Raw genomic sequence first — 123,149 nt, forward strand, 5'->3', positions numbered from 1 at the left:
AGCAATATAAAGTTTCTCTTTAAAGTTAATTTAAGGGGCACCTGGATGGCTCAGCCAATTGGGCATCTGCCTTCAGCTCAGGTCATGATCTCAGGATCCTGGGATCAAGTCTGGCATCGGGCTCCTTGCTCAGCGGGGAGTCTGCTTCACCCTCTCCCGCTGCCCCTCCTCCCTGCTCACGTTCTCTTTCTCTCAAATAAGTAAATATAATCTTTTTTTAAAAAGTTAATTTAGGGATCCCTGGGTGGTGCAGCGGTTTGGCGCCTGCCTTTGGCCCAGGGTGTGATCCTGGAGACCGGGGATTGAGTCCCGCGTCGGGCTCCCTGCATGGAGCCTGCTTCTCCCTCTGCCTGTGTCTCTGCCTCTCTCTCTCTCTCTCTCTCTCTCTCTCTCTCTCTCTCTGTGACTATCATAAATAAATAAAAAAAAAATTTTAAAAAAAAGTTAATCTAAATGAGAATAAATGAGTCAATTTAAGGAAAAATAAACATCAAGGAAATGTAGTTCCTGTGACTCTCAAATATGCCAAAATGGTGAAGGGCTGGGAGAGTAGATGCCATTTGGGATGCTCTGCCCTTTTTGGGTGGGAAGCCTTTTAAGATGCTTTTTTTTAAATTTTGGTTTGAATAAGGGCACCTGGCTGGCTCAGTCAGAAGAGCAGGTGACTCTTGATCACCAGGTCATGAGTTTGAGCCCCATGTTGGGTGCAGAGATTACTTAAATAAATAGATTTTGGAGGCACCTGGGTGGTTAGTCGGTTAAGCCTCTGATTCTTGATTTTGGCTTGGGTCATGGTCTCAGAGTTGAGTCATGCTCTGCAATCAGTGTGGAGTCTCCTTGGCCCTCTCCCTGCTGCCACAAATAGATAGATGGATAAAATCTTTTAATTAAATAATTTATTAATTAAGGGTTGATGTATACATGCCCCAAAGTACATAAATCAGAAGTGTAGAGCTCAGTGAACATTTGCACCATGAAAGCAGCCTCCCAGTAAGACTCCAGGTCCCCTTTCCTGGCTGACTTTCAGCAGGAGTCTGATATACTGTGTAGACAGTAATAGGATGGTTAGAGGGGGATGGGGGTTGGTTTAGAGGATGGATCTGTTTGAGATATATTGAGAGGGAGATACCTCCTACCAAGAGACAGCCCCCATCTCCCCCTGACTTGGCCTCCATCCTGGCATACAAACAGTCTGGTTGGGGAGAGATTGAAAACCTATCTGGATGTGGACACAGGGTTTTCAATACTCCATTCATGGGGCCCAGTACAGCCCCCAGTGGAATAATCAGCTTTTGTCTTCCCTCTGCCTGACCTGGGGACAGCTGGAAGATGGGGAGTTGAGGACTATGAGGAGGGGCAGCCACAGGCCAATCTTTACTGAGGGGCTCCATAGCGATCTGGCCCTGCCCCTGCCTCACCCCGTGGGACCCCAGGTGAAAATGAGACTTAACTGTTCCCTGCCCTCTGTGAACTGTGACTCTCTGAAGCTCTCACACTCCCTGGCTGCCCTTTATTAGTGTACCTTTTGCCTTTACAGCAGGGGGTCGGGGGCAGGCAGCATAACAGTGCTTAGAAGTATCAGCTCTACCACCTACTAGCTGTGTGATCTCACCCTACTCATCTGTAAAATGGTGCTAGTAATACACTTAACTCCAACAATTGTGGCTGGGTTAAAGGAACTAAAGTCTGTAAAAGGTTTAGCCTAATGCCTGACCCACCATAAATGTGGTAGCTTTCTTATTTTTTTTTTTTTAAAGATTTTATTCATTTATTCATGAGAGACACACACACACAGAGAGGCAGAGACACAGGCAGAGGGAGATGCAGACCCCAAGCAAGGAGCCTGATGCAGAACTTGATCCCTGGGCCGAAGGCAGGCACTAAACCACTGAGCCACCCAGGGATTCCCTGTGGTAGCTATTTTATTGTTAGTACTATCTGTGGACCTTTGAGGGCAGGGATCAGATCTTGTTCAATGGCAGCATCTGGCACAGGATGGGTAATCAGGAAATGTTTGTTGAATGACTGAATGAAGTTTAGGGCTGCAGAATCATAGAATGAAGCAGTTAGAAGGGGCTCCGAAGATCAGCAAGGGTAATACCACATCTGACCAGTAGAAAACTTGTCATTCTCTCTCTCTCTCTCTCTCTCACACACACACACACACACACACACACACACACACCAGCAAAAGTGAAGTATTCATACCTGGGGCAATGTTCTGGGCTCTTTCTGTCCCTTCTTCCAGTCAGTCCAAGGTCAAATCTCAAATCACTTTTTCTGCCCCCAGGACTTTAGGAGGGGGAAGGATCCCCCAAATGCAAATCAACACAGATCTTTCTTCTTTTCTTTCCAAAGCTGGAAGATGAGCAGAGGCAAAGTCCCCGTCCATGGAGCTGGCTGGTGGCCCCAGCCTGTCCCCACCCAACCTCAGTGGCAGAGGGAAGCAAAGCGAGAGTGGAGATGACCTGCACAGTCTGGAGCAGTCCCAGAGAAGGGGCACCCAGGCAGAGGAGGAGCTCAGCGGTGAGGGGACAGGTGTGGACTCTCAGGGCCAGACAGCCCCTCCTTCCCCTTCCTCCTAACCCAGGGCTCGAGTTTCAGAAAGGGAGCTCTGCCAAGCATCCCTGAGCTCCTGCAACAGCTCTGATCCAACTCTTAATCCTGTTGCCTGGGGAGTTCCCTTGATCAAGCCCTGACCCAAGTCCCATTGGGGGTTTGGAAACTTGGTCATTGGAGCCAGAGTGTGTATGAGGGTGGGAGGGTGGGTGGCATGGAGCTTCCCAGGCAGGCAGGGCCTCTAATCTTGCTGTTGATTTTGCCTTACTGTTGTTCCTCTTGAGTTCTGGTGCTTTTGAGCTTTGGGGCTTTTGTAGTTATTGGCGACAGGAAATGACATGTGGCTCATTCTATAGCCTGTGGCTTCCATGAAATGCTGTGCTGGAATTCTGCACCTTCCTGCTGAAACCACAAACTCTTAAAGCCAGAGTGTCCCTTCAGGGCGGTTCCCCAACCTGATTGTGCCTCCACATCAGCTCCAGGGGTACTTAAAATATATATACAGATTTCTGCCCCCACCACTTCTGCTACAGAAATTCATGGATAGGGTCCCCCAAAAGCATATTTTTGAAAAGCCCCTGAGGATCAGACATGTTTGGGGACTAGGGATGTAGTCAGAACTGTTAATCCTGCAGGTAAGAAGATGAGTCTAAGAGAGGAAAAGGGAGATCCAGCCCGGGGAACTTCGCAGGACTTAGTTTCCTAATCCTGCATCCTATTTCTCGGAGAAAGAGAACTCTCTGCGGGGAGGTCTGCCATCACCCTACGCCCAAGCCTATATGCACTCCTGTGTCTACACCCATCCTTCCTTTTCCCTCCCTCTTCCCCCTTCCCCTGGCCTGACCAACTGCTCCCACGCAGTCCAGACCCCGCAGTCCAGACCCCGTGTCCTTCTGCCTCATCAAGGACCTCCCTCTGTACATCCAGGCATCCTCTCTCTGCCATATTCAGCTGCTCTTTCCCAACTGGATCCTTCACATGGGGCTCTGAGCATCCTCTGGTCTCTGTCATTACAAGCAAGCCACAGAAAACCCTCTCAATCTGTGGCTGGTGGGTCCTCAGGGTAGAAATGGCCAGACCCTCATTTCCTTATGCTCTGTCACTGGCTGGAGGATGCCTGGGAAGGGACACCTTGGCTCAGATGCTCAGGCCTTGGAAGGTGCTGGAACTGGAGGCTGCCACACTTTCACATTTTTGTACATCAGTGAATTTTTTATATTAAAAGGTTGAGCCAAAGCCCCCAGTGTTTGTATTTTGAAGCCAAGCTTCACTTCTAAAGTGCCTACAGAGTTCTGTAAATGAAAATGCAGCTCTGCACGAGTTTGAAACCGTCATTCCTCTTTATAAAATGGGAATGGCATATGCTGAGGTGGTCAGAAGTCTTAACTTTTCAAATTTTAAATAAAAGACTTTACATATTGAAAAAAAAAAGGCCTTGGAAGCCTTGGAAGCAGGGGGAGGGGCAGAGGGAGAGGGAGAAGCAGACTCCCTGCTTTTTTTTTTTTTTTTGAAAATATAACTAAAGAACATTTATTCATTTTTTTCACTAAGACTTTATCTTGAGGACATAACTAAACTGTCACCAGCCCCCCACCCCAACCTGAAGGGTTAGTACAATGAATGTTATAAAGCAGATATGAACAGTTTGAAGGACTGGAACCAACATTAACTGACAAACAACTTCCATCTAAATTATCATAAAAAAGTTTAAGTAAAAAAAAAAGGGAGGGAGTGGGGGTGATGGGGGTTTCAGATTGAACAAGATCCTTACATTTCATCTAATACATTCAATCCTGACTAGAGTATACCAAAATGGAAACAAGATTACTATAATACAAAACTTCCACTACAGCACGCTGTACACACCTGTGTTCCAAGCCCACCCCCGTCCCCCTGTCTGCGTTCCTCACGGCTTATCAGCAGGTTCTTTCTAGCAGGGAGACCCGAACAGGAGAGCATCTGCTTGTATTCTGCACTGGCCTCCACTAGCCCCTCCTCTGGCTAGTGCCCCGTCCCTCTCCTCTCCATCACAGCCAGACTTCACTAGAGTGCTGCCTGCACACCCAGGTCTGCCTCCTTACTTCTCCCTGAGCTCAGCTTGCTCTGGTCTGCCTTCTGTCCTCACTACTCTACTGAGGCAACTCTTCCTAAGGTCACCAGTGACCTGTGTCATGAGATCCAAGAGAGGATTTTCATTCTTTGTTTTCTTTCTTTTTTTTTTTTTTTTTTAAGATTTTATTTATTTATCTGAGAGAGAGAGAGAGAGAGAGAGAGAGAAAGCACAAGCAGGGGGAGGGGCAGAGGGAGAGGGAGAAGCAGACTCCCTGCTGGGCAAGGACCCCCCACACACACCCCCTGCCTGATGGAGGGGAGGCTCTATCCCAGGACCCTGGGATCATGACCTGAACTGAAGGCAGATGCTTAACTGACTGAGCTCCCCAGGCGCCCCTCATGCAAGCATGTTTAAAGCCTCTGCTCTGGCATGACACATACAGCACCTGCTCATGTTTTATTTTTTAATTTTATTTTTTAAAGACCCATCATGTGACAGGTTCCTTCAGCTACTCTTTTGTTCCTTCAGCTACTTTTTTAAAAAATATTTTTTTTTTTAATTTTTATTTATTTATTTATTTATGATAGTCACAGAGAGAGAGAGAGAGAGAGGCAGAGAGGCAGAGAAGCAGGCTCCATGCACCGGGAGCCCGATGTGGGATTCGATCCCGGGTCTCCAGGATCGCGCCTTGGGCCAAAGGCAGGCGCCAAACCGCTGCGCCACCCAGGGATCCCAAAAATATTTATTTATTCATGAGAGAGACACAGAGAGAGAGAGGCAGAGACACAGGCAGAGGAAGAAGCAGGCTCCATGCAGAAAGCCCAATGTGGGACTCGATCCTGGGACTCCAGGATCATGCCCTGAGCCGAAGCAGATACTCAACCACTGTGCCACCCAGTTATCCCTGGCATCTCTTCTTATAAGGATACTACTCCTATGGGATGAAGGCCCTAACCCTTATGACTATTTAATCTAAATTATCTTCTCAAGGCCCTATTTCCATAAACACTTACATTTGGGGGTGGGGGTTCAGCATGAATTTTGGAGGGATACATTCAGTCCATAACAGACAACCTAAAGGAGAAATGGAGGGATTTTTCATGTTCCTTCCTTAAAGGGTATGACCACAAGCCTTCTCTCTCATGGCTAGAACTTCTCATAGCCACAGCCTAGCTAAGAACTGTATTACTGTACAAGAAGGGAAAGTAACGGGGTACCTGGGGGGCTCAGTCAGTTCAACATCTGACTCTTGATTTCAACTCAGGTCATGATCTCAGGGATTGAGCCCTGTGTTGGGTTCTGTGCTCAGTGGGGAGTCTGCTTGAGATTTCCTCTTCCTTTCCCTCTGACCCTCCTCTCTATCTCTCTCTTTCTCAAATAAATGGAAAAAAAGAAGAGGAAGAAGGAGGAGGAGGAGGAGGAGGAGAAGGAGGGGGAGGAGGAGGAGGAGGAGGAGGAGGAGGGAGAGCAGTCACCAGAGGACAACTACAGTTTCTGTCACTGTCCTCATGTTTATTCAAAGGCAGCTATGCTCACCTCTATGCCACCAACACACATTGTTCTCATATTACTTGATATTCCGGCAGCATTTGATGCTCTATCAGTTATGGTGCTTTTAGGGGGCAAGTAACAGAAAACATAAATCAAAGTTGCTCAAAAGGAGACTTTATCTCACTGAACAAGAAGTCAGAGGTGAGACCATTTCAGGATTGGTTGATTCAGTGGGGTGACATCATCAGGGACCCAGGTGCTTCCCATCTGTCTACTCTGCCATCATCCTCCTCTTGGCTGCCTTCCCTCTTGATTCAAGATGGCGGCCTCAGTTCTGTTATCTCATGCATATGACAAGTTCAGAGCTAGAATATCCCTATCTGTGTCTCGTTTTAAAAGCTGAGAAGAGGGGATCCCTGGATGGCTTAGCAGTTTAGTGCTGCCTTTGGCCCAGGTCATGATCCTGGAGTCCCAGGATTGAGTCCCACATCAGGCTCCCTGCGTGAAGCCTGCTTCTCCCTCTGTCTGTGTCTCTGCTTCTCTCTCTCTCTCTGTGTCTCTCATGAATAAAGAAATAAAATATTCTTAAAAAGAAAAAAAAAAGCTGGGAAGACTTTCCAACAGATATCCCCTTGAATCTTCTCAGCCAGATTCAGTCACGCGCCCACTGCAACATGACTGGCAAGTGGAGGGGAGCCCTAGGCTCAGTCTCCGGCCTCTTCCCTCCTGGGAAGCCTTGAACAAGCTCAAGGTGTACAATTCACTGGTTTTAGTATATTCACAGAAATATGCAACCATCACCATAATCTAATTCTGGGACATTTTCAGCACCCCCCAAAATAAACCCTATACTCATTAGCACTTAATCCCTACTCTCTTTCCCTCCAGCCCTTAGCAACCACTAATTTACTTTCTGCCTCCATGATTTGCCAATTCTGGACATTTCAGATAAATCCAAGCCTGCAATGTGGCTTTTTATGTTGGCTTCTTTCACTTAGCATAGTTTCCAAGATTTATCCACGTTGTACTATGCATCAGTACTTTGTTCCTTTTTATTTATTTATTAAAATATTTCTTTCAGGGATCCCTGGGTGGCGCAGCAGTTTGGCGCCTGCCTTTGGCCCGGGGCGCGATCCTGGAGATCCGGGATCGAATCCCACGTCGGGCTCCCGGTGCATGGAGCCTGCTTCTCCCTCTGCCTGTGTCTCTGCCTCTCTCTCTGTGTGACTATCATAAATGGATAAAAATTTTAAAAAAAATATTTCTTTCACATCATCATTTTTTAAAAGATTTTAAGTAATCTCTACACCCAAAGTGGGACTTGAACTCAGAACTCCGAGACCAAGAGTCGAATGTTCTACCGACTAAGCCAGCCAGCCAGGCACCCCTATATCTTTTTATAGCTCAGTGATATTCTGTTGCATGGATATACTAAATAAATGAATTGATATAGTTCTATCTAGAATATATGAGAAACTCAAAATTCAACTTTAAAAAACCAATTAGACAATGGGCAAGCCATAAAGAGACATTTCACCATAGGGGCTATAGAGATGGTAGACAAGCACATGAAAAGATGAGCTGACCATTACGGAGACACTATTTAAGATCAATATGAGATGGGGCACCTGGGTGGTTCAGTTGGTTAAGTGTCTGATTTTCATCTCAGCTCGTGTCATGACTCAGGATTGTGAGTTCAAGACCCATGCTGGGCTCCATGCTGGGTATGGAGCCTACTTTTAAAAATAAAATCATTATGAAATGTCATCACATACCTATCAGAAGGGTTAAAGTAAAAAGAGTGACAAAACCAAGTGCTAATAACAAGGATGTGGAAAAACTGGATCCCTCATATGTTGCTGGCAAAATGTAAAATGTTCCAGACATTTTGGAAAATAGTTTGGCAGGGTTTTCTAAAAAATGAAGTATACACTTATCATACAGCCTAGCAGTTGTACTCCTCGGCATTTACCTCAGAGAAATGAGAATTTATGTCTGTACAAAAACCTATACATGAATGTTCATAGCAGCTTTATTTGTAATAACCAAAAGCTGGAGACAATCAAAATGTCTTACGATAGGTAAGTGGTTAAACAAGCCATACATGGCACAGCTATTCCACAGAACATTTCTTAGCAACAAAACGGAACTACTATTGATGTAGGCAATAATCTGGATGGATCTCAAGGGCATTATGCTGAGTAAAAAAGGCTAATATCAAAAGGTCACGCACTATATGATTCTATTTATATAGCATCCACGAAATGACAAAATTACGGAAGTGGAAAACAGATTAGTGATGTCCATGGTTTAGAGATCATGGAGGAGTAAGGGGTGGGTGTGGGTAAAGGGGTAGCACGAGAGAGATCTTTGTAATGATAAAATAGTTCTGGGGCTCCTGGGTGGCTCAGTCAGTTGAGTGTCCAACTCTTGGTTTTGGCTCAAGTCGTGATCATAGGGTTCTGGGATAGAGCCCTGTATTGGGCTCCCTGCTCAGCAGAGAGTCTGCTTTTCCCTCTTCTTCTACTCCTTCCCCCACCCACTCATGCACTCACTCACTCACACTCTCTCTCTCAAATAAATAAAAATCTTAATTTTTTTTTTAAATTTTAAAAATAAAAGTGGTACAGGGTGCCTGGCTGGCTCAGTCAGAAGAACATGTGACTCTTGATATTAGGGTTGTATTTTCAAGCCCCACATTAGGTGTAGAGATTACTTAAAATTTTTTTAAAAGATTTTATTTATTTATTCATGAGAGACAGAGAGAGAGAGGTAGAAACACAGGCAGAGGGAGAAGTAGGCTCTCTGCAGGAAGCCCAATGTGGAACTCGATCCTGGGATACTGGGATCATGCCTTGAGTGAAGGTAGATGCTCAACCACTAAGCCATCCAGGTGTCCCGAGATTACTTAAAAATTAAATGAACAGGGACGCCTGGGTGGCTCAGAGGTTGAGCATCTGTCCCACATCGGGCTCTTGCAGGGAGCCTGCTTCTCCCTCTTCCTATGTCTCTACCTCTCTCTCTCTCTCTCTCTCTGTCCCTCATGAATAAATAAATAAAATATTTTTTAAATTAAATATTTTAAAAATGAATAAATAAAGATTAAAGCAACATTTTTAGCACTTCTTGAAATCACCACCTTGAGGTGTGAAAAATGGTTTCCAACAGGTGGCTTTTTTCTGGTATGAGAAGCTGCAGGTGCCCAGGGATTGAATTACTGATAAAATTTCTCAAAATCCTTTGGAAGCAGCTGGGCTTCGCTGGAGTGTAGGAAAATCTGGTGTACAGTCAATGAGTGGATTTCCATTGGGCTCCACATTCTGGAATGCCTCTCCCACGTGGAGCACCTCTTCTGCTCTTGAGCTCCCTGGGAGGGCAGTGACCCTCAGATGCTTCCATGACTCCACTTAGGTCAGTTATGAAAAGATCTCACACTCTTCTAATTTTATTTATTTATTTATTTATTTATTTATTTATTTATTTATTTATAGAGAGTGGGGCTGAAAGAGAGAGTGGAGGGGGAGGGCCAGAGGGAGAAGAAGACTCTCAAGTAGGCTCAGCAATCGGCATGGAGCTTCTAACAACCCTGAGATCATGACCTGAGCTGAAATCAAGTCTCATGCTTAACTGACTGAGCCCTCCAGGCATCCCGACCTCATGCACTTCTAACAGCTTGCTCAATCCCCAGGAAGTTTGTTGCATGAAATCTAACAACAGTGCCCAAATCCCCATTCTTTCTCTGTGTTTGTCTGGGCAAGGTGGGCTGAAGTAGGGATCCGCTGAAACCCATTATTGTGAAATAAAAGTTCCATTGTGAAATGCCTTTGCACTTTTACAAAATGCAGTTTCCACACACACACACAGAACACGTGAAAGCAAAATCCAGAGGACAGAAGAGAAGTGCCACGTGATTCCCCATAGAACCACTGAAGGGTCATTCTTTGATCTTTCCAGAGACAACTGTGGGAAGCACGTTTGGTGAAGCGCTGGTGTTGAAGGAGAGTTTCATAGGGTGAGAAGCAGGGGCCTATTATGTTCATTCAGCACTTTCTTTCACTGCCAAGGCAGAAACATCCCAGGGGAAAGTGCTCTTGCACTGGGCAGCCAATGGCTCAGAGGAAACTTCTGGCAGCAGTGGCCACATTCTGAGAATCAAGCAACCCCTGTTAGCCAGTAGCTACATTTTTCTGATGCAATATTTAACATTTTTGTTTTATTTTTGTGGTAAAATCCATGTTACATAAAATTACCATCTTAATCAGTTTTTAAGTGTACAGTTCCTTAGGGTTAAGTATATCCACGTGATTGTGTGCTCATTTCTAGAACATTTTCATCTTGCAAAATGGAAACTCTATACCCATTAAACAACAGCTCCCTATGCCCCCTTCCTTCCAGCCCTGGGTAATCACCACCCTACTTTCTGTGTCTATGAATTGGACTCCTCCTGGGACCTCATATAAGTGGAATCATACAGTATTTGTCTTTCTGTGACTGGCTTATTTCACTGAGCAGAATGTCCTCAAGGATTAGTCATGTTGTAGCAGGTGTCAGAATGTCCTTCCTTTTTGAAGCTGAATGCTATTCCATTGAATGGATAGATCATATTTTATTTATCCAGTGCACTCATTCTCTGTTCTTTTTCTTCTATCTGGCTATCAGCATCCATTCCATCAGAAAGACTTTTTAACCCTACCTTCAAAATATATACAGTCTAATATGTATAGATTATATGAAGATTATATATTTTATATATATACATATATGTGTGTATATATCCACAACCCAGCCTCTTCCAGTATACTGCCTCCATGCCACTCCATTTGTGTCACACATTTCTCAACAGAGGTGATTTTACCCTAGAAGGGCATTTGGCAACTTACAGAAACATTTCTGGTGGTCAGACCTAGGAGAGGGTACATTTTGGGTTGTCACAACTGGATAGATGCTGCTAAACATCCCACAATATATGGGACAGGTTTCTGTAACAACAAATTATCTGGTCTGAAATGTCAGTAGTGCCTAGCTTAAGAAAACCTGCTCTGATACATACCTTTATCCTGTCTCACTCTGACTGTTGCAGTCCTAACTGGTCTTTGCTTCCATGCTCTTCCCTCCAAATATATTCTCTGTCCAGTGACCAAGTATCCTTTTGAAGGGTAAATCACATTCTGTTATTTATTTAATTTATATTTATTTATATTATTTATTTATTTATATTTATTTACTTATTTTTAAAGATTTTCTTTTTTAAAATTTTATTTATGAGGGCAGCCCCGGTGGCGCAGCGGTTTGGCGCCGCCTGCGGCCTGGGGTGTGATCCTGGAGACCCGGGATTGAGTCCCGCGTCGGGCTCCCTGCATGGAGCCTGCTTCTCCCTCTGCCTGTGTCTCTGCCTCTCTCTCTCTCTCTATGAATAAATAAATAAAATCTTTTAAAAATTATTAAAAAATTTATTTATGAGAGATACACAGAGAGACGCAGAGACACAGGCAGAGGGAGAAGCAGGCTCCCTGCAAGGAGCCCAATGCAGGACTTGATCCCAAGACCCCGGGATCATACCCTGAGCCAAAGGCAGATGTTCAACCACTGAGCCACTTAGCATCCCACTTTATTTATTTTTTTTAAAGATTTATTTATTTTTTTTTAAATTTTTATTTATTTATTAGTCACACAGAGAGAGAGAGAGAGAGAGAAAGGCAGAGACACAGGCAGAGGGAGAAGCAGGCTCCATGCACCGGGAGCCCGATGTGGGATTCGATCCCGGGTCTCCAGGATCGCGCCCTGGGCCAAAGGCAGGCGCTAAACCGCTGCGCCACCCAGGGATCCCAAGATTTATTTATTTTAGAGAGAGAGAGCACACACACATAAGTGGGGGGAGGGCAGAGGGAGAGGGAGAGAGAGAATAGCAAACAGACTCCCCACTGAGTAGAGCCCAACACGGGGCTGGATCCCACAACCCATGAGATCATGACCTGAGCCAAAATCAAGAATCAGATGCTCAACCAACTGAGCCACTCATACACCCCTTTCCAGACATTATATTATATGCATATGTAATCATTTAAAAATATACTTACTAAATGCAATGCAGTATCCTGGATTGGATCCTGGAACAGAAAAAAGGCATTAACAGTAAAAACTGGAAGTATCAAAATAAAGCCTGGAGTTTGGTAGGAAGAGGGGCAGAAGGAGAGGGAGAAGCAGACTCCTGGCTGAGCAGGGAGCCCAACGTGAGGCTAGCTCTCAGGACTCCAGGATCATGACCTGAGCTGAAGGCAGATGCCCAACTAGCTGAGCTACCCAGGTGCCCCAACACTTCTTTATTTTCTAAGGTAATTTTTGAACACTCTGTAATAAAAAAAGCCAAAACATGGTACAAAATGTCTATTTTCCTGAGCTGTAATCAAGGTCACATATTTGCTCATGGGGGCTGTAAGTTTTGTATATCATTTGGCTTTTAATAATGAAGTAGTGAAAAGTTCCCCACACACTTCAGAACTCCTTTTTTTTTGTATTCTTGAATTTCTTTTCACTTCAGTCACTGCACAAAAAAATGTGCCAAATCCCAGCCCATCAGAATATCTCCAGTCTGGCTAAAGTCTGGCCACAGAATGAAGCAGTAGAATCAGCAGCATATGGGTATGTGTGTCTGGCAAATTCCAACTGCCCTACAATTCATGGCTACTCTTATTCCCTATCACATACCAGCTATTTTGTCTTTCTAGGGTGACAGGCAGAAAGGAAAGTTCTATTTAAAAAAAAATTTTTTTTTTTTTTTTTGAGAAATCTCTATAGGTAATGTTGGCTCAAACTCACAACCCTGAGATCAAGAGTTGCATGCTCCATTGACTGAGCCAGCCAGGTGCCCCAGGAAAGTCTTATTTTATTTTATTTTATTTTTTGAGGAAAGTCCTGTTTTAAAAAATATTATTTATTTATTTATTTATTTATTTGAGAGAGAGAGCACGTGCAAGAGAAAGATGGAGAATGGGGGGAGGGGCAGAGGGCGAGAGTCTTCAAGCACACTCCCCACTAAGCATGGACCCTTACAAGCTCCAGGACTCTGAGATCCTGACCTGAGTCAAAATCAAGAGCCGGTCACTCAACCAACTGAGCCACACAGGTGACCTGTAGCTATTTTTATCACTTACAACAGTGTCCTAAAAAGTCACCTCTCTTTAATGGTTTGTGCTTTTTCTCTTTTGAGGGGTGTGTAGGAGGGGTCATGTTTAGCAAATACCCTCCATCTCACTCTGTCTGGGAAGGTTATATTTCCTTTCATAAATTTTAAGGTTTTGTTCCTACACATTCAGCTCTTTAATTTATCTAGAACTCATTCTTATGTATGAAGTAGAAATCTAATTTTTCCCCATATGGATAATCATTGTCACAGCTCCTTTTATTAAGTTGTCCATCTGTCCCCTCTGTCATGTGTCATATTTCACATATGCAAGTGGCTGTTTCTGGGCTCACTCCTCCTTTCCACTGCTGGTGTTTTTCTGTCCTATCAGCACCCCATTTTAATTACTATGGCTCTAGAATATGTCTTCATAGCTGCGAGGGTGTGTCTATCGCATTGTTCTTTTTCTTCAGAAGTCTTGATTTCCTTGATCCTTATTCCTCTGTATAAATTTTATTTTTTATTTTTTTATTTTTCAAAGATTTTATTTATTTATTCATGAGAGACACACAGAGAGAGAGAGAGGGAGAGAGAGAGAGAGAGGTAGAGACACAGGCAGAGGGAGAAGCAGGCTCCATGCAGGAAGCCCGATGTGGGACTTGATCCCGGGACTCTGAGATGGTGCCCTGAGCAGAAGGCAGACGCCCAACCGCTGAGCCACCCAGGCATCTCCTTCTGTATAAATTTTAGAATCAGTTTACACACCTGTTGGATTTTGTAGAGATTATACACACCTGTTGAGATTTTGTAGAGATTATAGGTTAACTTGGAAAATTGAGATTTTTATGATTTTTTATGACATATTTCCCATCCATGAATATGGAATAACTCTCTGTGTACTTAGATATTCTTTGATGACTTTTTTAAAAGATTTTATTTATTTATTCATGAGAGATACAGAGGGGGGGGGGGTGCAGAGACAAAGGCAGAGGGTGAAGCAGGCTCCATGCAGAGAGCCCGATGTGGGACTTGATCCGGGGACTCCAGGATCACACCCTGGGCCGAAGGCGGCGCTAAACCGCTGAGCCACCCAGGCTACCCCGGATGTGGGACTTGATCCTGGATTCCCGGATCATGACCTGAGCTGAAGGCAGGCGCCCAACAGCTGAGCCATCCAGGGGTCCCCCTCCATTACCTTCTAAAATTGCCACCTGCCAACTTGCTTCACCGAGACATCCTGCAGGCCTGGTGCCAAGAACTCAAGCTGAGCACCAAAGGTCAGAAATTAGATGTATATAAGCAAATCTGCAGATATGCTTACCGAATCAAAAGAAGAACATTCCTGTCATTGCAGAGGAGGCCAAGATTCTCACACAGACACAAAGAAGATTGATGTTGGACAGGGGGAAATGTCTCTGGAAAGTCCTGGAACAAAGATACCTTCTGATGGAACCTACCCTCCTGAAGTGGCTGCTCCTCCTGAGATGTCTAATGCTCTCCTGGAGGAGGTTGATACTGTTATGACAACTTCAGCCCTGGATGCCGTGTTTGCCTCCTGGTCCAGAATTGCAGCCAAGGCTGGGAAGATGGAGACAGTGGCATCGCCACAGGAGGCTCATGGTATCCAGTGGTGTGTGGGAGAAGTCTGCCTGCAGACACAGAAGGTTGGGTTCACCTGCAATTTCATGCAGGACAAGCCTGGGTGCCTGAAAAGTGGGGGAGAGTATGAGCCCTCTTCTTGCTCCCTGCTTGTAACTTTCTACCTCCACAGCTGGAGGACAATATGCTGTGCTCCAAATGTGTTCAGAAGAATAAGGTGCTAACGAAAAGCCTTCAATGAGCTTACAATATTAGGAAAAGGGATACAGCTGTGATTATAATTAATGATACAAAGAGAACTACAATCAACTCCCTGGTGACACTGATGGCTGGACCGCAGGCTGCTCATACCCTCCATCCTTCCTGCTTACAGGGACACAGGCTGGTGCATTGCAGATGTGACCCTCCAACCTCCACTGGGTCCTTTGGCTTCATGGGTAGAGATACAGGCTTTAAATTGGAAGAGCATTTCAGAAATTACCATTCATTCAACTTAATAAGATGAAAAAGTCATTCATACTACCAAATGTTTACCCTTCTGAAGTAGAAGTGACCTTAACTTCTTTTAAAGTGGGAGCCTGAGCCTCACCTAGCAGAGGGTGATGGGGGTGGGGGGTGGGGAGTGGAAAGCACAGGTGTGCTTCCTTGCTGGATTTCTCTTGCAATTCTAACTCCTTCAGAGGCTACTACCTTCTCAGGTTCATGACTTCAGGCTGTTGAGTATTTTAAACCAAAGGAAAAGCTGTTACTCTTTCCCACTCCCAAAAACATACTCAATATACAAAATATTTTTTGATGTTTTCTTAATTACCTGAGACTTCTATGGTATGTATCTGGGATAATAATATAGAATACTATATGGTATTATTTCCACTTGTAACTATCATGAATGTTTCTACTGCTTAAAGATACTTAAGGGTGGGATGTCTGGGTGGCTTAGTGGTTAAGCGTCTGCCTTCGGTTCAGGGCGTGATCCTGGAGTCCTGGGATCATGTCCCACATCAGGCTCCCCACAGGGAGCCTGCTTCTCCTTCTGCCTCTGCCTCTCTCTCTGTATCTCTCATGAATAAATAAAATCTTTTTAAAAAAGATATTTAAGGGTATTTCTTAATCATAAATTCATAATGTATTGGGTTTTAAATTGTATATAAAATCATCTATTGTATATAGGAGACTATATGCATTGCAGGCAAATTCTTAATATTCCTTTTTTAAAAAAAATTCTTAATATTCTTAACTCAGAATTAAACCAAAAATCATTATTTTTTTTGGCATGGTTCTTTTTAAAGCACTCGAATGAAGTATGATTGACATTTTAAAAAAGCTATATGTTTAATGTATATAATCTGATGAGTTTGATTCATTTAAAATTTTTTTGTGTACTTCCTGAATTTATAGTCCTGTGATTTTTAGAAAAGATGTTTATTTTTCACTTGTGTTCTTATGGCAGTTTCCAACATTGTTTTTTTTTTTTTTTCCAACATTGTTTTATTGTTGTGGATTTGAGGATTATGAGATTTCTCCCCTCTTTTTTTTTTTTAAGATTTTATTTATTTATTCATGACACACACACAGAGGCAGGGACACAGGCAGAGGGAAAAGCAGGCTCCATGCAGGGAGCCCAATGTGGGACTTGATCCTGGGACTCCCAAGATTATAGCCTGGGCTGAAGGCAGCACCAAACTGCTGAGCCACCGGGGCTGCCCGTTTCCCCCCCTCTAATGTACTGGAAGGAGTAGTAGAGTTTGAAAGTTTGTAACCACTATGATATAGACAGATTTGGGCAAGAATCTCAATAAATGTTAAAAAAAATTTTTTTTTTAATTTCTCAGAAAGAGAAAGAATAAGCAGGTGGAGTAACAGAGGGAGAGGGAGAAGCAGGCTCCCCGCTGAGCAGGGAGCCCGATGTGGGACTCTATCCCAGGACCCTGGGATCACAACCTAAGCTGAAGGCAGACACTTAACTGAACCACCCAGGCACCCCTACTAACTTTTAATATGAACCACCCAGGCACCCCTACTAACTTTTAATATGCATTGATAATTCTGAACCACCCAGGCACCCCTACTAACTTTTAATATGCATTGATAATTCTTGCCTGAATCTATTATTATGATGACTGCAACAGGTCATTTTTTAAAGGATTTATTTCAGAGATAGAGTGCATGTGTGGGGTTGGGGCAGAGGGAGAGAGAGAGAGAGAATCTCAAGCAGACTTAGCTGCTGAGCACAGAGCCGGAGGCAAGGGGCTTGATAGCACAGCGCTGAGATCCCGACCCGAGCTGAAACCAAGAGTAGGATGCTCAACCAACTGTGCCCCCCAGGAGCCCGTAAATGGTCACTTTCCAAATGATCATTCCTCCTGTGATAGTGTTCTACTTAAGGAGTTTCTTCCCTTCTACAGAAAAATATTCTCATTATGTGTTTTTATGTATCGTCAGAATGGGTGCCCATGGATTCTTACTTATTTGACGTCGAGTCCTTGTTCTCATCATTCATTTTGGTGCACAGTTGTCCCCAGCTTGGCCAGTGGGACCACCGCTCCTTGTTCAATTTGGCTTGTGTCCTTTTGACACGTCCTCATCATTTTATGAACATATTCACCATCACAAGATATTCTAGATTCACCTTGTACTTTCCTGCCCCTAGCCTTGGAATCAGCCAGTCCTCCAAGGAGCCCTGGGTCCCCCTGTTAGAGAGGAATAGTATTTAGAGACCAGAATCTGGGATCTAAGGAATTTTAAGGGAAACGCTGTGGGCAGGTGGCTGTGCCTTTGGTGATTCTGGCCACCAGGTGGCAGCACTCCTCAGAAAAACACAAAAGACCTGGAATCTGGGCTGGGTTGAAAGAGTGGGGGTGGATGGCCAGGATCCTTTTTTTTTTTTTTTTTTAAATTTTTATTTATTTATGATAGTCACACAGAGAGAGAGAGAGAGAGAGAGAGAGAGAGAGAGAGAGACAGAGACATAGGCAGAGGGAGAAGCAGGTTCCATGCACCGGGAGCCCGACGTGGAATTCGATCCCGGGTCTCCAGGATCGCGCCCTGGGCCAAAGGCAGGCGCTAAACCGCTGCGCCACCCAGGGATCCCAAGATTTATTTATTTTAGAGAGAGAGAGCACACACACATAAGTGGGGGGAGGGCAGAGGGAGAGGGAGAGAGAGAATAGCAAACAGACTCCCCACTGAGTAGAGCCCAACACGGGGCTGGATCCCACAACCCATGAGATCATGACCTGAGCCAAAATCAAGAATCAGATGCTCAACCAACTGAGCCACTCATACACCCCTTTCCAGACATTATATTATATGCATATGTAATCATTTAAAAATATACTTACTAAATGCAATGCAGTATCCTGGATTGGATCCTGGAACAGAAAAAAGGCATTAACAGTAAAAACTGGAAGTATCAAAATAAAGCCTGGAGTTTGGTAGGAAGAGGGGCAGAAGGAGAGGGAGAAGCAGACTCCTGGCTGAGCAGGGAGCCCAACGTGAGGCTAGCTCTCAGGACTCCAGGATCATGACCTGAGCTGAAGGCAGATGCCCAACTAGCTGAGCTACCCAGGTGCCCCAACACTTCTTTATTTTCTAAGGTAATTTTTGAACACTCTGTAATAAAAAAAGCCAAAACATGGTACAAAATGTCTATTTTCCTGAGCTGTAATCAAGGTCACATATTTGCTCATGGGGGCTGTAAGTTTTGTATATCATTTGGCTTTTAATAATGAAGTAGTGAAAAGTTCCCCACACACTTCAGAACTCCTTTTTTTTTGTATTCTTGAATTTCTTTTCACTTCAGTCACTGCACAAAAAAATGTGCCAAATCCCAGCCCATCAGAATATCTCCAGTCTGGCTAAAGTCTGGCCACAGAATGAAGCAGTAGAATCAGCAGCATATGGGTATGTGTGTCTGGCAAATTCCAACTGCCCTACAATTCATGGCTACTCTTATTCCCTATCACATACCAGCTATTTTGTCTTTCTAGGGTGACAGGCAGAAAGGAAAGTTCTATTTAAAAAAAAATTTTTTTTTTTTTTTTTTTTGAGAAATCTCTATAGGTAATGTTGGCTCAAACTCACAACCCTGAGATCAAGAGTTGCATGCTCCATTGACTGAGCCAGCCAGGTGCCCCAGGAAAGTCTTATTTTATTTTATTTTATTTTTTGAGGAAAGTCCTGTTTTAAAAAATATTTATTTATTTATTTATTTGAGAGAGAGAGCACGTGCAAGAGAAAGATGGAGAATGGGGGGAGGGGCAGAGGGCGAGAGTCTTCAAGCACACTCCCCACTAAGCATGGACCCTTACAAGCTCCAGGACTCTGAGATCCTGACCTGAGTCAAAATCAAGAGCCGGTCACTCAACCAACTGAGCCACACAGGTGACCTGTAGCTATTTTTATCACTTACAACAGTGTCCTAAAAAGTCACCTCTCTTTAATGGTTTGTGCTTTTTCTCTTTTGAGGGGTGTGTAGGAGGGGTCATGTTTAGCAAATACCCTCCATCTCACTCTGTCTGGGAAGGTTATATTTCCTTTCATAAATTTTAAGGTTTTGTTCCTACACATTCAGCTCTTTAATTTATCTAGAACTCATTCTTATGTATGAAGTAGAAATCTAATTTTTCCCCATATGGATAATCATTGTCACAGCTCCTTTTATTAAGTTGTCCATCTGTCCCCTCTGTCATGTGTCATATTTCACATATGCAAGTGGCTGTTTCTGGGCTCACTCCTCCTTTCCACTGCTGGTGTTTTTCTGTCCTATCAGCACCCCATTTTAATTACTATGGCTCTAGAATATGTCTTCATAGCTGCGAGGGTGTGTCTATCGCATTGTTCTTTTTCTTCAGAAGTCTTGATTTCCTTGATCCTTATTCCTCTGTATAAATTTTATTTTTTATTTTTTTATTTTTCAAAGATTTTATTTATTTATTCATGAGAGACACACACAGAGAGAGAGAGGGAGAGAGAGAGAGAGAGGTAGAGACACAGGCAGAGGGAGAAGCAGGCTCCATGCAGGAAGCCCGATGTGGGACTTGATCCCGGGACTCTGAGATGGTGCCCTGAGCAGAAGGCAGACGCCCAACCGCTGAGCCACCCAGGCATCTCCTTCTGTATAAATTTTAGAATCAGTTTACACACCTGTTGGATTTTGTAGAGATTATACACACCTGTTGAGATTTTGTAGAGATTATAGGTTAACTTGGAAAATTGAGATTTTTATGATTTTTTATGACATATTTCCCATCCATGAATATGGAATAACTCTCTGTGTACTTAGATATTCTTTGATGACTTTTTTAAAAGATTTTATTTATTTATTCATGAGAGATACAGAGGGGGGGGGTGCAGAGACAAAGGCAGAGGGTGAAGCAGGCTCCATGCAGAGAGCCCGATGTGGGACTTGATCCGGGGACTCCAGGATCACACCCTGGGCCGAAGGCGGCGCTAAACCGCTGAGCCACCCAGGCTACCCCGGATGTGGGACTTGATCCTGGATTCCCGGATCATGACCTGAGCTGAAGGCAGGCGCCCAACAGCTGAGCCATCCAGGGGTCCCCCTCCATTACCTTCTAAAATTGCCACCTGCCAACTTGCTTCACCGAGACATCCTGCAGGCCTGGTGCCAAGAACTCAAGCTGAGCACCAAAGGTCAGAAATTAGATGTATATAAGCAAATCTGCAGATATGCTTACCGAATCAAAAGAAGAACATTCCTGTCATTGCAGAGGAGGCCAAGATTCTCACACAGACACAAAGAAGATTGATGTTGGACAGGGGGAAATGTCTCTGGAAAGTCCTGGAACAAAGATACCTTCTGATGGAACCTACCCTCCTGAAGTGGCTGCTCCTCCTGAGATGTCTAATGCTCTCCTGGAGGAGGTTGATACTGTTATGACAACTTCAGCCCTGGATGCCGTGTTTGCCTCCTGGTCCAGAATTGCAGCCAAGGCTGGGAAGATGGAGACAGTGGCATCGCCACAGGAGGCTCATGGTATCCAGTGGTGTGTGGGAGAAGTCTGCCTGCAGACACAGAAGGTTGGGTTCACCTGCAATTTCATGCAGGACAAGCCTGGGTGCCTGAAAAGTGGGGGAGAGTATGAGCCCTCTTCTTGCTCCCTGCTTGTAACTTTCTACCTCCACAGCTGGAGGACAATATGCTGTGCTCCAAATGTGTTCAGAAGAATAAGGTGCTAACGAAAAGCCTTCAATGAGCTTACAATATTAGGAAAAGGGATACAGCTGTGATTATAATTAATGATACAAAGAGAACTACAATCAACTCCCTGGTGACACTGATGGCTGGACCGCAGGCTGCTCATACCCTCCATCCTTCCTGCTTACAGGGACACAGGCTGGTGCATTGCAGATGTGACCCTCCAACCTCCACTGGGTCCTTTGGCTTCATGGGTAGAGATACAGGCTTTAAATTGGAAGAACATTTCAGAAATTACCATTCATTCAACTTAATAAGATGAAAAAGTCATTCATACTACCAAATGTTTACCCTTCTGAAGTAGAAGTGACCTTAACTTCTTTTAAAGTGGGAGCCTGAGCCTCACCTAGCAGAGGGTGATGGGGGTGGGGGGTGGGGAGTGGAAAGCACAGGTGTGCTTCCTTGCTGGATTTCTCTTGCAATTCTAACTCCTTCAGAGGCTACTACCTTCTCAGGTTCATGACTTCAGGCTGTTGAGTATTTTATTTTATTTTATTTTATTTTATTTTTTTTTTTTTGTTGAGTATTTTAAACCAAAGGAAAAGCTGTTACTCTTTCCCACTCCCAAAAACATACTCAATATACAAAATATTTTTTGATGTTTTCTTAATTACCTGAGACTTCTATGGTATGTATCTGGGATAATAATATAGAATACTATATGGGTATTATTTCCACTTGTAACTATCATGAATGTTTCTACTGCTTAAAGATACTTAAGGGTGGGATGTCTGGGTGGCTTAGTGGTTAAGCGTCTGCCTTCGGTTCAGGGCGTGATCCTGGAGTCCTGGGATCATGTCCCACATCAGGCTCCCCACAGGGAGCCTGCTTCTCCTTCTGCCTCTGCCTCTCTCTCTGTATCTCTCATGAATAAATAAAATCTTTTTAAAAAAGATATTTAAGGGTATTTCTTAATCATAAATTCATAATGTATTGGGTTTTAAATTGTATATAAAATCATCTATTGTATATAGGAGACTATATGCATTGCAGGCAAATTCTTAATATTCCTTTTTTAAAAAAAATTCTTAATATTCTTAACTCAGAATTAAACCAAAAATCATTATTTTTTTTGGCATGGTTCTTTTTAAAGCACTCGAATGAAGTATGATTGACATTTTAAAAAAGCTATATGTTTAATGTATATAATCTGATGAGTTTGATTCATTTAAAATTTTTTTGTGTACTTCCTGAATTTATAGTCCTGTGATTTTTAGAAAAGATGTTTATTTTTCACTTGTGTTCTTATGGCAGTTTCCAACATTGTTTTTTTTTTTTTTTTCCAACATTGTTTTATTGTTGTGGATTTGAGGATTATGAGATTTCTCCCCTCTTTTTTTTTTTTAAGATTTTATTTATTTATTCATGACACACACACAGAGGCAGGGACACAGGCAGAGGGAAAAGCAGGCTCCATGCAGGGAGCCCAATGTGGGACTTGATCCTGGGACTCCCAAGATTATAGCCTGGGCTGAAGGCAGCACCAAACTGCTGAGCCACCGGGGCTGCCCGTTTCCCCCCCTCTAATGTACTGGAAGGAGTAGTAGAGTTTGAAAGTTTGTAACCACTATGATATAGACAGATTTGGGCAAGAATCTCAATAAATGTTAAAAAAAATTTTTTTTTTAATTTCTCAGAAAGAGAAAGAATAAGCAGGTGGAGTAACAGAGGGAGAGGGAGAAGCAGGCTCCCCGCTGAGCAGGGAGCCCGATGTGGGACTCTATCCCAGGACCCTGGGATCACAACCTAAGCTGAAGGCAGACACTTAACTGAACCACCCAGGCACCCCTACTAACTTTTAATATGAACCACCCAGGCACCCCTACTAACTTTTAATATGCATTGATAATTCTGAACCACCCAGGCACCCCTACTAACTTTTAATATGCATTGATAATTCTTGCCTGAATCTATTATTATGATGACTGCAACAGGTCATTTTTTAAAGGATTTATTTCAGAGATAGAGTGCATGTGTGGGGTTGGGGCAGAGGGAGAGAGAGAGAGAGAATCTCAAGCAGACTTAGCTGCTGAGCACAGAGCCGGAGGCAAGGGGCTTGATAGCACAGCGCTGAGATCCCGACCCGAGCTGAAACCAAGAGTAGGATGCTCAACCAACTGTGCCCCCCAGGAGCCCGTAAATGGTCACTTTCCAAATGATCATTCCTCCTGTGATAGTGTTCTACTTAAGGAGTTTCTTCCCTTCTACAGAAAAATATTCTCATTATGTGTTTTTATGTATCGTCAGAATGGGTGCCCATGGATTCTTACTTATTTGACGTCGAGTCCTTGTTCTCATCATTCATTTTGGTGCACAGTTGTCCCCAGCTTGGCCAGTGGGACCACCGCTCCTTGTTCAATTTGGCTTGTGTCCTTTTGACACGTCCTCATCATTTTATGAACATATTCACCATCACAAGATATTCTAGATTCACCTTGTACTTTCCTGCCCCTAGCCTTGGAATCAGCCAGTCCTCCAAGGAGCCCTGGGTCCCCCTGTTAGAGAGGAATAGTATTTAGAGACCAGAATCTGGGATCTAAGGAATTTTAAGGGAAACGCTGTGGGCAGGTGGCTGTGCCTTTGGTGATTCTGGCCACCAGGTGGCAGCACTCCTCAGAAAAACACAAAAGACCTGGAATCTGGGCTGGGTTGAAAGAGTGGGGGTGGATGGCCAGGATCCTTTTTTTTTTTTTTTTTTTAAATTTTTATTTATTTATGATAGTCACACAGAGAGAGAGAGAGAGAGAGAGAGAGAGAGAGAGACAGAGACATAGGCAGAGGGAGAAGCAGGTTCCATGCACCGGGAGCCCGACGTGGAATTCGATCCCGGGTCTCTAGGATCGCGCCCTGGGCCAAAGGCAGGCGCTAAACCGCTGCGCCACCCAGGGATCCCCCAGGATCCTTGATGGAGATGTCTTTGGTCCTTTTTCTGGAAAGGGGAGACACAAACTTACCACCACTTCATATGTATACTCTCCTCTATCCTCCTCTCCCCCAATACATGCTTCACATCCACTCACCAATTTCTTCAAGTCTTATTTCTTATTTGTTTGAAAACTCTCAAGCCCAATGTGGGGCTTGAACTCATGACTCTGAGATCAAGAATCACATGCTCCACCAACTGAGGCAGCCAGGTGCCCTATGTCCTTTTATCCAGAAGACTTCTAGGAGGGCTAGGTAGTTCCAGGGCAGAGAGGGAGAGGGGATGGATCCCAAGGAGGGAGGCCCTGATTTCTAGTCCCCAGCCCACCCAACCCTATTTACAGCACAATCTACAAGCACAGCTGTGGGCTACAAGTATGGAGAGGCCCCTTCCCCAGAGGGCCACCACTCCCAGATAGAGTGTCTCCAACTAGCTGTTCCTTGGGATGTTGGGCCACAGCTGGCTCCCTCCCTCTGGACCTGGTAGGCAGATGAAAAAGAAAACCAGGTCCAAAAAGCATTACTTGTGTTAAGGCCCCAAGTCAGGAAACCAAGACTTAATACCTAACCTAACTGCAGTTTCAAATCCTCAGAAATGAAACCTTTTAAAAAATAATTTATTTATTTCGCAGAGATAGCGAGAAAGCAGGGGTGCAGGAGGAGGCACAGAGGGAGTGAGAGAATCTCAAGCAGACTGCCTGCTGAGCACGGAGCCTGATGTGGGGCTCCACCTCATGAGGCTGAGATCATGACCCAAGCCAAAACCAAGAGTCTGACAATCAACTGGCTGAGCCATCCAGGTGCCCTAAAAGATTTGTTTATCTTATAGAAAGAGGGAGTAGAGAGAGTATATGAGAGGAGGGGCAGAGGGAGAGGGAGAGAAGCAGATTCCCCACTGATTGCGGAGTCTGACGCGGGATCTGATACCAAGACCCTGAGATCATGACCTGAGCCAAAGTCAGACGCTTAGCCCACTGAGCCACCCAGGTGTCTCTCCTTCTCTATTTTTAAAAATTTCAGGGCAGCCCGGGTGGCTCAGCGGTTTAGTGCTGCCTTCGGCCCCTGGCGTGATCCTGGAGTCCTGGGATCGAGTCCTGCATGGGGTTCCCTCTGCCTGTGTCTCTGCCTTTCTCTCCTTGTGTTTCTCATAAAAAAATAAATAAAATCTTTTAAAAAAACCCCTTCATTTCCTGTGGCCCTTTGGGGTTCCCCTCTGTTAGATGGGGTGCTGCCTGATTCATGAGCCAAATAATAAAGCCAATTAGCTTTTTAAAATTGACTGGGTTCGGGCACCTGGTTGGCTCAGTTGGTGGAGCATGTGACTCTTTTTTTTTTTTTTTTTTGAATAAGGAGCATGTGACTCTTGATCTCGGGTTTGTGAGTTCAAGCCCCACATTGGGTGTAGAGATTACTTAAAATATTTGGGGCACATGGGTGGCTCAGTTGGTTAAGCATCTGATTCTTGGTTTCAGCTCAGGTCATGATCTTATGGGTAGTGGGAGCCAGCCTCGCATTAGGCTCCCCACTCAGTGTGGAGTCTGCTTGAGGATTCGCTCTCCCTCTGCCCCTCCCCCCATTCATAGATGCATGAGCCCACACTCTCATAAATAAATCTTTAAAAAATAAAATGAAAAGTAAAATAAAATCTTGAAGTGCTCACTTCAGCAGCACATATACTAAAATTGGAACAATACAGAAAAGATTAGCATGGCCCCAGCACAAGAATAACCTGAAAATTCATGAAGTGTTCCTTATTTATTTGAGGGAGAGAGAAAGAGAAAGAGAGAGAGAGGGAGAGAGGGAGAGAGGGAGAGGGGGAGAGAGAGAGAGAGAGAGAGAGGGCATGAGTAAGAGGAGAGGCAGACTTCTCAATGAACAGAAAGCCTGACATGGGGCTCGATCCCAGGACCCCAGGATTATGACCTGAGCTGAAGGCAGACATTTAACTAACTGAGCCACCCAGGTACCCCAGTGTTCCATATTTTTAAAAAAATTAAAATCTTAAAATAATAAATAAATTAATTAAAATAAAATTTACTGGGTTGAATTTTTGTTATTTAACATGTGGAACCCAGAGGGAAGGATTTCCCCCTGGGTGAGCCACCCAGGTGACCTTGGAGCTGCTTTTTTTTTTTTTTTTTTTTTTTTTTTAAGATTCTACTTATTGGGGCAGCCTGGGTGGCTCAGCAGTTTAGCACTGCCTCCAGCCCAGAGCCTGATCCTGGAGTCCAGGGATCGAGTCCCACATCAGGCTCCCTTCATGGAGCCTGCTTCTCCCTCTGCCTGTGTCTCTGGCTCTCTCTCTCCCCCTGTCTCTCATGGGTGAATAAATAAAATCTTAAAAAAAAAGATTTTATTTATTTATTCATGAAAGATAAAGAGAGGCAGAGACATAGGCAGAAGGAGAAACAGGCTCCCCAGAGGGAGCCCAATGTAGGACTCAATCCCAGGGCCCAGGATCATGCCCCAAGCTGAAGGCTGACACAACCACTGAGGCACCCAGGCGTCCCTGGAGCTGCTTCTCTGTGCTGGCTGCCTCCACATCCCGCACCACTGCCCATCAACTCATGTTGGTTAAGTCAAAGGATGTTGGGGTAATCTCTTCTCTTCCTTCCACTTATTTATTTTCCCACAAGTAAATTAGATTACATATTTTTTTTAAATGCCCCCCCATCCCCACCAAGGGACTCTTTAAGCAACTTAAACCTATGGTTTGATGACTTCAGAGGCAAGCATTTGCAACTGAGTCCACACTTCTGTTCCTAGGAATTAGGTGCCATTAATTTTTAATGTTTATTTCTAAGTAATCTCCATACCCAATGTGAGGCTTGAACTCATGACCCTGAGATCAAGAGTCACACATTCTTGCGACTGAGCCAGCCAGGTGACCCTGGCACCATTAACTGTTGCAGTCCTCCTCTGCTTAGCAGAGCAGGCCATCAGTAAATGTTGCCCCTATCACTCCTTCTTCACCCTCTCCTGCCAGGACTGGCACAGTAGCCACCCGACCCTCATCTCTGGTCCTACCCCTTCCCAGTCAGTCTCTCAGATCGCCTCACCCAACTCCCCAGCACCCCAAACCATCACTCTCACACCCTAGGTACCGAGGTTCCAGCAATTCTGAGCTCCTAGGCTCTTCTCCTAAGCCAGCCCAGTGCCCTCTCCTTGATTCTGTTCACACAGCTGCCTCTGCCTGAACCGACCTCCCATCCTACCTCCCATAAAATTGGGCAATGACCCCTAAAGTTCCCTGGTCTCCTAATGATGTTGCCTCCAGTTATCTCACTTGGAATGAGCTCCCTGCCACCCCTGATTGTCATTCCCACCCTTCAATAGAGGCCTTTCTCCCTGTCTCCCCCCATGGACCTGGGACAGCTCTTCACTCCCTCACTGGGCAGCAAAGGGTAGACACACGGGAGTTGGGGGGGGGGCGGCAAGGCCGTGGGACTGACTAGGCTGCCCACCCACACTTGTCAGATTTAACTCAAATACAAATCACTTGGGAAAAGAGGAAAACACTAGATTCTAACTCCATAGGTCTGGGGTGGGGTGAGGTCTCCCCTCTTCAGGTTTAACAAGCTCCCAGGTGATGATGATGCTGCTAGATCGGGGACCAACCCACTGATTGGTTGGGGAGGGGAGGTGGGTGCTAGCCCAGGTGCGAGCAGCATCATCTGGGGTATAAGACTGCTGAATGGTGGCTGTACTGTGGTTACCAGTGGGAGTGACTGGAGGAGCTATGGGGCTGAGCTATGGAATTTTCATCCGTTTTCTGCTCCTGGGAGGCATGGAGCTGTGCTGCCCCCAGACCATCTGGCCAACTGAGACCTACTACCCATTGACATCTAGGCCCCCAGTGATGGTGGACTGTCTGGAGTCCCAGCTGGTGGTCACTGTCAGCAAAGACCTTTTTGGTACTGGGAAGCTCATCAGGCCAGCAGACCTCACCCTGGGTCCAGAGAACTGTGAGCCCCTGGCCTCCATGGACACGGATGATGTGGTCAGGTTTGAGGTTGGGCTACACGAGTGTGGCAGCAGGGTGCAGGTGAGACGTAGCCCCCTTGGTGGCCCTGGGGAGTGTGGATGCAGAGCCAGTGAGAGGTGGGGCTGGGCCAGGTTCTTTCACTTGCTGGCGGCAGAAAGCAACTGAGGCTTGAAGCTGGGTATTGTCGACAGGGGAATGGCTGGATTCAGGCCCGCCAAGTGGAGTCCAGAGGGCGCTGTGCACTCTGGGCCATAGGGCATTGCCCAGCATGAATCCAGAGGATTTGTAAACCCCTTGAGGGCATCCAGAGGAGATTGGCTGATATGAGTGTGTCGGGGTGTGTGTGTGTGGCACCTAGCATTTTCAGGGTCCCTAGAAACTTGTGTGGCAGAGATCAACTTTGACTTCTTAGAAAGCCCGAAGTAATCACAAGAAAAAACATGTGTGCATCCCACCCCTCCCTCATGCTTAACAACGTGAGGCCCTGAACTAGAAGTGGTTTTGAAGGAGAAAGCCAAGGGTATTAGGATCACCTCTGTGTTAAAGGCACCAAGGCGGCCCCTGGGCAGCGGCGGGGGTTCCAAGCAGAGGGGTAGGGAAGTGTAATGTGGGAGGCAGGTACCTAGGAACTAAGTAGTTCAGGCTGCAGGAGGGCCTTCGGGTAAGGCAGGGCTGGACTTGCACAAGATCCCTAGCCCATCTGTGCAGGATTCCCTGAACTGCTTACTCCCACCCCACAGCTGGTCCTCTGCCCGGTCCTGGGCCCCTGCTCCTGCCCACCAGGCCCTGGACTCCAGTCTCAGCTTGACTAGGGTGGGGACAAAGTCAGTAAGGACCTGGAGCCCTCCTGGGGCTCTGAGCTGACATGCTGCCCCTCCCACCCCTGCCAGGGCTTGCCTTGAGGCCTCTTGGCCCCTCTTTCCCCAGTGGGAAGACAGGAGGCTTTGAGAACTGCAAGAGTTTTGTGAGGAATTATTCTAATAGAGTAACTCCCCAACTTTGAGCATTAAAATCACTTGGGGAGCATTTTAAAATCCTGATTCCCATCTCCTGTGCTAAATCAGGCGGGAAGTGGAAGCCAGATAAGTCTTACAGGTTCCCAGGTGACTCCAATGAGCACAACCCGGCCATGCTTTTCTCCAGGGTGGGGTCTCCCAATCCTACCTGGTTAGAATCACCTGGGGCCAGGACCTGTGCCATATCACCAGTCCATGATTGGTTTAATGCCCTGAATATCTGAGCTTGTGAATAGAGCAACCTAGAGATCCTGCTACTGGTACATTTGGAGCTGTAGCTAATAGGAAGCTAGGACTCTCCGCTAAAGATGGAGTGATTTGGGCAGGGCTAGGCAGCAGCACTATCTTCTCCTGTGTGGCCCCTTGGAAGATGCAAATATCCTAGTAGCACCTACCTGAGTTCTTCCTGCCTCAGGCAACCACTGACCTAGTTTCCTCTCCTGTGATGTGGGTATGAGAAGAAGTCAGAAAAGGAAGGGCAACTCAAGAAAACTAGCATTGAATGAGTTAAAGTTCCTGAAAATTTCTGGGTTCTTCAAAGTGGCTTTTTTGGTCTCAGGCCTAACGCCACCCCTAAAAGGAAACTGTTGAGATAGGGGTGGGAGCCTGAGAAGGAGAGCACATGCCCAATACCCCTGGTCATTGGGCATCCCTTGGTGCCTGACACTGAGCTGATCCAGACTACCTGCAGTGGTATGACAATTTCAGGGCTAGAAAAAATGAAGGTTCGAGGGTGATAGCTGCTCAGGCTTTCCCATGGGTCAGTGGGAGGGTGGGCTTTGAGTCCAGGTCCTATGTTCTCTCCATCTCTGGTGGGCAGTCCTCTCTGCGCCCTTGTGTGGGTTGACATACCTAGGGCAGGTGATGCTGGTGGGGTTAACCCCTCCTGTCCCCTTCAGGTGACTGACAATGCTCTGGTGTACAGCACCTTCCTGATCCACAGCCCCCGCCCTGAGGGCAACCTGTCCATCCTGAGAACTAACCGTGCTGAGGTTCCCATCGAGTGCCACTACCCCAGGTTAGTGTGGGAGGAGCCTGCTGCTGCCCCTGGTGCAGAGGCCCATTCTGGCAGCACAGCTGCAAGAAGGTGGAAGTACTTAGGTTGAGGTCACTGCTCTGTGCGCCAGCTGGGAGCGGGGAGCTGGCTGAGTCTATCTTGAGCCTCTGAAATGCACCCAGGTCCCAGTGGCCTCTTGGTGGAAGCTGCAGGGCTGCCCAGCCCATGCCCACCTTGAAGTTGAGAAAAACTCCATGCAGGGAGAATTTCTAGGCTTGGGCTATCACAGCCTGCTTTTTGCCCATGGCTTCTCCCAGTACGTATGCACAGGTGGGAGAAACCCCTCAAGCCCTAGCACCAAGCATGTGCCTGTGGCATGAGGCATGAGAAGGCATGAGAGGCAAATACACGGAGGCATGAGAAGGTGACAATGGCTTATAATGACAAGACCAGAGTGCCAGTTCCTGTGTGGCTCAGCTGAGTGAAGGAGGTGGTGCTGATACCCTGAGGGCATGGGTCTGGGGAAGGGTCATGGTGTAGAGGCTCCTAGAACAAGATCCTGGAAAGGTACCACATACATCCCAGGGGAGTGTAGTGTGCCCATTAATAGGGGCTTTTGCCCAGGGGTCTGGAGCCCAGGGTCTAGTCAACAAAGGTGGGGGTGGGGGGGGACAGAGGGGTTCTAAAGGCCCAACAGATCAGAGAGGGTGCTCAGGCTCCCATCTTAATGAGCACCCCTCCCTGAGAATCAAGCTGAATGGGTAGGACTGTTTCTCAACCCAGAGGTCCTCTGGCAGCCAGAACAGGAGGCATATGGAGTCAGTGAAACCAGCTGAGCTGTGGTAGGAGTTCTGAGCCATAGCAGCAAGGGTGGAGGGAACTCAGTGCCTGGCCTAGTTGGGTGGGGGAAGATAGTAGAGCCAAGGATGGGAAGGCCAGCTACCCCTCTTACTGGCTGAGAGGCCAAAGCCCTCCTGGGACCCTTGTGGGACTACGACTATCTTGCTTTTGAACGTCTCTGCCTGAGACTGACCTGAGAACATTGGCTTGCCTGGCCTGATGGTGGTGGGCAGTGCAGGTGGCCTGCCACAGGCTGGGATGCCCTATCCTAGCTCTAGATACCCGAGGCGTGGTTCTCCGATGCATCACTGACCCTGCCTCTTCCATGAGATCCACTGGGATCCGCAGGGCCAACATCTGGAGATCTCCTATTGCTTCCAAGACTTTCCCATCCTGGTCTAGACTCAGTCCCCGTGGCTTCTAAAGAACTAGAGGCCTATCTGTATTTGTCTCTGAAGGGCTTCACCAGAGGTGCCTTCAAGAACCCTGTCCAATGCAGAGAGGGATGGCTGCCTGGCACCCAACATGGGTCTAGAGCCCAGACTCCAAACTCAGGTGTACCTGGATTTGATCGTGGCTTGAGGGAGGGACCCACTCACAGGTGTGGAGTTCAGGCAGGTCAAGGGGCAGGCTCAGACTTCAGGTGTTTTCAGCTGCCCTGGATTTGTTGCCTGGCTGGGCCACAGCTGAGGACTCTGGCCTTGGGTAGAAAGGAGAGACCTCCTGCCTCTTTCCATTGAAAGCAAAGAAGGGGAGGTCAAGACAGGTATAGACAGCTGCTCTTCTCCCTAGGCACAGCAATGTGAGCAGCCAGGCCATCCTGCCCACTTGGGTGCCCTTCAGGACCACAATGCTCTTTGAGGAGAAGCTGGTTTTCTCTCTCCGCCTAATGGAGGGTAAGCAGGGAGGGCTGGGAGAAGGGGGCTGGCAGAGATAGCTCTGGGAGTCTCACCCCGGACTGTGTGCCTTTCAGAGGACTGGGGCTCCGAGAAGCAGTCCCCCACATTCCAGCTGGGAGACATAGCCCACCTCCAGGCTGAAGTCCACACTGGCAGCCATATGCCACTGCGACTCTTTGTGGACCACTGTGTGGCCACGCTGATACCAGATCGGAATGCCTTCCCTCATCACAAAATTGTGGACTTCCATGGGTGAGGTCTGGGCCACCTGTCTAGGGAGCCCTGGGAACAACATCACACTACCTCCCTTGCCCCCTGATTCCATTGTCCATTCCTTCTTCCAAAGCTGTCTTGTGGATGGTCTCTACAATGCCTCTTCGGCCTTCAAAGCCCCCAGACCCAGGCCAGAGACTCTTCAGTTCACAGTGGATGTTTTCCACTTTGCTAAGGACTCCAGAAACACGGTAATTAACATTTTTTAAAAAATGGGAGTACCTGGCTGGCTCCATCAGTAGAGCATGTGACTCTAGATCTCAGGGTTGTGAGTTCAAGCCTCATGTTGGGCATGGGAGCCTACTTCAGGAAAAACAAAGACCTAAAACAAAACTTAAATAAGCTTGAACTATGGGGTCAGGCTGACCAGGCTTACTGCCTGCTGTGGGTCACCCTTAAGCAATGACTTGATAGCTCTGTCCCTGTCCCAAGACTCCATGAACTCACCTAGCAGATCAAGTGAAAATCTCTAGTGAGATCTTCAAGGAAGAAGCATGGATGTCACAAACCCTTAGAGGTAGGTAGGAAACCCACGAAAGGTGGAGAGAATCTGGGGTCTTAGAACAAATCAGGGAGATGCAATGAGGAGGACCAACCACCATGGCGTATGGTGGGCAGGTCATTAACCTGGTCTCTGCCCAGATGGGCAGGGCTGGAAGCCAGATGAAGGGTTGAGCGAGGAGGTTGACAAAACAGGTGTCAGCCTTCCTGGAGGCTTTCTGGAAGGGCGAGGAAAGCAAGTATGAATTTCTTTTCCTACAGGGTAGTATCTTGTACTTGATCATAGGCTAGGCCATTGACTTATTGAAACTTGAGTGTGTCAGCATCTGGAGGGTTTATTGAAATAGGTTGGGCCCTACCCCCAGGATTTGGTTTTAATGTCAAGAGAACCTAGAATCTGCATTCCTTTTTTTTTTTTTTTTAAGATTTTATCTATTCATGAGAGACACAGGCAGAGACATAAGCAGAGGGAGAAGCAGGCTCCATGCAGGGAGCCCAATGTGGGACTTGATCCCGGGACTCTGGGATCACACCTGAGCTGAAGGTAGATGCTCAACTGCTGAGGCATCCAGGCATCCCTAGAATCTGCATTCCTAACACATCTCCAAGTGCTGTTGATGCTGTTGCTCTGGGATCCACCCCTTAAACTACTAGGCTAGAAAGCCCAACCTAAAACTTGAGGGCGGAGAGGGAAGGAGCTAAGACGTAGATTGCTTCTGATGGTTGGGTGCAGGAAGTACAGGTAGGACTAGTCTCTAACCAGAAAGTGCTAGTAGAATTTTACAAATTCTACCTAAGTAGCTCTTAAAGAAGTTTCCTGAGCTGGGGGCAGCTTTGGGGGTGGGGATGGGGGGGAGATGTGAAGTTCAGGGGAAATGTGAAGTTCAGAATAGCTGGTCAGGAAGTAGCAGGGATTTTTTTTTTAAATTCTGGCTTTATGGTAATCACCTGCAAAGGTTGTAAAATCCCATATCTTTTCACTTGATTGTGGTGGAGACTGGCATCCCTTTTCTAAAGCTTAGAGATCTTCGTATGAATTTCACAGCAAATACCTATATACCTAGTTTTTAAAAATATCTTATTTCTTGAGACTGCATACAAGCAGGGGGAGGGGCAGAGGGAGAAGCAGACTCCCTACTGAGCAGGGAGCCTGACATGGGGCTCAATCCCAGGGCCCTGGGTGACCAGAGACCAGAGGATGATGCTGATCAATGGTCAATGGCAGGTAGCCTGAGTTCTGGGAGGATTCTCCCTCAAAGGTAAATGGGATGATTTGGCTGACTCTATCCACAGCACAGAGAAGTAAACCTTTATTCAGGAGGAACAGGGAATCATTCTAGAGTCTTAGGCCCTAGCGTACACGGAAAAGTACTAGGAAGAAGCTGGAGGATAAAAGCAGTGCTTTCCTAAAAAAGGGATCCTAAGGGACCCTGGGGCCCTCCTCTGCTGGAGTAGATAGGCCAGGAGCCTTGGGTGCACCTGGCTGGCTCAGTTGGTGGAACATGATTTTTTTTTTTTTTTTTTTTAAATTCATGACCGAGGCAGACACAGGCAGGAGAAGCAGGCTCCCTGCAGGAGCCCAATGTGGGACCCTGGATCATGACCTGAGCCAAAGGCAGATGCTCAATCACTGAGGCACCCAGGTGCCCCAGGAACATGGGACTCTTGATCTCGGGGTTGTGAATTTGAGCCCCACGTTGGGTGTAGAGATTACTTTAAAATCTTAAAAGGGAAACAGCGGGTGGCCAGAAGTAATCCTTGTTCAGATTTCTGAAGTGGCTTCCCTATTGGTATACTCGGCCACTAGGTGGTGGCCAAGGTTTGTGGCTCTGCAGAAGGCTTCAGGGAAGGCATTAGAACATCTAGGTTTTGCGGGGTTGGCAGAGGATGCCAAAGCACTATCTGGAATATGAAGGACTTCTGCTGGGGGAATGCCTCTGCCAAGAAGACTAGGGCTGTTCTGGGGTAATCTCCCTTACCCCGGGTGGCAGGGTAGTCAGTGATTAGTTTGGGAAAGATGGGGGGGTGGGTGGATGGAGGGGGGTGGTAAGGAGAGAATAGAACTGCTGGGTTTCAATCAGGAATCTGATTTGCTTCTTCAAATCTTGGGCAACTTAATCTCTGACCTCTATTCCTCTCTAAAATGGAAACCACCCTCCCTCCCCACAAGGGTTAAGGATTAAATAACTGGCGTATTAGGGCAGCCCAGTGGCTCAGCAGTTTAGCGCCGCCTTTAGCCCAGGCCTGATCCTGGAGACCTGGGATCGAGTCCCATGTCGGGCTCCCTGCATGGAGCCTGCTTCTCCCTCTCTGCCTCTCTGTCTCTCATGAATGAATAAATAAAATCTTAAAAAAAAAAAATGGCGTATTAAAGTCCAGTGACTAGATTTCTACCTAGTAACAGCTACTCTTCCTTCTAGATCTATATCACCTGCCATCTGAAGGTCACTCCGGCTGACCGAGTCCCAGACCAGCTAAACAAAGCGTGTTCCTTCATCAAGTCTACCAAGAGGTGAGAAACAAGTTAGACATGGCTGCTTGGGGGTAGGAAATCTGACTGGCCTCCCTGGCATCTGTTCTGCTAGTGCATACATCAGCAGGCTGCTTCCTGAGGGCAACACAGCCATCTGATCTTCTTGTCCTTGCCTGTTCAGGTGGTACCCTGTAGAAGGCTCGGCTGATATTTGTCGCTGTTGTAACAAAGGCAGCTGTGGCCTTCCAGGCCGGTCCAGGAGGCTGTCCCACCTAGAGAGAGGGTGGCGCAAGTCTATTTCCCACACTAGAAATCGCAGGCACGGTAGGTGTTAGGACCCCTGCAGGGGTCTTGTCCTCCCACCTCCAGTTCAGGGTAACTGCTGTCACTGTGGGGTGATATTCTTCCTGTCCCCCATTTAAGTCTGTGCACCTCTGGGGGAATGCTGTTCTGGGCTTTCTTACCTATCAGCCTTGGGGCTCTTAGAAGGCTCTAAAACCCCCCACCCAAGTGCCAGCCAGGGGTTCTGAATAGGGTGTAACAGGAATTCCAGGGGATATAATGCAGCTTTCAGAACAAAACCTACTATTTCAATCCACCGAAGCAGAGCAAAATCCTCAATCTGACCTGTGGTTTGGGACTAAAGTGACCCTTAGGTGTCCTGTGTCTTTCAGTGACTGAAGAAGCAGAGATCACCGTGGGGCCTCTGATCTTCCTGGGAAAGGCTAGTGATCATGGTATAGAGGGGTCAACCTCTCCTCACACCTCTGTGATGTTGGGCTTAGGCCTGGCCACGGTGGTATCCCTGACTCTAGCTACCATTGTCCTGGTCCTTGCCAAGAGGCATCGCACTGCTTCCCACCCTGTGATATGCCCTGCATCTGTCTCCCAATAAAAGAATAAGCAAACTCTGGGTTGTGGCATGGTGATATCAGATAGGGCTGAGCTGGGAGGTGAGGGCAGAATGTAGAACACAGTTGGAACAGAATTCAAGGACTGTCATCTCTAGTGTAAGGTGGTCTGTCTATAGCAGAGAGGCCAGGCTGGCCTGTGAAGGCAGACCTTTTTTTTTTCCTCTGGCTTTGGGCAACAAGGCCTTCCTGGGAGCAGGGTTCACCTTCCCAGGCAACAATCCCATGTTGCCAGGGAGGCCAAGGTGTAAGCTGTTGGGGGCAAAAGCAGGGTGGGCCCTGTCAGTCTCCCTTCCAGGCTAGTAAAGGGTCTTTTGTGTCTCTGGACCTCCCGCCTCATGCATCTTAATGGTGGGGGCAGGGAGGAAAAGACAGAGTGGGCTTCTCTAGGTGCAGCAGGCTAGAGGCAGTGGTCTGGACAATGGCAACCTTGGGCCTAAAGCTGCTATAAGGATCACATCTGGGGTGTGTGGTGAGTGCATGCTGTGGCCAAGTCACCAACTCAGGGTGGTTCCTCAGGAGGGCTGGGACCCTGCTTTAAGCTTCCAGTCCCTAGGGGAGCTTCCTTGTTCCCCCTCTGCCTCACCAATAGAGTGGTCTTGGCCTCCTAGGCCCTGGGAGTGCCCAGGAGGGAATGGTAATGCTGGGGGTGCCCAAGCAGACTGTGGCCTCCTTTCCAGGGCAGGTCCTGTTCCCCCTCTGACAACTGTGATGCTCCCCTGTGCTGCCACCCCCCACACACATACACAGTGGGCTGTGGCCCTTAGTGGACTCCAGCCTCACCCCAGACCCCGATTCCTTCTCCTGACTAGGTGAAGGTCCCTACATTTGCCAATTACCTGCTGGGAGCCTAAGGCTCCTCATGGGCAAAATGGGGCTAGTATCTATTGGGCAGGTTTCTTGGACACAAGTTCCTTTTGGTTCCTATCAATTTAATTAAATGCTGCATCTAGAATGGTTGTCTCTGCAGCCTGAGGCCTGGCTGAGGGCAGGGGCTCAAGGGTGTTGTCCAGGGCATAGAGACAGAGGTCTAAAGTATGTTCAGAGCAAGGTTTTGTGATTCTAGTTCTACTGAGAACAGGCCCCTTGACATCAGTTCTTGCTCCCTCTAAGTGTGGTCTGTGAGCACTATTAGCATCACCTGAAGATTTGTGGTAAGACAGAATCTTGGGCCCTGTCCCAGCCTTACTCTGCATTTAAGAATCTCTAGGCAGGGGCTCAGCGGTTTAGCACCGCCTTCAGCCCAGGGCCTGATCCTGGGGACCCAGGATTGAGTCCCATGTCGGGCTCCCTGCGTGGAGCCTGCTTCTCCCTCTGCCTGTGTCTCTGCGCCTCTTTCTCTTTCATGAATAAATCTTTTAAAAAAAACTCTAGGCAACTTAGTTGTGTTAAAGTGCACTGGGCCAGGGGTTTTAGCATCAAGAAGGAATCCTGTCTCCCCAAGCAGGTCCCACCTGGTGTGCTATGTGAGGGGGTAAAAGGTTGGAGGTATAGGAGGGGTGGGCTTCCTGGAGCAAATCTTTAAAGAGCTAGCAGATCCTAGCTGGACAAAATGGGAGAGGTGGGTATGAGGGGAAGAGAGCAAGGGGGGAGCGCTTGGCCCTAGAAGAACGGAGGGCCTCAGTGCCCTATTAAGGGGTAGAGTAGGAAGGAAGGCCTCTTAGGGCCATAACAATGTGGAAACGTGGGGCAGCCCGGGTGGCTCAGTGGTTTAGCACCTGCCTTTGGCCCAGGGCGTGATCTTGGAGACCCGGGATCGAGTCCCACATCGGGCTCCCTGCATGAAGCCTGCTCCTCCTTCTGCCTGTGTCTCTGCCCTGCCTCTCCCTGCCTCTTTCTCTCTGTCTCAAATAAAATCTTAAAAAAAAAATGTGGAAATGAGCCACAGAATGGACAGTCCATGTCAAGAATACCCACAGGAACTGCAGAACATGGCCTGGAGGCTGAGAATCACCCTGGCTCCCTTCCACTGCTGGCTTGGCAGGTCACTTCATGTGTAGAAGCACTGTCTGGAGGCTGAGTGCCTGATGGCATCCTGGGTCACACAGGACCCGTGAGACCAGATGGCCTGGGTCCCATCCCACCTAGCTCTACTCCCTGAGCTCTTTCCTCCTACTTGGCCTCCTCGACTTTCAGATAGAGTTCTCCACTCTTCAGAATTCCTGGGAGGAGTAACATGTTACTTTGGGCCAGTGAAGGGGCTCAGGACTAGTCTCCCCAAAATGATGGCTCTGCCTTCATCTCAAGAGGCCACATGCCAAGTGAGACTCATCAGCTCAAAATAAATTTTTGCCCCTCAACTACCTAGAAGTATTGAAATTAGAGAGGGGTGCCTTTCCTAGAATGAGGTTGGTTTGTTTGTTTTTTTTTTACCAGAGCTAAATCTTACCTGAGTGACCCATCTGTGGGGGTGGGGACACCTGTGATTCTTGCCTTGTGAATTGCCTTACACTGCCTACCCTCTTCCTTAACTCACAATGGCCTATAGACTTAATTTTCCCTTTTTTTATAAAGGTTTTTTTTTTTTAATTTTATTTATTCATGATAGACACAGAGGCAGAGACACAGGCAGAGGGAGAAGCAGGCTCCATGCCGGGAGCCCGATGTGGGACTCACTCAATCCTGGGACTCCAGGATCGTGCCCTGGGCCAAAGGCAGGTGCCAAACCGCTGAGCCACCCAGGGATCCTTCCCTTTTTATTTTAAAGATTTATTTTGACAGTACAAGCAGAGGGAAAAGGAGAAGCAGCCTGGCTCCCTGCTCAGCCTGATCCTAGGACCCTCAGAACATGACCTGAGCAGAAGGCAGGCTTTTTTTTTTTTTTATTTTTTATTCTATATATATATATGTGTGTGTCACAGAAGCAGAGAGAAAAGCGGACTCCTCACGGGGAGCCCAATGTGAGACACCATTCCAGGACCCCCCAGGATCACAACCTGAGCCAAAGGTAGACACTCAACCACTGAGCCACCCCAGCATCCCTGAAGGCCGACTCTTAACCAACTGAGGCACCCAGGCACCCCTCATTTTTACCTTTGAGTAAAAGGTAACCCTACACATGTGAGAGGTTCCTATATACAAAATTAAATCTGATTTCCTCCTGTTAATCTGTCTCCTGTCAAGTTGTAACTTACCAACATGAGTTTGCACCTTGGGAAGTCCTACCTCATCAGGTTGAGTGGCCACAGAAAAGGTTCGTTTGCAGCAAACAAGGAGATCACGGGGAATGGCTTCCAAAGCAGTGACTGCCCAAGAAAGAAGGTGGATGGGTTGGGTTCCTTTAGTTTAGGGCTAGGATGACTATATGGATGAGGAAGCATGGTCTTCCTAGGTAGAGGTGGAGGGTAAGGTGGCACATGCACCTTAAGAAGGCATGCCTCTACCTATCTGGTACATTATGTAAATGAGGCTGAGACTCCTCCCTGGGTGGAGATTTTAGTGCTATCCTGAGGTAAAGGTGATTGTGTTCATTCCAGAGGTCACTCCATGGTCCAACTGCGCAGATGCGAGTCAGGTTCCACTCAAAAGGTCTGGGTGGTCTGGGCCTCTCCCATCACCTGAGGGATGGTTTCAGGTTTCATCTGCCTGAATAAAGAGATAAGTAGGAAAGAAGAGGTTAGGGGAAAGTCTCAAAGTTGAGTACCAGTAGGTGCACAGTTAATAGTCAGGTCTTGGGGTCTGGCCAGGTCTTGGGGTCCAGCTGGTGACAAAACTCTTAAACCAGCCAGAAAGACCTGTTGAAGGAAAGTGGATTTTCACTCCCCACCACCAGCGTGTGTTCAGACAGAAGTGCTGAATAAGCAACGGCTATTTCCAGGACACACTGGCGGGGACCATCCCTGCAACAACCAGCCACCCATTACTTGCCTTCCTATTTCTGGGGCTTGCGACATCCTGGGAACTCCTCTCATTCAACTTCTGCTGTCCTCAGTGGGAACAGGAAGTGGCTGGATCTGGCGCGGGAGGAAGTGTGACTAGAACGTGACCCTGAGTGTGGCCCTTGCTGGTTCTGGACAGGCCTAGAGGCAGCCTCCAGCAGTGAAGGCAGAGCGTCCTGCCTTCTAGACGTTACTGGAAGTTTGGGGAAGTGAGGGAAATGGTGAGCAGCTAAGGGTTGTCTGCATTTCCATTGCTTACAGCCACCTGTTTCTCTGATGTTTGGGGCAGCTTCTTATTACATCCTGCGAAATTCTCGATGGATCAACTCTTCATGGGTTTTTAGAATTTTGCCTTTGTGCTTCCTGGTAGTGGGGGTAGGGAGGTGAGTCTGTTAAAAAGGACAATGCAGGGCAGAGGGAGTAAAATCATGATCACACAAATACAAAAGGAAAATGTGTCCAAGGTCTAATTCCCTGCTTGCGGGAAACCACAAGATGTAAAACTGGTTCAAAGGAGAATCCAAATACATATATATATATATATATATATATATATATATATATATTTTATCCATTTACTCATGAGAGGCAGGCTCCCTGTGGGAACCTAATGCAGAACTCGATCCCAGGACCCCGGCATCATGACCTGGGCTGAAGGCTGACACTCAACCGCTGAGCCACCCAGGCGTCCCCAAAGACTTTCATGAAGGTAATCAGGAATGCAGAAATGAGTTGGTTGATAGATGCAAACTTGGCTTCTTCTAAAGGGCTTCAGAAGAAATCAATTGTATCTCCACAGATGAGTATCATTTGCAATTATTTGCACTACTACTGGTTTTCTGCAATATACAGAATTGCAAAATACCTTAGGGGCATCTGGGCGGCTCAGTGGGTTACACATCTACCTTTCCATTGGGTCCTGATCTCTGGGTATTGAGTCTCTAGCTGGGCTCCCTGTTGAGCGGGGAGTCTGCCTCTCCCTCCACACCTCTCCTCCCCTCGGTGCACTCCCTCCCCCCTGCTCATGCTCTTTCTCACATCTTAAAAAAGTCCCAAACAAAACCTTAGTCAAAGACTAGGAAAGGCAGACTTTTGTAGAACGAGATAATCTGGAAGGTTGCTAGAGAACATCCAGCAACCTTTTTGCCTGTGTCTGAAACTCCCACTTTCATCCGATTGGGTATTAGATTTATCAGATATTTTTAGCAAGAGACTCGAAGCAGCTCCTAGGGACTATAATGGAAGTTTTCAGGGGGAGGCTAGGCTAAATATCACCAGAAAGATGACTCTGTCTCTGGGCGGGGGCCGCCTCTTACCCTCAGCCAGGCTAGGAAGGAAGCCTGGCTTGTCCACACACCACGATAGAGCCCTCTCTTGAGCAACTCTGGATCCCAAACCAGGATGCCAGAGTATTAATTTACAATGAAAATAACTGAGGTGGAGGGCACAGGTCGAGTGAGATTGTCTAGTGTTAAAACAAATTTCTCAGATGAATTAACTGTGAGTACACATCAGTTATTTCAGACTTGCAGCAAGGGAACCAGCAAAAAGGACAAGCCAGTTCAAAGCATGTTCCAAGGGGCCGGGACTTACATAAGATAACACTTTTAGGGGCTTCACTCCTGGGGCTACAAAGCCATCATGCTTTTGTTGGCTGTGTGGCTCACACCTGGGTCCTGAGTGGGCACTGTTGCCCAGAGATGCCAGGTGCTGTCTATTAATCAGAAATAATGAGCAAGGCAGCTGTGGCTTCAAATCAGTCCCTCCAGAGTGTCAGATGGAGGCCAATTAGCTGAGGTACTAAGCAACAAAATTCTGCCTTTCCAAGCAAAACATCAGAAAGTGCTTGAGCCCCTCAGCAGAAATGCTGGGGACCCTGTGTCTAGCCTTTTCTCAGATTGACATTGATCTTTTCTTGCTCTCGGGTGAGCTGGGGCTGGTTCCAGGATTGGAACCTTCAGAAGCAGTAAACCCTGGCACCTGGAGAGGGGTCTAAGGGCATCTGGGGAAAAAAATTATGTTTCTTTGGCCACCATTGATCCTCATTCTGTGGCCAACAGCCACATTCTTTTGTGGGTCACGTCATCCATTCTCAGTTGCTAGGGAGCCTTCAGAGGCCTGTGGGCAGCACAAACTCCAGCCTTTGAGACATTAAAAAAAAAAAAAAAAAAAAAACCTCCCCTTCTAGGCAGATGATTTTGTCCTAGCCAATGCCAGGAATGTGGTGGCTCCTTTCACCCCTGGGTGGACTTCGTGCCAGGCATACCTAACCTGCCCTACTGTGTGTGTTTGTGTGTATACGGGGGAGGGCATCCTCACATTTTTCAAACCAACAATACAAACAGGTGCACATTCTCTGTGCTCTGGAAGTTCCTTTTTTACTTAACAATAGATCTTGGCCACTGTTCCATGAGCTCCTGTGAATCTTCCTCATTCTTTCTACCAGTGTTCCAAGGTCATTTAACCAGCCCCCTCTGCTGGGCGCTCAGTGCTTCGAATCCTTTGGATCCTTTGCTAAAGCATATTGGCTTAAAGTTCGGTTTGCGAGTGGCAGGTCCCAGTTTCCCTCATTTCCAGCTTCCTGAGCAACATCCTGCTGCAGCCTCAGACTACAGCACACTCACTCTCTCCTGCCTAAAATTTAAAGTCCATGCCCCCCCCCCCATATTCTCCCTCTTGCTGCTGCCCTATTTTGCTTCTTTTCACGACCCAAACTCTTTATTTTTCCCAAATAAAAATAGTCTTTCTTTTCAGGTTATAAAAAAGGAAACTATTCATTGGGACATACTCACATGATGCAAGGGAAGCACAAAGAAAGTGAAAATCACCTGCTATCCTGCCGTCAGATGTTACTGTGTTGGCTAGTTGTCCTTCCAGACTTACACAGCCACAGGCAACCTTATGTAAGTAGTCTCATTCCATGCATGTGGGCTTAACCTCTTCCGCATTCCACCCCCTGCCCCAATGCATGGAACACTAGGGTTGTTCTTGGAAGAGCTGTCTGCACTCCTAGACTGCACTCCTAACCTTCACAACCACAGCTGCCTACATCCATCTAATTGCTCCAGCCCCTGCTTCTCAATGGAAACCACTCTGGTCACCAACGGCTTCCCTGTAGCTAAGTTGGAAGTTTGGGGCACTTCCTCAAGGCTTCAAGATGATAAAGCCTGGAACTGAGAGGCAGGGACGACTCTGGGTTCTGGCATAGGCTCCCCTTCTAGCAGACCACCTTGTTGGGCCTCTCAGAAGTATCTGTCACCACTAAGTGCCACCTTCATGGGACATTCCCCTTGATTCTCTGCCATTATGCTCCTCTAGGGTGCGCTACCACGCCCCCACCATCCCCCAGCCCCACCCCAGTCCAGCCTCCTTTCCGGACACTTCTATATCTCATCTGTTCTTTAAAAGTCAGTGTTCTTAGCCCTGGACTCACCTTTTATCTTCTGTCGTCTTTCCAGGTGATCTCAATCTCATTGCCTGTGACTCTAAAATCCCTATCTCTACCCAGATGTCTCTAGAGCCTCCCACTTGGCTGTTTTTGCCTGCCTCCCTACCTCACACTCAACTTATGACTGAAAACATAACAGCCCCCACCAACCTTGCCTTCTAGTGACCTCTACCTCATGGGAAGCCTGTCCATGCATACAGACTTCCAGGCTGTGTCCCCTTCCTGGCTCTGTGAAGCTTTACCACCCTGGCCTTCCCCCTGGCTCCCCACATTTGTCCCCAACCTGGGCAGCCCCATCGAGCCCCCTCCAAGCTCCAGTTCCTCCTGCTCTCTGGGCCTGGATGTCCTCCCCTTTCCAGCCCAGCCTGCCACCATTGTTCTGTTTGAACCTGTAGGTGTGTGTGCAGTGGGATTTTGGGAAAATAACTATCATTTAAGCATTTCACTAAAGAAAAAGGAAGCACTGAAGAAAATACCTTTTGGGGGCATGTGGGTGGCTCAGTTGGTTAAATGTCTGCCTTTGGCTCAGGTCATGATCCTGGGGTCCTGAGATTGAGCTCCACATGGGGCTCCCTGCTCAGTGGGGAGTCTCATCCTCCCTCTGCCTGCCACTCCCCCTGTTTGTGCTCTCTCTGTGTCAAATGAAGAAATAAATCTTAAAAAAAAAAAAAAAAGAACATACCTTTTGAGTGTTGAAAGGCTTTTCTAATGCTTCAGATCATTTCATTTGCACCACCCTCCCCCCACCCACTGCCACCACGAGGTCAGTCATATGGGGCTGCTTAAGTCTGGAGTTAGACAACACTTTGATTTTTTTTTTTTTTAAGATTTTATTTATTTATTCCTGAGAGGCAGAGAGAGAGAGAGAGAGAGAGAGAGAGAGAGGCAGAGACACAAGCAGAGGGAGAAGCAGGCTCTATGCAGTGAGCTTGACGTGGGACTCGATTCCGGGTCTCCAGGATCAGGCCCTGGGCTGAAGGCGGTGCTAAACCACCGAGCCACCTGGGCTGCCCTGATTTTTTTTTTTTCTCTAAGATTTTATTTACCTAATTGCCAGAGAGAGAGAGCGTACAAGCAGGAGGAGCAGCAGCAGGAGAGGGAGAAGCAGGCTCCTGGCTGAGCAAGGAGCCTCAATCCCTCAATTGTGGGATCATGACCTGAGCCAAAGGCAGATGGTTTAAGCTACTTGAGCCACCCAGGTGTCCCAGACACCACCTTTATTTAAAGACCAGTGCTGCCAGTTGCCAGCTGTATGATCTTAGACACATCACTTAAACTGTCTTAGTGTCCCTATCTTTAAAATGAGGATAACGAGGAGGCTCCTGGCTTGCTCATTCAGTAGGACATGTGACTCCTGATCTCAGGGTTATAAGTTTAAGCCTCACAATGGGCATGGAGCCTACTTTTTAAAAAATGAGGATGATGCTAGTACCTACCTCATTGAGGGGATTTCCTGTGAGGTGATGCTTGGCACATACTAGGTGCTTTAGAAATGTTGTAGGTGGTTTCGGCTGAGAACATTGAGATTCTGGGAAGGGAAATGTCCCCATCCTAAGCTGTAGCCAATACAGTTACCTAGTATAAATCACAGCTAGAAAGTCACTCCCTCATTTCTGGAAAGAGGACTGGCATTATTGGGAGAATCTGACTTTAGTGCTTCCCCAGGCTCAAGGCCTATATCCTCCAAGTCAGGTCCTGGATCACAGAGTCGAGTCCTAAACTAGGATCCCAGAAGTGGGCCTGCCACAGGCACTCCTTCCTCTGCTTCACTGACTTTGGGTGGATTAGTCTCCCCTCTGAGCCTCAGCTCCCTTTTCTATAAAATAAAGTTTTCAACTGAATGATGGGGGCGGGGTGTGGAGAGGTATCTTTTCCTTAAATCCCTGATGAAGTATGAGTGACATTAGATTATGTAAAGATACTCATCTAGAGGCCAAGATTCAGAGACCTCTTAACCCCCTGGAACTGTGTGCAAGATTGTATATGTGACATGTATGTACATGTGTGTGAACATTTCTATCTAAGCATGTTTTGGGAATAGCTCTATTTATCTTTGTGAAGGAGGTCTGTGATCCCAGAAGAGTAGTCACCGACCTAGTTCAGACCTTTTTTTTTTTTTTTTTTAAAAAAAAAGATTTTATTTTTTTATTCATGAGAGACACACAGAGAGAGGCAGAGGGAGAAGCAGGCTCCCTATAGGGAGCCTGATGCGGAATTTGATCTCAGAACCCCCCCCCCCCCCCCCCCCCCGCCATCACAACCTGAGCCAAAGGCAGATGCTTAACCATTGAGACACCCAGGTGCTCCTGGTTCAGACCTTCTATCTGAACTATAGATATATTTCAGACTATATCAAGATCTGATATATATGGGCAGCCCCGGTGGCGCAGCAGTTTAGTGCTGCCTGCAGCCCAGGGCATGATCCTGGAGACCCTGGATGGAGTCCCACATCAGGCTCTCTGTATGGAGCCTGCTTCTCCCTCTGCCTGTGTCTCTGCCTCTCTCTCTCTCTCTCTCTGTCTCTATGAATAAATAAATAAAATCTTTTTTGAAAAAAGATCCTATATATATACACACACACACACACACACACACACACACACACACATATATATATATATAGGACTATAGCAAGAGCCTCCAAACTGGTCTCCTTACTCCTTTGTTCCTTAAACGTGTCCTCCACCTATCACACAGGGTATCATTCCTTTGTTTGAATCTTTCTTTTGGCCTTAGTGGCAAAAAGAAATGCATAGTATTTAAAGACATTCATAATCTTACCCAGCCTGGTCCCCACACTCATATCCTGACACACCCTAATCTATTTCCTCTGTCCTCAGCCCCTCTGTGTACCCTCCTGCCCTGGCTACAGGGAACGTTTCACTGCTTCCTGAATGCATCAAGCACTTTCACATCTCTCTTCCTTTGCAGGAGCTTCCCTGTACTTCATCTGGCAAACCCTCGTGTGCGCTTCAAAATCCAACTCAGGCGTCCCACCCCTTTGTGATGTCTCCCTGATACCTCCTCCAAATGAACCACACCCTCTGTGCTCCAACTCCTGTGCTTAAAGTCACATTTATCCCACTGTACTGTAATTATGTGTTTGAGTGTCTGTCTCCCCAAGCAGATATGAAGTTCTCCCAGCAGAGAAACCAAGTTTCTGACTCACGTTTGGAGCCTCGGTACCCAGCACGGGGCATGGCACCACATGTGTACGGGTAATGACTATCTAAAATGAGTCAGTAAGTTAATGAAGGAGTAAGTCAGTGAGTGAACAGACCAAGAAGGAAGAATAGATACACCTGAACAGGTGCGCGTGGGATTGGGTTCCGCCCCGCCCTCAACACATGGAACTACATTTCCCAGAAGACCCCGCGACCTGGGCATGCGCACTGGAGCGCTAGGAAGCTGCGACGCCGAGTTTCACTCTGGCTGCCTCCTCAGAGTCGGAGCTTCAGCCCGAGCGGTCCCCAGGCCGCCCCGAGCTGCAGCCCCAGCGCGGCGGTGCCCTCACCCGGCCCCCTCGTCTTCCTCAGCCTCGGTGAGAGGGGCGGGCGGGCGGGCCACCTGCCCGTCGCCAGGGCTGGGGTCCCGGGGACGCGGGGGGGACTGAGCCGAACTGGGACCGGAAGGGGGCGGGCGTGCGACTGAGGGAGGGCTGGGCCGGGCCGGGCCGGGGAAGAGCCCCGTGGTGAGGTCCGGGGGGACTGGGAGGACCCGCCGCGGGGCTGGACCGGGGCCGCGGCCGCCGGAGGCGGGAGCTGGGAGAATCGGACGCGCTGGCAGCTTTGGGACGGGTCTGGGTGCGAGGGTGAACGCCGAGTGGGAGCCGAAGGGCTGGCAGGGGGAGGGGCGCAGACACCGGGAGTTTGGGGCCGTGGCGAGGAGGACACCCCTTCCCACGGGAGCGGGCGGAGGCGCTGGAGATCCTGTCACTGGGCTCCGGGGCTCGCGGGGTCGATTCTGCTGGGTTCTGGCTTCGGGCGGACGACTTGCTGCAGCCCGGGGCTGTGCTTTTTGAAAGAGTTTGCCCCCAAACTCTGCCTCCCATGCCTCAGGTAGGGGTCGCCCTCCAGGAAACTCCGGTTTCCTGGGGGCCCTGGGTTCCTTTTGAGGCTTGCGTAATGTACGTTGGAGAGGAATTAGACGACTTTTTTATTTTTCTGAACCTGCCCTGTCGCCCACTCCGCTCCCCTCCAACCAGCTGCTCCCTTCCACACTGGTTCCACTTCCCTAAGTGCCAGTAACAGTGGAAATAGTGTGTGCACGCACAGGCTCCTGGACCGTTAAGAATTAATTCAAGAATGCTTCTGCCTGCTATCCTATCCTAGCTCCTCTAGAGTTCTAGAAGGTCGACGTTGTGGTAGCCAAAATCGGGCTTTACCCTCACGGTAACTATAACTGGGCCTCTTACTCATTTGCTGCGTGACCTTGGCCAAACTTTTACCTTCTCTGGTGTGTTAATCTCCTGGATTCTTACACTGCAGACTGACTTAGGAAGCCCATTTAGGCCTTTCCGTGAAAGAGCTGAGGTGTGTGTGTGTGTTTGTTTCCACCATCCCCTTGATTATCGAGTGGGTAGAAGGAGACTGTTGTACCTTCTGTCCTGCCCAGGCTGTTGAAAAATAAATCTGGTGGTTTCCAGTCCCCGGCCGCAGCGCACAGACCCAACATCTGTGCATTCGTTTTCACTGACTGCTGTTTCTCAATTTAAAACCTGATCATCTTTTTCCTTGTTGGCAAAGGTGCCCTGGAATTTGTGTTGCTGAGTCAGCAAGGCTTTCCGATTTGCTCGGTTTTTGTTGTTTGCATTTTATATCAAGATGGGAACTCAAACAAGTCATTCCTCCTAAGGATCTAGTGTCTCTGTCAAGAAGGGACAGTTTGTGCCAGCTCTCCAGAGAGAAAAGGTAAGAGTGACAGGGACTTTACATTGCTGCCTTCTGGATCTGGTTTTCAGTAGAGGAGGTGGAGACTGGGGAGGGTGAAATTTGAGGTCTCCCGGATGAAAGTCAGCCTTGGGAGTTGATTGTTGATTGCCAACTGTCTCAAATAAAGTCAAGTGCTTTCTTGCCAAGGGCTTCTTCTGTTTAACCAGTCTTAGAGGATGCTTTACACATGGTTTTCACTTAAGACATGCTTTATGGGGTGAAGGACACAAGTCATGATTTCTGCATCTGAGCTGGAAATTTTTATTTCTTTTGTTGCCCGCACAAAACTGGGTGCCTTCTTTGTGTCAAGCCCCATGCTCAGTGGTGGGGCACAGTGATGAGTGAGAAGAGCTCTGTCACCTGGGCACTCATCGTTTGGTGGAATGGACTGTCCGTTCCTAGACAGACCCTAGACAGTGGCAAGGAGTTGTTGGTGTGCTGTGTTGAGGTGGGAGGAATCACAGGGCAGAGCCCCAGCCCCTCGACCCTGTTTGTCCAGGAAGGGATAGGAGGGAAGGTCAGCAAGCTTCTAGAACATAATTGAGGTGAGTTGTGAAGGACTTGAAAAGGAGAGCAGAAGCCTGGCAGAGGAGTGGGCATCTGCAGAGTACAGAAGTTACCTGGTACGCATGGGCCAATGTAAGTAGCTCTATGTGGCTAGAGCAACAGGGATGGGTGTGAGGTGGAGGAGGCTGGTTAGGTAGGCAGAGGGAAAGTGTGGATGGTTTTGTGGGCCGCACTAAGGCTCTGGGAAGCAGGATTTTAGCAGAATTCCATGAGGGCATTTTAAATGAGCACACTGGCTAGAAAGTATGAATGGATTAGACTGGATTATTCTCTTTGTGACTGTTTCCTTACACCATGCCAGCTTTTGATAGAGGGAGAGTTAGACATAGATGTTGCCCTCAGTTTCTTCATAGTCTCCTTGAAGAGATAGAATGGACATAGAGAACTGTAAAGGGCAGGCAAGTTCTGTGGAAGTTGAGAAGAGGGTGTTTTCTTTCAGTTGGGCATCTTGAGGCATCATGGAAGTACGTTTAAATTGGGTCTTGAAAGGAAGTCTGGGTGGCCCAGTCTGTTGAGCGTCTGCCTTTGACTCAGGTCATGATCCCGGGGTCCCAGGATTGCTCACTGGGGAGTCTGCTTCTCCCCGCCCCCCCCCCCCATGCTTGTGCGTACTCTCTTGCTCAGTCTTTCTCTCAAATAAATAAAATCTTAAAAAAAATTTGAGTCTTGAAAGTATGGGTTAGGTGAGGATGTGTGGCCAGATGGGTGGGATTCTTCGTAGAGCTGAGGCATGGGTGGGGGGGGAACTGGATGTATGTAGGGGTAGCAGTTGTCACTTAAACTCTTGGGGAATGGATTGGGGGAAAAGGAGGTGTAGACAAAAAGAAGGTATTGAAGGCAAGTACGCTGGCAAATACTGTTGATAGGGAGGAACCAGATTGTGATGGGCTTTCAGTGTCAACCCAAGGAACTTGAAATTATTCAGAAAGTATACTTTGGGAGGCTCAATATTGTACCCGCCTCTCAGGTGAACCAGGAGAGAGAGTTGGAGAAGCCAGTTGGGAGAGAATACTTGTCAGTGTGAGAGGCACTTAGATCCCAAGCGGATGCTGGCAGCAGGGGCTGAGGAGGTGAGGACGGAAGAGAATGCAAGCTGCTGTGGCGGCTGTGGGGGAAAAGTTGTGAGGAGCTAGAAACCCAGGTTTTTCTCCTAATTGCCGGGGGCCAGGGAATCCAGGGAAAGCAGAATTAAGAAGGAAGGTGAGGGGTGCCTGGGTGGCTCAGTGGTTGAGCAGCTGCCTTTGGCTCAGATTGTGATCCCAGGGTCCTGGGATCAAGTCCCACATTGGGCTCCCTGTGGAGAGCCTCTTTCTCCCTCTGCCTATGTCTCTACCACTCTCTGTGTCTTTCATGAAAAAATAAATAAAATATTAGAAAAAAAAAAAAACCTGCCTGAGTGGTGAGTTTGTCTTCAGACATCTGGGGGAAGGTGCCAAAGAAGCCAACAGGAATGGGGCCATGGCCTCCACAGAAACTGTGTACCAGGACTAGTGCTTGGCAGTTGATGTAAGATGTGTTTAATTTTTACCTCAGGTAAACACAGAGCTAGATTAATACACACTAATCACTATTCATGTGTGGCTTGCTTTTATTTATCTCCTAAGTTTTTTTTTTTTAATAAAAGATTTTATTTATTTGAGAGAGGGCAAGAACACTCAGAGTGAGCATGAGAAGGGGGGAGGGGCAGAGGGAGAAGCAGCCTCCCTATTGAGCAGGGAGCCTGACTTGGGACTCAGGATTTGATCCCAGGACCCCTAGATCATGACCCAAGCTGAAGGTAGATGCCCCTCTAAGTGACTTTTAATGAATGTAGTAAACTCTTGCATTCCAATCACCTGAAGCAAAAGCTTGAGAGGGAAAGATATGTATAATCATTTGGTCTTTCTCCCCATCCTGAGATAGCCATCATCCCCTAGCTTTGTGTTTATATATTGTACCTATGTGTTTCTAAGGAAAGTAAAAAAATATTGCTGAGATTTATCCATATTATTGCATGTCATCTAGTTCATTTGTTTTAACTGGTGAATAATCCATGGAGTGAATACACTACAGTTCAGGCATCTAATCTTCCACTGATGGGCACTCAGTTGTTTTCCAGATTTTTCCTATTGCAAATCTGCTGCTCTAGACATTTCTATACACATCTGTAGTACATGTGCAAGAGGTTTTCTTGGGTTTGAACTTAGGGGTGATATTTTGCTGGGTTATAGAGTAAATAAATGTGCAGCTTTCATAGATATAGCTAAACTACTTTCTGAAGAGGTCGTACCAGTTCACAGTCCATTAGTACCAGTGTATGGGACTTGTAGTTGCTCCATATTCTTGCCATCACTCATCATAGGCAGACTTTATTTTTGCCAATTGAATGGGTATAAAATGAGATCATTGGGATTGTGATTTCTGTGTTCCTGAGCCCTGACGTTGAATATCTCTTCATAAGCTCATTGACCTATGTGTTTCCTGTGAAAATTTGTTCATGGTTTTTGCCAATTTTTTTATTATTTACTGATTGTAAGAGTTCTTTGTAGATTCTTGATTTTGATCCTTTGTTCATATTGTGAATATTTTCTTCCAGCTTGTATTGCACTCTTTCTACTTTATTTAAGACCTCTTTTGGGATGCCTGGGTGGCTCAGTGGTTAAGTGTCTGCCTTCAGCCCAGGACGTGATCGTGGGGGCCTGCTTCTCTCCGCTTATGTCTCTTGCCTCTCTCTGTGTCTCTTATGAATAAATGAATAAAATCTTAAAAAAAAAAAATCTCTTTTGTAGAATCATCTTAATTTTAAGATAGTGGAATTTTGTTGTTGTTTTTGTAGTCAGTGTTCTGTGTCTTGTTTAAAAAATCTTTCCCTGACCTTAGTCCTTGCCTTTAAGGAGCCTCTGCCCTAGTGGAGGGCCTGGTAGATAATTGCACTCAGATGTTACATGGATATTGATTGTTAGAAGTGGCCAATTCTGCCTGTGGGCAGAGTGGGTATAGGAAAGATTTCACAGGGTAGAGCGTCTCAAGCTGTAGTTCCTCCTCAGGTGCTGGGGAAAGACATGTCTGCAGAGGACAGAGGCACTTTCCTACTTCTTGACAGAGAAATGGGTTCAGAGAGGTATCTTTCAACTCCAGGACAGTGGGAGCATGGTGATAAGATGTTGGGGACACTGTAAACTAACCACTCCAGTTAGTTTGCACGTTACCTGTGGCTGTTTTCACACTATTGTGGCAGGGTTACATCAGTGCAACAGACCCCCTTTGTTTTGCAAAGCCTAAAATATGTACTCTTTGGCCCTTTAGAGGAAAAGTTTGCTGAGTTCTGCCATGATAAGTTGTGGTAACTGTGGTAATCTGATGAGTGTGTCCCAGCCACCACAGTGGTTCAACTAGTTATTGCTGGATGGGTTATGAATCTAGGTCAGCACTGCAAGTGTTGCCAACTTTTCTACTTTGCAGAAGCTGAAAATCTGGATTTTTTTTTTAAATGGTGAATATTCCAATTTTAAACAATAACTCATTTAACAACAACAACAACAACAACAACAAAAAGAAACCCCTGAAAACTGTCTAGGCCAGGAAAAACACACCTGGCAGGCTGACGTGTCCAGCATGAGCATACCTCTTCTGTCTCAGTGGGTCTGGAAATGATTTGGGTTTCCTTATTCCTGTGGATTCTTGGGCAGGTTGCTTATCTTCTTTTGCCTCCTGTCCTCATCTGTAAAGTCAAGAGTGGCGCCCAGTACCACAAGGCTTAAATAAGAACCCGTGTAAGGTGCTTAGTGCCTGGTGCCTTGTAAGCTTAGGTTGGTGGCCATCACTGTTAGTCCTGCCACTGCTTTTACTGCTGCCCCATTTTGACCCCCTGTGTAGGCCTGGGGATCAGGGCTGTGTCCTGACTAGCTGCCAGTGGCCACATTGCTCCTGGCAGAGAAGGAGCCAGCATGGCAGGTTCTCCTGCTGGTGGAGGAGGTTGCCTACAGGGAATCAAAGATTACTAGGGCCTGCCCCCTGGCTACCCTGGGCTTGCTTTTTTATTTATTTATTTATTGAGAGCACGAGCAGGGGGAGGGGCAAAGGGAGAGGGACCAGGAGAATCCCGAGAAGGCTCCGCGCTTCACTACAGAGCCTGAGGCGCGGTGCAGTCTCACAGCCCTGAGATCATGACCTGAGCTGAAATCAAGAGTTGGACGCTCAATTGACCGAGCCACCCAGGCGCCCCACCCTGTGGCTTTCTGAGGCCTACTGGGAAGATTCTGCTCTGACCTGCCCCTGGAGGGCTTAGGCAGGCCCCCACTAGTAGAGGAGTTGTCACTTCTCTTCCAGCAGCCTGAGTGTGAGGGGCAGATTATGTATTAGTGTCCTCCATCTTTCAGAAACTTAGTAAGTTTTGGCTGGCCCTGTCTTTAGCCATCTGTTTTTTTTTCTGTTTGTTTTATTTTTAAAGATTTTATTTATTCATTCATGAGAGACAGACAGAGAGAGAGAGAGAGAGAGAGAGAGAGAGGCAGAGACATAGGCAGAGGGAGAAGTAGGCTCCATGTAGGGAGTCTGATGCGGGACTCAATCCCGGGACTCCAGAATCATGCCCTCTGGGCTGAAGGCAGGCGCCAATCTGCTGAGCCACCCAGGGATCCCCTAGCCATCTGTTTTCAAGATAAAAGCCTCATCTTACAGTGTCTACCTATTGCAGTAGTTCAAGTCTGTGGATGGTCTGTTTTTGTTTTTGTTTTTGTTTTGTTTTTAAAAAATTTTATTCATGAGAGACAGAGGCAGAGACATAGGCAGAGGGAGAAGCAGACTCTGAGGGGAGCCTGAAGCGGGACTTGATCCCAGGACCCCGGGATCATGACCTGAGCCAAAGGCGACACTCAACCACTGAGCCACCCAGGTGCCCTGTGGGTAGTCCGTTGTATGCCTTTTCTTTTTTTTTAATTTTTTAAAACTTTTTAACATTTATTTATTTTTTAAAGATTTTATGTATTTATTCATGAGAGACAGAGAAAGAGAGGCGCAGAGACACAGGCAGAGGGAGAAGCAGGCTCCACGCAGAAAGCCCGACATGGGACTCGATCCCGGTTCTCCAGAATCACACCCTGGGCTGAAGGTGGCGCTAAACCACTGAGCCACCCAGGCTGCCCCGTTGTATGCCTTTTCTTGGAACTCAGAGATGGGGATGTGTGTTGGCAAAAGAAGTGCCATGGTACTTTGATGAGGTCTATTGTTTGCAAAACCCCACAGAGATAGCAGCCATTTAAAGTAATGATGTTGGGATCCCTGGGTGGCGCAGCGGTTTGGCGCCTGCCTTTGGCCCAGGGCGCGATCCTGGAGACCCGGGATCGAATCCCACGTCGGGCTCCCGGTGCCTGGAGCCTGCTTCTCCCTCTTCCTGTGTCTCTGCCTGTCTCTCTCTCTCTCTCTCTCTCTGTGTGTGTGTGTGTGTGACTATCATAAATAAAAAAAAAATAAAAATAAAAAAATTAATGATGTTAAGTCATGGTGGTGGTAGTGGTTTGGTTTATATTTGTGGTCTTTTAAAAGTGTTGGGCATTTTAAAGCGATGTGTTGCTTGCTGATAATAGAAATAATACTTTCTCACTTTAGAAAATGTAAAAAGTTGAGGTATGTGAGGAAGTAGAACCATAAGGCCTCTTCTCTAGTCAAAGGCAGCCAATGTGAACACTTTGGGAGGTTTCTGTTGAGTTTTCTCTGTGCTTCTCTTTTAACTGTCAGAATAGTGCTATGGTAAATATCTTTACATCAAAGATTTTCTATAATCTGTTTAGATTGATTATTGGGTCAAAGCAAGTAAACATTTCTAAACCACTCCATACATATTATCACACTTTGCTGGAAAGGGTTTAGCCTTCCCAGGGGTAGGAGTACTCAGTGTACTCCTGCCAGCATGAAGTATTGAAATTAAGCTTTGTTTTGCTTTGGGTTTTTTTGTTTGTCTTTAACTATTTTGATAGGCAAAAAAATAATGTTCCGTTGTCTTTAATTTGCATTAAAAATGTTTCTAGTCCAGTAGAACATTTCTTTGCTGTGTTTGTGTGCAAGATTGGCCTTTCCCAGGTCTGTGGGAAGGCATCTTGACAGGGCCCTGGTGGCTTGCTGCACGGTCTCGAGGTCTAGGAAGGTCACGTTCCTTGTGTCAGCTGGTGGGTGTGGAGTTTCAGGCTGAGCTTCTTGGAAAGGCCCCGAAGGAGAGGTGGCTTAGGAAATAGGCCTGGGCTCACTGCGTTCCTGTCCATGCTCCTCAGAACTCCCCTATTCTGCAGAAGAGCATCCTGAGCCTCAGGAGAGGTAGGCACGAGGCCATTTTTGTGTCAGAAAGAGCACCCCCACGTTCCTGCATTTTGCATATCAGTGGGCGGCCTATGGTCCCATTTGCAAACAGGTTCCACTGCTCATCCAACTGCCTGAGTGGTAGAGCCTAAAGAAGGGGAGGTGACTGTCCCAAAATCACCTGAGGGTGCAGCACACCTGTGTGTGAGCTGAGCCGAGGGGGATTCTGACAGCTGTCTCCATCTCCATCTCCCCCTCGGTACAGCAGATGGTGGAGGCCAGCCACAATCCCTGTGTGGACGGAATGGTGAACCTCTGAGCCCAGGCCTGTGCGAAGCTGGTACATGTTTCGGTGGGCTTTGGAGGGATGAACCAGTTCTCATGTATTGGCAAGGTGACGATCACCCAGCCTGAGCACTGCCCTAAAAACCGCATCGGACTCTCTCCCCAGCGACTGCAGCTGTCGTGGGGATCCGCTTGTGTGGTTCACACACCCTGAGGCCCACAATTAGGCAAGATGATTTTTGCTCAGATTCTTGTGCCAGCTTGATCTTGTTCTAAAGCTCTTCTAAATCCTCTGTGGATAGAAAGACTCTGGGACGCATGTAGCTTTTTTTTTCTTTTGTGTGAAAACACCTCCCTAGTAGAATAGCAGCAACCACCTGTGCCTCACAGTGCAGCGCTGTGGACAGGATTTGTAGCTAAATCCAGCAAGAGGATGCAGAGGGAAGTGGGGACGATTTTTCTCATGGTCTAAGTTGTTGATGTTTTTTAGAAAGTAACTTTGGGCTCATCCTAAGACTTAATATTATGACCTTGTGGAACATTTGCAGGTACAGAAAGAGGTAAAAAAACAAAACCATAATTCTGTCACTCCTGTTGTTCCTTGCAGCTTTTTAACCCCCTTCCTTCCAGCTCATTTTTTTTTTTTTTAAGTTTGTTTATTTTTAGTAATCCCTGCACCCAGCATGGGTCTTGAACTCACAACCCTGAGATCAGGCGTCACATACTCTTCTGACTGAGCCTACCAGGTGCCCCAATTCTTAATTCTCAGTTTTATTTTACAGTTCTCTCGTCTGTAAAATGGGGACAATCCTTACCTTCAAGGGCAATTGAGGTTGAGCAAACCTAGAGGACCAGAGCACCCCGCAGTCGGTGCCCAGTGAACAGCACACTGTCCTGCCTGACAGCAGAGCAGGTGCAGTTCCATATCTTGTGTATTGTATGTGTTGTAAGCAGTCATAGGTCCATAGGCCGTTTGTAAACATCTTTCGAGACTCCTATTCCATCATTAGAATATCCTATAGCTTCTTTTTTTTAAAATATTTTTTATTATTTATTCATGATAGTCATAGAGAGAGGAGAGAGAGGCAGAGACACAGGCAGAGGGAGAAGCGGGCTCCATGCCGGGAGCCCGACGCGGGACTCGATCCTGGGACTCCGGGATCGTGCCCTGGGCCAAAGGCAGGTGCTAAACCGCTGAGCCACCCAGGGATCCCTATCCTGTAGCTTCTTTAAGAATTCCCTTATGTAGGGATGCTTGGATGGCTCAGCAGTTGGGCACCTGCCTTCAGCTCAGATCATGATCCCAGGATCTGGGATTGAGTCCCACATTGGGCTCCCTGCAAGGAGCCTGCTTTTCCTTCTGCCCGTGTCTCTGCCTCTCTCTCTCATTCTGTGTCTCTCATGAATAAATAAATAAATCTTTTAAAAAAAACAATTCCCTTATGTAGATGTTTAGGTTACTTCCAGATTGAGGCTTTTTTCCATGGCCCATTATAGTAATTATTTTCATAATTAAGAACACCTTCAATAGCTCCTGTCATTAGGAGCTGAAACAAATTAGGTTTTTGAACTACAGCTTCATGATGGCTGAAGTAGTTGTAGAGAACGGGTGCCTTGACATGGCCCTTATATGTGCCTAATTGCTGCGTTCAAGTGGAAGCCAGTCGGTGTTTCTGGGCATTGCTTCAAATGTGCCCTAAGTCCCCTGGAGCAGAAGGTTCACTCTCTCTCTCGTCTGCTGGAGTTTCAGACCTTTTGGGATATTAGGCATTTGAAGAGCTGAAGCCCCAGCACTAGGACAGCTGTAGCTCTCCCTCAGGGAGTTCCTGTTCCCATGGGGAGACAGACCCTGAAACCAATAAATGCAGTCATTTGTGTTCAGATTAAGTGGACTAGGCCAGGAAGGTGGATGGAGTCAGCACTTTTTGGGTGAGGGTGTGGGTCAGAGGGCTCAGGAGAGGGGGTGCTGTGGCTGGTTCTAGAAAGATGGGCATGTTTCCTTGGGTTCTTTGGTGGAGAGAGGACTAGAGTCTGGACACATGTAGCAGCAGGATCAACAGCTCAGAGGTGGTAGGGAATGGCTTTGAATGTTCTGGCACTTGCTAGAATTTGTTGTGGCTGGACATAAGGTGAGGACAATGGTATGAGGGAGGGACAGTGGCTGTGTGCCATGTCTTCTTCATCTCTGGGTCTCCAGTACCCCAACAGTGCCTGAATGAAGGTGGGCCCTTGGTGTGTGGAGGCCAAACACTTTCATGAAAAACTTCAGCTGCAGCTCTAGCCCGTATCTCTCAAGCTGTTTGGCAGAGTTCTGCGAGTTGGTTCATCTGAGGATGTGCGGACATGCTGGAACATACCAGGTGTGCTAATATATGGCAGGCCACCGCTGCCTGAGAGATGAGTGATGCCTGCCAGGAGGTGCCAGAAGGAAAGTCTGGGCTCAGGATTAATTGGCTCTGAAACCAGTCCTGTGATTTGTACCTGGATGTGGTTATAGAGACTTCTAATTGCAGTCACTGAGCTAATAAGCCAGCCAGCCCAAGGGCATCCCAGGTCTGATCCTCCAGAGTGGGATGTGTGCTTTCGTTGGAGCAGTCGGCAGCTCACTGGCAGCCCTGGCACCCGCAGGTGTGCTCCGAGTTCTTCCAGGCCTGACTCATCCATCGCCCACATTCTCATGCTGTGTAGCTCAGTGCTACCCTGGGCCACCACTCCTCACCCAGACTTGAGGGGTGGGGACAGAGGTCCTAGTGTGGCAGGCAGCTGGAGTGGGGGGTGGGGTTTGGGGGGGGAGGAGGGCAGAGAATGGGAGGGAGGGGACAGGCTTGGAAGATATGCGCTGGGTGCCTAGTGCTTTGCGGAGTGCTTTGTTCACTGAGAACAGATGTTGGTATCATCATTTTCAGGTGGGAGAAAGCAAACTTGGAGAGCTTAGGTACCTTCGTGAAGATGATACAGTGAGTAGAATAAGCCCATGCCCGTCATTTTCACATACCACTCCAGATCAGCCTGCCTTGCGGAGCAGGGATTTGGAGCCTTCTCGAAATCTTGATGGTGCAGAGCTGTCTCAGGGACAGCAGTGAGAGCCCAGGGTCCCAGCCTATTACCAGCTGTGTAACCAAGTCACGGCCACTCCCTGGGCCTTGGTTTCCTCACTTGCAAAATGGGGAGACAGTTCAATGTGTGTGTGAAGGGTTTGTGTAAGAATCAGAGCAGATAGTGTGACTGGGAACCCTGGGTGGATGTGCTGTAACAGCTGAGAGTGCTCAGGGCTTGGGATGGGGGTCTCTTCTTCCTCCTTTCTCAGCAGGGTTTGTAAGTGGAGCCCAATGTAGAGTCAGGTTGAGCTTTCCTGTCCAAGAAATGGACATTAGAGTTGAGTTGATCTGGGTTTGCCTCTGCTGTCACTTAGCAGTATTTGTGTGCCCTTCAATAAGACCTTGACCTCTTTTGAGCCTTATCATAAAGTGGAAGTACCACCTTGTCCATCTATTAGTCATACACGAGACAAGTATATTTGTTATTTGTCACTAAATTGGTCCTGTTCCTCTTGGACTCTGGGGCCCTAACACGGTACCGTGTTCTTCAAACAGCTGCAGGCTACTTTCCATTTAGCTGTATTTTGAACTAATGTGTATAGAACACTTAGGTCATGACAAGGCCTCTGCTGGGGCTGGCAGTACGACTGTGGACAAGGCAGATGCCTCGGCTTGCTGCTGTCTGGAGAGGCAATATGATCTGGAACATGTCTGTAGACATCAGAGTTCTGGACACTGCTGCAAGGGAGAAGCTCACATGACGGGTGGTTAGGGAAAGCCTTCCTGCACCACATAGGCTAGGCCTCAAGTCTGAGTAGAGTTGACAAGGGAACAGGATGGGCTGGGATAGCTGGGAGAAGAGTGTCTCAGGAGATGAGTGTAAACCCTCTGGGCCTGACCAGTGGTCAGCAAGACCCAGACTATGGTGCGGAGAGGTTGGGCTTCAGCAGCTGTGAGATTTTAATGTTTAGGGTACCCTTCATGGCTAATGATGCCTACTGGGGCAGCCTGGAGACCTGGGCGGAGTTAGGACTGTGCTTTGAGTCTCAGTTCTGCCACTGAGCCTTTGGGTGTCCTGAGCCCCCAATCTTTTGTGAGACAAATGTTTTTCCAATCTGTAGCATAACAGGTATCTCACAAACAAACCTGTTTTGGAAACAGTAGTCTTCACCAAACAGTATAAGTAAGGGATTTGGGATTACTCATGAAAACACAGGATAGGGCAGCCCGGGTGGCTCAGTGGTTTATTTTTTTTATTTTTTTATTTTATTTTTTTTGGGCTCAGTGGTTTAGAGCCACCTTCAGCCCAGGGCCTGATCCTGGAGACCTGGGATCGAGTCCCATCTTGGACTCTCTGCGTGGAGCCTGCTTTTCCCTCTGCCTGTGTCTCTGCCCCCTGCCCCCCCTCTGTCTCTCATGAATAAATAAATAAAATCTCAAAAAAAAAAAAAAAAAAAAGGAAAACACAGGATAAAAGGATATACTATACACTCACTAGTTAGGTCAGAGGGAAATGATTGGTAAAAAGAAGCTGGGCTGATGATTAGCACCCGAAATTCACTCCACTCAATCTCCCTGAACATTTGCAAAGGCAGGTAGGATGCTTGATTGACTGAATTCTTCCTTGCTGCCTGAGCAAAGAGACAGGATCAGGTATTGATTCACCATGTTTTTAAGGTATTAGAAGAAAAAATTATTGTGAAAAAGTAGCATTTTTCTCTCCCAGCACTCAGGCTGACTCTCAGGGACACTATGTGTGTTGTTAACTGTTTGTCCTATTTACAGGTCTGCTGGAAGCACTGGGCAATGATCCTGAGACTCCAACCCAGAGTGGTCTGAAAGCATTTGGGAAAGAAGAGGGAATCTTGGGGAAGATGGCCATGGCCCCAAGCCCTTCCCTGGCTCAGGTGTACACCAGTCCCGTGGCAGTGGCTGTGTGGGAATGGCAGGATGGGCTGGGCACCTGGCATCCCTACAGTGCCACCGTCTGCAGCTACATTGAGCAGCAGTTTGTCCAGCAGAAAGGCCAGCGCTTCGGGCTGGGGAGCCTGGCCCACAGCATCCCCTTAGGCCAAGCTGACCCCTCGCTGGCGCCTTATATCATTGACCTCCCCAGCTGGACCCAGTTCCGCCAGGACACTGGTAAGATACTTCTTGTCTCTAGTACGTGTCAGAGTGCCTGTGTTGGGGTTATATATAGGAATGACTCTCAGAGCTTCATTCTGTCCCTGAAATGCGCTCATTTGGGAGGCAGGTGCCATGAGTGGTACCAGGTACTACAGTATGAGATGTACCTCTCACTGGTAGCGAGTGCCTCGAGAGCAGAGTGCATAGGCCCTCATAGCCTCTTCCCCCTTGTTTCCCAGACCTCAAATGCCTGCTTCCACCTGCAGCGATTAGAGGGTCTTGCAGACAGGCTGGCATGGAATTAGTGTGTGTGCTGATAAAGAGGGCCTAGTGATGACTTCTGCCTCCACTGCACTATCTGCGTGACCTAGTTACGCAGGTTATTTCACTCTCTTATTATGCTCATGTGTGGGTTTTTTGTGGATTTTGATCAGTGTTACTGAGAATGGGATTACCAGCTTCCTCCCAGAGCCATGCCCTGTCCTTCTCACCCAGGGGTTCTCAACTGGGGGTGATTTTGTCCCCCAGGACGTTTGACAGTGTTGGAGATTTTTTTTTTTAAGATTGTATTTATTTATTCATGAGAGAGACACAGAGAGGCAGAGACACACAGGTAGAGAGGGAACCAGGCTCCATGCAGGGAACCTGATGTGGGACTTGATCCCAGGATCCTGGAATCAGGTCCTGAGCCAAAGGCAGACGCTCAACCACTGAGCCACCCAGGCATCCCAGTCACAGTGAGTGTTAATCAGGTAATGGACCTGTAGTGTTGTGAGAGGACGAAGTTTGAACTTGAGTGGCCAGGTCACAAGGAAGGAACGAAGACAGGCCCGAGGGAGGGGCAGGTTGTCCCTTGAAGGGACTTTGACTTTTATTCTGAAAGGAGGAGCCTTAGGAGGATTTGGGCAGAGGAGTGCTGTAATCTGATTTGGAGGTGAAGAGTATCCCTGTGGCTGCCATGGAGGCAAGGGTGGAGATCAGGAGGCCAGTAGAAATGAATTTGATGATCATCTTTTGGCAAGTGCTATTGGAAACATGGCCCGAATTATTTCTCTTCTTTTGCTCTGTAATCTTCAGGTTTGGTTTATTAAGAATATAAGCTAACCACAGGGTGTTTCCCAATAGTTGCTACTTGAGAAGTCAAAGGGATTGTTATACCCATGTAAGGGACTTATGTAAAAAATGAATAATGAGCTTTATAAAGTTTTAGAGATATAAGAAATACTCATGGCCTAATATAAGAAAATAGTCTGGAAAATTTTTCAGTGTGATTGTCAGCTTCCTAAGGGTAGATGCCTAGGAGACCAGATGGGAGGAATGCATGGCGATACAAGCTGTTTGGTTAGTCTTGATGGTTGGATTATAGATGGTTTAATTTTCTATATATTTTTTTCAGTTTATTTTTTTTTAAGTGAGGCTACCTATTTTTCATCATTAGAAATATATTTTTTTGGTAAATGAAAATTTACTGTTGTGTTTTCACCATCAAAACTGAGGATCTTCGTCTTTCCTTCTTGCCTTCGTATAAGACCAAAAGAGAGGCATTGTCTACTTTGACATCCTTAATGCCAATTCCAGGAATGTCATCTACAGCATGACCTTTGTGACCAAATCCAGCAACCAGAACCTCATAATTTTCCTCAATAAAATTCAAACAACCATAAAGAGTACAAAGGCAGTGATTTTTTTTTTTTTTTCCCATTCTTGATCAGCTGGACCCCAGCACACTTCCTGATGGCAGAATTTGGCTGCTTGGCTTCAACCCCTACTTTTTCCAGCACAATTCCTTTTGCATGGGAAATGCCTCCAAGAGGGTTGGCCTTCAGGGCTGTGCCCAAATAGGCTTTCTTGTACTGTTTATCATGCCACTACTGATCTTGTCCATGGCTGCAGAGCTTCCTGGTGGGACAGAGACACTTCCCTGAGCAAAAAAGAGGCATCATTAGAAGTATTTTGAAAAATCCTTGGGATGCCTGGGTGGCTCAGTGGTTGAGCATCTGCCTTCAGCTCAGATCCTGCAGTTCCGGGATCGAGTCTCACATCAGGCTCCCTGCATGGAGCCTGCTTCTCCCTCTGCCTCTGTCTCTGCCTGCCTCTCTCTGTGTCTCTCATGAATAAATAAAATCTTAAAAAAAAAAAAAAAAAAAAAAGAGAAAGAAAGAAAGAAAAGAAAAAGCCTGGAGTCTGAGCCACAGCTGTTCTTTTTTTTTTTTTTTTTAAAGATTTTATTTATTCATTCATGAGAGACACACACACACACACACAGAGAGAGAGAGAGAGAGAGAGAGATAGGCAGAGGGAGAGGCAGACTCCATGCAGGGAAAGGAGCCTGATGTGACTCGATCCCGGGACTCCAGAATCACACCCTGGGCCAAAGGCAGGCACTTAACCTCTGAGCAACCCAGGGATTCCCCACAGCTGTTTTTTGACCTAAGTTCCTAGCATCCCCCACTCCTGCCAAGGAGCACAGATCCCCATCTGCCATGTAGATCCCTTTAGGCCAAGTTTCCTTCCTTCCTTCCTTCCTTCCTTCCTTCCTTCCTTCCTTCCTTCTTTCCTCCCTCCCTCCCTCCCTCCCTCCCTTTTGTTTGAGAGAGCGCATATGAGTGAGCATGAGCTGGGGCAGAGGGAGAGGGAAGAAGCAGGCTCTCCATTGAGCAGGGAGCCCAACTCCAGACTGATTCCAGGACTCTGAGATCATGACCTGCGCCAAAGGCAGATGCTCAACTGACTGAGCCACCACGCGCTCCCCCAGTTTCTTTACCTAGAGAGAATTTTCTGCCCTTTCTACCCAAAATTTGGAAAGAATAACTGGTGCCAGCCTTTTGTTCAAATAACAGCATGACTCTTGTCTATTCATACTGTGACCATGCTGGCTTATTTTGTTTGTAGAAAAAGAATTTTTACTCTTTTTGTTTTGGGGGGCTAGGAGATTCACCATTCATGTGTCCTCCTCCTCTTTGAACAGGCACCATGCGGGCTGTGCGCAGGCACCTGTTCCCCCAGCAGTCGGCCCCTGGCCGGGGCATTGTCTGGGAGTGGCTGAGTGACGATGGTTCCTGGACGGCTTATGAAGCCAGTGTCTGTGACTTCCTGGAGCAACAGATGGCCAGGGGCAACCAGCTTGTGGACTTGGCTCCCCTGGGGTACAACTATACCGTCAACTATGCCACTCACACGCAGACCAACAAAACTTCAAGCTTCTGCCGCAGTGTGCGGCGCCAAGCAGGACCCCCGTACCCAGTGACCACCATCATTGCTCCACCAGGCCACACGGGAGTCGCCTGCTCTTGCCATCAGTGCCTCAGTGGTGGTGGAACTGGCCCGGTGTCAGGCCGCTACCGCCACTCCATGACCAACCTCCCTGCGTACCCTGTCCCTCAGCCCCCCCACAGGACCGCCATTGTCTTTGGGGCCCACCAGGCCTTTGCTCCGTACAGCAAGCCCTCCCTCTCTGGGGCTAGGTCTGCACCCAGGCTGAACACCGCCAACCCCTGGGGTGGGGCGCCCCCCTCCCTGGGGAGCCAGCCCCTCTACCGCTCCAGCCTCTCCCACCTGGGACCGCAGCACCAGCCCCCAGGATTGTCCACTGCCAGTGGAGCCAGGTATCTCTTGTTATTGAGGGTCATTTTGTCCACTTGTGCGCCATGTCAGCAGGCTTGGCTTTCTGCTTTGAGTTAGCTGGGAAGATGGCCCAAATACCTGCAGGCCTGGGCCCTGCTTCCGTGGACGTCCATGCTGTGTCGTCTCCTTTGCTTGTGCCACCTGGTGCCTGCATGCTGGCCTTCCTCAGTCTGGGTTCATGGAGCCTAGGTGATCTCTGGTGCCTGAGTGCTGATAGTTGCCTTCACTCCTGACAGGCTCTCTGTAAAGCATATAAAGGCCTTTTAGCTATACCTGTCTGCCACATTGCTCTGCCATGTACCTGAGGATATCTCATTGACAACTCCTCTGTGCCAGGCACCGAAGACACAGGTGTGGAAGGTTCAGTCCCCTCCCACTCATCCAGGGGAAGGCTGTGAGCCCAGCTTTGGTGCTTAACAGTTGAGAGAACAAGATGCTGAGTATGTGGCAGGTGGCAACAGGTAGCAGGATGGCTTCCACGGTGACGCAATCGGCGCAGTGTCTTGTAGAGCTCTCTGCACCTGGGGGAGGATGGGGAAATGAGCCTGGACTCCACCTGGACCAGAGGGCACTGAAAAGTTGGGAGAGCCCTGGAGTGCCCAGTGGGGGGGTGGGTGCTCCAGGTGGTTCCTGGAGACCTGTCACTGAAGAGTGGCTCCTTGGGGAGCATTATTGAAGGTGCTGGACTTGGGGGATAGCCAGAGAATTCTGAATGGCAGCCCGGATGGGGGCTGGTTCCCAAGAGAGTGACTTGTGGGCCCCTAGCTGACCCGTGGCTCCCCCACCCCCACCCCATGGGGGCAGCATCCCGTTGGGCTAGGCTGACATCAGCCTCTAGCACTTTTTTAAAGCTGGGTTTCAGAGGCCCTTGCTGGCAACGGTAAGACAGTGACGACTGCCCTTCACCAAGTGCACATAGCTAGGTTGTGGATGAGTTCAGTAATCCTCTTCATGGCCATCTGGTAGATGGTGTCCTCAGCTGCCAGGTGAGCACATGGAGGTTGGCAGGACAGCCAGCAAGTGGCATGGCTGGGATTAAACCCAGGCCCCAGAGCAGGCTGTGAGGGACCCATGGAGAGATCTTGAAGCTCTCTTACAGGTGGAGTGAGGGGGAAGACCGAGACTTCCTGAAGGATAGCATGGAGGTATCCGTAGATGGGAGGGGCATCTTCTCCTTTAGGGACTGGGGGTGTGTGAACTGAGGTCTTTCTGGGAATGGGAGCTTTCACTTGGCCATCTCCCTGGATTTTCACTTAGGCATTAGCAAGCAGGGCTCTGTGTTATGTCAGCCCCACCCAGTGTTCTGTGAGGCCCTCTCTGATATGTGGGTCAGAATCCTTCAGAGAAAAGTATGCTCTCTGCCAGCCCGGAGTGGTTATCAGCAGGGCTAGAGCTGCTTTTACTAGGTTGGTTTTGCTGAGCCTTCTGGGGCTTCTTAAGTTCTTACAAATTATTTTGGGGCACATTTCTAGATAGTTCTATAGCTGGGATTCTGGGATTGAGCCAGGTGACTTAATTAATAGGCTTTGTTGCTTTCTTCTGGCACAGGGCTCCCATTGGTCTCCCCTGATATTTCTCTGGCGTCCCCCCTCCCCAGCCTGAGGGCCCGAGAGACTGCCAAAGTGGGCCCCCCTGGCACAGGCCAGGCAAGTTTCAGAAGGGACGATGGCTGGGCCACATGGCCTCACCTGTGCTGCCGGCCATGCGTGTTGCTGCTTGCCCTCCTTGCCTTGGTTGTAAGCCAAGAAGGGAACCAGGCCAACCGGCTAGGTTAGTTAAAACCGCCTCAAAGGGGCCTGCCTCCTGAAGTGGGTGTTCATCTCTAGCTCCTCCAGCTTTTCAGGACCTGGGAGAGGCACAGTTCACTCACATGGCCATATCCCTCCCTGTTTTGAAAAACAGGGTTTCTCAATGTCTTATTTGTTGGGTGGCCCTCTTCAGTTAACCTGTTTCTTATGGAACGGAGGGGGCTTAATGAATACCTGGCCTCTCAACCCAGCCGAACCAGGAGAGTCGAAAACACTTGACAACTCTGTCTCCCTAGGGGCTGTGGTCTGATTCTCCAAGCTGAACAAATGTTGATTGCATTAGGTGGACATTCCCCAGAGGGCAGCGGGGCTGGGGGCACCATGGGCTGGGGAAGCCTGAGAACCAGCCTTATTTACTGGTAGCCACTGGAAAGAACAGGCGGAGGAGCAAAATCAAAATTTGTGGAACACGTGTGGTTTTTATTTTGGAAACCATGTGGTTTCAGATCGCCTCTTGCTCAATCCGGATAAAACCTTAGCTGACAGATTTCCCTGTGCTCTGGGAGGCTTTCTGAGCAGGCAGTGCCGCCTTCAGCTGCCAGGTTTAAGAAAATTTCCTGGGCAGCCTGGGTGGATCAGGGGTTTAGCACCACCTTCAGCCCAAGGCGTGATCCTGGGGACCCGGGATCAGGTTCCGCATCGGGCTCCCTGCATGGAGCCAGCTTCTCCCTCTGCCTGTGTCTCTGCCTCTCTGCCTCTCTGTCTCTCTGTGTCTCTCATGAATAAATAAATAAAATCTTAAAAAAAAAAATTTCCTGGTCGCTGAACTTTATCCTTTCAGCACCAAGACTTGTGTTTTAATGATGTTGGATAGAAAACCTTCCGAAATGTGTCACGTACACCCTTGTCTTCTTTAGTAGAGGGTGTGGTGGCTTAACATCTTGATGACTTGAGGTGGTGATCATGACCGGCTGTCTGTTGTAGCTTTGGCGTGGCTAAGCCTTGGGGTGGCTTGCCCATGCACTAAGTGGCCCTAGGATGTGGCTTTCCCAGTTTGTTTCCATCTGCTGTGTTCTCGCTGCCGCTCTTCCCCCAGGCTCTGCAAACACTCCCTCCTGCAGTCCACCTGGCTTGCATGCTTGGAGTCCCAGGTCCAAGGAGGGTACCTTTCCTCTGACTGGCTATAGGCCCTTGGGTCAGCTCTGTTCTCTTTCTATGTCTATTCTCTCCCTTCCTGAGATTAAGGAGTTGGGCCGGGAAACCAGAATTTTCCCTTTGCTCTAATTTTGTGGTTTTTGGGATTTCCGTGGGGGGCCTTGCGGGAAGGTGCATGACAGCCCTTCAGCTTTCCTGTGTCCCCTTGACTTCTCTGAGAACAGGGAAACAGTGAACATTTGTATTGGGCTGGAGATTGAGCCTCACAACCATCCTGGGGGCCTTTTGGAATTGCTCTCATCTTACAGATAGAGAAATTGATCAGAAAGGGGACTCAACCTGGCCAAGGGCATGCAGGTTTAAGGTGGAGTGGCGCTGGAAGTGGGGTTTCCAGACCCCACATCTAACACTCCTTGTACTGCACCTGTTGTCAGGGCTTGCTGGTCAGTGCTGGCTTGCTGGCCTGTGGGGAGCGGGTGGGAGGCTTTGTGTTTCCTCACTCTGGCCTCCCAGCTCTGCTGCTTGCCTGGGACTGCCACATCCTGTCTTCATAGAAGACTGGAAGTCCTCCTGTCTCCTGTTCTGAGCTCCCATTTGGAAGCTCCTGGAGAGAGTCCCAGACAGGAAAGCCAGGTTGGGCCTAGTAGGTAGAACCAGGAAGAGGGGAGGTCAGGAGGGTTGCTGGAGGCAGTGACCGGGAGGAATTGTCAGAGAAGGGTGCTCTGTTGGGCAAATAGTGCCCATGCTGGGGACCATTCTGCCCGTCTGGGCCCTTTGAGGATGGTGGAGGGGGAGTTGGTGACCTCTAAGGTCCTGTCCGCCCCAAGAGTCCCCATGTTTGGAATTCCTGGGTTCTTGTCCTGCTCCTATTACTGCAGGGATACCTACAGAGTAGGTACTGGGATGAATGATAGGGGAAGTGGCAACACTGTGAGACCCATAGAACTTAGTTACAGTTCCTGGCCCCAGTTCTAGAATGAGTGCCCAGTGGTAGCCTTAATGCCTGCTTTCTGCTCTAGTTCTTGGGGGCGGAACCTGAGGCCTTCTCCCTCACATACATGCCTATTCCCAGCAAAGGAAGATCCCACTTCTTGGACTCTCTCTGAGCCAGTGATGAGTAGCCCACTAACTTGGGGGAATTGTAGAGCCAAGCTTCAGCTTCCTGACTTCCTGGCTGAGGGCTCAAGTTCAGTGTCCTCTGTAGAACTGGCTTGGGAGATGAAGAATCCCTGAAAGGGCTCTGTCCTTCACTTCTAGAACCTGAGAATTGCAAAGACCATCAGAGATTATCTACTTTCCTTTAAAAAATGAAAATGGAGAAACAGGCTCAGGAAGGGGTGTGCTGGTTGTTCCACATTGAACAATTTAGAGGGGCCAAAACCTTAGCCCAGGTGTCCTGTATGCCCAGCTCTTCCATTACATTATCAAAGCTCTCCAGAACCAGGTCCATTGTTCTCTCGAGCTTGAGAGTAGCTGAGGACAGCAAGAAGTCTGATCTGCATAGAGTGGCCACACAGGTGATTCTCTTGTAGGAAAACAATCCAGAAATGAAAACAAAATATCTATTCAGACAAATACTAGAACACCTGCCGTGCTCCCAACCCCATGCAGGGGCCCTAGAAGCTTCAGCACCAGCTGAATGTGAGATTCTGATTTGGATTAGAACTGGCCAGCTCCAGGTAGTTTACACCAGCAGGATCTGTGACTCTGGCGCTGGTGATAGGGGAAGTATCCGAGGCTGCTTCCAGAAACATTTGCCATGAACCAGGCACATTGTTGGTTTGCTGACAGCTGTAAGGGTAGCACGGTAGATTGGAGCTGGCCATCATTTCCGGAGCATCTTCTGGGCTCCAGGCTAGGCCCAGTGGAACAGATGAATGCAACCTGGCCCTGACCTTGGGGAGCTCCAGTGTAGGAACTATTTGGAAGGGTTTCATAACCCTTCTGGTGTTGCCATCTTTAGCATGGGCAGAGATGAGATGGACTGGAAGATACAGGAATCCCAGTGGCAGGTGAGTGGGGGCGGCAGGGCAGCACAGCACAGGCAGCACAGGTCAGCAGGCATCTTGGGGCCATCTACACCAATTGTTTGTCAGTGTGGGGCTCCCCTCAAACCATAGTGGCAGAGGCTTTATTATTACTTGAAAAATATAATGGCTTAAAACTAAGGGAGTGATGCAAGCAAGCATAGTTACTGTGGCAAGCAAGACCCTTATTTTTTTTAATCTCTTTATTTTGAACTAATTTTAGATACATAGAAAAGTTAGAAAAATAGTATGGAGAGTTTCCATAACTCCCTTCCTTGCCTTATCTTGTAAAGTCAAACAATTGCTATCATGAATATGTTACTGTTAACCAAAGACTTTTCTCGATTTTCACTTTGTGCAGTGCTGCTCCTGTTCAGTCCCAGGATCCTGTAGGATTCCACCTCCTATCCAGTTGTCCTTTATCCTCCCCGTCCTCCCTTCAGTAGAAGTTCCTCGGCGTCTTTATCTTCCATAACCTTGACGCTTTTGAAGAGTTAACTTTGTTGAATGTCCCTTATTTGGGGCTTGTCAGTTGCTTTCTCACGCTTGAGGTTTTATGCAGTTTTGGCAGAAACCACAAAAGTGGTGTTATGTCCTTCTCAGAGCACCCTTTCTTGGGGTTCCTGATATTGATTGGTCATATTAGTGGTAATAGTGGTCTTGAGTATTTGTGAGGGTGGTTTCTGCCGGATTTCCCCTCCCCAGGTACCATAAAGCCCTAATTCTGACAAAGCTAGTGAGCTCAAATTCTTTTAGGATTTTCTTCAGAGTTTGAATTGTCCAGGAAAACTTTCTTTTTTTTTTTTTTTTTGACAGTTAAAGCTTCCTTCTCGATAGCTTGTAAAAAGCTGAGCCTCACACCTCAGCAATGTTCTTTCCCACCCTGGCCCTGTACCTGCTTGCTGATGATGCCCCCTTTCCTGTTTACCTGGCTTGGGGTTTGACTCTCCCTGTTAGAGTTTTGCCATGGTGGTGGGCCAGGCTCTGGGCTTCCCGTCCTCAGTATTCAGCTTCTCTAGGTTAGTCTGGGTCTGAGAGTGGTAAAATTCAGATTTCTTTCCTCTTCTTTCCAGTTACCAGTATCTAATTAAAAACAAACAAACCAAGAAGTCCTCACTCACACTGAAGTGGCCACACAAAGTGAAGCTATCAAGGCCCCAGCAGTGCCAGGGTATTCGTATCTTGGTCTCGCTCTGGCTCTTGTTTCTGTTAAGTTGGCTCCTACATTCAGCTTTGTTCTCTCTTCTCCCCAAGTGCCTCCCTCCCCAGCGGTCCTGTGAGCAGTCCTGGGAGCATCCCTGCCGCACTGCCCGTGCAGATGCAGATGCCGAAGCCCAGCCGGGTCCAGCAAGCCCTTGCAGGTAGGCACCCTCTTGGGTCCTGGGTTCCAGAACAGGCTGTGTCTTGCAGGGAGCAGGATGTGGAGGCAGTGGGAGAATGGGAGGAGATTGTGGGACAGGGGTCGTTACCCTCTCCATTCTCATGGAAAGCCACAGGGGCTCCTGGGGGGGGCGGACTGGGGAGGCAGTGCCTCTTTGCAGTGATTGTGTACCCTCAGTGAGTGAGCCTGGGCACCCCTCGGTCTGGTCTCTCGGGGGACTAGCCAGCCTAATGGCAGTGGGTACCCTGGTGTAGACTTTTCCCCATCTTTGAAATTTCAGCATCACTTTAATTATGGTTTGAGTCATTTGTCTCTCCTGAAGTGCTTTACTTTACACATTTTCCTGAAGGGGCCCTCTGGGGAACTCAGTTATTTTGGCTGGAGATATGCTTTGAATAAGTGGCTTTGAGTCCAACTCGATCTTATGTTAACCATACACCTTTGAACTGTTTTTAAAATTCCTTTAAAAAAAATTCCTTTTGTAGGGTAGGGAGTTACTGAAAGTTACTTTTTATTTTTTTATTATTATTTTTTTTAATGAACTAGGTTTTATTTGCTTATTTATTTATTTATTCATGATAGAGAGAGGCAGGAGACACAGGCAGAGGGAGAAGCAGGCCTGATGTGGGACCCGATCCCGGGACTCCAGGATCGTGCCCTGGGCCAAAGGCAGGTGCTAAACCACTAAGCCACCCAGGGATCCCCTGGAAGTTACTTTTTAATGATTGGGAAAGGCAAAGTGTAATAGAAAGATAGACGGGGGAGTATAGTGAAGTTGAAGCAGGAGAATAAGATAACCTAAGTCTATGTGTTAAGTGAGTCACTGTAGTAGCACCAGAGGCTGGAGGGGACAGGCCTAGAGGAGGGAGACCCGTGCAGGGTCTGACTCCATGGCTCAGGGGAGCCAGCCAACACCTGACTCGGGCCTTAGTAGTGGTGGAGGCAAGAGCTTCTGTCTTGGTGACTGGATGAGTCAAGAGAGAAGGAAGGCCCAGTGTGCGCCTGCCAGCATTACTGAGGAATTAAGTAGGGGCTTCACATATATCTTCCTTCATTTCTTCTGTAACAGCCCTGTGAAGGTAGGAACTTTTATTCCTATTTTATTTATTTATTTTTAATCTTTTAAAAAAGATTTTATTTATTAATTCATGATAGAAACAGAGAGAGAGAGGCAGAGACACAGGCAGAGGGAGAAGCAGGCTCCCTGTGGTGAGCCTGATGCAGGACTTGATCTCAGGATCCCAGGATCACAAACCTGAGGTGAAGGCTCAACCACTGAGCCACCCAGGTGTCCCTTATTTTATTTTTAAAAGATGTTATTTATTTGAAAGAGAGAGAGAGCATGAGCAGAGTGAGGGGCAGAAGGAGGAGCAGATTCCCTGCTGATCAGGGGCTCGATGCTGGGACTCTGGGATCATGACCTGAGCCAAAGGCAGATGCCCAGCTGACTGGGCCACCCATTTTACACTTAGGGAAATTGAGCCTTGGAGAATTCCAGAAACTTCTCAAGATGAGCCAGTCAGCCGTTGGCAGAGCTGGAACTCAGCTGCAGGCATTCTGGGCCCTGGAAGCTGGTTTCACAGCAGTTACACTGTGCCACTCCCGAGTCTGTTGGGAGTACGGGAAGGGGTGAGGGCACTGCCTGTGGTCCTAGCCCAGGGGAGTTCTCCCGGAGGCAGTGGGCATTTGGATGTGCAGCTCAGGAGAGCAGTCTAGGGTGGAATGGGATGGCCTCTGCCCCCATGGGTGGAATGTATGGGCTTACAGAAACTGCGGGTGGGGGCAGCCCTGGTGGCGCAGCAGTTTAGCGCCTCCTGCAGCCTAGGGTGTGATCCTGGAGACCCTGGATCGAGTCCCACGTCAGGCTCTCTGCATGGTGCCTGCTTCTCCCTCTGTCTGTGTCTCTGCCTCTCTCTCTCTCTCTCTCTCTCTCTCTCTCTCTCTGTGTGTGTGTCTCTATGAATAAATAAATTTTAAAAAATCTTAAAAAAAAAAAAAAAAGAAACTGTGGGTGGGATGCTGGGAAGAGCCTTTGAAGGAGATGTAGGTACCAGCCAGAGAGGTTATAGAAGACAGGAGAGTGGGGCCTTCTGGAACCTACTTCAGCTGCTCAGCCATCAGCCCTCTGCTGGGGCAGAGAGAACAGGAAGCAGAGATGTGATTGCAAAGTTCCCCCAGCTTAAGTCTTCTTGTGGCAACACATGAGTCAGACCGGTGTGCGTGTGTGTCTGATTATGTGTGTTGTGTGTATGTGTATGCTCGTGTATGAGGCGGTGGTCTCACTGGAGAAAGGTTGTGGGTGACCAGGTGTGGCCAGCACATGGCTGAGCTCCATTCAGCTCTGTAGTCACTAAGGCTTGAATACAGATGCTATAAAAACCTTTCTAAACACAGCTCAGAAGTAGTCTGGGGATTGAGTAACACTTGCTCCCTTTCTTTTGCTCTTGAGATTGAGGACCCTCTTAGTCTCTATCCCAGAGTGTCTTCAGTGTCTGCTGTCACCTGGCTCTCAGGTCAGTCCTGGAGATAGGTAGGTCTCTTAACCTCCATTTTACTCATTGGGGAAGCAGACCTCAAAGATTGTGGAACTTGGTCCTGGCCAGCAAGAAGTAGAGACTGGCGTCCATAGCCAGATGCCATCTCCCCTGGACACAGACTCTGCCTTGTACCTGTCAATGGGATTCTAGTCTGAGGTGCCAGGGAAGCAGAGATCCTGAGCTAGCCCCCAGGAAGTAGAGTCAGGAGAATGTCATCTTTCCCTGGGCCACATTTATGGATTCAAGAGTACTCAGGCCACAATGAGGTAGATGTAGGGTTTTGGGGTAGGATTGCAAACAATTGGTCATGCTGTGAAAGGACCATATACCCCACTACCCTCACAGAGGCAGTCCACAGAGAAGCTACCTCCAGGTCAGGCCAGCAGTGCCCTCAGGTGACAGCTCCACTGGCTGTGGCATGGCCCAGCCGTCCTTGGAGTGTGTGTGTTTTATGCTGCTGTAGCCCACCCAAGGCTGGGAAGCCGGGGAAAAGTGGAGCTGGGACCCGGCTTGCTAAGACCAGTCAGAGGACAGGCTTGGACCTGAGCCCCAGTCACGAGACAAAGGTGTCAGAAGGGGGGAGGTGTTTACACATCTGACCTCGACAGGGGCTGATCTCTCTGGATCTCTAGTGGTTAAGTGGGAATCCTCTCAGATAAGTGGAGAAGCTATGGCCATCTAAACAGTTATAGTTATTTGGGGACGACAGCAGTTTGTGATGGCGTGTGGGGGTGAGGGGGCTGTCCCTGAGCCCCGCTGTTGGGAAGGTATGATGGTCCGTCTTGGCATCCCCCCAACCCGTCCTGTCCAGTGGATGTTGCTTTTGCGAAGTGTAGGTGTGGAGTTATTTTCACACTTTCTCACAAGAAGGCAGACCTAGGGGATCCCTGGGTGGCTCAGTGGTTTGGCTCCTGCCTTTGGCCCAGGGCACGATCCTGGAGTCCCAGGATCGAGTCCCACGTCAGGCTTCCAGCATGGAGCCTGCTTCTCCCTCCTGTGTCTCTGCCTCCCTCTCTGTCTCTCTCTCTCTCTCTCTATCGTAAATAAATAAATAAATCCTTAAAAAAAAAAAAAAGGCAGACCCACAGAGCAGGAGCTGCTGCTCTGCAGCCTTCTAAGTTGAGACTTCTGTGTCTATGACTCAAATTCAGGGGAGGGTCCTGCACTGACAAGGGCAGAAGCAGTGTTCATGCTGGCCTCACAAAGGCCACCTGGCAGCATTCAGGTACAGCTGGTTCCCCAGCAGATAGATACTGTGCACCTCTGTGACTGGGCCCTGCCCTAGGTGCTCAGTGCAGGGAGGACAGCTGTCACAAAACAGAGACACAAGTCCTTTCACGTAGTAAGAACACTAAAGGTAAAGGGGACAGAGACAGAGGAGGAGTGGCCCTTCTAGATAGAGGGATCAAGGAAGAGCTTCCTCCTAGGTGACGCCTGGGGAAACGTCTGGTTGAAGTGGTGTGTCAGTGAGTGCTGGGGGATGAGGTCACAGTCAGTGCAAAGGCCCAGGGTTCTACTAAAGCATTGTTCCTATCCCCTCCATCATTGTGGCTCCCCACCCCCTGTGCCTGCTTGTCATTCAGTCCGCCTAACATTTAAAACCCACATCTGAGCTCAGGAGTAGCCAACCTTGAGACACTGGTGGCAATGCATTGCCCAATGAGTGAGGGCCCAGGGTACGGCCTTGGTCTTCTGATGTGTGCTTTGGTGTCTCTTGCAAGTGGCCGCCGCAGTGCACCCTGCCCTCCTCTGCTGTGCTGCCCAGGCTGCTGGCTGGCCTCTGCTTCTGTCCCTGACTGGGCCTGTTGGCCACATTGAGTCTTTGTTCTCAGAAGAGGCCAAGGTGGCTGGCCTGGATAGGTCCCAGGGGCAGATTTCCCCCTCCCACCTGCACTGCCTCTGGAATGGGCAGTGCCATCTGCCTGGCCCATCCAAGATCTCTGCTTCCTACCCCCAGCTGCCCTCTGTACCCTGCTCCTGAGCCTGATTCAGAGCACTCAGCAAGCCCCGCTCACGGAGGTGACTGAGGAGAGCCTAGAGCTCCCTTCAGCTGTGGACGAGGTGCTTTTGAGCTGGAGAGAGGGCAGGGAGGTTTGGGTAGGTGGTGCTATGGATGGCAAGGCCATCTGTGGGTCAGGAATAGGGGCTCCACCAGGAGGACAGGCTGTGTGCCAGGAAGTTTTAGGTCCTCAGGGAGTGCCAAGGGAGCGGGGTGGAGTGAGAGTCCAGCGAGACCGCGTGTGGAACGCCAGTTGAGTGAGGCCTTCTCTCTATGGGTATGTCCGTGGTGCTACCATCTAGGACAGCTAAGTCTGTTAGAGCCTGTGCTGCGTCAGAGGAGCAGCCACAGGGGCCATGGGGATGCCTCAGTGGGGGAGCAGGCCCAGAGCCAGCATTCCTGCTTGCTCACCCTAGCGATGGCACTAAGAACACCTAGATGGGCCAGATGGGGTGTAGAAAGCAAATAGCACCCCACTGGAGTGACAAGGTGACCAGGAGCCCAGAGGGCACAGCCAGGGGGAGTACAGGGAGAGAACTGTGAGCTTGAGATCTTGTCTCCATAGCTTGCCTGTGTCCTTCCATATCCTTGTGCCTGGCACAAGGAGATCCTGCTCAGAACACCTTAGGAGGCTTCCTGGGATGGCATCCTTCCCTCTGCCCTCCTGAAGCAAATGGCCTCGCCCTGCCTCCTTCCCTGCCTGCCGTGAGCTCAGGCTGGTTGGTGGCTCGTACTGATACCTGCGGGACTCTGATGAGCTGGGCATTTCACTGCTTCCTGGCCTGGAGCTTAGCTGCCTCGAGCCTCGAGCAGCCAATTCCTCGGGAAGATCGATGGGTCCTGTTGGTCATTCACAGTGCCACCTGGACTCGGCCGGGGTTTGTGGACGTCCCATGCCGAATGACTCCTTCTAACGTTTCTCCCCTCTCTGCATGTCTGATCTCGCACCCCGTGTAGGCATGACGAGTATTCTGATGTCAGCCATTGGACTCCCTGTGTGTCTTAGCCGCGCACCCCAGCCTGCCAGCCCTCCCGCCTCCTGTCTGGCCTCTAAAAGTCACAGCTCAGTTAAGAGATTGAGGAAAATGTCCATGAAAGGTAGTCCTGCTCACAAATACTCTCTGGCCTCTGCTAAGCCTGCGAGTCTTGCTGCCTCTGACTCTCCTGCATCGATCGCTCTTCTCTGACCCCACAGCCCTTCTTTGCTTCCTTTACCCCAAGGAGAGGGGCTCAGTGGCCCTTCTGCCTGCCCTCCGTGCAGAGGGGGTCCCCAGAATCACTTACCACCGAAAACCCAGAGTTCAGCTCCTGTCTTCCTGGCACAGTATGAGTGTGAGGGGCCTATTCTTGAGGACTCTGTGACTATAAACATAGGCATGAGGCGAGGCCAGCTTGGAATGGGGGGTACTTTGTCCCTCCCAGCCTGTCCAGCATGTGTCTCAGGAAAGGCCCCCAGCCCTCTCTGGCCACCATGCAGGACTACGTCAGAGGGGTCCCCCAGTGACCACTCTCCTCCCATCACATGGCCAAGAAGGAGGGGTTTCAGAACCATGGAAGCTTTTGTGAGTTTTAACCAGACCTACATGAAGGGTCCTGTGGGTAGTAAGTTCTAAACCTGCTATGTTGAAAGCCAATAGCGGCTCTGCCTCCTCCCATCTTTGGGCTGGAGATACATGGACTGCTGGAAGCCCAGTGATCTTCAGTGTGATGTGGTGAGCGGGGAGCATGGCTCTGGCTCAGCCATCCTGGGTGCCAGTCTTGGCTCCTGTTTCATGATCTCATGCTTGTGCTTCCATTCACAAGCCAGCACCTCCTACTTAGTAGATCAGGCATGGGAGGAATAGAAAATCCAATATGAGGCACCCAGCACGTGGTCATGGGGCTACCCTGATCATGGCGATTGCCTGTCAAACCCCAGCCCTGCAGGTAGCAGGGAGGCCCAGGGAGTGGTGGGGCTTTACACCCCATTCCCTGCCTCACCCCGATCCTGGCAGTCAGGCACGCCTTGGAGCTCTTGACCCACTTCCTTCTTCCTTTGCCTTGGAGGTGGAAACAGATTTGGGGGCAGGACAGGTCCAGCGCTTCCTGAGATATTCTGACTTGCCTGGGAAAAACAGAGGCTCTTGGCAGACACTCTGGCCTTCCTCTTGGGCTCAGATATCCCTTTCTTGGAGTTGGTGGTCACCTGGCTGGCCCCCTTAGAGAAATGTGGCTCCTGGAAAGCTACCTTCAGTTCTAAAAGACCACCTAGGGAAGGATGAGGAGCTAGGAAATGGGATGCTGAGCCAGGCCTTGCCAAAGTTGGGCCTGAGACTAGTCCTGGCAATTGGGGTCCCGGGGTCCTTCTGCAGACTGGCCTGTAGCCAAGCTTTTCTAAAACACCCCTCCTCTGTCTCTGAATAGAGTCCCAGCTACCAGGACAGCTACCAGTGCCAGTGGTCATTGTGCTTTGGCCTGGCTTTCTCACCAGTGACTGTCAGGGGCCTAGAAATCTGTGTGTATGGGTCTGTATTTGAGGGAGGGTTTGCATGTATGGGAATGTGGGGTACATGTGTGACAGGGGTGTCAGGTGTGTGGGGGGGAGTGGGGGATACGTTTGTATGGGAATGAATGGGCTGCGCATGTGAAGGGAGTGTGGGGACATTTATGTATGTGGATGAGGAGGGGTGCATGAGTGAGGGGGTGGGGGATACGTTTGTGGAAGGGGGGATGGTATTCTTTTGCCCGTAGCTGCCTCTCAGATAATCGCACTTCATGCCCTCACCACAGTCATAGTTTGGGTCAGGATGAGGTCTCCATTAGGTGAAGAACTGAGATTCTGGTGATGTGCTTTGGTCCCAGGGTGGCCAGAATCACCCCTGACATTGCCTGCTCCCAGCCGCACCCAGGCCTTCTCTAGTTTTGAGGGCACTTGGCTGTGGAGCTCTCGGGCTTGTATGTCTTTGTAGCCAGTGGCTATGAGCTTGGGTTCAAACCAGGGTCCTTCTGGGGTCAGAGGCTAGAAGCAGGACCTGCCCTGCGACCCAAAGCGGGAAGAGGAGCCCTGCCAGGGTTTTTCCCGGCTGCACTGGTCTCCCCAGGCCCCCCTTTCTGCTCCCGCACGGCTTTGCTACATTCTCTGTCATTCTGCCACTGCCTCTAGCTGGAGAAGACCCGGGCCTGGCCAATTCTCTCACCAACTGGGGGAGTTTCTCGTTTTAGGGGTATGGGGGGCCGATGTGGAGTCAGGCTCAGTGTTGATGGAGGTGCAGGGTCGCCCCTCCTGGTTTCGAGCGTGTGTGCGCACCGAGGAGGGGGTGGCCAGAACATACTTCCTGCTGCGTCTTGGCTCCTTCCTGGGCTTGGTGTGTCACTGAAACCTCACAGCCCAGGGCCAGGAGAGAGAAACCTGTGATTTGTGGTGACTGTGTCTGTGTGGCATTGTCTGCAGGTGGCGTGCGCACAGATGTCTGCCGCTGCACGTTCAGCCCCTGGAACTACTTTTGCCTCGGCTTTCTCACGAGAGTAGTGGCAGTTGAGTGAAACAGCGCTGCCAAAACCTGCTCTAGAGTAGTTTGTTTTAGCAGCTACTGTTTGTCTTTTCTGTGCATCCTCTGAAGAGCCTCCTGACCGAAGTGTGTGGGAATGTGGAGGAGGCCCAGTCTGTGACTCCTGAGGGCTATGAGCAGCAGCTGTCTCTGGTCCTCATCCAGCTGCCTCCAGGGCTTCTGGGATCGGGCCTCCAGCGGGTGGACCGGATAGGGCTCTGTTAGGCAGAGCTCTGAGTGTCTGCGCTAGTGCCATGTCTCTCCTCTCGCACACTCAGTCCTCCCGTCTTGGCCCCTCTAAACATCCCTCCTGGCAGCTTGGGCCGCTCCCTTGTCCTCCTTCTCTCTGGATTCAGCATCTCCAGTTCATACCCCTTGGGACACCGCTGATGTTCCTTTCTCTTCTAGGAGGGACTCCAAAGCCAGAGCCAGAACAGGTGATAAAAAAGTATACAGAAGAGCTGAAAATGGCCTCAGATGAGGTATGTGTCACAGGAGCCACGCTGCCTCTGGTTTTGTTTGGAGGCAAGGGGTGGCTCCTGAGGTGAAAGATACTGGCCTTTCTCTGCTGAGTGGGTACTTCCCAAGGTTCCGGCCTTGTTTCGGGTACTCGGGTTTAATCACCCAGCCTCCCACGGGAGGCAGGCCTTACCAAGAGGAGGTGATCTGGCTTCAGGGGCCTGCATTCTGGTTTTAGCTTTGCTGCTGATGAGCTGTAGTTCTGAGCAAGGCTCCTACACAGGCCTCTGTGTAGCCCTCTTCCTGTGCCACTCTGGGGCCTTGGAGGGTCCTGGAGACAAGGGATGGGAGAGCCTGCCCATTCCCCGAGGACCGAGCTGGGGAAAAGTAGTGACTTTGTCCCCAAAGCAGCTCTGCCCCTCTGGCTATTGGGAGAGCTGGTTAGCCTTCCTGTAATTACAGGGCCTGCAGACCCTCATAGCAGCTTCAGTAGGACCCGATCCTCTGTGCTGAGCTGTGTTTTGGGGTCTACAGTGCCACTGGTCTCTGATTTGAATGGAGAGCTCCAAGGACTTTGAGGGTGGTGGGTGGGAGTCATGGGTTAAAGTGTAGTTACGCCAGTACAGAACCACATACTCTGCCCTTGCAGGACTCTCCTGCAGCTCTGGGTGATAAAGGTTCAGTAACCTGGAGGCCATCCTTGTGTCTCCCACCATCCCTCCAGCCCTGTCTATGCTCCCACCTGACAGCACCCACATCAGTGTCCTTGTCTTTGCCCTTGTGGCCCTGCCATACCTGGGCTGCTCCATGCCAGCCTCCTGTCCTCCAAGCTGCCACTCAGTTGTGATTGTGCTGGTACCCCCAACCTTAAAACTCCTCTACAAGGCCCCTGACGTGTGAGACAAAGCCCAGCTCCTGAGTGTGGCCATCAGAACCTTCGGGGACCTGGTCCTGTCCCGTCTGGATCTTTTATACCCTATTACCCCTCGGCCCCAGTGGCTGCCACTGCTGTTCCCAGACTCTGCTGGTTCTTGCTTCACGACATTCTCTGCCCTTTACTTGGACTGTGTGTTCCCATCCTTGCTCACCTTGTCCTTTTTTCCTTGTGATACCCCACTTCAAGGGCCTCGCCTCTCAGCAGCCTGCCTGTTCTTTCCCCTTTCCCTGCCTCTGTGTGGCCTGTGCTGCTGTTACTGCCAAGGCCCCCATGTGTCCTGTGCTTGTGGTTGTCTGTTGTCCCCTTGACTGTGGTGAGCCCTTTGAGGGCACAGATCCTGGTGACTCACCTGTCTTCCCAGCCTCTGGGACAGCTGATACCAGACTGCCCAGAATCCTGGTGTTTCAGCAGAGGAAGGCCTTTTCCTATTAAGAATACCTCCACACCTGTGGCTCAGCAAGCTGTTGGTGAGCATGCCCTGTGCTGGTCTCCTTCCAGGACTGCATCATCTGTATGGAGAAACTGTCCGTGGTGTCCGGGTACAGCGACGTGACCCACAGCAAGACCATTGGGCCAGTGGCAGTGGGCCGCCTTGCCAAGTGCAGCCATGCCTTCCACCTGCTGTGTCTGCTGGCTATGTACTGCAACGGGAACAAGGTGCCACACCTCTGTCCCTGGGATGGGCGGGGGGCCAGGGTGACCTGCCCATGGGCCTGCCCTGGTCCTGCTGCATCTGAGCAGGTGACTGACTGCTGCTGCCCTGCAGAGGGCCCAGGACACCCTAGGAGGCAGCCTTGAGATGTCGGCAGGCCTTGGCCTGCAGCAGAAAAGAGGTTGGCCACTGGGGGGCTGAGGGTGGCAAGTGACACCTGGGTGCCATCCTGCAGGGGAGTTTAACCAGAGTGGACGGAGGTTAGGAGGACAGAGAGAAAGACCTGAGTCATGTGGCAGACCATTGGGCCTGGCTTCCTCTCCCTGAAGTATCCCTGTGCTCTCTGAACCAGCCAGGGTGCCAGCACCAGCAGTGATAGGTCACAGGGTTTTTTGTTTGATTTGAAACCTGTCAGGCCATAGATTCTTCTGTGCATAAACCTGATTTGCCTAGTTGATGCCAGTCTCCTAGTAGAACATCTTTCCAGGGAAGCCGTGAGGATTGGGTTTCTTTTCTTTCTTTCTTAAGATTTTATTTTATTTTTAAAGATTTTATCCATTTATTTATGAGAAGCAGAGAGAGAGAGAGAGGCAGAGACACAGGCAGAGGGAGAAGCAGGCTCCACGCAGGGAGCCCGACTTGGGACTCGATCCCGGGCCTCCAAGATCACACCCAGGGCTCAAGGCAGCGCTAAACTGCTGAGCCACCCAAGCTGCCCAAGATTTTATTTATTCGTGAGAGAGACACAGAGAAAGAGAGAGGGGCAGAGACACAGGCAGAGGGAGAAGCAGGCTCCACGCAGGGAGCCCGACTTGGGACTCGGTCCCAGAACTCCAGGATCATACCCTGGGCCAAAGGCAGCCATTCAACTGCTGAGCCACCCAGGCATCCCAAGGATCGGGTTTCTATGCAAGGAGGGAGTGGGGTGATAAGCCAGGGACCTGCTGTGGAGCAGTGAGCCCACCTGTGCCCCAGGTGGCTGTGCCTAGGCACTCTCTCAGGGCCACGGGCTCAGTCTGTGGTGCTCTGCTTCGTCTCAGGACGGAAGTTTGCAGTGTCCTTCCTGCAAAACCATCTATGGAGAGAAAACTGGGACCCAACCCCGGGGCAAGATGGAGGTGTTCAAGTTCCAAGTATCCCTCCCTGGCCATGAGGACTGCGGGACAATACTCATAGTTTACAACATTCCTCACGGCATCCAGGTAAGGGGCCCTGGTACAAGAGGAGCCTCCTTGGACCATTCTGGAATTGGTCCCTCTCACTCTGGGGCACTCTTCTTCCTGCTTCACCCCTCTCCCAGCAGTCTGATCCCTGGGTCACTCAGGATGCCCTGGCTTCCCAATTTCAGGCTCTCAGGAACCAAAGGGCTCTAGCATCTGGGGGTAGAATAAGCTTATAGGGCTGTGGAAACAAAGAGATGGCCTTCAGCCCTTTCCTGATGCAGGGAGAGCATCCTGGAGGTGGAGACATCTTAGCTGGGCATGTATTGGGCAGAAGAATGTATAAACAAGAAGAATGCTTGTGTGCTTGTGTTGAGGGGCTGAATAATGGGGGAACCCCATAGGGCAGGGAGATGCCAACAGTAAGGACTGCTCTTGAGAGGCCAGCTCAGTGGCCAGATCCAGGCCTGCCTTGGGTGTGCATGGTCAGCTCTGGTGGCGAGAATAAGACTGGAACCTGAGCAGAAGGCCCTAGGGTCCCAGTAGAGACCCAGATAGGAGTCCTGGGGCCTTGGGCCTCTTGCATGGGTGGTGGCTAGGTGTGGGGGCGAGGGGTGGATGAACAGGGCAATGGAGACCAGGACCCTTATGAGCCCATCTGATAGGTGGGGTGTCCCTATTCAACAACATTCTTTTCCCTGGTTTCCCTCCACATCTTTTCAGTGGGTCATAGTGAATTTTAAAAACATTCCAGACAAGGGACGCCTGGGTGGCTCAGTGGTTGGGCATCTGCCTTCGGCTCAGGGCGTGATCCTGGAGTCCCGGGATCGAGTCCCACATCAGGCTTCCTGAGTGGAGCCTGCTTCTCCCTCTGCCTGTGTCTCTGCCTCTCTCTGTCTCTCTTTCTGTCTCTCATGAGCAAATAAATAAATCTTTAAAAAGAAAAAAAAACATGGGACGCCTGAGTGGCTCAGCGGTTTAGTGTCTGCCTTTGGCCCAGGTCCTGGAGTCCCGGGATCGAGTCCCACATCAGGCTCCCTGTGTGGAGCCTGCTTCTCCCTCTGCCTGTGTCTCTGCCTCTCTCTCTGTCTCTCATGAATAAATAAAACCTTTAAAAAAAAAAAAAAACATTCCCGACAGCCTTAGAGTCACAGAGCAGGGGGGGAAATGTAGTGGTGTACATGGTGTGCCTCCGAGTGTCAGAGGGCACGAGCAAGGGCCCTCTGCTGTTCCCAGCCCCCTACCTTTCTGCTCTATTTGCACTGTCTCAGGCCCCACAGTGGCTCCATCTTGAGCAACGGGTAAGGGTGTCAGGAAGGAGGCCCTGCCATCTAGGCCGCAGAGCCCAGCACCTGGAGGCAAACACCAGCGGGGTGGGAGCATGTGCCTTGGCCTTTGATGAGTTCCAGTCTCATCAGGGAAGGGGGAGACATTAGCAGAAGTGTCTGATGCCACATCTAGTGGCATGGGGTCAAGGAAGGTAGTCACTGGGGGGAGGCCATGTCATGTCGGGTCTCTGAGGGGCAGGATTTGAGACACCAATTTATTTGGTCACTTTGAGTACAGGAATAGCCCCAGCAGAGGAGGCCTAGCGTGGGCTGGGCTGCTGCGCTCCTCTCAGGATGTTCCTACTCCTAGTGTGTGTTCTTCTTGCAGGGCCCGGAGCACCCCAACCCTGGGAAGCCGTTCACCGCCAGGGGGTTTCCCCGCCAGTGCTACCTTCCAGACAATGCCCAGGGCCGCAAGGTAAGGCCCTGCAACCCTTGGGGAGGGCCCCCCAGCTGGTAGGCCCCCTGGCTGCTTGTGGACAATTTGAGCAGGTGATTTAGGGAGGGTCTAGCCTGCTGGCCATACCTTCTCTGCTTAGCTCATCTTCTTCTAGGGCTCCCAGGGACTGCTGTGCATTAGGCATGCTTCCCCAAGAGAGAGGACTAGAGGGGAGAGGAGGCCTCTTCCAGCAACCTCTTGGGCCAGGTCACCTGGTCTTCAGTCAGGCTAGTGTGATGAGATTGGTGGGGTGGGAGTGGGGGCAGGACAGAACAGGGTGACTGGGATGGCCTGCAGAGCCACCTCGGCACTGAGCCACCTCTGCACTGAGACTAGGGGGAGAGCATTTTAAGCAGACAGAAGAGCTCAGAGTGGTAGCTTTGAGAGTCATGGAGGTAGGCTGGGCAGGAGAGTGTGAAGAGTCTAGGGGAAGAGCCTGAGCCTCATGTAGGGGCAATGAGGCCTGGGGACAGGCTGCTCTGGGTAGTGCTGATTGGAGGTATGAAAAAGTTCCCTCTAGCTGCTGTGAGCCTAGCCTGCAGGTTGCTGAGCGTGGGGGAGCAGAGAAGCAGGGGTTCCCTCTGGAGGGAGAGGCTGACTTGGAAGTAGGGTGGAGTTAGCCTGGCCCCAGGTGTGGCTTGAGCAGTACAGAGGATGGCAGCACTCGCCCTCTGAGGTTGGGGGTCGTCTTGGGCAGTCAGGTCAGCAGGTGGAGTTCTGGAAGGGGAGTTAGGACTGGAGCCAGAAGCTGGGGACCCCAACAGATGGGGCTGTAGGTCCAGGACTGTAGATGAGGTCACTTAGGAGAGTGGCCCAATCCCTGCCCTGCAAGTGGTTCACAGTAGGGATCAAACAAAGGGCTTCTCCATCCCTCAGTGTGCCCACAGCTGGCATTTGGTGGGCGGCCACTGCTGCCGTCCTGGCCCTCACTGCTGGGGCAGGTGAGACCAGGGAAGGAAGAGGGCACAGCCAATGCTAGCACACTGGTCCCCTGCTGCTCCTGGGTGGAAAAACCCATGCCCAGGCCTAGGTTTGTTCACCAGACCCTTCCTCCTTTCCCGTTCCCCACGGCAGGTCCTGGAACTGCTGAAGGTAGCCTGGAAGAGGCGACTTATCTTCACAGTAGGGACTTCCAGCACCACAGGAGAGACGGACACAGTGGTGTGGAATGAGATCCACCACAAGACAGAGATGGACCGCAACGTGACAGGCCATGGCTACCCTGACCCCAACTACCTGCAGAATGTGCTGGCTGAGCTGGCTGCCCAGGGAGTGACTGAGGACTGCCTGGAGCAGCCGTGACTCCCCAGCCTGGCCAGCCCCCTCCCCACCCTACCATGCCTGCCTCTGGCAGCCAGCCACCTTCTACCCACGCCGCCGGCTGGGCTGTCCCTGGGATGGGTGGGCAGGAAGGTGCCTTTCCTCAGAGGCTGCGGTGTGTGTTGGGGGCCTGCCTTCTGCCGCCTCCTCCCCTCCAGGCCTGGATGTGTGTGGGAGTTGGGCAAGCCTGGGGAGTTGTACTCGTGGGGGCTTAAGATGCAGCTACCTCAGTGTGTGGGGCCCTGCCCTGGGCAGGCAGCTTTGGATTCATAGTGCCGGGGGCCTGGTGTGGGGTGAGGCCAGACTGCCCCATCATGGCCTGGGCAGGCGTGGGTTCCGGGTCAGCTTCTCATACCTCAGACATTCTGTTTGCAATAAATGCCGTATAGCCAAAGTCAGAGACCCTGGTGTGTTTGTTGGTGGAGAGGCTGTGCGTCTGTGTGCTCGTGCTCTCATGCTGGTGCGAGAAGCAGCACACACGTGTCCTGCATCAGAGCAGGAGGGAGCCCACAGACTGCCTATTCAACCCGCATTCCGTAATGACAGGCTCTGCGGTGAGGGCCAGAAGCCCACACGCTGACCTGGTGCTGCTCCCTTGGCCCTGACTCCATGCTCCTCGTTGTATGTGCCGTCCAGCTGCTCTGCCAGGCCCTCCATGCCATTCACTCCCCAAGTGAGACGCTGCTCGCTGCTCACGCCTGGAAGGTGCTGCTGTCTTCTACATTGTAGAGGAGGGAGCAGGTTCAAGGATGCAGTGACTGGCCCAAGGTCCCAGGCTCGCTCGCGGTAGATAGAACTGGGGCTGGAATTGGGCCGGGGCTGATATGACCCCATCCTCAAAGTTCTAATTCTCAACCATCTTGGGAGGATCAAATACTCCAGCCCCCTTCTGCCTGGGGGCAGTGATTGTGCCTGGGGCTGCAGGGACACTGGCCACATCCTGAGTGGGCCAGGGGTACTTTTGCCTCCACCAGAAAAAAAAAATTCTGTTTTATGCATTGGTATAAAGATGAGTATATTAGGGACACCTGGGGTGGCTCAGCGGTTGGGCATCTGCCTTTGGCTCAGGGTGTGATCCCAGAGTCTGGGGATCGAGTCCCGTATCAGGCTTCCAGCATAGAGCCTGTTTCTCTCTCTGCCTGTGTCTTTGTCTCTCTCCCTCTGTCTTTCTCATGAATAAATAAAATATTTTTTAAAAGATGAGTATGTTATATATTAAAGCATTTTTCTTCAATCTGGAAGTTTGGGTTTTGGGGGACGCCTGGCTGACTCAGTAGAGCATGTGACTCTTGATCTCAGGGTCTTGAGTTCGAGCCCCATGTTGGGTGTAAAAATGACTTTTAAATCTTTAAGAAAAAAAAAAGTAGTTACCCTATGACTCAGCAATTCTACCCCTAGGCGTGTATCCAAAAACAGGTCCACACAAAACTTGTATATGAACGTTCATGGCAATATCATTCATAACAGCCAAAAAGTGGGAATAGCCCCACTATCTCTGTCAGCTGAGGAGCCGGGAGACAAAATGCCTGGTCTCCATACAGTGGAGTGAATGTTCTGTAGCCCTCAGGAAGAACAGAGGCCTGCCACACGCTACAGCATTAATGAACCTGGACAACAAGATGCTAAGTGAGAGAAGCCAGACCCAGAACTCCGCGTGGGTGATCCCATTGATGTGAAATGTTCCCTATAGGGAAGTCTGCAGAAGCCCAGGGTAAATAGATGGTTGTCAAGGGAGCGGGGAATGGGGAGGGACTTTGTGGGTCCAGAGTGTCCTCTTGGGGTGATGCACATGTTCTGTACTTAGTGGTGATGTTTGCACAACCTTGTGAAAACCTACTGAGCTGTAGGCTTTAAAAGGATGAATTTTATGGTCTGTGAATTATATCTTAAAACATTTTTTAAGATTTTATTTTGGGTGGGACCCAAATTCAGACATGGGGCTCTGGGGGTCTGTGGCATCCGCCTCAGGCCTGGCAGTGGGGCCTGGCACTGGCTTGCCCCACCTACAGCCCTGCCCAGCTCCCTTATGGTAGGCTGAGCTGGTGGGAGAGGGTGGGGTGCATTTACATTTTCAGGTCTTTCCAGCCCTTGGCCAGCCTGGCAGCCTGACTAACCAGCTCCTCCTGGCTCAAGGCTCTGGGGGAGAGGGTGTGGCAGGAGGTAGCCAGATCAGCCCCAGGCTGTGAATGTGGAAGAGGGCTGAGCTGGGGCGGCCATCATGGGGCTCCTCCAGAGGCAGCCTGGCCCATCGCTGCTCCTCCTCCTCCTCGTGGGGACACTGATCTGGCCCCTGCCCTGTATGAGCCTGAGTGAGTAGGGGTCCGGTGATGAATTCACCCAGCCAGACGAAAGGGGTTGGGACACCTGCGGGGGGTGATTGGACTCTGGGAGCCCACCCCTCCAACAGGGGAGAGCAGGTCCCAGGACCCTCATGCCTATCTCCATGGCTGCAGAGCTGATCCCCTACACGCCGCAGATAACAGCCTGGGACCTGGAAGGGAAAGTCACAGCTACCACATTCTCCCTGGAGCAGCCTCGCTGTGTCCTGGACTGGCCTGCCAGTGTTGCCAGCACCGTCTGGCTGGTGGTGACCTTCAGCAATGGTGTGTCATGGTGTAGGTCTGGGGGCTGAGGAGGGCTGCAGGGTAGTGGACTAGGCATTGGGCCTTATCCTGAGGGACCCTGAGAGGGTGACTAAGTAACCTGATTTGTGTCTGGAGGGGGTCTCTGGGCCCTGAGGCAAGGAGGGCCAGGCTGGGGGACCCGGACCCAGGGGCTATGCTTTCTGACCCCACCTGTCTGTCCCTTTCTCCTGTAGCCTCCAAGGACTTCCACAACCCACAGACGCTAGCTGAAATTCCAGCCTTCCCGCGGCTGCTGACTGATGGCCACTATATGACACTGCCCCTGTCCCTGGACCAGCTACCCTGTGAGGACCCTGAGGGTGGCGGCAGGAGCATCCCCCTGCTGCGGGTGGGCAATGACCCTGGCTGTCTTGCTGACTTCTACGAACCACCCTACTGCAACAACCCCCTCCCCAGCCCTGGACCTTACAGGTGGGTCATTCCCTTTGGACCCTGGGACAGGAGCTGTGCTGGGGGGAAGAGGTCTAGTTTTGGTTTATTCCTCTGTGGGGTCAAAGAGCAGCACTCATCCCAGCTGGGTGGCAGGCAGAGTGTGGTCTTTCCAGGGGGCCTGCCCATGAAGAAGAAGGGGGCACCACAGGGCTGGTGGGGGCAGGGTGGGGTTTCTGGCCTAGAGTCGGGGGGTTGGGGAGCTGCAGCCACTGGCCCACAGGTAGACCTGGCAGGAATCTAAGCCCAGGGCTAGGTTTGGATGCAATTAGTAGGTATGAGGTCATGTGGTAGGTGGGGAGAGGGGCCAGAGTGGGAGAACAGGTGTCCAGAGGAGGGCTGCCCGGGCCACAGGACAGGACCAGGTGTCCTCAAGGAGTCCAAGTCCAGCTGAGAAAACCAACACAGGGTGCAGGGAAGGTGGATCAGTGTATGGGCTGAACTGACACTTCCATTCATAGCTTCCTTCTGCCCCCTGCCCAGCCCCTGCCCCAACAGGACCACCTTCCCACCTCCCCCATGCCCACTTCCTGGCTCACCTCCTGCCCCCACTCCTAGCAGCCACCAGAGCTGGCTGCCCTCAGATACAGAGCTCCCCACCTGGAGCAAAGATAACAACCTGAGCTCCTCTGCATGGCCTCTGGCGCCCTCCCTGTGATCCCAGGCTCTGAGTGTGCCCTGACCACACCCCTCCCTCCCTCCCTGGACCTTTGCTTAGGGTGTTTGACCCTATTGGGGGCCTTCTGTGGCTTCCTAGATGCCACTTGGCCAGCTTTTCTCCCTTGGCAAGGCCTGGGGCCCCTAGCTCCCTCTGACACACTGAGCCACCCTGAGGCATTCTGTATGTAACATTTAGTAACTGGGGTCCCCTAAACCAGATGAGGTATCTGGACTGGGACTGCTGGCAGAGGTCACTGTGGTCAGAGAGATGTCAGAGGATCCCCAGAGCATCGCCAGGCCGTGGCTAAGCCAGATGTGCCCCAAAAGAGCCTGGCCCAGAACTCCTGGGGCTTGGCCACTGTGGGCACCCTACCCAGGGCAGTTGAGGCTTTGAGCCTCACCTGTTTTTCCTCTCCCCAGGGTGAAGTTCCTCTTGATGGACGCCAGGGGCTCACCCCAGGCTGAGACCAGGTGGTCCGACCCCATTACTCTCCACCAAGGTAGTGCTGGGGGAGGGGGTGCTCTGGCTCCAGTCTGCCCATCCCCCTGCAAAATGGCCATGCCCAGCCAGCCTCTCCTCCTGCTGCCATGAGACTGGGGGTCTGGGGGCAATGTCCGAGTTCAGCCCATCTCCCAAAACAGAACCTCGTGTGGGTGAGGTATGGTCAGTCTCATTGATAGAGACAGCTCTGTCCAGGCTCAAATGTTGGTTAACCTTTGAGTGCCCAGGTCCCAGCCCAGTTGTGTGTAGGAAAAGCCTTCCCCTCCAACGCCAGCCCTGGGTCAAGTGCTACCAGGTGGAGAAGGGCTAGGGCATGAAGGAGGCTGGAGTCAGAGTCAGGGCCGTGGGTTCTGGGAGACTTCCCTCAGCAGGACCCTAAGGGACCAGTGATTCACCAGGCCAAGGAAACTGCATATGGAAAGCCAGTGTCTGGTGTGAGGGACAATTCGAAGCAGGCTATAGAGGCTGGGGTGTTGGGTAAGGTGGGCAGCAGGGGGTCTTTTCATCTAAAAGCCTTGAATACCAGACTCCAGGGAGCAGCCACATGGTCAGTCCTGAGGTCTGCTGCAACTTTGCCTGCCATGGGCAGGGCAGTGTGTGGGCACATTGGCAAGAACAGCCTAGAAGGTTAGACCCAAGAGGCTGGAGCTGTGGGTGGTCCAGGCTGGCAGGGTACAGATGCCTGGCTGAGATGGGTGGACTCAGAGGCTCTCAGGCCCTGAGTGTTAGCCTGGGTGTGGAAGTGACTGCCCTGGGGTCAAGGGGCAGCCTCTGAGAGCAGCTGCTATGTGCAGGGAAGGCCCCAGGCTCCATCGACACGTGGCCAGGGCGGCGAAGTGGTGACATGATCATCATCACCTCTATCCTCTCCTCCCTGGCTGGCCTCCTGCTCCTGGCCTTCCTGGCAGCATCCACTGTGCACTTGTAAGTGCTGATATCCTCATGGGCCTCCCTCCCACCCTGGGGAGCCCCTTCCTTCTCACTGGTCCTAGCACCTAGAAGCCCTCCAGGAACCTGGCGGTTTTGAGTTGGCAGTGCCCCTTCCTGGGATGTTCAGGGAATTTCCATCCCAAGTATCTCTCACCTGCAGGGCAGGGAGGTGGCCCAGCAGCTTCTCTGAAGATGGGTTCAGAAAAGGGGCCACCTTGCTCTGCCCTGCCCTTCACTGTATCCTTGGCCCCAGCCTTTCTCCTCCTGGACCTTGTTTTCTCTCCCATGAGCCCTTAGTCACTTCAGAGAACTGATACCAGGGTAGTCAGGAGGTGGGCCAGCAGCAGCTGGTTCTAGAAGGAAGGAAAGGGGGAGGCTGTGGGAGGAGGCCCTGACTTGGCAGGCCACTCGACCCAGCAGGGACCCAGTACCGCCTCCTCTCCCCATCCAGCTCCAGCCTGTGGTGGCCTGAGGAGGCCCCGGAGCAGCTGCGGATTGGCTCCTTCATGGGGAAGCGCTACATGACCCACCACATCCCACCCAGCGAGGCCGCCACCCTGCCTGTGGGCTGTGAGCCTGGTCTGGACCCCCTCCCCAGCCTGAGCCCCTAGCCTAGTGTCTGGGGCATGGCCATGGGGTGTGGGGGGCAAGTACCCGGTGCTCATCCCCAGCCTCTGCACCCACCTGCCTCTCCTGTTTCGCACTTCCCCACCCAGCCTAAAGTCCCACTGATGTAGGAAAGATACTAGGGTTCGTAGCCCACCGCTGAGAAAGAATTCTTGAGACGTCTTTGATGCAAAAAGATGACTTTATTAAAGCACAGGGACAGGATCCAAGGGCAGAGAGAGCTGCCCTGGGGTCATGAGGAGTGGCCCATTATGTACTTTCAAGTTGGGAGGGGTTTAGGGAACAAGTAAGCCTCCCAGGTATTTTGGAAACGTGGTTTCCAGGATTCTGAGGGGACTAGCCATTGTTAAGAAAAGGTGATTTATTACTGTTTAGCAAAAATTGTCATAAGACTCTTCAGATGTATATCGGTGGGTCATATGCTTGGAGGCTGACTGCCAACATATATCACGCGGGGGTAGAGATAAAGGTGGTTTCCAAAGGAATTTTTATACCTTTAAGTAGACTTACAGGGAGTCCTGGGTGGCTCAGCAGTTTAGCACCGCCTTCAGCCCAGGGCTTGATCCTAGAGTCCCGGGATCGGGATCGAGTCCCACATCAGGCTCCCTGCATGGAGCCTGCTTCTCCCTCTGCCTGTGTCTCTGCCTCTCTCTCTGTCTCATGAATAAATAAATAAAATCTTAAAAAAAATAAAAAAAATAAAGTAGACTTACAGGGTCCTGGGGAGGATGAGCTAAGATTGCCTTTGCCCTTAGCAAAGTGTCAACATCAAGGCAGCTAGGGATCTCTGGGTGGTGCAGCAGTTTGGCGCCTGCCTTTGGCCCAGGGCACGATCCTGGAGACCCAGGATCAAATCCCACGTTGTGCTCCCTGCATGGAGCCTGCTTCTCCCTCTGCCTCTCTGTCTCTTTCTGTGTGACTATCATGAATAAATAAATAAAATCTTTATTTTTATTTTTATTAAATTTTTATTTATTTATTTATGATAGTCACAGAGAGAGAGAGAGAGGCAGAGACACAGGCAGAGGGAAAAGCAGGCTCCATGCACCAGGAGCCCGATGTGGGACTCGATCCCGGATCTCCAGGATCGCGCCCTGGGCCAAAGGCAGGCGCTAAACCACTGCGCCACCCAGGGATCCCCTAAATAAAATCTTTAAAACAAAACATCGAAGCAGCTGAGTCCCTAGAGGAATGTCACTCTGCCTGTTTCAAGGACTTGTCAGTGGGCTGTAGGCAGTAAGGAAATTTAATAATTTCTCTTTTGTCTTTGTTTCGCACATCACCACCACTAGCAGGCTTGCCTTTGCCTTTCCTGTTCTGCTGTCCCCAGAGAGGGTCAGGGTCAGGCTAGCATGCAGCCCTACTTCCATCCTTACCTCTGCTCTGCCTGGCCTCCTGAGAGAGACACTACAGGTAACGTGGAGAAGCTTCCAGGATCCGGGAAGGGGGCCGTCAGGGGATTGGGCGGGCCCGTCACAGGGTGTATGGGGCCAAGCCTCCCTCTGTCTCTCCACCCCACCTTCCAGTGTCTGGGGCCTTCAGAGGCGCCTCATTATCCTTGGGCCCTTTCAGAGGGTGGCCAGAAGGTCCGAGTGAGGAGACGCACGTTGTGACCGTCTGACCACTGATTCCCCCACGTCCAGCCCTGCTGCACACACAGATGGCTTACTCGTTCTCACGCCACAAAAACTTATTAAGCACCTGCTGTATGCCACTGACATGGGGCCTCAGGCAGAGCCAGTCCTGATCTTGGGGAGCTCATTCACCGCTCTGGACCTGTGATGCCCACATGTCCAGATGTGAGATGTTACTGTTAGGCCTGTCACGCCTTCAGACTGTCACATACCCTCGGATTCACACTCCTTAGATGATCACCTTAAAGAGCTCTCTGAGGCCCGGGAGCCTCGCCCCATCATCCGGCATCCCCGCTAACGACCGAGGGTTCACAAGGCCGGTGGTTCCTGCTGTGGCCACACGGGGGCGCTGATGCGCCGCAGCTGGGCCCCGCGCACGCGCACTCCTATTCACAGAGCGGCTGGACTCTAGGCTGGGGGCCTCCTGCAGTGACCTGAGGCCTAAGAGCTCCCGCCACGCAGTGGGGTCTCAGGCTCCAGGCCTCATCTCGGCCAAGTCAGATGGATGAGCAGTCACGCTCCCGCCTGACGGCCTACTATGTGCTGTCCAGTCTGCACAACCGCCACCGTTCTGTACATTGAGAAACTGAGGCTCGGCGACTCGTCCTCGCCCTCTGTCCACTGCCGCCGCCGGCCCGGCCCCACCTCCCGTGCCCTTGGGCTGCTCCTTGCTTCCCCAACCTGACTGCGGCTCCCAGCATTCAGGCCCCCCCAATGGCGCCCGGTGATGGCCCATGTATGCCTGCCCTCCTCAGAGGTGAATTAACAGTGGTCTGGCTCCTCCATCACCAAGTGGTGCTCACGCTGGGTGGGGGAGAGACGCATCTGCACCCAGGACCCAGCCTGGCTTCACCCGTCCAGCCCCGGGTCTGCCCTGAGCCTGTCCTTCTGGCTGGTAGCCCTAACTGCACTTTGGGGATGCCCCATGGCCTAATGGGCCCCAGGGAAACCCACCATTCACCTCAGGGCCAAGAAGCCAACCACCAATGCAGCTTCTGTGGCTTTAGCATTGCTCCCTCCCAGGAGAACACCAGGGAGGTTTGCTTTAAAAAACCCATGAACCCCTGGCCCCTAGTGGTTTATCCCCCATCCTACCTACACTCCCACCAGCCACAAGACATCCTCCAGGTGCAGGCAGAAGCAGATTAGAATGCAGTCAGGAGCTCAGGCTCCAGCCTCCTGAGTGACATCTGGCTATGGGGAGCCAGCCCGTTTGGGCAGCCACTTTTGAAATTCTGCTGCTATGGAATCTAGGACCCTCCTGACCTCTTGGAATCAGAGAAGAATTAAAAGTGCCCTCCACTCTCACCAGCTATATCCAGCAGAGCCCATCTTGTATTGTCCTGCCCAGGCTGGCTCCAGCACCAGATGGAGAGGCCCTCTAGGCCTGAATGCCCAGCTTGGGGCCTGTCCAGGTGGGTATGGCGAAGAGGAAGAGGCTGGTGTTTGCTGAGTGAAAACATGAATGAACCAGCTCAGAGCTGGAGGATAAGGCAGGAGCAGAAATTGCCCTAACCTTTTATGTGTCCCAGGGCCCTATTTTGGCTTATACTGACCCTAGACACAGCCCCAGTGATGCCCCATGTGTGCCCAGGGCTGCGCTTCGCTTCTGAACAACACCCTGGAGCCCTGCTGAGGAGTTGTTTTCACCCCATCCAGCCATCTGGGCCTTGACCCTGAAGACAGCCTCCAAAGAGACATTGCAGCCCAGTGGGTAAAGCATAACCCAAGGGAAGAAGTGACCCCAAGGTCAAGGTAGCTTCCCAAGGGTGACTTCTGAGATGAGTCTTGAGGGGCGCAGAGAAGTGAATCAAGTAGCAGAGGGAAGGCGGGAGGAAGAGAGAGTGAGAGAGTTAGGGAGACCAGGTGTAAACAGTCTCACCCTGTGGTGGCAGGGGTGGTGCCCAAGGGTTGGCAGCAGGGATGAGGGGCTAGGAGGCCAGGATGAGGGAGACTGGCCTGGTCTTCCAGGCAAATGGAACTGGGGCAGACAAAGGGAATTGGAGGGGAGATTTTAGAGTATTCAGGGGGCGATCTGAGGAGCTGGAACTCCAGAGATGAGGGAGATGCTCCAGGAGAGGTGATGCTTGGGTTTCTGATGGGCCATGCTTGGGTGACTGCAAAATGGAGGCACTTTATGTCCTGCAGGTGGCCCTATCCCCCAGCCTGCCTCAGAGCAGACCCCTAGGAAAGGAGGTTCTGGGGATACCATCTTAGCAAATGGGGGAGTTCAGAAGAACATTAACAAGTTAATATTTTACAAGGATGGAGGCCTACCCTGGGTCAGTGGGAGGCCATCCTGAGATCCCTGCGGACTGTGGGTGTTCTGGCCCAGGGCTGTGATGGCAAGCATGCCAGGGTGTCACAGAATCCACATGGAGGGGGTGCCTGGGTGGCTCGGTCATGATCCTGGGGTCCTGGAATCGAGCCCCACATCTGGCTTCCTGCTCAGCGGAGTCTGCTTCTCCCTTTGCCCCACCCCGGCTGTGCTCTCCTCTCTCTTTCTCTTTCTCTCAAATAAGTAAATAAAATCATAAAAAAACCAAACCAAAGCCAAAAACAAATCCACACGGAGGGGGGGGAGAGGGATTAGTCATGGCCGAGCATGGCCACCACCTCACTGGGCCCCAGGGAGCCAAGGCAGGGCGTTCTGCTCCACAGTCATGCTCCAGAGGGCCACCAGCTGGACCCTAGCCCCGTGCAGGCCAGCTCATGATAGCCTTGAGCAGAGTGTGTAGTGACAGCCATGTTATGGTGAATCTTTTCTTAAATAGCCTTTTAAATTTTCCCCAGGGGCAGCCTTTAAATTTCCCCAGGTGGCTCAACAGTTTAGCACCGCCTTCAGCCCAGGGCGTGATCCTGGAGACCCCGGATCGAGTCTTGGGCTCCCTGCATGGAGCCTGCTTCTCCCTCTGCCTGTGTCTCTGCCTCTCTCTGCGCCTCTCATGAATAAATAAAGAAAATTAAAAAAGAAAAAAAAGAAAAGAAAGAAACTGCATATTTAAATAAATAAATAAATAAATAAATAAATAAATAAATAAATAAATAAATAAATAAAATTTCCCCAGGGCTGTATTTGAGGAAGGGCCTCCAAATCCACTGGCCTGTAACATAATGGCTCAGTGGCTAAAAACAAGTTCATTGTTAAAAAAGGAAAAAACAGTGGTGACTGTGGGGGTGATGACTCGCAGATGACTCATCAGACCCAAAATCAAAGGAATCAAGATGACACAGGTAGAAAGGGAAGGCGGGGAGAGCACCGCTCCCTCTCACCATTCTGAGTTCACGTGTACCTCTGAACCACACGTTCCTGCCCATCATCCCTGCAATCTCCAGCCAGCCACCCCATCTTTAGCTGGTCTCTCCACACGGTGTTCCTGACCCCCACACCCATCCTCCTCCCAGTATCCAGAGGGACCAGATTATGAACCTGATGGTGTCCAGCTTTGCTTACAACTTGCAGAGATGACTGGGGTCACAACCACCTCAGTTTTGAGGTCCATTGATCCATCCCTTGCTCCCTGTAGTCCAGTGACAGCGGTCCCTGGTTAGCCCTCCCCACAGGGCCTTTACACTTGCTTTCCCCACCTCAGTGTAAAACTTTCTCCACCTTGCTTCTGTAGATCATCCCTCAGCTCCTGTATCACTTCTTCAAGGAAGCCCTGTGACCCTTCAGCTCTCCTGGGTCCCTGTTCTTTCCCTTCTCAGAACATTTTCCATTTTGTAATTAAACATTTAAAACGGTGAGTTTTGCATCTCTCCCACTGAACTGGAAACTCCAGGGGGCAGGGACCATATCTGGTTTGCTCACCATGGTGCCCCTAGAGCTAGCACAGTGCCTGGCTCCCCAATGAGTGCTTAAAAACATTTGTTGACTGATTGATTCATAAAAGGCAAACACATCTTCATATTCTTTTCAAAAAAAATATCAGCTTCTGGGACGCCTGGGTGGCTCAGTGGTTTAGTGCCTACCTTCAGTCCAGGGCATGATCCTGGAGTCCCAGGATTGAGTCCCACATCGGGCTCCCTGCAGGGAGCCTGCTTCTCCCTCTGCCTGTGTCTCTGCCTCTCTCTCTCTCTCTGTGTGTGTGTGTCTCTCATGAATAAATAAAATATGAAAAAAAAATCGGCTTCCTTGAGATATAATTCAAATACCATGCGATATACCTACTTCAATTCGCTAATTTCTAGCATATTCACAGAGATGGTGATTCACCATCTTAATCATCCTGAAAGACACTGTACTGTACCCACAAGGCAGTCACCTCTCAGACCCTGGCAACCACTCACTTACTCCCTGGACAGTACATAGAAAGGTGGTCCTTTGTGACTGGAATAATTTGGGAGGAAAAGAAAATAGAAGCCCTGTCATTTACCTGTCACAGGTTCGGTCACTCGCTGCTTGTCTCATCTGGATGAATCACTTCTTAATCATTTTTAATTGGATAGAACTATATTCCAGTGGTAGTAAATGTGGGGTCTCTTTCACCCACCCAAGAACACTCAAGATGGCTCAGTCTCCATGGGGACTGGAAACACGCCCCCTCCAACTAACACCCCCCACCCCCCACCCCACCCCTGCCGCCAGTGTATTCTCAGCCACAAACAGCAGGAACCAACCTTGGTGAGTTAGGGGAGGAAGGAATGTTCTAGAGGAGATTGGGAAACTCCTGGAAGCTCTGAGAGAGCCAGGGTTGGAGATCACATGGGGAATCCCAGCACAGAACAAACTGCATTCCTTGGGTCCCACCGTGGGGGCTCTGGCCTGGTTGCATCTGGAAGCTGGGCATGGTGGCCCCTAGGGCAGCCAGAAGGGCTGTCCTCAGCTCTCACTTCTTTGTCTGGTGTGGGTGCATGACTGGTCACCCTGGCTGCATGGGAGCCTGGAAAGTCACCCTCTCTGGCAGCCACAGTGAGAAGTCCAGACTCAAGCCCCCACCACAGGTGGGCCATGCTTGTGTATCTGGGTGTGGGTGAGGGACTAAGTCCTTGTAGGGAAGGGACACCTTTCTGTGATTCTCCAGTGCTGGCTCTGGGAGTGCACAGAGCAGGAAGGCAAGACCCCAAATGGAAGAAAGGAGTGGCAGGAGCTAGGAGATCAGCACAGCAGCCACTCATCACTCTGGGAAGGTGGCCAGGCCCCAGGCAGCCAGGGCGGGGGCCTAGCTGATGCTTGGCTTTATATTCATTTCTTTAAATGCTGGGAGTTCTTGAGAGCTTTGCTGGGCTCTGTGACCAACACTGGGGAGAGTGAGGGCCTCCCCAGTCCAGCCCTTGGACTTGTCACACCTCACCTGGGAGCCTTAGTGGTCATGTCTGTACAAGAGGCCCATCATCATCACCCAGGGCTGCTGTGAGGGGCAGGGAGATGCTGTGACCGAAAGAGTCTGATGTGCAGATGATCCGCTAATGAGTGTTTCTACCTTCCTCTGAGATTGTTTTTGTTACTTCAGAGGAAGACAAAGCTGTCGTTTTGACCATTAGTTGCCGCTACCCCAGAGCCCCCTATCCCCTTCCCTTCTTGTGGAGGCACAAGAACGCTTTGCAGGCTGGAGCACGGATGGCACATACAGCTCCCGGCCACACAGCTGCAGCAGGCCCCTGGCAGCCCAGCCCACTGCCTACCTACCCCCCCCCCCCACTCCCGGCTCCCTGGAGCACTTCTTATCCCTGCCCCCAGCGACCCTGGGAAGCTGCCTGGCCTCAGGTGGAGGGCCAGAAAGGAAACAGGAACAGAGGGACCCAGCCCTCACTCCTCACTCTGCAGCCTGCTTACCCCACCTGCTGGCTCCCTTGAAGGGAGGGGGAGGGGGCAGGGGGATGGGGGAGAGGCAGTTACTGGGCACCACTTCTGGGCAGGACCTGGAAACCCAGCCCAGAGATCCTATGGACCATACAGAGGGTTCAGATTCATTCCCTGTCCTTAGAGAGTGACCCACACACAGGGGAGGTACACCTGCCATGATAGAAGGAATTGTGGAAAATTCATACATGGAAGCTCTAACCCCTAGTGTCTGAGAATGCAACTGTATTTGGAGACAGGGTTTCTAAAGAGGGAATCAAGTAAGGCCTTTTTATTTCTTTAAAGATTTTATTTATTTATTCATGAGAGACGCAGAGAGAGAGGCAGAGACACAGGCAGAGGGAGAAGCAGGCTCCATGCAGGGAGCCCGATGTGGGGCTCCATCCTGGGAGACCAGGATCAGGCCCTGAGCCGAAGGCAGACAGGTGCTCAACCACTGAGCCACCCAGGCGTCCCTAAGTAAGGCCTTTATTTTATTTTATTTTTTTTAAATTTTTATTTATTTATGATAGTCACAGAGAGAGAGAGAGAGAGAGGCAGAGACATAGGCAGAGGGAGAAGCAGGCTCCATGCCCCGGGAGCCCGATGTGGGATTCGATCCCGGGTCTCCAGGATCGCGCCCTGGGCCAAAGGCAAGCGCCAAACCACTGCGCCACCCAGGGATCCCAAGTAAGGCCTTTAGAGTGGGTCGTAATCCAATCTGATTGGCACCATTATAGATTAGGACACCGACACCAGGGTTGCATGTGCAGAGGAGAAACCATGTGACCAGGCAGCAAGAGGGCAGCCGTGCGCAGGCCAGGGAGAGAGGTCCCAGAAGAAACCAGTCCCACCAGCTGGATCTTGGGCTTCCAGTGTGAGAGGACAGTCGCTTGGTTTTCACTTTTGGGTAAGCTCTACGCCCAGCGTGGGGCTTGACCTCACGACCCCGAGATCAGGAACGGCACACTTTACTGAAGCAGGCCAGGCACCCTGAGGCTTGTTTGAGCAGCCGCCTGTGGCATCGTGCTGTAAGAGGACTAAGTCACCCACCATTACAGCACAGGGGGCAAGAGTGTTCACGAGGTGGGGCCCAAGGAGCAGGGGCAGGGTGAGATGTCATGTAACCCAGAGCCAGCAGGTGAGCTGAGGGCAGCGGCTTTTGTGCACAGAGGCTTGGAGGTAGGACAGGGCCTGGGGGACCACCGAGCAGGCTTCAGAATGGACTTGAGGGTAGGCCGGGCTATACCTGCGCTCAGCCCTGGCCCTCACCCTGCTCACTGTCCCTGGCCCAGCTTTCGGGGCGGCCTTCCCCCACCCCCATGATAGCCATGTCCTGTCCGTCTCCTTCCATCCTCTACACTGGTTCCAGCCTGGATGCCCCTGATCCTGAGGCAGAGCCCCAAGAGTGAGACAGGAACACAGGGTTCTCCTTTATGCTTTATTTGCCGGGTGAGCCCCACCAGACAGCCCTGGCCTGGCCTCAGTTTCTCCTCTATAAAATGAGCAAAGATCTTTCCAAGCTCCTTGACTCAGACTCTCCAGTCCTGGCCTCCCCGAAACCCCACTCCCTGTGGGTGACACGGGCTAGAGTTACCCAAGGGGAAGAATGTGTTGCCCTTGACAACCATTCTTTCCCTGACTTCTCTCCCTGAGGGACAAAGAGGAATGCTTCATTAGTCATCCTGGCCTCTCCCTCCTTGTCTTCAGCCCTGCTCCCTCTGCTCCCCAGAGCAGGTGGCTCAAATTCCCCCTGAGGGTTCCATGGAACCCCCACGCTCAGCCTTGCCCTCTAATCCCTGTGACTGGAACCTGTCCTTGTCTGAACCTCAACTCCATGGGGCTGGGGCAGTGGGAGGGCCCCCAGGGCAGGAGGTGCCAGTGGGGTGCAGGTGGGGGGATGGGCAGGAGGACTTGGGGGCAGAGAGTGCACTCAGGTCATCAGACATCTCCGAGTGCCTCTTCTGAGTGGGGTGCTCTGTGGGCAGAGCTGCTGGCCTCTCTGATGGCCTATTGGAGGGAGGAATGAGCGGAGAAAATGCCCACCTTTTACCCAGCCTCCACTTCACATGTAGAGCTTCGGCCGTGGCCTGTGCCCACAGTGGCCCTGGCACAGAGTAGTCCCTCAATAAACAGTGTGGCAGCTGCACTGAATGTAGCAACTAAAATGGCCTCAGTCTTCTGACCTGCTGCTCTGTGTCTGGCTGGGGAGATGTAGGGCCAGAACAGGACGGGCTTGGCCCCGGGCTTAGGTGAATCAGGGATGAGCCAGGGTCACTTACCTCTTGGCCCCAAATTTGTGCGATTTCACTCAAAGGAGGCATTCCTCTGCAGATCTAGACTGCAGATCTGGGGCATCACTGTGCTGGGGAGGGTGAGGAAGGGACTTCCTGCCCCTGGAAGTGCCAGAGCTTCATCCTAGGCACCTCCACAGGACAGGGTGTGATGGTTGCCATGGAGCTGGTGCTTTATTTGGTGACATGGAGCTGGGTGGGCCTTTAGCTGGCTGGTCTGTGTTTGGGGGCGGGTGGAAGCCCCACCTCATCCCTCATCCCATGAGTCACCCCAAAGGTACAAGGCAAGGTAGGTCCTTGGGAACAGACTATTCCCTAGGTCTTGGCATGCCCGCCCCCTCCCCCCCCATCCTGGGCTCACTCCTTTCACACTGGGACTCACTGGGCTGGGGACATCTGGACCAGGGAAGAGAGCTGGGCTCTACCCTGAAGCCACAACATGGTAGTTGTCAGCCCAATGATGTAAAACAAGATGGTACCTATGGGCCACCTGGCCAGATACACAGAGCAGAGAGGTGTTCATCTTAGCAGTCAAAATAGTTACTGCGGGGCACCTGGGCAGCTCAGAGGTTGAGTGTCTGCCTTTGGTTTAGCTCCTGATCCCAGGGTCCTGGGATCGAGTCCCACATCGGGCTTCCCACAAGGAGCCTGCTTCTCCCTCTGCCTGTGTCTCGGCCTCTCTCTGTGTGTCTCTCATGAATAAATAAATTTTTTAAAAAAGTTACTGAGGACAATTATTGGGCCAGACCCTGGGCTCAGCGCTGGGGATGCAGTGGGGGTGTTCCTATTAATGGAGAAATGAGGTATTCGTCAAATAATGATACGGCCAATTAATATAGTTGGGGGAAATCATTTCTACTGTGGTCGAGAATGTAGCATAAAGTTACTGTCTGAAATGGCCTGATACTGATGCCCAAATAGACAGATTGATCCAAGAAGTGAATCAGAACATCCAGAAGCTGACTAGAACACACACACACACACACACACACACACACACACGCAGACGAGGCATGAATGTCTGTGAACTCCGAGGTGTAGGATACTCAGACTTTGTTTTCTGAATCACAGCAACTCTAGTTCCTGGTGTCCATTCTCTCGGGCTGTCCGTCCAATATCGGTTGCTTCACACGGCTTCTCTCCTCTGCTGAGTTTGGCCAAAGTTCTGGTGCGGACTCAGGCCAGGAAGATGGCTGTGGGAGGAGGTGGCATGTCTGGCCAGGAGTCTGCACTGGTCCTTCTTGTCGCTGTCATCAATTCTGCCATCGTGGCACGGCTGGGAGCTGCTTACTCTGGTGATGTCCAGCTGTGCCCGAGCAGGGCCGGCCCTCAGCTGCCCAGGCTCCTGTCCAGGGACGTTGGAGAGAGAGCATCCCCTGGCCTGGCTGAGCCTGTGCTTGTCTGCTGCCAGCTCCCTTGCTGTCACCTGCGGCAGCCCCAGGATGAATTCTGCAGGACTAGGAAGGACTCCTGCAGGCCTGCGAGTCTGGGAAGGAGCCCTCATACCTGTGCTTGGCAGGACAAACCAAGCCAGTGGTACCCCGAATGGGCTATGGACACCCTGGGTACATATGGGAGCTCGTCCCAGGTTAAAGAGGCCCTCTTGGTGGCCCTTTGGCTGAGCCTCCCTGCACACAGATACCCACACTCACCCTGACCTCATTAGCCTGCCCTGAGCTTTTACTCTGGTATCGGCCCCAAGTTCCCTTGGGGCTGAGTAGATCACCAATGGAAATACAGTGATTTCAAATCCTGAAAAATCTGAAACCATCTGTTAGCATGTCTGAGTAGAGTTAGTGTCACAAAAAAATCAACCAGGCAATTAATTACAGAGTTGATAGGAGTATCTGCCCCTTTGAAGTTCACTATAATATAAATAAGTACTATAAGTACTTTGGAGGATAAAAAATAGTGTATGTGGGCTGGCAATCAGATAGCATGTAAATGCATTATAATAACTAAAGAATATTCATAATCGTTTTTTAAAAATGTGCTTTAGGGATGCCTGGGTGCCATAATCGGTTAGGTGTCTGACCCTCGGTTTCAGCTTAGGTCGTGATTTTGGGATCATGAGATCAAGCCCAGCATTGGGTTCTGTGCTCAGGGTAGAGTCTGCTTGGGATTCTCTCTCCCTCTGCCCTTCCTGCTCATGCTCTCTTACTCTCGAATAAATAAATCCTCAAAAAAATTAAAATAAATGTTTTTTTAAAGTACTCCCCCAGGCAGCCCGGTGGCTCAGCAGCTCAGCACCCCCTTCAGCCTAGGGCATGACCCTAGAGTCCCAGGATCGAGTCCCACATCGGGCTCCCTGCATAGAGCCTGCTTCTCCCTCTGCCTGTGTCCCTGCCTCTCTGTGTCTCTCATGAATAAATAAAATCTTAAAAAAATAAAGTACTCCCCAAAGGAATTTGGGTTTTAGGAGGGAGGCTCTGCCCAGGTGCAGAGGCTGGGCTGAGGGGGGCTTGTGCTTGGGGCAGGGCTTGCCCCACAGAGGACTGACTGTTGCTCCAATCCAGGTGAGAGATGGTTAGTACAGGCTCGGCACCCCCACCCCCTACCCCAGACCCCATCTAGGACCCTTCTGAGGAAGAATTGCCCTGTCCTGGCAGTGGCCAGAGCTGGAAGGAGAAGAGGGACCAGGTCACCTGGATAATGAAAGGAGAAAGGGCGATGTTGGGGAGCCCCCCTTCCAGAGCCCAGGCTGCAGGGAGTACCCCTAGGCTTGCCTTTGGCTGTGACCGTCCCATCCAGGCTCTGCCCTGGCTGGCCAGTGATCCTGGACAAGCCCCTTGAGAGCAACTTCCTCCAGTACAGGGGGCTGTGGAGAGCCATGGTGCCAGGTTGCCCTGTTGGCCGGAGTCACGGGGGCCACCTGGACCCCAAGCTCCAGCCTCCTTCCTCCACCCCAACCTGGCCAAGCCCTCTTGGAGTCAGGGGTGGGAGGGTCCAGGCTTGTCCTGACGGGCAGCTACTGATTGTTCTCATCAGACCCCTCCCTGGGATGCCACATCCATGGGGCCTGCAGATTCTGCCCTCAAACCTGTCCAACCAGTTTTTTGCGAAGAGGGGGGACCTGGGAGGAGCTGCAGGAGGTACCAGAAGCAGCCTCCTCCATCCAGATAGATAGTGGAGCCCCTGGGACGCTGCAGACAGACAGACAGACAGACAGACACTCGGCCTGGCCATGGGGCTCAGTGGGGGTCAGTATGGGCTGCCAGTGCCACTGTTGCTGCTGCTGACCTGCCTCCAGCGGGGGACAGCCCTGGGTGAGTGAAGGGGAGCAGGGCACTCTGTCTCCAGCTTCAGAAGGACAGATCTACCTCCTCCAGCTGCCTCCCAAGCTCCAAGTCTGGGTGGGTCAGGGGAGGTGGCCCACCAAAGAGGTCACAAGAGATAGACACCTGTTCCCACAGCCCAAGACAGGAGAGTGAGCAATGCTTCCTCACTCTCTTTAGGGTCCTCATTCTCGTGGGTCCTGAGCCCCCATCCTATTCTCACCAATGCCTCCCCACTGTCCCCTCCTTCCTGTCCCCAAGGAGAGGTTTAAAGATGTTGACAAGGACCATCCCTCCATGAAGAAAGCTCTGGAAGCCCTCCAGGCATGGCTGCAGGCATTGGTTACTATGGGCTCTTAAACTGGAGGTACTTAAGAGGTGCAGCCCCTCTCATCTGGGCTACTCTACTCCTTCTCCCTCATTAAGTGGACATTAAGTACCTGCTGTATGCAGTGTGCACCAGGCCTCAAAGACAGAAGTGGGGGTTCTGCAGAAGGAGAGGTGTAGCCCTGAACCTTTGGAGCTGAATGAAATGGAAATGAATCATACTGAACCCAACGGAGAGAGGGAAAGGATTCTGGAGACTGGCGGGGAAAGCCACCTCCCCTTTCTGCTGCTGGGGAGGGGCCTCCTGTGCCTCCGTGGCTTCCCCAGGCCCCGTGCAGGGCAGAGACCCTAGTGACTCAGGTGGGACAGGATCTCCCTCTTGACCCCTGCTAGTAGACTAGCAAAGCTAAGGGGCAGGGGCTGGACTCAGGCCCCCGCCTGTGACCCACGGGCACAGAGTTGCTAGGAGGCCTCCTGATTTGTGCCTGACCGCAGCTTCTAGAGAAAGCCTCCACTCCTCCCTCAGATCGGGGCTCCCGAATCAAGTCTGTGCCTCCCCCCTCAGGCTGGGGCTTCCAGAACCATGACTTCTCCCTCAGACCAGGCTGTGGGGGCTTGGCTGTCCTGCTGAGCCTCTTCCATCTGCCCCCCACCTGCCCCAGAGCACATCAGCTACGTGCCCCAGCTCTCAAACCGCAGCCTGGCAGGGACACTCACCCAGTCCACCTTCACACTGGAGCAGCCCAGGGGCCAGTTCAGTCACCGCAGCATCTCTGACTCTGATGCCATCTGGCTGGTGGTGGCCCACAGCAACGGTGGGTGCTGTGGGGGCGGGCCTCGGTTTCCCTCTGTGAACGGGGGCAGGAGGCCTGGGAGGAACAGCAAGCGTGGGGGAGGGTTGACAGGTTTTGAGGGGCTGGGGGACAGGAAGGCTGTCTGACCTGGCAGGAGGGGGGGGGAGCCCCGCCCCTGCAGCCCTCACCGTCTGACCTGCAGTCACCCTCAGCCACCCAAAACTTCAGTGCCCCACAGAGGGTGGAGGACATCCCTGTCCCTGAAGACTTCACCCGGAGGGGCTTCTACCTCACACTGATGGCCAACCGCTTGCTCTACCCGGGCAACCAGCCAGGCAACCAGCTCCGTGTCCTCCGCGTTGGCAATGATACCAGCTGCTCCCCCACCAAGAGGGGCTGCAACCACCCCCTGCCGGGCCCAGGCCCCTACCGGTGAGCTCCTGCCAGGGCCCAAACCCCGGCCTGGGGCAGCTCCCTGCTCAATGCCTGGCTTTCTATGGGCGGGAGCAGGGCGGGGGGAGGGGGTGTGGGGGGGTGTGGCAGGGGCCAGGGCTGGGGAGGTCTCGGTGACTTCTCCCTTCTTTCTTGAGCAGAGGGTCCACCACCTGCACCTCTGCCCCCATGGGCCATCTGGACCCCACAGGAGGTTTCCCCATCTAGGCAGGATGTGCCCCAGCCCATCTCCCCTTACTTGGGTCTTGATTCACTGATATTGGGTGCTGGGGATCTAGACCATTCCACACACATTTCCTAAGTGAGGACATTAAGGACCAGTGATGGTGAGGTATGCACCCAAGGCAACACAGCTGGGAAATGTCACAGCTGGAATTAAGGCCCCTTCTGGTGGGTTCTAAGGCTGGCTTTTAGGCCAGTCTGCACTTCTCTCCCCCACCCCTCAATCCCCCAGGCCCTGAAAGTCAGGGCCAGAGGCCTCACTCCCCATCCTGGGTCTTCTTCTCAGAGTGAAGTTCCTGGTGATGAGTGACAAGGGACCTGTAGCTGAGACAGAGTGGTCCAATGAGACCCACCTACAGAGAGGTAAGGGGCTGGTAAAACACTGGGGCGGGGGGGTCTGGGGCCTGGGGGCTCCTGAGGATGGGCTGGACTGGGGAGATGGGGCCAGCCCCCCATCACAGGCACCATTACTACCCCTGCCGGTGCCCCTCCCCAAGCTGGGGAGAGGGATGGTCGGTCTGGAGGCCGTCCCAGGTCCCTCTTCTCAGGTCGGATCTCTCCTCCTTCCACTGCTCTGCCTGCCTGGGGAAACCCCCTCATGCCCTTCAGCTGAGAGGCTGCAGGCTGCCCCAGGCCCCCAAAGCACGGGCACCGTGGTCATCATTGCCATTTTGTCGGTCCTGCTGGCTGTCCTCCTCACTGCCCTCCTTGCTCTGCTTATCTACACCTGGTAAGTGGACAGGGTCTGGGCCCCCTGGGAGGGGTGGGGTCTCTGACCAGACCACCTCTTATGTCCCCAGAAGACAGCAGGTCTTGCGAGTGTGTGTGCACAGGAAATCCTCCTCCTCTATCCCTCTGGGCCAGTCAATTGCTGGCAGGAGCTGTTGGTGGCAGCGAGTCTGCGCTCTCGGAGCGGGCCCCATGTGACCCCTGGCGGCAACAGCTGGACTTGCGAGTGGGGGCTGGCCCCAGATACTCCCGGTGGGGCACACCCAGATGCGAAAGACAGGCAGATCAGCTGAGCAGGGATAGAGGAGAGTGGGGGTGCTGCACTGCTGGATCTGTGAAGTTTATTTTTTTTAAAGATTTTATTCATTTATTCATGAGAGACACACAGAGAAAGGCAGAGACGCAGGCAGAGGGAGAAGCAGGCTCCATGCAGGGAGCCTGACATGGGACTCGATCCCAGGACTTCAGGATCATGCCCTGAGCTGAAGGCAGACGCTTAACTGCTGAGCCACCCAGGTGCCCCTGGATCTGTGAGGTTTAGAGGAAGAGCCTGGATCTCTTTGGCTAAGCCGGCCTGGCCAGTTGAGACTCAGTTTCCCCAATGCTCCTATGCCTAGAGCTCCAAGCTGTGGGCAGTAACTGTGGGGCTTGGATCAGGCCCTAAGTTCCTCTTCTCTCTCTTCCCCTGCAGCTATGACATCCGCGGGAGCACTCCCATTTCGGGCCCCGAGCAGTCAGTGTGCGTGAGAAGATATGACACCCACCACATGATCAGCCCTCCAGCCGTGGGGGGCTCCTGAGGGGTCCTCACCTCCCCCTCAGCCTCGTCCCTGGTCCAGGCTACAAATTCTGGACTGGGGGCATGCCCTGCAGCTGCTGGAGCCCTGGGAAGAGAGTGTTTCCAAGTGAGGGTAGGGAGAGGGTACCTTAGCCTAAAACTGGGCCTGTCTTTGTCAGAAATAAATGTCCCCAGCACCACCCACCCCTGCACATCTGTGTTGTACTCCTGAGCAGTCAGTCTCTCTGAACCCCTGTCCCCAGCTTCCCTGCAGGGGGAAGGAGGCAGGTACTCAGGAGGATGTGAGCCCAGGGTCCCAGGCTGGCTGAGCCATCTGCATCCAGGTAAGCCTCTCATCTGGCCTCAGTGTCACTCTCTGGAAGATGGGGATGATTACACTGGCCTCACTGGGCCAAGTTTCTGCTAAACCAGTGAGGCAAATGTGTTCATCCTGTCCTGGCTACTCCATCCCCGCAGCATCCTCCCTGTGGTCCCCTCCCCCGGTGGCCCACTCTGTAGCCCCCCTCTAGCTGGAGGGCTTAGAGCCTCTGAGCTTCACACCCAGCTCTAAGCTGGCTCTGGGTGATGGGAAATGGACGTGCATGTGATGCTATGGCTCCTAAAGAAGCCTGGGCTCATCCCAGAGCTGACTCTAGCCCCAAACCTAGTCCAAGGCGTCTGGCATTTGTTATCATCAGCCCCACTCTGGGCCAGGCTCTGCGGGGCAAGAGATGACCCATGCGGGATCCTGCCCTCAAGCCACCCAGTGCTGTGGGGGAAGAGAGGGACACCAGCACTCAGGGAATAGAGGGAATGCAGGTACCAGAGATCCAGATGAGGCTTCAGAAGAGGCTTTATGGGCAGATGCAGCCTTGGAGAAGGAGCAGCATTGTGCCAGGTGACACAGGAAAGGTGCACAGGTTGGGGGGAATAGCATATGCAAAGGCCTAGGAGCCGCCAGGGGCTGGTGGATGGGCAGGTTTGGGGTGGTGAGAGGATAGGATAAGGGATGGCAGGGAGGCATCCCTGCCTAAGGGAGAGGCAGCCTGTGCCACGTGCCCCTGGGGCAGGGGGTGGGGAAGGAGGGTGCTGGCTGGGTTCCCAGGTGCCTCTCTCTGGGAGGTGCAAATGGCCCTAATTGGTTTATGAGCCCAAGCAGAGCATCCGGCTCCTGCTCTGGAGGAAATCCTCGGAGACCATGGGGGAGCCAGGCTGGGAGGGGCAGAAGGGGCAGGGAGGGGCGGGGGGCAAACAAGCCTCTACCCTCTGCCTACATCAGCCTTGGCCTCTCCATAGCCTTTTTGGAGCAGCCATGAGCCCCAACCCTGGGGCTGGGTGACTCTGGACACATCACCTACCCTCTCTGGTAAATAGTGAGGATTGAACTGGGCACAAACCAACGCCCTGTAGGGTCGGGCCTGGCAGGAAACAGATGGCACGCTGTCTGGCGGGGCAATTGAGAACATTTACAAAGGTGTGGTCAGCGTGCTAAGGGGGCCAACAGGAGGGGGCCCTGACCCAGGGCACTGATGGCCATAAGCCCTCCTATCTCTGCAGGGCCGGCAAGAGAGGGTGGTGTTTCCAGAGCCAGGGAGCAGGAGCCGTGGGTAAGGGTCGGCACAGCAGAAGTGGGGGGCGCGGGCGGGGAGGCTATGGATAGAAGGACAAAACCCCTAGAGGGAGTCGGGGAAATAAATACCCCTGCCTTTCTCCTGATTTCTGCTCTCACATCGGTGTCTCCAGCAGACCCCATGTTACCAGAAGCAAGGGGGCAGGGGGCTCTGGGGGGACATGGTCTGGGTGCCAGCCTCCTGGGACCAGAGCAGCACAGAGAAGGGCCAGGAATGGACTCAGGATTACTGTGATCTGTTTTACTCCCAGCTCTCCGGACACCAACTGGGTATGCTGGGATTTAATTAAATTCTGATGCTAGCTACCTGGAGTTAGGACAGACCCCACAGGTAAGGGCTCGGCCCCCTAAGACTGCTCCCCACTTCAGACACAGTAACAAGTACTAGGTGCCCGGGATACCCACACTTCTGTCCAATCTCGGCTGTTACTCAGCGATTCCCATGACCCCATCCTCAGATTGGATGATTTGCTGGGACAGATCGCAGAACTCAGGGTAACAGCTTACTTACTATTACCAGAGTATTATAAACGCTATAAATCAAGAGCAGCAGCCTCGAAGAGATGCGTAGGGAGAGGTAGGGGGAAGGGGTGTACAACTGGCATGCCCCCTCCGGGTGTGCCACTCTCCCAGTGCACTCATCAGCCCAGAAGCTCTCTGAACCCCAGCGTCCAGAGTCTTTGTGAACATTCCCTCATGTAGGCATGATTGATGAAATCATCGTCTGTTGGTGATGGAACTCAACGCTCAGCCTCTCTGCCCTCCCAGAAGCCATTGGGGGTGGGGATGGGGCTGGAAGTTCCAACCTCCTAAGCACCTGGCTGGTTCCTCTGGGGGCCAGCCTGCCTCCTGAAGCCACCCGAGGCCCCACCAAGGATCGCCTCATCAGCTGGGACTCAGGTGTGGTCCAAGGGAGCTTGTTACAAAACAAAAGATGTTCAGGGCGCCTGGGTGGCTCAGTCGGTTGGGCATCCAACTTGGGTCATAATCTCAGGGTCGTGGGATCAAGCCCGGTGACAGGCTCTGCGCTGGGCGTGGAACCTGCTTGAGCTTCTCTCTCTCCCTCTGCCCCTCCCCTCACCCTCACACTCTCACTCTAAAAAAAAAGGGGGGGATCCCTGGATGGCTCAGCGGTTTAGTGCCTGCCTTCTGCCCATGGCATGGTCCTGGAGTCCTAGGATCGAGTCCCACATCAGGCTCCCTGTGTGGAGCCTGCTTCTCTCTCTGCCTATGTCTCTGCCTCTCTCTGTGTCTCTCATGAATAAATAAATAAAATCTTTAAAAAAATAAATAAAAAATAAGAAATAATAAAAATTTAAAAAGATGTTCTTGTCACCCCTAACATTCAAAAAATTCTAGAGTTAAAAAAAATTCTAAGAGTTTTAAGAGCTTTGTTTTCAGGAATCAGGAAAAAACGTCAAATATGTATTTATTTTTTATTATTAATTAATTAATTTATTTGAGAAAGAGAGACAGAGATAGTGACTGAGAGAGCACAAGTGGGGAGGAGAGGGAGAAGCAGGCTCCCCACTGAGCAGGGAGCCCATTGTGGGACTCGATCCCAGGACCCTGGGATTATGACCCGAGCTGAATGCAGACACCCAACCGACTAAGCCCTCCTGGCGCCCCAAATATATATTTCTTATACCATGATATCATAGAGAGTCACAGGCCACCTTTGTGCCAATCCTGTAGAATCAGACCCTTCCCCATCTTTGTGCTCTAGACAGGTGGCCTTAAAGTCCTGTCTCAAACAGAGTGCTGCATAAGGCCAGAGTAGGGGTGTGCAGAGGGGACTCGGCAGGAGCCCATCCCTGAGTCTTGCAGGACAGGAACCCTGGCTACCTCTGAATGGATATTCTAGAGGCCCTGGGTCCCCATTCGACATCCATAGCCAAACCTAGAGCTGCCCCCAGACCCCCACCTCCTTCTAGCTCCCTGGTCCTCCAAGCCCCAGGCCAAAGGCTAGAGAAGACTCTGATTAACCTCTTTCCTTAACTACAGGCCCCCACTGAGGATGAGCACTATTTTCTGTGACTGACACAGCCTGGCCACATTGTTTAAGCCACGTCCTTGGGACCTGCCCGGTGCTGAACTCCGGGACCAAGTTCAGGGGCTGGTGGAGAGCCCAGCAGGGTGTATGTGGGATTCTCCCCCTCGGGGGCTCCCATGGAGCCTTAGCCAGGCCCAGGCATGCTTTGCTGGGCTCTTCTGGGTCCTGGGAGCCCGGAGGGGAAGGTCTGAACCAGGGTGGCCCCATAAAGCCACTGACCAGGATCCCCAGGAAGCAGAGAAGGAGCCTCAGCTTCGGAGCCGTGTCGTGGGACATAGCTGTTGGGGCCTTGGGAGGGTCCGTGCCCTGGCCCCAGCCCTGGCACCCTGCCTGACCCTTCTTGCTCTTTTCATCCGTGAAAAGGTTGGAAGAGGTGAACCATAGCTGGTGTCATTCCCCTCCCCATCACGCACGCACGCACTCACTCACCTCCACGCCCAGCAGCCATTGACTTCAGCCTTGCTGGCACAGAGGCATGGAGTCCTAGCCTAGCAGCGGCTCAACATGCAAAGAGATACAAGGGGACCCTCATGGGATGGAGGGGCACACACTGCCCGGAGGTGCCTGGAGCAGGGGCAGGTGGAGTGACACTGACCACTGACCCACCCAGCGTGCCAGCTCTTGGGGTCACAGACCTGGGAAGCTAGACCTGGGAATAAGGACCTTGAGCCATGAAATGATGTCCAGTGGGTCCCATGCCACCTGCTATCAGCGCCTGGCTTTGAGTAGGGTCCTTTTTCTGCTCCTACAGGTGGCCCTCGACTGACAGGCCTGTCCCCCTCTTGCTTCTCCGCCTGTTTTTTGCCCTGTCTTCTGTCTCTATCTTTAATTATGACAAGCCATGAGAACTCTGTCTCACTTTCTGGGAAAAAGCCGTGTGAGCAGGCCCAGAAACGGTTATGACTGTCTCCCAGAAAACGGCAGGATAAAATCAGAAAGCTAGCTTCTGTTCTGGGTTTGGGCTCAGTACAGGAAAAGGACAAAAACAGAGCAGAGAGGAGAAGGGAAGGAGAGAATGTGTGTCAGGGATCGGGACTGTTCGCAGCCTGTTGCCCTAGCCCAGCCGGTCCAGAGAGCACTCCCCCTCCGAGCCCCCTCACCCACTGGCCCTGCTCCCAACGCCCTTTGCAGCCCCTAGCCTCCCTGTCTCCATGCCCTGGCCCCTATCGAGACCCCACTTGTCCTCTGCAGCAGGAAACCAGGTGGCCCACCTGCACTGTCACGGAAAATCAGGCGGCTCTGCAGCCTACTCCCTGCAAGTGTGCATTTGCACCCTGCTTTGGCATGGGACCTAGAACTCTGCTGGGATTGCTGGCTCACACAGAGGGGGTCTGAAGGCCTGGGGGTGCCAGAAGCCAGGTGGGCCCTGGAGAGGAAGGGATCAGCTAGCTTTGGGGTTTGAGGCTGGGCTGCTTCTGCATCTGACCTCATCAACTTAAGCTTCCTGGTTCCATCCTGAGGCTCACCCCAACTTGAAAGAGGGGTCTCTCTGGGGTCCCAGGTACCCAACTGGGAGGCCTATCCCTGGGAAGACAGTCCAGCCAAGGGGGTAAAAAAAAGGGGGGGTCTCCTCTATTATCCCAGGACCCATTGGTGAGTCCCAGGCCAAGAATCCGGTGCTCCTGGGGTCCCTCTGGGGATGTGCTCTTGCGGGGGCCAGAGTCTCTGCTTGCCCCGTGTGTCTGAGCTGCCCAGAGTGAGCTCTGAGGTTCCTGTGCCATCCTGATGGCCCGAGGGCTCACACATGATTTTCCCCTTGCCTTCCTGCTGCTGTTCCCACCTCCCATCACCATCACAGGGCCCCCAAACCCTCCTGGTCATTCAAGCCCTGCTTGAATGTCGCCCTTCTTTTGTGGCCGCCTGGGGTCCCTTCCACTACAAGTTATTTGTCCCTCCTAAATCCCAAGGACTCCAAGAATATCTCCTGTTTGCCCACAAAGAGGAGGGTTCTCCATCCATCCCTGGTGGGGTGAAGGGGTCAGGACAGACAGACAGGGAGCAGCCTGAGACTTGAACCACCCTTGTCCACCACCTCTGGTCACTCCAGCCTGGCCCATCAAATGCCACCTACAGAGGGCACAGTGAGTCAGAGGAGGGGCTGACCCTTGCACAGCATGCGCAGGGTATCAGGAACTGACCCGAACAATTCACACATGTGAACCCCCAGATCCTTGGGCAAGCCCAGGATAGCCTCATTTTACAGACGAAGACATGGGCACATAGTGAGTTCCATGAGGGTAGGGAACACAGGCGGGGGGCGCGGGCATGGAGGGTCTCAGAGCTCAGCTGCCGGGGTAGGGGGCCACAGCACTCTTAGAGGGGAGGCAGGGGCACCCTGCTGTCCCACCCCCACCTCTGATCTGGACAGCAGCCTGGGTGATCCCCTCACCTTCCCCAGCTCCCACCCATGGCTTCCTCAGCAGGAGGACGAGGCAGGGCGTTTCCACTCCTTTCTGAAAGGTTCAGGAAGTTAATGAGAGCAAAGTGTGGAACTCCACTCAGGAGATGGACGAACTTCTGGGAAGACAGGAACCCAGGCCTGGGCTGCAGGCCAAGGGTGGGGTGGGTGCACTGCTGGTCACGGAGCCTGCCTACCCGCTGCCCCAGGGCCACAGCTCGGCCTCCTCTGACTGGCCACGGGGTCCCCCAGGGAGTCTCTGAGAATGTCAGAGGCCTCTTCTCTTCCCATTGCTCACCTGCTCCAACCAGGGATATTTGGGAGGGAGCCCTCACGCTCTGGTTGGCTTTAACTCACCTGCCTTGAGCCTCAGGATCAGCGGGCAGGGGTGAAGAGAAGAACAGGTTCTGAATCCCACCGGAACCCTAGAGGGATGCCAGGCCTGTGTTAAGGACCTAAGAAGTTAAAGCAGCAGACAGACTGGACCTTGAGGCTATATCTTCAAGCTTGGTCCCCAAGGTGGGACATTCATTTCTAGACCTTTCTCTGTGTCCCCAGCCATCTGTTATATCCTCTCCAGGCTGTATACTGGGCACTGGGAGCAGAAACAGCTTAGCCACGGTCCCTGTCCTATGGGGAGATAGGCAGGAGGGTGGCCAGGACAGAGCAGCAGACCCCAAGAAGACAGTCCTGAAGGTGCCATGAGAGGAGCTCTCAATGTGTCTTCTTAAGGGGTAAGGAAGGGCTCTGTGTTTGCTGATAAATCCAGTGGGCCCTTCAGCTGTGGCAGGGGTGCCCTGGGTCCACAGGGGTGGGGGGAGTGAGATCAGAGCTGCCCTGCTCTGCCCAAAGAAGCTGTATCTGGAGTTTCCACCACTGGGCTGCTGGAGGGAGGGGTAGGGGACATCTGGTGGGTCCATGGAGGGAGAGATGGGGACTGGTGTGAAATGCCTGCGGAGGGACCCTAAGAGTTGGCCTGTTCAGGATTCTACCCCAGGACCCCACAATTCTGCTCAAAGGTATTTCCCCAAGAGAACTGAGGGCCCATGTCCAGCAGACGATGTGTAGGGAACTTATGTTCACAGCAGTCTTATGTATGACAGCCCCCGACTGAACACAGCACAGGTGCCCCTCCACGGGTGAAGAGAGAAGGAGGTGGTGGGAAGCCAGGGTGGCAGTGGTTGGACTAGGGCCCGAGGAAGCCAGCTCAGGTCTGGGAATGTTCTAGGCCTCAGTCTGGGTGAGGCCATGTGTAAAAATCCTTCGAGCTGTTCACCTAAGACTGAATATGTTTTACAGTGTGAGGAGGTGTCTGTGTTATTGATGAGCACCCCTGTGGAGCACCCACCAGCAGCACCGGGGCCACAGAGGCGAGCCCGCCGAGGTCCTGCCTCCGAGAGGAGCTGCCCCCCCTCCCTGCCCTGCTCACACCATCAGCCTGGCTGCCCCTCACCCAGGCCCAGGCCAGAGAGATGTGGCTCAGGAAGAGAGTGTGTGGGGTCCAGCAGGGGAGGGAAGGACAGTCACACACGGAAGGTGTAAGAGGATGGTAGGGATCCTGCTGGAGCCGGCGAGGGCAGGGGACCCCAGTGAGCTGAGGGGGCAGCCAGAGGCTGGGGCCCCAGTGCCCACAAAGCCCCCGGAGCTACGGAGTGGAGGAGGAGGTGATGGGGAGCCCTGCCAGGAGGGGCATTTGAGTGTGAAGGGTGTGCAGGACCTCTCTGGGCAGGAGTCAGGCTGAGAACCAGGAGCCACCTCCACCTCCTGTCCCCCGCCTCCCCCACACCCTGAATCTATTCTTCACCCCAAGACTCCTGGTTCCTGTCAGCGCCCCCCACCCCGGGGAGGGGGGGTCCTGTGCTGAGCTGGAGTGGGAAGGCGGTGGCGCCAGAAGCCACAGGAGGTTTATGTTCTGGCTGCCGCTGCACTGCTCTCAAGCCAAGTCCCTGTCTCACACACACATCCTTCTCCCTGTGGAGCCGGGAGAGGCCCTGTCAGGGCCCTAGGGCCTGGGGTCTCCTCGCAATCACACTGCCCCCACAACCTTGGGTCCTCTCTGCTCAGGGGGCACCCTGAGAGCTCAGCCTGGCCCCTTCACCCCCACTTCCTGGGTACATCCCTACTCCTTCAAGTCCAGCCTGGTGCCACCTCTTCCAGGAAGCCCACTTGGAACACCTCCTTCCTCCATAGGAAGGGTGTGCTTTGGGTTGTTCCTGGAGGCCATGGCAGAGATCTGGACCCAAGACCGTGGACTCCCAACCTTCAGCTTTCAACACCCAGGACTCCTGCTTTCTCACTTGTCTTGCCATATGCCTCAGTTTCCCATTTTGGGGGTTGAGAAAGTAGTTTTCACCCACGGGGCAGATGCTGAGAGGGTTAACAGAAAGGAGCCTGTGAGCTCCCTGCTGGCAGCTACCCTCTGCCACTGCTGGGATCCCCGTGCCCACGGGGCACCTGACGGACACCTGTCACTAGCCCCGTTCCTGCCTCTGCCCACCTTGGCTTCTGTCCAAGACCACTCTTGGCCACCTTGAGATGCCCAGAGGGACCTGCAACCTGTTGCCACCTCACCCCGCAACAAGGGGGCCCTGGAGGGAGTTGGGGGGCAATATTCTGCTTCCCTCTTGCCCCCCCCACAGTCTGTGGGGTATTTAGGATGGTCCCCTCTGCTTCTGTCTTTTCTCTTTCTGACGTCCTGCCTCTCTTTCTACTTTGGACTGTTTTTGTGCACCTAGATCTCTCTGTCTCTCTCTGCTTGGGGGGGGGGTTCTTTGTCCTCCCAGGGAAGGAGGCAGCTCGGCGTGGGCAGCTCTGTCAAAGTGTCTTAGCGGCTTCTCACCTGTGAAGGAGACATAACACCAGCACCTGGGCCTGGAGTTGCGCTGTAGATCCAGGGTGATGAGGGCCGCCCCACACAGAGCGGGGGCTCGGCTGTGGCTTCCTCATCCATAAAAGAGGATGACAGGAACCGCTCCTGGCACTAAAGAGAGGACGTCCCTGAAGGGCTTAGCATTGGAAGGTGCCTCCCGAGGTCTGGGGACATCAGCATGCTCTATTCACAGCCACTCTACGGGGTGTGGCCACCACTGCCCCACTTTATAGATTAGGCAGGTGAGGCCCAGAGAGGCTGAGTCACTTGCCTACAATCACACAGCACATCTTATTGGAGTAGTGGATTGAGGATTGGAACTCAGCGCTGCGGCTCCAGGCTCACACTCTCTTCACTGTGGGCCTCGGTTTTATTTTATTTTATTTATTTATTTTTAAGATTTTATTTATTTATTCATGAGAGACACAGAGAGAGAGGCAGAGACACAGGCAGAGGAAGAAACAGGCTCCCCGCAAGGAGCCCAATATGGGACTCGATCCTGGATCCTGGAATCACGACCTGAGCGGAAGGCAGGTGCTCAACCGCTGAGCCCCCCAGCATCCCAGGGGCCTCAGTTTTAAAATATTTAATTTAATGCTCTCTTTCTACATGGGGTGGGTGGGGTGTCAAGACCAGCGGGGCCGGGGGGGAAGCTGGGGACAGAGCCCCATCTGGCCTGCGAATGCGTCTCAGCCTTCCCTTCCCGGCTTCTCACAGCTGGCGAGTCCAGACTTCTTGGCACATCGCTATCACCCGGCCTAGAGCCTGCTCGTCCTCCCTGTGGCCCTGGGCTCAGTCCAGAGTCCCGTGCCCAGAATCTGTGGGGGCACAGCTGGGCCCCTCTAACCTCTGTGTATGTGTGGGGGTGCCCTCACCACCTTGATAGCACATCTGCCCAGCTGCCTCTCCATTCCCGGCTCCTTCCTCTGACCCACATTCTCAGTTTCAGCCCCCTCCTCCCCGCTCCTGTCTCCTCCCAGGGGACTGGACAGGCACCAGCAGCCACTGTCTGAGGTTGGAGGACAGTAGGGTGGCGTGGAAAGGCCTTTTCCCCAGGAGGCCCTGTGGGCTTGGGGCCTCCCGCTCAGGAAAATCCATGCGGTCTGGTTGGGGAGAAATGCATTGGCTACCCAGCGTTAAAACCCCAAGATTTAAAAAGATAACAAAAATTTACTTAAACTTCTTCTAAATGCAACACCATGTCAGCTTTGCTCACTGTTACATTTAGGATTTTAAAACACGTCACTGTGCATGCAAACAATTTGTAGGTCACATTTTCTCACTTTGGAAAAATTCCCAGGATTCCCAAGAATGCATGATGTTTGTAGAAAAATCAGGGCCAGTAGCAAATCACAGGAGTGGCTTGTCCCAAAATAGCTTCAAAAACTAAGTTATAACAATGTTTTCAACTATTTTGACGGCCAAAATATATACATGTAGAGTTGGGGTATATTTGTATTTTTTAATTGTGGTAAAAAACACGTAACATAAAATTTACCATCTGAGCCAGTTCTTAAGTCCACAGCTCAGCAGGGTTAAGTATATGTTCATTGTTGTGCAACCCATCTCCAGAACTTTTTCATCTTGCAAAACTGAAACTCTATACCCATTAAACAACAGCTCTCCATTCGCCCTCCTTCCACCTTCCAGCCCCTGGCAACCGCCACCCTACTTTCTATTTCTAAAAACTTGACTACTCTACGTATCACATATAAGTGGAAGCCTGCTTGGCTTTTTGTGAACTGGTTTATTTCACTGAGCATGATGGCCTCGGGATTCGTTCATGTTGTAGCACGTGACAGGATTTCCTTCTTGTTTTTTTTAAGTAAACACTCACACCCAACATGGGGCTGGCTCGAACTCATGACCTTGAGATCAAGAGTGACATGCTCTACCAATTGAGCTAGCCAGGTACCCCAAGGAGTCCCTTCTTTTTTTTTTTTAAGGCAGAATAATATTCCATTGGGTGTGTGAGTGTGTATGTGAATGTGTGTCTGTATCACACTTTTTTTTAAAGATTTTATTTATTTATTCATGAAAAACACACACAGAGAGGCAGAGACATAGGCAGAGAGAGAAGCAGGCTCCGTGCTGAGCAAGGAGCCCAATGTGGGGCTCATAGGACCCCAGGACCACGACCCAAGCCAAAGGCAAATGCTCAACCACTGAGCCACCCAGGTGCCCCCCTATTTTAAATTTTTTGGGTACTCTGGCATGGGTGCATTTTAATCCATTTTGTTCCAGTTTTATTGCGATATAATTGACTTATAACTTTGTGTTAGTAGTACAACACGATGATCTGATGCATGTATATATTGTGAAATGATCACCACAAGAAGTTTAGGTAACATCCACTACCTCACATAATTATAATTTTTTTTTTTCTGGTGATGTCAACATTTAAGGTCTACTCTCTTGGCAACTTACAAATACACAACATGGTATTGTTAACTCTAGTTACTTCGCTGTTCATTACATCCCCGGGGCTTATTTATCTTGTGCCTGGAAGTTTGACCAGTTATGCACTTCACCTGCCCCCACTGCATGCATTTTTATTAGGGAGAGAGAGAGAGAGAGAGAGAGAGAGAGAGAGGGGCAGACAGAGAGGGAGAGAGAGAATCTTAAGCAGGCTCCATGCCCAGGGTTCAGTCTCACAACCCAGAGATCATGACCTGAGCCAAAAGCAAGTCAGTCACTTAACCAACTGAGCCACCCAGGCATCCCAGTGCAATCTCGATCGAACACTTATTTCTCATCTCAGCCAATTCGGCATCCAACCCCTCCCTCCCTGGGGTGGCACCCAAGGGGCTCATTCTTGTCTAAGGCTCTTTCCCCATCCCTGCGGGGGCCGACGACATAGCTGGTCCTGTCACCCCTTCCAAGCCTCCCCTGAAGCTCAAAGACCCAGACTCTGTAACTCCCAACGCTTTCTTCTTCCAGCATTACCGATCTGCTGTGGACTGCAACTCAAGAGCTGCCCCCTGTCCTGTGCCAGGGAGCATTGACTTTCCTGAGCCCTGGGCACTTTTGATTGGCTTGGGTCGAGATCTCAACACATTTTTTCCCTCTGCTTTGGTATAACCATGAATACAATCCAGGCTAGATTCCTTTGTTATATATTCATTACTATTACATTCACTTTTTGCTTCTGATTCAAAAGAAATTAAAACATTTTTGTCTGTCCCTAAAGATGTGTGGGCGGAGATCCTCCATTCAACTGACCACTCGGGTCAGGAGCACAGGGAGTTCAGAGTGGGAAGGAGACCCACATGCTAACACTTCAAAATGTCAGTCTACTGCATTTCCAGCACCCACGCCACTCCTGTGCTCCAAACCCTGCCCAGGAAAATGTCAGGGCTCTCCCCACTGTCAAGGTCCTCCATTAGTTGCTTCCTATCTGCTTTTCCAGTCTCATGTACCTTTGCTTCTGACACCACCTGCCTTGGTGTTTCCGGAACAGCCCAGGCTTCATCACACCTGCCCACCTTTGCTCAGGCTGGTTCCTCCACGGAGATCATTCCCTTCCCACCCGCGACCACATATCAGACATGCCTCCCTATCCTTCCAGACCCAGCTCAAATGTCACTTCTCCGTGAGACCTCCTGAGCACCCACCACCCCCTCCACACCCCACCATGCATGTCTCCGCTCTAGCACTTGCCCCTTTACGTCTACTTCTTCCCTTCCACTGTGAACCCCTTGAGGGCAGGGACCATGGCTGGTTTTTCTATTGGTCCTCAGTGCCCAGCACTTGGCCTGGCACACAGCAGGTGCTCAGTGAATGCTGAACACATAAGCAGGCTGAGTGAATGACTGAATGAATGAGGGAGACAGGAAAGGAGGGCAGTGGTCCGCTCAGCAAAGGGGTCTGCTCTGCAGCCCCCCGCGGAGGGAGGGTCTGGACCCACGGCTGGAGCCAGGGCCGCCTCCCCTCCTGGCCTCGCCCTCTGACTCACCCCTCCCCAGAGACTGGTTTCTGGGAACACGCTGACAGCTTGGCTGGCCTCCCTGGCTGGATCCTCTGTGTTGACCATGTTCTGCTCCAGGAGTCTCTGTGCTCAGAGGCTGTGCTCCGGGGCTGCAGGGCCCGGGCCTGGGCCAAGGCCGTGGCGGGTGGGGGTTGGGGGGGTACAGAGGGGGGAGTACTTCCATGTCGGTGGCAGGGACTGTGCGCAGAGGGGTTGGAATGGCTGTGTGGGAGGCAGGGTTTGAGCCCGGCTGGCAGGCAGCCCCCCAGAACCTCCTCCTTCCTGCTGGAGTGGAGTGCGCGGCAGGATGCCAGGCGCCCCACGGGAATCTCGGGGAAAAGGGGGTGACAGCATCTCCGGCACAGGTTGTCACGCAAACCAAATGAGAAAACTGTGTGGGTGCCTGCTGTGCAGGGGTGCTAAAGAGGCATCATCTGGGGTGCAACATGGCAACCCAAGACCCTATCGTGAATGTTGTCGCCCCTGGGGATGCCCGGCTCCTGAACCTCTTTACTCTACCCAAGCCCTCCTCCCCTCCCCCATCCCATCTTCTCAGGTAGGTCCCTCCTGGCACAGATGCTGATGGTGCTGTCACTGGCCTTCCCAGCCCTGCGGTGACGAGGGGGGATGCCACTGTGCAGAATGTGCGACAGAAACACCTCGGCGGCTGGTGTCGGCCTGGGATGAGGGGTTGGCACTGGGGGTGTCTGCACCAAGCCACTTCTGGCATGTACTTTGGGGCATTGTTCTTGGCTGGGTGAGCCCTTTGGGCCTGGTTCTCTGACCCTCCCAGAGAATCTGTGACACACTCGATAGCCTCCTAAAGAATCCGTTTCTGTTTAAATTAGTCAGAGCTGGTTTCTGTTGTTTGGAACCAGAAACCAGGACAGCGTGGCCCAAAAAAAGGCAAGCGGGGTTGTGGGTGGCATCATTAAAGGTCTAGTGCCCAGACAAAGGGAGGGTTTGGTCTGTTCATGTTTGTTCTGAGCAGCACAGCACAGCAGGGAAGCCCAACCCTTCTCGACACTCCAGAGAAGGCCCATGACAAACTGGAGGCTTTCTAGGGACAATGACCAGGTCAGTGTGGGAGCTAGGACTCATGACAGTGGTGGGAAGCCTGGCTTGGAGCTGAGCAGGCTGAAGGCGCTGAGGAGAACAGCCATAGTTTAGGCTTCAAGGGCCACTCTGGGTAGCTTGGTGGGGTGGGGGTCCAGGCCATTCTCACAGCTGGAATAGTTTGAAGATGGAGAGAGCTGCCTCTGGAGGAGGTAAGCTCCCCAGCACTGGAGATAAACAAGGCTGGATCCTGGAGGGGACAAAAGAAGCCCAGCCTGGGCTTCCCTGGCTCGCCTTGGGGGGGCGTGTCTCCAGGCTAGGGAAGGGATCATACCAGCCTGCAGTATCGCTCCAACAGAAGACTTAGCAGAGTCCTCTGGCCCCCACCCACCACCGGGCCTCGGTGACAGCCCACAGTGTTGGGGGAAGGGCGTGGAGTGAGCCCCCAATCTACCAAGAAGCCAACAAAGCTTCTTCTCACTCTCCAGGTGACCTGGCCCACATCCAAGGAGGGGGGGTTGGGACATGCCTGATGAATGACAAGGCTGAAGGGGCAAATCTCAGCTATCATGAAGTTTGATAGTGGCCTGATATACTAAAAAAAAAAAAGGGCCTGATATACTACCTAAAAAAAAAATAGCCCTGAGTACCCTGAGAAACCATTATGTTTCCACTGATTACGTAGACAGAGATTACAGACTGATAACAGAACATGCTGGGTGCTGGGGATGATGCTCCTGTATGTCGGTGGCCGTGTAGCAGGAAATCTGTGTCCCACATGCACACATCTTCTGGCCCAGAGATTCTGCTTCTAGGAATTTATCCTTGGCTGCATTTGCTCACGTACGATATGATGTGTGAGCCACGCTATCGTTTGGTGAAAGCAATCGCCCATCAACTCACAGGAGACCCGTCAAAGAGATGATGATACGTCCACACTGGAAAACTGGGCAGTTGGCAGAGAATGAGAATTTTTTTAATGCATAAATATGTATGGCTTTCCAAGATAAAGTAAGAGAAACTGTAGGCAGAACCTGTTAGCTACTATTTGCATGTAAAAGAAAAACATGTATGTCTGCTACTGCATCGTAGGCAGAGACTGTCTTCAGTAGGCTGCACAAGGAATCAGGGGTGTGGATGCCTTGGGGGAGGGAATTTGTGTGCCTGGAAGAGAAGAGCTATTGTCTTTTTATTGAAAACACTTATTTATGGAGCCTACTTAAAAAATATATATATAAAGTAGGCTCCACATCCAATGTGAAGCTTGAACTCACAACCCTGATATTAAGAGTTGCATGCTTTATCAACTGAGCCATCCAGCCACCCTGAAAGCACCTTTTTAAAGTAATCTCTATGGGCATCCCGGGTCACTCAGCGGTTTAGCGCTGCCTTCGGCCCAGGGTGCAATCCTGAAGACCTGGGATCAGGTTTCACGTCGGGCTCCCTGCATGGAACCTGCTTCTCCCTCTGCCTGTGTCTCTGCCCCTCTGTGTGTGTGTGTGTGTGTGTGTGTGTGTGTGTGTGTCTCATGAATAAATAAATAAAAATATTTTTAAAAAAGTAAAGTAATCTCTACATCCAAGGTGGGGCTCAAACTTAAAACTCCCAGACCAAGAGTCACATGCTCTATACTGAGCCAGCCAGGTGCCCCTCCTTTTTTTTTTTTTTTCAAGGAAGCATTGAAAGCATTGTAAATATTTGATATCTTTCGAATTTGGCAAAGTATGCATGTGTTGTATAAATAACAGAATAGGAAAAGAAAACAGAAGGTAAGAGAAAACAGAACCTGTGCTAGGCGCCCACACATTCAATGTTTCCTGGGTATCTATGGCAGGTGTCTCTGCTCCCTCTTTGCTGGGGATTAAATGGAACCAGCTCATAGAAGATCAGAAAGCCACTCAGAGTGACCAGCAAGGGAGTGCTGAGCAGTGGTGTTTGGGGAAGTGCCCTCCCGGGGCAGACAGATGCCCAGGGCCAGCTGCCGCTGTGCCAGCCCCCGGACTATGAGCTCTAGCTCTGGGAGGAAACCACAAAGAGGTGGACTCTGGAGACTCAGGTCTGGACACCAAGTCTGGGAGAAGGATGGTGCCGGTACTGGAAAGGCCCCTGCTCACCGAGGACCCGGTAGGTCAAGCCTCGCCCTCCTTGGGCCAAATGGGTGACGTCTAGCTAGTGATTTTCCCTCTGTGATCCTGAGGGCCTCATCCAAGTTCCCACTGCCGGGGAGCTAGGAGGCCTAAGTGAAGTGACAACTGAGAAAGCCCCCTCCTCCAGAGCAGGTTCTCAAAAATCATCCATTCTGATCTTTCAGACTCAAAAGCATGGTCCCCAAAGCTCTGGACTGCCACGGCCCTCTCGCTGTCTCCTCCTGGGTCCAGATGGTTCTAACACAGACATAG

The 123,149-nt window shown here is 51.0% G+C and overlaps 4 protein-coding genes, 1 non-coding gene and 3 pseudogenes across 12 annotated transcripts; 7 read left to right on the forward strand and 1 right to left on the reverse strand.

The window, feature by feature from the left end:
- The first annotated feature begins 2,390 nt into the window (after positions 1 to 2,390).
- Positions 2,391 to 15,063, forward strand: LOC121487054 (annotated as a pseudogene).
- Positions 15,064 to 18,509: 3,446 nt separating this feature from the next.
- On the forward strand, positions 18,510 to 21,040 carry LOC121487056 (annotated as a pseudogene).
- A 4,576-nt stretch (positions 21,041 to 25,616) lies between these two features.
- Positions 25,617 to 25,723, forward strand: LOC121488452. Its single transcript, XR_005987081.1, has one exon. It is a non-coding gene; the product is annotated as a U6 spliceosomal RNA (small nuclear RNA).
- Positions 25,724 to 27,703: 1,980 nt separating this feature from the next.
- On the forward strand, positions 27,704 to 35,843 carry ZP3 (zona pellucida glycoprotein 3). Its single transcript, XM_041746813.1, has 8 exons — positions 27,704 to 28,009; positions 29,865 to 29,983; positions 31,595 to 31,698; positions 31,776 to 31,953; positions 32,048 to 32,165; positions 34,896 to 34,987; positions 35,130 to 35,272; positions 35,623 to 35,843. Exons 1-8 carry the CDS (start codon positions 27,704 to 27,706, stop codon positions 35,841 to 35,843), a joined length of 1,281 nt encoding a protein of 426 aa, XP_041602747.1.
- A 10,752-nt stretch (positions 35,844 to 46,595) lies between these two features.
- On the forward strand, positions 46,596 to 85,090 carry DTX2 (deltex E3 ubiquitin ligase 2). 6 transcript variants are annotated; one of them, XM_041749855.1, is made up of 11 exons: positions 46,596 to 46,726; positions 47,931 to 48,095; positions 60,062 to 60,418; positions 63,372 to 64,008; positions 70,212 to 70,318; positions 75,832 to 75,972; positions 78,810 to 78,883; positions 80,296 to 80,454; positions 81,490 to 81,651; positions 83,266 to 83,355; positions 84,451 to 85,090. In XM_041749855.1, the coding sequence occupies exons 3-11, from the start codon at positions 60,151 to 60,153 to the stop codon at positions 84,676 to 84,678; spliced, it is 1,866 nt and encodes a 621-aa protein (XP_041605789.1). In that variant the 5' UTR covers positions 46,596 to 46,726; positions 47,931 to 48,095; positions 60,062 to 60,150; the 3' UTR covers positions 84,679 to 85,090. The 6 variants fall into 6 exon arrangements, with proteins under 6 accessions (XP_041605789.1, XP_041605790.1, XP_041605793.1 ...); XM_041749854.1 differs by lacking the exon at positions 46,596 to 46,726 and adding an exon at positions 46,871 to 47,243; XM_041749857.1 differs by lacking the exon at positions 46,596 to 46,726 and adding an exon at positions 46,902 to 46,988.
- LOC121486367 lies at positions 61,869 to 62,343 on the reverse strand (annotated as a pseudogene).
- A 1,131-nt stretch (positions 85,091 to 86,221) lies between the features above and the next one.
- On the forward strand, positions 86,222 to 91,127 carry UPK3B (uroplakin 3B). Of its 3 annotated transcripts, none has more exons than XM_041749863.1 (6): positions 86,222 to 86,407; positions 87,150 to 87,299; positions 87,515 to 87,752; positions 88,851 to 88,930; positions 89,727 to 89,856; positions 90,314 to 91,127. In XM_041749863.1, exons 1-6 carry the CDS (start codon positions 86,374 to 86,376, stop codon positions 90,471 to 90,473), a joined length of 792 nt encoding a protein of 263 aa, XP_041605797.1. In that variant the 5' UTR covers positions 86,222 to 86,373; the 3' UTR covers positions 90,474 to 91,127. The 3 variants fall into 3 exon arrangements, with proteins under 3 accessions (XP_041605797.1, XP_041605796.1, XP_041605798.1); XM_041749862.1 differs by lacking the exon at positions 86,222 to 86,407 and adding an exon at positions 86,836 to 87,005; XM_041749864.1 differs by lacking the exons at positions 86,222 to 86,407; positions 87,150 to 87,299 and adding an exon at positions 86,836 to 87,005.
- A 12,250-nt stretch (positions 91,128 to 103,377) lies between these two features.
- UPK3BL2 (uroplakin 3B like 2) lies at positions 103,378 to 106,821 on the forward strand. The gene is made up of 6 exons (XM_041747435.1): positions 103,378 to 103,465; positions 104,464 to 104,616; positions 104,808 to 105,027; positions 105,557 to 105,633; positions 105,880 to 106,000; positions 106,691 to 106,821. The coding sequence occupies exons 1-6, from the start codon at positions 103,384 to 103,386 to the stop codon at positions 106,797 to 106,799; spliced, it is 762 nt and encodes a 253-aa protein (XP_041603369.1). The 5' UTR covers positions 103,378 to 103,383; the 3' UTR covers positions 106,800 to 106,821.
- Positions 106,822 to 123,149: the final 16,328 nt, after the last annotated feature.

Source organism: Vulpes lagopus, chromosome 3 (genome assembly GCF_018345385.1).
Source record: "Vulpes lagopus strain Blue_001 chromosome 3, ASM1834538v1, whole genome shotgun sequence".
NCBI classification, from domain to species: Eukaryota; Metazoa; Chordata; class Mammalia; order Carnivora; family Canidae; genus Vulpes; species Vulpes lagopus.

What these genes read in the sequence shown, in the direction of transcription:
- ZP3 (XM_041746813.1), top strand. Translation starts at nt 27,704, where the DNA reads ATGGGGCTGAGCTATGGAATTTTCATCCGTTTTCTGCTCCTGGGAGGC. An exon ending in AAAATTGTGGACTTCCATGG is followed by an intron (nt 31,954 to 32,047) that starts GTGAGGTCTGGG and finishes CTTCTTCCAAAG; the next exon opens with CTGTCTTGTGGATGGTCTCT. An exon ending in CTAAGGACTCCAGAAACACG is followed by an intron (nt 32,166 to 34,895) that starts GTAATTAACATT and finishes TCTTCCTTCTAG; the next exon opens with ATCTATATCACCTGCCATCT.
- UPK3BL2 (XM_041747435.1), top strand. Translation starts at nt 103,384, where the DNA reads ATGGGGCTCAGTGGGGGTCAGTATGGGCTGCCAGTGCCACTGTTGCTG. An exon ending in GGTGGTGGCCCACAGCAACG is followed by an intron (nt 104,617 to 104,807) that starts GTGGGTGCTGTG and finishes AGTCACCCTCAG; the next exon opens with CCACCCAAAACTTCAGTGCC. An exon ending in GCTCTGCTTATCTACACCTG is followed by an intron (nt 106,001 to 106,690) that starts GTAAGTGGACAG and finishes CTTCCCCTGCAG; the next exon opens with CTATGACATCCGCGGGAGCA.
- DTX2 (XM_041749855.1), top strand. Translation starts at nt 60,151, where the DNA reads ATGGCCATGGCCCCAAGCCCTTCCCTGGCTCAGGTGTACACCAGTCCC. An exon ending in GAGGAAAATGTCCATGAAAG is followed by an intron (nt 75,973 to 78,809) that starts GTAGTCCTGCTC and finishes TTTCTCTTCTAG; the next exon opens with GAGGGACTCCAAAGCCAGAG. An exon ending in ACAATGCCCAGGGCCGCAAG is followed by an intron (nt 83,356 to 84,450) that starts GTAAGGCCCTGC and finishes TCCCCACGGCAG; the next exon opens with GTCCTGGAACTGCTGAAGGT.
- UPK3B (XM_041749862.1), top strand. Translation starts at nt 86,915, where the DNA reads ATGGGGCTCCTCCAGAGGCAGCCTGGCCCATCGCTGCTCCTCCTCCTC. An exon ending in CCTGCCCTGTATGAGCCTGA is followed by an intron (nt 87,006 to 87,149) that starts GTGAGTAGGGGT and finishes CCATGGCTGCAG; the next exon opens with AGCTGATCCCCTACACGCCG. An exon ending in CCCCATTACTCTCCACCAAG is followed by an intron (nt 88,931 to 89,726) that starts GTAGTGCTGGGG and finishes TGCTATGTGCAG; the next exon opens with GGAAGGCCCCAGGCTCCATC.